General features: G+C 37.3%; 1 protein-coding gene across 3 annotated transcripts; it reads right to left on the minus strand.

Moving 5' to 3' along the window:
- Positions 1–51189: 51189 nt before the first annotated feature.
- On the minus strand, positions 51190–114728 carry CWC22 (CWC22 spliceosome associated protein homolog). 3 transcript variants are annotated; one of them, XM_021702812.1, is made up of 20 exons: positions 114694–114728; positions 99826–99965; positions 94564–94631; positions 92794–92904; positions 89972–90217; positions 86697–86825; positions 85589–85757; positions 85146–85199; positions 75325–75460; positions 75022–75228; positions 74853–74915; positions 70044–70148; positions 68655–68736; positions 64402–64462; positions 60870–60947; positions 60054–60206; positions 58471–58598; positions 56660–56761; positions 56344–56564; positions 51190–52034 (listed from the first exon to the last, which is right to left on the minus strand). In XM_021702812.1, the coding sequence occupies exons 2-20, from the start codon at positions 99850–99852 to the stop codon at positions 51448–51450; spliced, it is 2727 nt and encodes a 908-aa protein (XP_021558487.1). In that variant the 5' UTR covers positions 99853–99965; positions 114694–114728; the 3' UTR covers positions 51190–51447. The 3 variants fall into 3 exon arrangements, with proteins under 3 accessions (XP_021558487.1, XP_044769275.1, XP_021558486.1); XM_044913340.1 differs by lacking the exon at positions 114694–114728 and adding an exon at positions 113979–114040; XM_021702811.1 differs by lacking the exon at positions 114694–114728 and adding an exon at positions 113526–113579.
- Positions 114729–123739: the final 9011 nt, after the last annotated feature.

The following is a 123739-nucleotide window of genomic DNA, read 5'->3' on the forward strand; positions in this document are numbered from 1 at the left end:
TTTCATCTACTTGACCAGTGAAAAGATAAAGGCTTACTTTCAAATGGTTTTATGTAACTTACATTTTCTGAGGTTTACTCTGAGAGGAGGAAAGGCAAATGGCACTGCATCGGATCACAGAATGAAGGACTTGTGTCATTGGGGTACTGTTCTTGGAAAATTAATAGGTTCCAGAAGCAAGCAAGATGATTAATACCGGCTTTCATTTGATCTATAAACCACAATGACATGCACAGCATGCCCCTGACTTTACCTGGCATTGTGATTTAATGAAAAGAGAAAGCTTAGAAGAAGACTATGAAGGGGAAAAAAAGAACACCCTTCTATACTGGGCCAGAAACTTCTTGATTGATATACCCACCTTTTGATTTCTAAATCTTGATCGGGGGGGCTTTTGTGTATGGTAGATATTTTCTTTCCCAAGATAGCAGGGTAAAATGTGTGAGTTTTTTAAACGCAAGCGACAAGAGTATAGAAGGGAAGTGATAGACAGCTTCATATTTTCTGAAGGAAATGCCATTTGCAAAGATATAAATAATAATGCTGAAGAGAGTAGGGGAAAGTGAATGTGCTAATAATCATGGGTGTATTTTTATAATGGGTGTACTATTAAATAAAATCAGTTTTGAAAGCCCGATTGTAAGGCTGAAGTAGAAGATGTATGAGGCCACAGAATACACTGGTGTGAGTGAGTCTACCAGCCGTACCCTAACAGGTCTCAGTGGTTTTGACTGGCATTGAAAGACGACTGTGTGGGTGAAAAAGATGGAATATCCAAACCCCTATGTAAAAGGTTGAAGCCACTGTAGAAATCTGGAGCTGTCATAAAACCAACCTGTAGTCACCCCCACTGTTTTTCTTACGACTCTTATTATAGCTCAGAACTCTGCTCCAAGATGGTCTGCACTCACCAAATCACGTGAACTTTCATCTCCACCTCTCCGACTCCTATAATGTTGCCAGCCCCCCATTCTGCATCCTGGGCATTTCAGTCTATGCCTGATCCAACATGGCTAATATACCCCGCCTAATTCTGTTTCCAGAGATTTCTTCAGACACCAGAGCTTCTTCCTTATCTTGCTAGCAACTCTCTAGGGGATTTGTTAAATCAAAATAAATGGGGACGTGCTCCACATGGTCACAAAGAGATTCTTTATCTTGTGATTGGATATGTACATCTGCCTCAATGGCTGGTCTCAGTGTTTTTGTATTTTCTTTCACTACCTCATTTTTCTCTACATTTATTGAACATGTCTATATGCTCCACACTTCAACTCTGAGTTAAAGTTCATTCCTCTGCAGAACTTAACCTGCCAAGGACAATAGCCAATTTATAGATTATGGTATAGGGATGACAAACACTTTGATAGATGTAAACACAAAAGCTATTGGGCCACTTAAATCAGTTTGCCTTATTAGTTTGGCTGCCTTAATCAGGAAATCACTGGATTGAAAGGTCACACAGTACTTTTTTTCATTAGCAAGCTTTATCCCCAAATCTCCTGAGAGTATTCATTCAAAGAATATTTAGTGAGTATCTGTAAATAACTAGGCACTGTTCTATAATTTTAGTACTGACTGGAACAGAGAAACATTCCTGCCCTCATGGAGCTTACAATCTGCAGGAGCCAAAACTCCACTAGACAACACGTGAATATGTAAAACGTAAAACAGGGAAGATAGAAGTGTGTGCTAAAGAGGAGAACTGAAGCAGGGAGGAAGGGTATGACATACAGAGGGAGGTCAATATATTAGGGTGACTAGGGAAGAGCCCCCGAGACAATGACTTCTGCAAAGTGATCCAAAGGATGTGATAGGGTGTGTCGTGATGCCTTATGGGGAAAAGCATTCTAGACAAAGCTATTCTAGCAAATGCAAAAAGCCCTGTGGCAGGAAGTGCCTAGTGTGTCTAAAAACAATAAGAAGGCCATTGTGGTGTGAGATCAGAGAACGGGTTGGTGAGAAGTCACTCTCCTTTTAAAGAAGAGAAGATGAACTCCAGGAAAGGATACGGTGCTTGGAGAAGGAAGTAATGATGTTGTCATCAAGGCCAGCAGTATGGGAGGGTAAAGCTCAGTTTCCCAGGCCTGGAGTCATCATCGTAACTTTCAGCCCTCACTCCTTGCTCTTGGAATACCATTTGATGTACACACTTCTTCAAGGGAGATGAATGGGGGCAGTAATCTTAACAGACAATAAAAAGGAACTTAATTACGTCAAGCATGCTGAAGAAAAAGTACAAAAGTGATTGTGCATCCTCACTACCTAATTTCCCCCTCCTTTTTTTCTCCTCAATGTCCTTTCTCAGCCTGACATTATCTTGACAGAAAATCACCATTGAACTTCAATGGCACAACTTTCTACAAGACCTAAACCAACTGTAGCTAAGAATTGAATCTCCAGAGATCTTACAACCCCAAATTGGCTCGCCAAGTAGGAAAACATCTCTATAGAGCAACACCAATGAAACTATCTGGTCTCAAAAAATTGAAAAACCAAACACACACTCACCCATACACACTAAAAAACAAGTCAAAATTCTAGACAAAACAAAAAAGGAGACCTTTGTAACTGCCTCTGAGACAGTGATTCTCAACCTTTCATCAATTACAGATCCCTCAGAGAATCTGATGAAAGATGTGGAATCTGCCTCAGGAAAATGCATATGCATTCATTTTCAAGGGGTTTCTTAACCCCATGAAGCCCATCCATGGACGGCTCCATAGAGTTGGGATTCAGAATATCTGCTTAGGAAAAAAATCCTTTCTTCTTGAAAAAAGCTAAAAATTCTTTTTATTTAGATTCATTAAATATAAATATGCTCCTAAAACTTGAGTTCCAGCTCTACTATCTCCATTGACTATAAACACACTACAGTTTACAATTTAGGAATCACAATCTAACCTCCCTCCCGACACTGGAGCAGACATAAGGCTGAAGCTGGGGAAAGGAGCTAGCAACAGAATTCAGTATCAGGGAGAGGGTTCATCCAGTTCAGACCACCTGCCTTTGGAAATGTCATCATCAAACAACAGCAGGAGGTACCCTCTGGGCCATGGCTCTGTGCCCCTTCAGCAGCATCTCCGTGACCCTGCTAGGAGTCCTGGTCCCAGGAGAGGTACTGAGTTATGCAAACAGATTTAGCTGTCTTAGAAAGAAGCTTTTTTCCCTCTCCATATCAGTGGCTGTTCCTCTGTCTTACCAACTTATTCACTGCACTCACCTGGAATAGCCTCTAGAATCTCTTTGTAATACTAAGCTCCATGCCATCATGTAAAGGGGGAAATTAAAGAGAGAGGAAAAGAAAGATTCTGCCTGCTGATATTTTCCTCATCTGTGTACCTGCCAACCTACCAACAGCCCTATGAATCTGAGCATAAGCACTGAGGTTAAAAAAAAAGAGAGAGAGAGAAAGAAAGAAACACAAACCCTATAAAATGATCCGTCTTTACTGCTGGGAGATGGTCCAGAAGAAGGAAGTGTTTAAACATGAATATATGCATTGCTTTTTGTTTTTTTTTTTTAAACAAAAAAAGATGCTGATACTCTTATTTTAATAAAGTGCAAACTGCTTCTCCCACTCTTTTCCGGTTCCCACACACCTTCTCTAGCTGCATGGGTTTGTGCACTGGTTGTTCTCACCAAGGGAGTTAGCGAGGAAGGAAATGGTAATTTGTTTAGGATGGCTGAAATCAACACTTGTTTCACAAACCATTATCCACAGTCCTTACTCATTGCCGTGACACATTTGTAATTCACGGTATTGAAGGTGGGGGTCACTGTGTTTTTACAAATGTGTCACCCACCACTACTGCCCCATGCCTTCTAGGAGGAAATCTATCACCATCAGGGAGGTTGGACAGCCCCCTGAGAATCAGAAACTAGGCTCTTAGACAAAGAGAAGTCTTGCTCTCCTCTGTGGGGGCCCCAGGGCTCAGCCTGCTTGGGAAGTGCTGTCAGTGGCAGAAGTGGGGAGAGGGGGCTCCCCTGAGGAGGATGTCAATGCTCCAGTTCCCTCCAAGGTCTCCAGCTTTACCCAGATTCTTCTTGTCCTTAATGAGGACAATTTCTCAATCAGAAATTCTTAGGTGTTACAGGAAAACACAGCAACCCCAAAGACCAGGAAAGGAACTCGCCGAGTTCCTTCCTGGGCATATCTGGAGGGTCTGGGGCTGCTGCAGACCCCTGCAAGGTGTGGCACAAGTATTGGGTAAAGATGTGCAGACATTGGGGATCAAACAGTCAACCCCTCGCCGCAGACAGGCGATCATGCTGGAGCAGGGGTTCTCAAGTGGGGTCAAGGTATGGAGACATTTTTGATTGTCATGATTGAGAGAATGGGTGCTACTGGCATCTAGTGTGTAAAGAGGCCAAGAGTCCCGCTAAACATCCTATAACGCTCGGGACAGCTCCCTCGCTCCCCCATAAAGGCCGATCTGGCCGCACAGGTCAATAGGGGCAAGGCTGAGAAACTCTGTGCTGACGGGAATGAGGGCACGGGGATTTGAGGGACGGGAGAAGCAGAATGTGTGGGAGCCAAATACAGCAGAGAGCCCTAGAGGTGGCAGAGGTTTGACCTTTTCAATCAAACTCAGAGGCTTTGGAAACCTCAAAATAATGTGGGGCATTTTTGACTGAATATTTTACTTTAGAATTGGACAAGCTATCAAATTGCTGGTAAAAATTGGAGTATTCTCCTATGGCTGCTCGTAGTTAATGACTTCACCCTCTGAGTCTTTCATTTTCTGTGTGTATGTGCGCATGTGCAGAGAAGGGCAACACAAATGCAAACACATGGGCCATCTGGAAGGAGGCGGTGTATATAAGTTGCAAGCCAATCAAAGCTGGGTCCTCTGTGCCACAGACAACACCGATAAGAAAGGTTACACATCCTTCTTTGCATACAACAGAGTATCGACAACTGTGGGCTTAAGATAAATGAGCTGTCTTTCGCCCCTCAAGACGCAGCACTGGAACTGAAAAATTTCCTCTGAAGGATTTCTCGTGAGTGACTTTTCAAAGGATAGTTCCAAGTCCATGTAAAGAGTTCCCTCCTTTGTTGACAGACATCTAGGATGTTTCCATATCTGGGCTACTGTGGGTAATACTGCAATGAAGATGGGAGTGGCAAATATCTCTTCAAGTGAATTTATTTCATTTTCATATGTACCCAGAAGTGGAGTTGCTGGATTATATGATAGCTCCATTTTAAATTTTTTGAGGAACCTCCATATTGTTTTCCATAATGGCTGCACCAAGTTACATTCCCGTCAACAGTGTATAAGGGCTCCCTTTTCTCCACATCCTCACCAACAATGTAATATATGTGTGTAGATATATATATATGTACACATACATACATATATGCACACTATAGAATATATAATATAAACAATAGAATATTATTCTCCATTAAAAAAAGCAGGAAATTATGCCATTTGTGACAACATGGGTGAACCTGAGGATATTATACTAAGTAACATAAGCTAGACACTGACAAATACTGCATGATCTCATTCATACGTGGAATCTAAAAAAGTTGAATTCATAGAAACGGAGAGTAGAAGAGTGGTTGCTAGGGGCTGGGGAAAATGGGGAGATGTTGGTCAAAGAGTACAAACTTTTGGTTATAAAATGAATAAGTTCCAGCGACCCAGTGGGTAGCACGGTGACTATAGTTAATAATAGTGTATTGTATACTTGAAATCTGGTAAGAGAGTACATCCTAAGTGTTCTCACCATGTGAAAAAAGTAACTATGTGAGGTGAAGGAGGTGTTAATTAGCTTGAGTGTAATAATGTATATCAAAATGTCACATTGTACACCTGAAATATATACCATTTCTATTTGTCAATCATACTTCAATAAAGCTGGAAACATAAAATAACATTTAATTTAAAAAGAGCTCACTCCTCTCCTCGTAAGAATATGGTCCTGGGAGAACTTACTGAGGACAGGAGGGCAAGGGTGCGTGCACATACGCGTGTGAGAGAGAGAGAGAGCAAGCACATGTGAGAGTATGTGCACCTTTTCCTGCCTTTGTCCTAATGTACTTTCTAAATGGAGCATGCTCTGCCAGGAATGAGCGCACCACCTCCCCTTTGGACCTTGGCTTCCTCAGAAGCAGAGGGAGTTGGATCCAATCATCTCTAAGGTCCTTTTCCAGCTCTAACATTTCTGGATTCTATGTAGACAGTTATTTTCGTGCCTGCAGAAGAATGCCAAATGGCTGCATCCTTTACTTTCTGTCTTCAGTGGCCTTGTGCAAACCTCGCCAGCACAGGCCGGCACGGGCTGCTCTGTGGGTGGCAAGTACCGAGGAGCACCCAAGACATCCATTCTTTGCCTCCTGTTCTTGCTTTGAGGAAATGTTTTACATTCCTCCTCAAGATTCTGTGAAAAGGACTTTAATGGGCTGATTTTTGTGTGAGGATCCAATGATAGAAAAACAGATTCTAGTCAGTGCTTTACTCAGAGGATCATTCCACAGAAGCTGAGCTGTTTCTAAAATAGTCCCCAAAGTAGCTTAAAAAATAATGGAGATTCTAAAACCAGATCATTTCCTGATGAAAACTCTAGGCCTTTTCAATTTTTAATCCTTTCTGAAATCAGCATGGTTTTTCTTTTTCCCATAAAGGTATTTAGAATGAAGTCCTTGAATTTGCCCCTTGGACACATTTACATGTTATGTCTGATTTCCTAATTCATTTAACCAAGGCTTTCCTAACTTTAAATCTCAGTTAACTGTCTTCAGGGGAATTAGGGCACTTATTCCTATTTGTCTGACAAACATACAGCATCAAATATTCATCATTTAAATGCAATTAAAATATAGAATCACAAAAACATCATTGCAATGATTTAGATTGCTCCAGTTTTAATTAAGGGATTAGGGCAACTGGGGATTAGGAATATAATATAATGCACAATCAAGAGGCCATATTTCTATAGGTTTTTAATAATTCACAACTTTTATGACTTGAAAGATAAGAGTTATGTGGGTGTATTTGCCAACAATGAGTAATAATGACACTGAAGAAGAATAGAAAGACATGGGTAAAAAATCTGAAAACTCAGATGTACTGAGAAATTTAAAAATCTATCTGTCCAGTGAAATTTTTAACAGTCACAAATTCTTCCAGGCTAAAAGCAGTAAGTCAGAATAAAACATCTCATATGAGTGGAATATGGTATTCGGTAAAGTTGTTAGGAATCACATCTCCATTCTGGAGACAGTTCTTACATATCATATTTCTATTTCACTAGGGTCATCTTAATTTCTTTATGGCTCAGGGACTTTGGGACCACCTTAATATGAATGCTTGGAATTGATCTAAAACGTTGTCTATGGATGATAAAACCTAAACACGTAGTCAAAAACTTAAAATTAATTGACACTTTCATTATTCAGCTGGCCTCCAAAATGACTTCATATAAATTATATTGCCATATATAAATCGTTAGAACTTTAGCTGCCACATTTTCCATATAAACCAACAGCAGCTATAAACAGTGTTAAGTGAAGCGAGAAGTGGTTTCTCTATGGAGGCTGGAAATGTGAAGTCTCCTATACTTTCATAATCAACATCTCTTGTCACATTTTTAATTAAAGTGGTATCCGTGCTTAATGTATGACCCACGTTTGTTGGCTCCCCAAAACGAATGTGCAGCGCTCACATCCTGAGGCAGGCATGCATTGATTCTCACCTGGACCAACCTCAAACTGCTGGCGGGCCAATTGTACACTGACTGAGAGCACCCATGTACTGCTTCCAACGGCCACCTTGACCTTTAGAAGATTTTTTGAACAAAAAACTTTGGAGATCATCTGGTCTAACATTCTGAATCTAACAGAAGACTAAATGAGCCACCTAAATGAGACAGTGCTCTCAGTCAGCACTATCCTGTAAAAATCTAACGAAAGCCACCTATGCAATTTTAAATTTTCTAGTAGCCATGGTTTTAGAAGTAAAAAAACCACACTGGTGAAATTAATTCTAATAATATATTTCATTCAGTCTAAGTTATAATTATTTCAATAAGCAATCAATATAAAAATTATTGAATTGTTTTACTTTACTTTTTTCATGCCAAGTCTATGAAATACAATGTGTATTTTACCTGCGTGCACATCGTAACTCACACCAGTCACATTTCAAATGCTCAGTAGTCATGTCTGGCCTGGAGCTATATTGGATTAACAGTACAAGCTCTGGGCTATCCAAATGGGCCAGGTTGGCTTTCTGACACTGAAGAAATTACAAGTGTGGGAAAGGTGGCCTCTTCCTCCAGAGGGCATCGTTTGGCCTCAGAGATTCAGACAAAGTAATTGAAGTTAGATTTTTGCATCTGGTCATAGGGCCAATACTACTAGAAGAAGAAATTATAAATAAGTGTTGAAGAAAGTATAAATAAGTTATGGTCTATTCATAGAGTATTGGAATACTATGCAATAAAAATGAATGATATACGGCCACTTGCAACAATAAGGATGACTCTTATAAACATAATATCAATTGAAAGAAGCCAGATAGTAAAAATATGCATAGATCTCCCTTGACTTATGAATTGAAAATATTGCAAATCCAAAATGCATTTAATACACCTACTCTACTGAACATCATAGCTTAGCCTTACCTACCTTAAACATGCTCAGAACATTTATATTAGCCTATGGTAGGACAAAGGTCTCTAACACGAAGGCTACTTTATAATAAAGTGTTCACTATCTCCTGTAATTTATTGACTACTGTGCTGAAAGTGAAAACCAGAATAGTTGTGTGTCTGCTGTTTACCCTCGTGGTTGATGGGGAGCCGCGGCTGCTGCCACTGCCCAGCATCAAGAGAGAGTATCACGCCACATGATGCCAGCCAGGGAAAAGATCAAAGTCCACAATTTGAAGTATGGTTTCTACTGAATGTGTATTGCTTGTGCACCACTGTAAAACTGAAAAATCTTCAGCTGAATCATCCTAAGTCAGGGACCGTCTATATTTTCTGTATAAAATTACATATAATACAAAAACAAAAAACGAAAAAACAGGCAAAACTAATCCAAAGAGTAAAATGTCAAGATAGTGAGTACCCTTGGGAGTGTCAGTGACCGGAAGGGAGCAAAGGGGGAGCTACGAGGTGCTGGTCATGTTCTGTTTCTTGAACTGGATGTGTTTCATTTATGAAAATTCATTGAGCTATACTGGAAATGTTTACTTATCATTATATATATATATAAATACTTCAATATAAAGGTTTTTTTAGAGTAAGATTCAAAGTACTAAATTTCTACATATTTCTGTTTTGGAACATAAACACATATCATGTATCAGATAACATTATAAAAAAGGTATGTCCCTACTTCTGACCTAATTTTTTAAAATTTAGATTACAAGATAAATTATAAAAATAAACTAAATCAAAGCTCATAAGTAGTGATTGCTGACGATCAGCCTCAAAGTTGACCAGGAGCATGGGCCATAGAAGGGACACGAGCAACCCACAGCACCCCAGCCTTTCCTCTGAAGAATGTTTAATCTTCTTGTCCCGAAAGTTTCCCCTTTATAAATTGGTCCTCTTTCCCTGGATTTAGCAACCAAACTCAAGAACAGAGATCCTCAGGAGGACAGGTTGTCTATTGCGCCTTGAAAGAACAAGTCTAAAGATGACAGATTGGAGCATCTTGGTCGATTTGGAACATAACTACATCTGATTCCTAGACTGCTAACAGCTCATGATCACTACCAGCTTTTGGAACTATACCCCAGTGAAAATATTACATTTGGCAAACTTGTCTTAAGTTCATCATTCAAATACTTATTTGTATTTTAAGGCTTATTCTTAGAACTGTTCTACCCTTAAGAAAAATTGCTGACAATTTTCAATGGAAAAAAGAAAGAAAATAGAGGAAACATCCAACCTGTAAACTCAGGATGCTGTGATTACAATCAACTCAAACCCACTTCGATGGAGTCTAGTTCGGCTGTAGTCCTGGGCCGACAGAGCCTAGCATGACAGGGACCTCTGCTTGTCACCCCTGCAGGTACTCTCAAGTAGACCCCAGCCTGGCCAGACTCCTCACCAATTCCACTCATGTGCCATTGCTCTTGGGCATTAGAGCAAACATTGTAATTTAGAGAATCTAAAAGTCTTGTTGTGGAGAGTCTCCTGCAAGTAAATTCTTAGGACCATTATACCCTTAGAGTCTGCTGTCCTGCTGTCCTTAGCTCTTACATGCCCATGGCTGACATGTGTAGATGTTTTGGAAGATTATGTTAATAGTTGTTTATATGTCTCTTGTGATAAAGGCTGAAGCAATAGTTTAATTATTTTTCTATTATTACAAACATTTTTGTTTAAAGCCCTGAACTCTATAAATCTATTTTTGTTGACTTAAATTTTTGCATTCAAAGAATGTGGATTATACACAGTAAAACTATGCCCCATCTTAAAACACTCCAGAAACATACAGTTTTGCTTGCATAACCATTGACATCCAAAGATGAGGTTGTCTATATTCACACGTAAAGCTTAAAAATTGTGACCATTGTAATCCAAACTCAGGGTGGAATGGCAGTCCAGTCTCAAAAATTAATTTGCAAACAATCCACGTTCTGTGCTTCCGCTGTTTCAATGCCATGAAAGGGCGAGGCTGAGCACAATGATATTGCTTAAAATCTTTCCACCCCAAATAGTTTCATTATTTGCCACAGCCTCTCCTGCACCTCTTCTCACAGTGTTCTCACCCTTCTCCGCACCACCTTTCTCCTTTTGTCAAAACTCTGCCAGGCAGTATGCTGCTGGGAGGAGGCGGCGTGGGCGGTGTGTGTGTGGGGGGGTTGGCAAGAAAGGAAACAGGCAAAGTCTGACTCCTCTTTGGAGAGTAGGAGAAAGGAAGGCCTGGGAATAGCATCTGCTGATCATTTTTGTCCCACCACGTGCCGTATCAGATTAGCATCGTCTTAGGTTGGGTTCCTGGGGAAAGGGATTGAGGCCGAGATTTGCCTGAAACAGGTTTACTGAGGAGAGCTCTCAGGAACAGCACCTGTTAGGGCATCAGGGGAGCAGGATAATAGCGCAGAGCAAGAAGGACCGTGAGGCCGCTATAATAGATGCCTCCCTCTGTCCTACAGGGGAACCAATTAACTGGGATGCGATGGCCCTTCAGGGTTTCTTGAATCAAGACAAGGCAGAGAGGCCTTTGTATCCCCTATTTGACAGTCACTGGAGGTGGGCTGTCCCAGGAGGGGGCATGACCTTGGGAAAGGCAGCTCTCTACAGCAGAGGGCTAGGAAATGAGCTGCGAGCTGACGGCAGCCAAGGTCCCCTGCAGCTGAGGGAAGGAATACCCCAGCCCTGAAAGGGGCATCTGGATGGTGCATAACAGCATCCACTGCAAGCGTGTATTGAAAGTTATCTTTTTATTCCAGATAGCAGCAATTACCTGTCCCCGCATTGCTAACTGAGGTCATCACTCTTCACTTTATGATCTTTGGGACATCTTGGTTCCTGATTATTGTTTCAGAAGGCCTCATGTGAAGTGAGTTTGCTTAGCCTGTTGTTGCGAACCAGGCAATGGCTATCCCATACATGGAAATCGTTCTGCCGAATGTCTTTGAGGAGATCTCAACAACAGGTGCTCAAGCCTACTACGAATGTTTCCCTTCAGCTTTATGCACAGCAGATCAGCTCTCTCCCTGCCGTTTACCCTCTGCACATATTCAGGTCAAGAAAAGTTCATTTTCAGCAGTAAAACTGCAGTGGTAGTTACGCAAGTTTGATGTTGGTGATGGTAAATAGCTGGGCACAAATGAAATCGCTCTAGAATTTAACGGCTCAGTAACATGTGCCAGAGTCTCCCAGGCCTTTAGGAAATTTGGTTTTCAGCACATCTCAAATCTGGCTTGAACTTCCCCAGCTTTGTTGATGCCAATCCAGTTTCCAAGCCGTAGATGTGTTTGATGCTATTTTCTCCTTCCCAATCTATTTAGCATGTAGTTTGACTGGGATAGCAAAAATGTGTTTTTATTTCAGACGAAATGCTTCGTTTGTTCGTCTGTGGTACATACCGTGATGTATACCCTCAATTTCCTTCAGCCTGATATTCATTTAACTTGACAGTCTATGCTTGTCCTAATATGTGACTTCTGGCACATAGGCATGCACGTAAAGTGGTCCTTAATCAGTTCCCAGCTAATGACTGAAAGAACCAGTAATGAATTCTAACTCAGATCTTCCCACTGAATGTAACTGGAACATTATGTAACTGGAACAATCCATGCCATCTTATGTTTTAAAGGGCCCATTGGAACTTCCTGGTGAATCAACCTAATTAGTAGCTTCTAGAATTACCTGAGGGCCATTGGGTACCCTCTGTGTTCAGCCATGACAATAGGCATTGCGTGGTCCAGGTCAATGGATATTGCATCTTGGCAAGTTCTTTCCTTATTGTGGGGCCACATCCTAGTGGGAAGTATGTCAAAGTGTGAAACACCAGCATATTGATGGCAATGTGTCACAGAGTCAGACTGAGCAGCCAGAACTGAGAGAAGCAACACAGTTCGGTCCTGGCATACAAATCAGTAGGATCAGGAGTTCAAAGCCAACTTATCAAACCAGGGAACAGGGAGCCTCTAGAGGTCAAGACAAGGTGAGGGACGAGGGACGAAGAAGCAACTGGATTTTATTCAGTAGTGACATGGGCATGACATACACTCCCTTTAGTGGCTCAAAGTCATTGGCTCATTTAGCTTTGGCTTTCTACAACTATTCATATTCCAAGCCCCTCCAATAGTTTACCTTTCATGTAAGGAGCTATAAAAAAAAAATCAAGTCCTTCTGTACCATTCAAGGGTATAAAACTAACTATTTTCTCTTTGCCATCACAGAGAGCTTTTAAAAACTGATTAATTAACCTTCACAGTATCTGTCAGTTAAGTAATGGCTTGAAAGGAAGTACAGCCCCCTACTGAAATAAAGTCCCATTTGGAACAGAAGCTTTTTTGAGCTGTAACTAGACAGCAGTTTAAGACAGAGTGCTGAGGACAACATATGGGACAAATATCCAAATGGATGGAAGTATGAAAATAGGACAGGAAGCTAAAATAGATGTGCACTCAATTTCTTTAGTATAAATAGCATTGTCTGTAATCTCAGGTATATGATTCAGCAATTGTTAATGGAAATCATTTCCAGTATTGCAAATGGGCAAGCAGCAGGTGCATGGATTCTTTTATAAAAGTGGGAAGGGTCTCTGAAAGACTTTGAAACACTTGAATATTCCAGTTAGGATACCTTTTTCCCCATTTGTTTATATAATTAGAGTCCACATCTCCTGAAGCAAATAGAATGACTATTTACCCACTACACAGTAGGTTTTGATCCCTGAAGGAAGCCAATCTCAGTAAGGGTGGGTGCAAAAATCCCAGAGCTGTTAGCCTCATTACCAACTCGTGGCCCCCACACTCACCCAGGGGATGCTTACAGCCACTCTGCCCTTTATTTACTCCTCCCTGGATGAACCCCTATTTCATGCAGAATTGACCATTTTTCTCCTCCCTCTTTAGCTTCCAACTCCTTTGTGCAACCCTCATTCCCAACACAGTGCCTCCCTGTCTAGCTTGAGTTGGTCCACTTTCCTTCCCACCCCTATCTAATTTTTATCTATCCTTCTCTCAATCATTTCTGCCTCCAAAAAAGCAGTGTCCTCACTTTGAAGACCAGTTTTTCCACTTGATCCTATCTCCCCTCATCTTCTTTGGGGCCTTATTCCAGCCAGCCAGCCTCCCTAGTACTTCTTTCTCCCTTTCTTCCTTTCTTCCTTCCTTCCTTCTTTCTTTCTTTCCTTCTTTCCTTTCTTTCAAGATTTTATTTGTTTATTTGAGAGAGAGAGAAGGAGCAGGGGGAGGGGCAGAGGGAGAGAGAGAAGTCGACTCCCTGCTGAGCAGGGAGCCTGACGTGGGGCTCAATCCCAGGACCCTGAGATCACCACCTGAGCTGAAGGCAGATGCTTAACCAACTGAGCCACCCAGGCACCCCCTGTTTCTTTCTTTCTTTAACCCCCTGTTCTAGGCACCCATTGCTGCATAACAAGCATTCAAAAACTTTAGCAGCTTCAAACGGCAATCATGTATTCACTCACAAGTCTGCAGTTTTGGCAGAGCAGGGCTCCTCGGTGATCCAAGTAGCATCTTCTGGGGTTGGAAAGCCCAAATTGGCTTTTTCACTCATGTCTGGTGCTGCAGCTGAGATGCCTAAACCATCTGGGAGCTGGCTGGACATCTCTGTCTCACTCCATGTGGCATCTCCACGTGGATAGCTTGGGTTTCCGCCATATCAGGATGGTATCAGGTTCGGAGCTCTTGTATGATGTCTGGCTTCTCCAGAGTACAAAAGTAGAAGCTGTCAGGTCTTCTTAATGACTTGACTTGGAAACCTTTCCAAAAATATCACATTCTGTTGGTCATCGGGCCATCCCAGACTCAAGGGGACACAAGGACACGAATACTGGGAGACACAGCTCACTGGGGGCTCATCAGTGTAACAGACTACCATCTCACCTCTTTGCTATTTCCTTAGAATCAGCTTTCCTTATCCTTATACGACTTTCTTTTCAACTTTATTCCCTTCAAAAAATAACCCTCCCGGGTGCCTGGGTGGCTCAGTTGGTTGAGTGACTGCCTTCGGCTCAGGTCATGATCCTGGAGTCCCGGGATCGAGTCCCGCATTGGGCTCCCTGCTCAGCAGGGAGCCTGCTTCTCCCTCTGACCCTCCTCCCTCTCATGCTCTCTCTCTATCATTCTCTCTCTCTCAATAAATAAATAAAAATCCTTAAAAAATTATAAAAAAAATAACCCTCTCTCATTTACATTTCATCCCCACTTCTCAATAATAATAATTCTCTACTCTTATTTTCTCCAAGGTATCACTTTTCATTTACTTCAAAACCCACTGCAATCTACCTTCTGATCTCATCACACTATAAAAAATTGACAGCGGGCGCCTGGGTGGCTCAGTTGGTTAAGTGACTGCCTTCGGCTCAGGTCATGATCCTGGAGTCCTGGGATCGAGTCCCACATCGGGCTCCCTGCTCGGCGGGGAGTCTGCTTCTTCCTCTGACCCTCCCCCCTCTCATGCTCTCTCTATCTCAGTCTCTCTCTCAAATAAATAAATAAAATCTTAAAAAAAAATTGACAGCAACCTTTGGGTGCCTGGGTGGTTCAGTTGGTTGAGTGTCCGACTCTTGGTTTCGGCTCAGGTCGTGGTCTCAGGGTTGTAAGATCAAGCCCGGAGTCAGGCTCTGCCCTCAGCGCGAAGTCTGCTTAAGACTCTCTCTCCCTCTCACTCTGCTCCCCTCCCCCACTCTCTCTCTCTCTTTAAAATAAATAAACCTAAAAAAATTAACAGCAACTTTGTTAAATTTATTTATTTATTTTATCTATTTATTTCTTCTTTGTCCTCATTTTACTGTATTTCTCTGAATCATTTATTTCTGTTGACCTTCTTGAAATGCTCTCCTCATCTGGTTTCTGAGATACTGGGTAGGCCTTCTCCTAACTTACACCATCTTCATATTTTTCTCTTTCTCTTCCTCTGCATAAATGTAGGGGGCTCCTGCATCGCCCCCACTCCCATGCTCCCCAGTCTGTCACTAGATTATCACAATCTTACCTTGGTAAAACCTAGATACCACCCCATCTTTCCATTCCCATTGTTCCTGAACTAATTCAGAGCCCTATTTGCTCCTCATTAGGCAAATGCAAGTTTTCTATTTGATCTCCAACACCCCAGTTTCTACCCCTTCCAATCCTGCAAACTGGTACAAGAGCTACTTGCACTAAGCAGAACAATCTATGATCAAAAACTTTCCCCAGCTACCGGCTGCCAATTAGGAAAGCAGTCTTCTTGTTTTAGTCTGCCAAAACCTGTAATTTGGGTCTTGAACTATTTCTGAATACCACAGCACATTCCCACAGCCTAAGTCTGAGTCCCACAGGACATCTCATAGTTCTCTAAAGATGTCTTGTGTTTTCCTGCCTCTGTACTTCTCTTTCAGAAAAGTATCTTCCACCATCTCGGCCTATTGAAAACTTCCTTGTCCTTTAAGCCCAGCCTAAAAAGATGCATTTTCCACAAAGACTTCTCAGAACAAATCTGTCTTCTTGCTTTATACCCATGGAATTTTGTTTAGACATTGCTTTAGAGCATGTCATATCTTAAGTTAAAATGTGTTATTATTTTAGTGTTCCTCACTAGGTCAGAAACCCCATGAGACTCCAGACTCAGTAATCCCAGCATCTAGCACAGTTGATCGGTGGAGCTCACTATTGTCAAGTTGAATTGAATTAGTATTATGAAGTGTTTATTGGCTTTCAACCTTAAGCTGGAGACTCATGTAAAATGAGAGAGGTTTCCTTCTATGCATGTGATTCAGTTACCAGCTCAGAACAAAGGCTCTCTGTGGACAGGTTGCTAAACTTCTGCCCCACTCAAATTGCTCAGGGCTATAAATATTAAATTCTAGAGGAATGTTCTTAAAAATCTAGAAGAATCAAGCAAAACAACTCTGCATTTTCTCAAATTACCTAGATAACTGCCTTACTTCACCATCTTGTTTATATTATCACTATAGGATTTATCATAACTGATGCTCATTAAATTTTAATAATTCTCTGGGATATATGCGGTGGTGATACTGCACTTCCTTTCCCAAGCAGCATACAGATATATAAACATTTCAGTTAAATGCATAATATAATACTCAGATAAATCTATGGAATGGAATAAGGAAATGCCAGTAAGTATTTCATGTTGTAAGAAGAAAATACTTGATCACTCCCTGTAACAAACTACGACAAAATTATACTATGTGCCTGGTGACAACAATTAAGGCTCTACCTCACTTTCACAAATAGATTTATTTGTAAGATGGATTGATCGATAAATCAATTCTATTTTCTTATCTCCCTATAATTTATTTAAGATTTATTTTTCATCTATCTTTGTCTAACAGTTTCCAACTTTTGTACATTAGGCTGCTTAACCCACCCATAGATTCTCTATCAAGTAGTTAATGGTCTGGAACCAAACACTAAAGAAGTTCCTGTTGTAAAGGAATCCTAGGGTGAATACTTCTGCAAGCTGAGTAATTAGATTCTAATTTGAACTTTGAAAATCTGACTTTGCATAAACAGCTCACGTACGTATTTGCAATTTATGATTACACTGGGCTCCAAAGACAGTTTGAAAACTGATTACTAAAAAATTGGAATAAAATTTTTCCATCCAAATAATTTTAGTCAAGTTCCTCAAAATCATACTTTTTCACTCTAATGCCCCTGCCCTGTATCACATTAGTACCATTAATAAGTAGATCAATTTCAGGATCCTGGGGCAAGGGAGCCTTGATGTCACAGGAAGAAAGAAGAGAATGGAGAGCAGTTTCCTTTTTCAGTTTTTGCTAGGTGATTCTAAGCAATATTTCAAAACTGTAACATTTACCATCATTACTCTTCTCCTCCCTACATTTTTCTTTTTCTTTCCTAACCACTTCCATTGTCAGGGTCTTGCTGTAAGGTTACCTTTTTGTAGTCTCTTGTTTGAATGGCATTAAAAGATGTATTTCAGGTTTCAAGATGACTTAAACCCATCCTATCTCTTCCAAATTGCCCTCTCATCCAACTGGGCCCAAGAATCCATGGGAGACGGGATTCTGGTAGGGAGAGGAGAGATTGCCAATCTCATGTAGCACATCTACAACAGGCCTAAAGAAGACAGAAATGAGTTCACATTTTTTTTGTTTTTGTTTTACAATATCTGGACATTCCTTGAAAGCATTAATAATGTAGTGAAACAAACATGAGAAGGAAATGGGGAGAAGAGATGATGTTACAGCCCCTGTAAAGAGAGGAATGGAATAGATTTATCAGCAGTAATGAGTATGAAGGAAAGGGGTAGGGATACCTCTTTAGCCAAGTCAGACAAGATGGGATAGCCATTTGTATGTCAGTGACTTTCATTAGCTGGGAACTTTGTGACTTACAAAGAGACACTTCTATTGTCATGATTCAAGCCAGTAAAAGCAAAGAAACCCCAAGATCAATATTTTTCGCTTTTTCAAATATATAAAGAGTAAATAAATACTCAGCTTGGAAATTAAAAGGAAAATAATTTTAAATGAACAATATTTAAATCTGGAAAGCTAAGTATTTTTATTTTGAGTTTGAAATCTTAACAATCCATGAAAAATCTCAAAAGTTTAGTGTATTGCTAGTCATCTATTTTGAGATTTTTGGTTTTCTTTTTAAAGATTTTATTTATTTATTTTAGAAAGAGAGAGATGGGAGGCGGGGCAGAGAGAGAGAGAGAGAATCCCGAGCATACTCTGAACCAAGCATGGAGCCCCATGGGGGCTTGATCCCATGACCCTGAGATCATGACCAAGGCTGAAACCAGGAGTCTGAAGCTCAAAAGACTGAGCCACCCAGGAGCCCATATTTTGAGATTTTTGATTATGGAAGTTATTTATAGGACAACAGAAGTGTTCAACATATCAGTGATTCAGGAAATAACTAGGTAAATTTTATACCTGTAAATGTAGAATTTGTAAGTGGGAAATGTGGCAACTTAACACAGAATCATATAGGCAGTTTTATTTTTTAGTCATCCATATGCCTCCTATTTTTCTAGAGCATTTTGCTTTCCCAGTGCACCACTACAATGAATTAACTGTCCCTGTTTCAATCTAAGGCCAACGTTTCCACATATCCCATCCTCCCTTTTCTACTGAGGATTGTGCTCCTATAGTTATTTCCTCTCATCTGGATTATCCCCCTCAATGTACAAATATGCTTCAGCATCTCACACTTAAAATAAAAATTATTCTTTTTGAAGAAATAGCTGATTACCATGTAAGATAGAAATCATACAAGATAAGCCTAGAATACCAGATATCAAGGAATCTATAAATAACTACCAGGGATTATCAAAAATATTCTGGGGCCGGGGCACCTGGGTGGCTCAGTCACTAAGCATCTGCCTTCGGCTCAGGTCATGATCCCAGGGTCCTGGGATCAAGCCCCGCATCAGGCTCCCTGCTCGGCGGGAAGCCTGCTTCTCCCTCTCCCACTCCCCCTGCTTGTGTTCCCTCTCTCTCTGTCTCTTTCTCTCTCTGTCAAATAAATAAATAAAATCTTAAAAAAAAAATATTCTGGGGCCAAATCAAAGAAGTTCCCATTGCCCACAATGGGGGCAATTTGAACTTCAAGGATACTAACTACAATGTATTGAAACACAATGAGTATATTTAAATCCACGAATTCATAGTATTATTTTTAAAAATCATTCATTGTTGGAAGATACTAAAGAGTTTACTTACTATTTTTGAAAACTGTTAAAAGAGAAAGAATCAAACATTTATTATCTTTCCTTAACAAACTGTAACAGTAAGTAACCAAAAATTGATAAGGGAAGTATTCCAGCTAATAAATAAAGAAGCAAGGATAGAATTGGAATGTCACCATTTTGCAATCCTTAATGAATTAATGTATCTGGACAGAGAGCATCAATGGCTGCTAACAACACAAAAAGAGAGACAACCAGACATTATGATCTTCTTGTTGGATAAACATACCATCATCTCTGAATTAATCATGCCAAAAAATTTAAACCTGATTCTGATCAAGCTTTTGGATCCAACCATCAACTTTGGGGAAATACAAAATTTGTTAAACAAAATCACAGAAGTCCAATCAGGCATACTCAGACTGTAGGAAACTCTACAGGACATACTGGTTTCTTTGAAAATAAATTTCAAGGAGGACAAAAGATGGAGAGAGAATATTTAGACTAAAAGATTTAAAAGACATAGCAAAACAAAACAAAACAAAAACAACAAAAAAAGACATAGCAATATCAAACCAAAAGAACTTGCAATGGGTAGATCCTGTTTGGGAATTAATTCAAACAAATCATTAAAATTTGTGACATTTGTGAGATAATTAGAACTTTGAACACTCTAGATGTTTGGTATTAAGAGATTATTATCTGTTCTTTTTAGATGTCAAAGGGTATTGTGATTATATTTCTTTGCAAGGAGTCCTTGTCTCTTAGAGATATACTCTCAAATATTACAGATGAAATAATATATACAATTTGCTTCAAAATAATACAGAACTGCGTAAGTGCATAGCAGCACAGATGAACAAAATGGCTCATTCTAAAAGCTGTTGATGGATGTGAAATCTATTGTACTATTGGATCTACTTTTTTATACATTTAAAATTTTCCATCACAAAAATATTTTTTAAAATTGTCTCTTGGGGGGCGCCTGGGTGCTCAGTCATTAAGCATCTGCCTTCAGCTCAGGTCATGATCCCAGGGTCCTGGGATCGAGCCCCCCATCAGGCTCCTTGCTCCGCGGGGAGTCTGCTTCTCCCTCTCCCACTCCCCCTGCTTGTGTTCGTTCTCTCGCTGTCTCTCTCTCTATCAAATAAATAAATAAAATCTTAAAAAAAATTGTCTCTTGATCCTCATCTTTTTTATGTACAGCCTCATTCCTCTGCTTCCCACTGGAGCACAATTCCACACATGACTCATCTCTACTTCTTTACCTCCCATTCTCACTCTTTTCAGTCAGGCTTTGGCTTCCCTGACTCCACCAAGACTCCTGTCATCTAAAGGCCCTAAGACCTCCGCCTGCCAAACCCAGCCTGCAATCTCTGTTTTCATCTCACTCAACCTCTTAGCAGCACTTGCCTGCTCTTGGTTTCTGATGTTTTCCTTGTGTCACAAGTTTCTTCTACTTTTACTGGCTTCTCTGTCTTCAATGCTCCTCATACTGTTGGAATGCCACTGGGCTCCCTGTGGACACATCCTACTAGGGGGGACTCATACAGTTCCACAGCTTTAAAGCCAATCTAAATGTTGATGACACTCAACTTGGCCCCAACTTGTATGTCCGGCTCCATGACAATGTCTAACAGGTGGCAATCTTAAAATTAATGAGTGTACAATGAAACTCCTGATTTTGCCTCTTCCCCTTCATGTACTCCCCCTCCTACTCCATCTTCCTATTGTATTTAATGCACCTCATTCCCTCAGACGCTCAGGCAAAAAGCCTCAATGTTACTTTTGATGCTTTTTCCCCTATTCTACACTTTTGATCTGTTGGGAAGTCTTATAAGCTCTAACCTAAATACACCCTAAATCTGATGTCTTAGTCAACTTGGACTGCCATAGCAAAACGCCATAGACTAGGTGGCTTAAATGACAGAAATTTATTTTCTCACAGTTCTGGAGGTTGGGAAGTCCAATTTGGTTTCTGGTGAGGGCTCTCTTCCTGGCTTACAGAAGACCACCTTCTCACTGTGTTCTCACATAGCTAGAAGAGAGTGCATTTATAAGGATACTATTCCTAGTGTATCAGGGCCTCATCCCTATGACCTTAATTTCCTTCTTATAGGCCCTACCTCCAAATAGAGTTATGTTGAAAGTTAGAGGTTTAATATATGAGTTTGGGGGACCACACTGACCACAACATCTGACACAGCAACTTCAGGGTTTTTATATACATATTTTTTTGTACTTTTCTTTCTGCCCAGAATATCATTCTCTCCAATCTTCACAGGGCTACCTCCTTTTCCATGTTCAAATCTCAGGGCAAATGTCCCTTCCTGGAAAGTCCTTATCTGATCACTCTGTCAGAAGTATCCACGTAAATTCGGTGAACCCTAGTCATTCTCGTCATTGTCCCTGTTTTGCTTTCTTCCTAACTCTTGTCACTACCAGAAATACCCCATGTTTATTTGCTCATCAGATACTCCTGCCAGCTTCACAAGGGCAGCAGCCTTGTATGACCTGTTCTCCTCAGCACACACAAGGTCAGGAGTAGGAGGTGCTCAGAAGGAAGTGGTGGAGGAAAGGAGCCTATCTCTTCCGGACCTCTTAGCAGCCAGACTGTGCCAGTTTTGGTCATCACGGAGCCCCAGCATAACAGTTCTAAGAACACTAGATACTGAATTTAAAAACTTGCTAAAAAAGTAAGTGCATCTTTGAATTGTAATTTCTTAGCCCCTCTCCATCTCAGCCCTAATTTTCTCCAACATTCTTTGTAATCTGTACAGCTCCCCCTGAAACTTTCACTTTTCCTCCCTTAATGACTGTATAACTTCCAGACTCCCAAATCTTCTCAGTGATTCTAAAGATGATTTAAAGAATAAGTGACGAAAAACATATTAAAAGTATAAAAAGTGGAGCCTGGGTGGCTCAGTCCTTAAGCATTTGCCTCCGGCTTAGGTCATGATCCCGGGGTCCTGGGATCGAGCCCGCATCGGGTTTCCTGCTCACCGGGAAGCCTGCTTCTCCCTCTCCTACTCCCCCTGCTTGTGTTCCTGCCCTTGCTGTCTCTCTGTCAAATAAATAAAATCTTTAAAAAAAAAGAAAAAAGTATAAGAAAATATATGATTTTCTAATAATCACTATGTCAAATTAGCTATTTGTTCTGAGTTATTTCTATTCTTCTAACACTGAAATTGAAAGGTGGGAAATATAGTACTTCTTATAAAACAAAAATTGGGAAGAGTTGTACTTGGTCAGTCTTCCACTACTTTTCTGATTTATACCTATATGCGCTCACACTTATGCATATATAAACATTCATTTTTTTTCTAATAAAAAACAGAATTGGGGTGCCTGGGTGGCTCATTGGTTAAGCATCAGACTCTTGATTTTGGCTCAGGTCATGGTCTCAATGTCCTGAGATTGAGCCCCACACTGGGCTCTGTGCTCAGCAGGGAGTCTGCTTGAGATTGTCTCTCTCCCTCTCCCTCTGCTTCAGCCCTCTTCCGCCACTTGTGCAAGTGCATTTTTTTTTCTCTCTCTCTCTCTCAAATAAATAAATAAATCTCAAAAAAAACCCAGAATTGTTCTCTCTCGACATATTGGTCCATAACTCATGTAACAATATACCCTGGTCATCTTTCTGGGCCATATAGATTGACCTTGTTCTGTATAAATGTTGTATTATATTCCATTGTATGAACCACGGTTTCTTTATTCATGCCTCAAGAGATGGCATTGAACTCATTTCAGATTATCTGTTTTCTTTCTTTTTTTTTTAAAGATTTTATTTATTTGACAGAGAGAGACACAGCGAGAGAGGGAACACAAGCAGGGGGAGTGGGAGAGGGAGAAGCAGACTTCCCGATGCGGGGCTCGATCCCAGGACCCCGGGATCATGACCTGAGCCGAAGGCAGACGCTTAACGACTGAGCCACCCAGGCGCCCCAGATTATCTGTTTTCATAAAGTCCTTTGTGTGTATGTGTTTACAGACTTGCACAATTATTTTTGTAGGCTAGATTCCTAATGCCAAGATGGCTTTCTTAAGTGAAATGAACATTTTCATTCCTGAATTCATGTACCTGTTCAGTTCTCATCAAAAATGTATAGCATTGCTCCCATCAGCTCAAAATGATCAAAATGTTATCAAACTTTTACATTTGTACCAAACTGAGAGATGTTACCTTGCAGTTTTAATTTGCATTTATTTAATAATTAATAAGACAGAACATCTTTACATATATCAGTTAGCCCTTTGTACACTACAACTTTTATATATTATGTTGTTTTGTATATGTCTAACAAAAATACCCTACTAAGATTTGAGAGGCCTTATAATAGAACTCATGTAGAACTATTAAAAATGGAGAAAACGAAATGTTGGGGGAAATGAAGCTTCTGTGTTGTATATAAGGCACACACCCACTTCACGTATATCTGCATTTCAATAAATGGTTATGGGATGCTTACTATGAACCAAGCTCTCCTCTAAGCCCTTGGTGGCAAAGATTAATATGCTCCTGTCCCTAAACTTGTAGTGTTTCTGTATGATTAACTAAGCATACTAACAGGAGAAATTAAAGTATAAAAATGATCCACTTGGTAATTCCCTATAAAAAGTTGTAAATTTACAAAAACATTAGAATATAGACCCACAAATTAGATCACCAATAGACATGCCGAGGCAAAACTTTTCTTTTTGTTTTTTTTAAAAATATTTTATTTATTTATTTGTCAGTGAGAGAGAGCACAAGCAGGGGGAGCAGCAGGCAGAGGGAGAAGCAGGCTCCCCGCTGAGCAAAGAACCCGACACAGAACTCGATCCCAGGATCCCGGGATCATGACCCGAGCCGAAGGCAGATACCTAATGGACTGAGCCACTCAGGTGTCCCAGCAAAACTTTTCAGGAGAAAAAAAAAAAAACCGTATAACTAGGTTTTTGCCATAATGGGTAAATTGATTGCAAATTAGCATTAAACACATATTATATTTATATAATAAAAATATGCTGAGGTTTCAGTAGGTGAGAACAAATTTAATTTCCTTGGCAGTCAAGAGAATATGCATGAAGAGTTGATGAATTGCCTCTCTCGCTTCTTAAAACCTCTGCCTATAGATTCTTTGATGGTTTTACAAATGGCTAAGTCCACTGGGAGACTGCATTTGGTGTTCTCAGACGTATTCACTCCTAACAGAGTCATAGTTTGTAATAAAATCATTCCAAATGTTTAAAAAAAAAATGAGAATGAGGACCACGTGTGTAATTCTCTGCAAAGCTGAGAAAAAAAAATGTTCTCACTTTAGACAACTTATCAAACGTTCCTAAACTGAAAATAATTCAGTTCAGGATTTTATACCCAACATCCCAGATGCCTGCACAGTTGGAAAAGTGGGGCTGGCCTGATTCTGGCACACAGTGGAGTTATTTATGAGACAAAATGCAATTTCCTCTCCCCTAAACTGCCTGCAGATTATACAGGGTCTGGAGAGACTGACCATTAGGGATGGGCCTTTCTCATCCAAATAGGATGGTAAAATTAGCTGAAGAGGGAGATAGCCTGGTAGGAGTCTTTCCCTCTGACCACAGGGCAGGCAGCTCTGGACTTTTCCATGAGAAAAAGGTTTATTTTGTTGTTGTTTCCTTTCCAAGAAGCCTTGAAATCATCAGGAGGCTGTGTGGATACCAAAGGCTCCATGGGATAAGTTTAAGCAAGGAGACAGGGAGAGAGGACACCATGGAAGCCTGGTAGCTTGGAGCTCAACCAGGGAGGCATTAAATGCTATGGAGTTTCTTCTAATGACTGGAGCCTTTTGCCCCAGATACTTCTATCATAGAGCAGCCTCAATATCCTGTACTCTATCCTTTCAAGATAGGAGAACAAGCAGGGTGTGTGCTTTAGTATGGGTATTTTTGTGGCATCTTGAGTTAGGGTCTTGGCACTACCTCACTGGCTCCAAGGCAGTCTCAAAACTATTTTAGGGATTAGACTTTGCTCCAGAGCCCCTTAGAGCTGGACTAAAAAAGCAGGCAGCCTCTTTGACATGAGGCAAAGATTTATGCAGCTAGTTTGGTAATCTGATGCTAGTGCGAGTCTAGTTGCAGCCTTGATTTCTAACAAATTGAGCTTTGGTAAATGCTGAACTCTTGACTCATAATGGGACTGATTACAATTTGGAAGATCAACAGAAAACTCCCTGTAGTGGGTTGTATGTGTCACCCACCAAATCTGTCCAAGTCGTAACCCGAGGTACTTGTGAATGTGACCTTATCTGGAAAAAAACAAAAAACAAAAAAGGTCCTTGCAGATAAAATAAATTTAAGGATCTCAAGAAGACATCATCTTAGATTCAGGGTAGGCCCTAAATCGAATGACCAGTGTCGCTATAAGAGACAGAAGGAGAGAAAACACAAAGAGGGAAAGGCCATGTGAAGTTGGAGGCAGAGGCTGGAGTGGTGCATCTATAAGCCAAGGAACACCAAGGATTGCCATCTGCCACCAGAAGCAGAGAGAGGCATGGAAGGGTTTCTCAGAGCCTCCCGAAGGAACCAACACTGCAAATGCCTTGATTCCAGACATCTGGACTCTAGAAATATGAAAGACTAAATTTCTATTATTTGAAACCATCTAGTTTATGGTCATTTGTTTTAGCAGCCCTAGGAACTAATATACCCCACAATCCAGATCCAAGGGTTTAGTGTGCTCTGTGCTGGCAGATTGCATTGGGAAACCCTGTGAAAATAGGCCATTAGGGCACAGTTGGGGTACAGGGAACAGAGCACCGGTTGGAGTCAGACAGACCTTGTTAGTTACTGCTGACTTGGCAAGTCCTTCTAAGCTTTTGTCTCTTCATGTGAGACCAGGAAGGCAGCCTAGGAATATGGAATAGAGTCAGCTAGCATAAGCCAAGAATATATTAGAGGTCATCAATACTGGCTGCACATTAACATCATCTGAGAAGTTTTCAAGATATTGTTGACAAGGCCTCACCTCCAAATAATTAAATCAGAGTCTTTGGGATTAAGCCATAGGCACTGATAATTTTTTAAACTCCCTGGGCACCACTTCATACCTACTGGCATACCTATTATCAAAAAACAGAAAATAGCAAGTGTTGGCAAGGATGTGGAAAATTGGAACCCTTGTGAATTGCTGGTGCAAAACACTATGTCACCTCTTTTTTTTTTTTTAAAGATTTTATTTATTTATTTGAGAGAGAGAGAATGAGAGAGAGAAAGCACATGAGAGGGGGGAGGGTCAGAGGGAGAAGCAGACTCCCCGCCGAGCAGGGAGCCCGATGCGGGACTCGATCCCGGGACTCCAGGATCATGACCTGAGCCGAAGGCAGTGGCTTAACCAACTGAGCCACCCAGGCGCCCCAATGTCACCTCTTAAAACAACAGAAACAACAACATAGAATTACCATATGATCCAGCGATCCCCCTTCTAAGTATCCACCCAAAAGAATTGAAAGTAAGAACTCAAAAAAAAAAAAAAAAGAAAGTAAGAACTCAAAGAGATATCTGTACCCATGTTCATAGAAGCATTATTCAGTTGAGTGGAAATAACCAAAGGTGGAAACAACCTAAATGTACATCAGTGGATGAGTGGATAAACAAAATATGATATATATATAGAGAGAGAGTAAAACATTATTCAGCTTTAAAGAGGAAGGAAATTCTGACCCATGCTACAACAGGGATGAACCTTGAAGACATTATAATAAGGAAAATGATACCAGGCATAAAAGGACAAATATGTGTGATTCCACTTACATGGGGTACCTGCAATAATCAAATTCATGGAGACAGTGAAAGAGTGGTTTCCAAGGACTGGGGAAGAGAGGGGAGGGAGAGTTAGTGTTTAATGGGCACAGAATTTCAGTTTAAGAACATGAAAAATTTCTAGAGATACATGGTGGTGATGGTTATATACCAATGTATTTAATGCCACTGAAATGTACACTTGGAAGTGGTTAAAATGGTAAATTTCATGTTATGCTTATTTTGCCATAAATTAAAAAAAAAACACATACTGTGGTAATTATTTCACAACATAAATAAATCAAACCATCATGCTGTATACTTTGAACTTCCACAGTGATGTGTATCAATTATTTCTCAAAAAAAAAAAAAACTGGGAAAAAAACCAAATACACACACACAAACCCTTTTTGGGCAATGCTGATATGCAACAGAATTGAGAAAGAGGGATTAAACAGTGCCCAAGGTCAGAGGCAAAGGCAGATTGGGCAAATCATGGAAGAGACCACCTTGGCAATGGCCAGGGAAGATACTCTGGGGGACCCAGGACAGGGACTCACGTCTTGGGCTGGGATGCTCAGCGTCAGTGGCAGGAGCATAGTCACAGCAAGGTTGGGTCACCAAAGTTAGAGAAGGACCACCAGCATCACTGACATGGTGCTGAACCAGAGTTCCTTCCTAGACCTCTGTAGAGGACAAAACTGGTCCCCACTACGGGGCAAAACTGAACTTGTGGGGAGAGGGAGAAGGGGAGGGCACCAGACAGCTGACTCAGGAAACGGAGTACCCAAAGACTGTTACAGTCTCCAGTCTGCTTTGTTTTATTACCATCTCAACTCCATAGATGTTCTTCCTCTACAGAGAAATGCTGTGAAACCTCAACTCTTGACCTCATGGGGAAACTCTCACTGTGAACATCAGGCTGAGAGAGGGCTGAGAGCCTGTAAGCCTTGCATAAGTCTGACAGCACACTCTATCGATCTATTTCCAGCGCAGAGTGGGCTGCAGGGAAGAGTTGAGCAAGGGTGTGTGGGTGCCAGCTCAGGGCGTACATGAATAGATGCTGATTCTGTTCACTTGGGTTTCAGAGGAAGCTGGTCCTGACCTTGTCTCCAGGCTTGGGCATGCACTCTCCTTGCAATATGTGCACTCCTGGCCCTGCTTTTGGACTTCCTTCTTTTAAAAAGTGATAACACTACTGTCAAAAGCAAATGTCAGCCCTTTCACATGAGGAGTTCATCAGTTTTGCTAGCAATGAAAGAACACTTAGAGCTTTTAGTTTGAGCTCTTGTGCTTATTTACTCTGACCTGGACCCATTTCTCCCCAGCAGAACAGCCCTCCATCCTGTGTTCTCTGACTTCATCCCTGCTCAGTTATGCTGCATCTGGGAGAGGATGTAGCTCCTTAGCACACCTCATGAGGGAAACATGAGTGGGAAGCGGGGCTTCACCTGTCAGATGCCATCCCTGTCAGCTTCCCAATAGCATCTCATGCGTAGAAGGAAAGTATTTTACCTCTCCTGTTTTAGTGGAGTTATCAAGAATACCCGTAACCACTTTCTTCAAATAAATGAAGAGGGGGGAGAGAAAAGGATGATACAGAGCCTTCTGTGTTTCTGGTAACTTTACAGTTCTTTTTGTACATAGATGGGGTCTAATTTAGTTCTGTGCTCAGGGGTAGAGTGAGAACAGAACGTCAATTCTGGTCCATGTTCCAGGGCTGGGCAAGTGGCCCACTCAGGCCCTGTTAGGGCTAAGTTCTTATTTCAGTGAGGAACCAGCCAAGAGGCTGCGCAAGATGAAGGACACACAATGATGTAAGTAGATTTGGTTCCCAGGGCTCCTTTGTTCTTCAGGATGCATTCCCCAAATTTGGAGTTCTGGCAGCCATGCAGAGTGAGGAATCCACCAGGTCAAAGATCCTACAGGTATGCTGCCTAATATTTATACTTCTAAAAGGGGATGGGTTGGGTGTGGCCTACAGGAACCTAGCAGCCTACATCACTCAGACCTGAAGTCCAGGTTCTAGGTTTATGATTTCTTTATTTTTAAAAGATTTTATTTCTTTATTTGAGAGAGAGAGAGGAAGAGAGAAAGAGAGAGAGAAAAAACAAGTGGGGAAAAGGAGAGGAACAAGGAGACTAGATCCCACCACTCTGAGATCATGACCTGAGCTGAAATCAAGAGTTGGATGCTCAACCACCTGAGCCACCCAGGTGCCCTTAGGATTTCTTGATGCATTGCAGCTATATTAAGATCTGTGACCCCCTTTGCTTCTTGTTGAGCCACAGGGTTTACTTAGGACTTCAGCGCAACTGGTTCACCCATGGTCTAACACGGTTGTGAAGAACAAATAATACAACAAATAACTGACTCCAAATTCTTTGCCATTTCCACCAAAGAAATTTTAAGGTGAAGAGTAGCAGTCTATCACAGTACAGTAAACATGTCGGTTCAGTGACCTCTGTGACAACATTTAGAGGCAAGGCTTATTTGATGGCTAATTCAGAGATGCGATTCAGAGATCTGTCTTGATAATCTAAACTCCTTGGTTGTTGTGAGGACTATTTCACCCAACAAGACTCTCTGTACCCCTTAACATAGACTTTTCGAGTGACTGAAATAATCATGTCTGCCAGATGAAGCCTTGGCTAAAGCCAGATAACATCTACAATTCTTACTATCCACCTTACCTACTTTTCCAGATTCCATGCAGAACCTGGCTCATTTATGTGGCTTCTCACATTCTCCTGAATCAAGACTTCACCCCATGCTTCTGATATTTTAATCTCTTGGATCATATTCATTCGTATGTTTATTAATTCACCTCTTTAAGAAACATGCATGAAGTGTCTATTTTTTACCAAGGGGTGTTCTGGGCACTGAGAACAAAACAGAGATAAAGGACACTGTTTTTATTTCAAGGTGTTCACATTCTAGTTGGGAGGGTAGACCAAGAAACCCCTGATAGAGGTCTGCAGATGTTTCCCAAACCAACTATGTCATATATTATTTTTAAATCATCTCACTTTCGATGGTGTGGTATCGAAGCTGTGAGATGACCTCCAATGTCCTCACCTCCTGATCTTTATCCTCTTATAAGGCCCCTTCCCACATTAAATCAGTGCTAGCCTGCATGACCAAAATATAACAGAAATGGCTTCTGAGGTCATAAAAGGTGTCAGTTTCTACCTTGGTCTCTTGGATTGATCACCAGCCAGCCACATACTATGAGAATGCTAGCATGGCCCATGAAAAGCCTACTTGAAGAGGTATTGAGACCCCTGGCCATAGCAAGCATGAGTTTACCAGTTGTATAAGATGGCCACTTTGGAAGACAATGCTCTGGCCCTAGTCAGATTTTTAGATGAGTGCAGCCCTAGCCAGTGTGTGACTACAACATCATGATAGATCTCAAGCCAGAACCAGCCAGCCAAGCCAATCCCAATTCCTCTCCCACAGACACCATGAGAGATAATAAATTATTATAGTTTTAAGGAAGTAAATTTGGAAACAATTTGTTACACAGCATTAGGTAACTAATACAGATAGGCTATGCTTTGTCTTCTGTTATGTTTTTCTTCTGTGGAATCTCTTTGCATATGTCCTCCCATTGCAGTTTCCTCATCTTTTAAGGGACAACACAAATATCACTTATTCTAATAATGCTTTTCTTAGATATAACAATCTCAGATCTGTACCAGTTACTTGGCACATAGTGCATATTATAATTCCTTGTCTATTTGTCACAGCTATTTCTAGGTTAGGAGCAATCTAAGGGTAGGCTGTGCTCTATTCAGTTTATAACATCACAGCATTAACCTAGGGTCTTACATATCATCATATGTGTGCAGTAACTGTTAAATGAATAACATGTGTGATCAGTGGTAGACTGTGGTGCATACACAAAATGTGCTTTTATATGTTGATGTGTTATTTCAAGGGCTCTTCTTTATATTTTTCCTATGTCAAAATTAGAATGGGGCAGGAACCTCATCTATCATACCTTTTCTGCCTGCCTATAGCACCTAATATAGTGCTGGATACTCAGTGTGTGCTCAATAAAGGTTGACTGACTAAGCATTTAATCCCTTGAAACAGAAATTCAATAAATGTAGTCCCAGTGACCTGAAAGAGTAATGTTTCTCCTTGTGTGTCTAATGGATTACCAAAGAGTATCTTAGAGCCAGGATTTTAGAAACAATTGTCAATGCCAGACTCAAGGACACAGCTATCACTGGATAGGGCCTGCCTCAGAGAAAAGATAATTCCCAAAGGATAATAATGAGCTGAAGAAATCTGTGTTTACCCAGTACATAGAACTCTAGACTCCGCAGATGTAAAGGACTCCCTCTGACCCCTATGCCTACCCCCAAATCAAAGATTTCCTTTTAGGGGAGTGAATATCCCATCTTAATTCAGAGAACAGTCAGAGCCTAAAAGTCCATATTAATGATGAAGCTATGTAAAAAATACCTGAATTGCCACGGCGAAAGCTCGAACTCTGCCACTAATTCCTGTCAAAGCAACACCTACAATGTCCTGCTACTGTCATCTCGGTAGCCAGTGCTGATTCTGAACACCAAAATGTCTCGTGCATCCTGCTTGTGATGCTGCCCCTCTGCACACCATCCTGAAGAGTCACCTTTACCTTCTGGGATACAAAGCTCTTGGATCCAGCCCTGTGACTGGCTTCTCTTCATTTTCCTTTATCCATGCTGTGTTTCAGCCTTAATCCATTGGTTTCTGTCTCCTGGAAGAATTTCCTTTCATCTACTGAAGTACCACTTATGAACTTGTGATTAATTAATTCCTTCTCAGTTTCCAAAGAAGGAGCTTTATTAATTGGGGAGTAATTGCTGATATTACCCAAACTTTTAAAAGAAGAATCAGCTGATGTTTTTAAAGAAAGCAGCCCAGGTTCTGATGATAGAAATTACTCTTAAAAATACTTCTTTCTGATATTTGGTATAGTCAGCATTATGGAAATGATGATAATACTTTGCCAAATGAGAGGAAAATATAAAGGTGGAGGGAATGTAATAAACATCAAGCCTTGTAATATACTAACATTTACCATTCAGATTTTGTATAATTTAATAGAGCACCAAAGCAGGTTTTATTATTCAACATATTTGCCTCTGGATTATCCATCAGAGATGTAAATGCCCCTAATTCAATCATGTTTATCTGGTAGGTATATTAATAACTTCACTGTTGAGGGCTTTTGTGTTTTGTATTCAAATGTATGTTTGTTATTATGAGAACAATAAATATAATTTTATGAAAGAAAGAGACAAAATTACATAAAGTGAAATTATATCTAAAGGGAATGGAATAAAGTAAAAATTATAAATAGAAACAGGGCGTTAGGAAATAAATTGATTTTAAAATTAACATTACGGTATGGAAGGTTTTAAAAAATTTGTATACCCTACAAAGAATTAAAATGATTCATGTATGTGTTTTGGTTCTGAAACTTACTTAAATTTAATAATTTAGCCTGAAAAATCCTTGGTATTTTATTAAAAAGTTCAATAAGGAATAGCAAATAAAACATGATCATCACAACCTTCAAGTGGTATTTATTAAGCTCCTGTCTACTTCCCTTAAAATTATATCAAGTACATAAATAACAGAATAGGGATGCATTAAAAATTGATCTTTGTGTAGTTTCTATGTTCATTCTCATCGCTGTCTTCATTTATAGCAATTTCTACCACCACCACCACATTTATAAAGCACCCACCATGGGTCGAGAACTGCACTAATCACTCTTTCGCATAATCTTCCTTAATATTTCAGACAACCCTATGTTTAAGGAGTCAACACCCTGCAGATGGGGAAACTGAGGCCTAAGGAAGTTAAAAATTTGTCCTAGATCTCAGTTAGAGGTGCAAGAGACAGAATTCAAATCATTATCTCTTTGACTCCAATCCTGAGTTCTGACTCGTTCTATTATTATTAAATCTCCTCAAAAGACTTGCCCACTTTTCTAGCCCACCACAAATCTCACTCCCTTTTCTCAATCAAAGCTTTTCCCATGTACATCATATTTTTATTATATACTGGTTTATATAATGTTATGTACATGTGTGAAGAGTGTGAAATTTGTTCAAGTAGACTGTAAACTTCATGAAGGTAGGCTTATGTCTAATACGTGCCATACTACTATCAAAAAATAAAAGATAACGAGGTTGGTGAGGATGTGGAGAAGAGAGTCCTTGTACACTGTTCGCAGGAATATAAATGGATACGGCTATTAAGGAAAACAGTATGGTGATTCCTTAAAAAACGAAAAATGGAACTGCCATATGATCCAGCAATCCCACTTTCCCCCAAAGGAAATGAAGTAAATACCTTAAAGTGGTATCTGCACTCCCATGTTCATTGCAGCATAGTCAAGATATGGAAACAACGTAAGTGTCTGTTGATGGATGAATGGATAACGAAATTATGATATAGATACCTATGCATATGTCATATATACATTTACACATGTATTCATGTATGTACATATGTCACACATATACACATATGTCATATATACATTTATAGAGATATGACATATACTTGTCATATCTGTATCCATATCCAAATATATATGATGGAATATGATTCAGCCTCAAGAAAGGAAGAGATCTTGCCATTTGCAGTGAACCTGGAAGACATCATACTAAGTGAAATAAGTCATTCACTAATATGTAGGATCCAAAAAAGTTGAAAACCTAGAAGCAGAGAGCAAAGCAGTGGTAAGGGAGGTGGGGGAAATGGGAAAATGCTGGTCAAAGAGTACAAAGTTGCAGTTATATCGGATGAATAAATCTAGAGACTTAATGTACAGCATGATGACTATAATTAATAATGCTGTGTTAAACAATGAAAATTTGTTAAGAGAATAGACTTCAGGTACTTTCATCACACACACAAAAGATAACTATGTGAAGATATGTTAATTAGCTTAACTGTAGTAATCATTTCGCTATGTTATATATATATTAAATCATGATGTTGTATACCTTAAATATATACTTTTATTAAAAATACATACATACAAACAAAAAATATGTGCCATATACTCTTCCAATTTACCAATATATAAGTACTTAATATATAAGTACTTAATAAATATATATATATAAGTACTTAATAAATACTCATATATAAGCACTTAATAAATACTAGATAAGTGTGACCACATAAAATAGGTGTTGATGGTTAATAAGATATTTAGCACATTTAGTATAGTCCTAATATTATAATAAGTAATTTACATGTATTATCTTCATTTAATCCTCATTTACTTCCTGTGAAGTAGGCTCCATCCTGCCCGTTTTACAATGAAGAAATGGAAGAAATATCAAATAATTTGACCAAGGTCACAAAGATAACTAGTGGCAGTCTGAGATTCAAATGCAAATTGTCTAAAAAAAAAAACCTATATTCTTATCATCTACTGCACTGTTATATTAGGACTTGGCTAGGGCAAGTGATACTAACAAAAGTGTTTTTGCTTCTGGGTAAAGGGTGAATAAGAACTGACCAAATAGAAAATATGTATCATTGTTACATACTATTCATCTGAGTACATGGAACTGAATATTAGGGATATGACTGACTAGTAATTTAATACTTACCATGGAGTAGGGGAGAAGGAGGTAAGTAGAAGAGAGTCTTTCTAGATATGTCACTCACATGGGGGAGAGAAAATTGAATTTAGTAAAAAATATTTTCTGTAATCCTCTACAACTAAAACCTGATATATTTTTTTAAGATTTTACTTATTTATTTGAGAGAGAGAGAGAGACAGCAGAAGCAGGGGGAGCAGCAGAGGAAGGAGGAGAAGCAGAATCCATGCTGAGCAGGGAGCCTGACGTGGGGCTCGATCCCAGGACCCTGGGACCATGACCTGAGCCAAAGGCAGATGCCCAACCGACTGAGCCACCCAGGTGCCCCTAAAGCCTGATATTTAAATAACTTCTGATTTCATATGAGATTGCCAACCATTTCTTTTTTTTTAAGATTTATTTATTTATTTGAGAGAGAGAGAGAGCGAGCACATGGGATGAGGGGCAGCGGGAGAGAGAGAATCCCAAGCGACTCCCTGATGAGTCTGGAGCCTGAGGCAGGGCTCAATTTCATGACCCCAAGATCATGACCTGAGCCAAAACCAAGTCAGATGCTTAGCCGACTGAGCCGTCCAGGTGCCCTGAGATTGCCAACTATTTCTGTTGGAAAAGTAAAGTTACTTTTATGTCTGTAACTTGAATTTTTGAGATGAATTAGTTTTAACGTAAGAGATATTCCATAGTCCATAATTATTGCATTATTAAAAATAACAATCTTAAATGTTCTCTTTTTGATTACAAATCTCTAGGGAAACATCACCTCTCTTCCTACCTCAAGCTTGTATTATATTAAATATTTTATCATTTCACAGGGGTCAACCTGGAATCATTCCTTCAACTTCTCTTGCTTTGTCCTTTCCTGATAGATGATTCACATCAAGAGAGATTCAATCAAAACAAGTCATAGGGCAGGAGGAGAGGTGAAGAGTGTTCAGTGAGCAAGGACTGACCTCCATTGTAATTTCTCACAAGCTGATGACTCACTTCTGTTGCAAATACCGGCCTTACTCAGTGCTTATGCCCTGCTATCTCTATAGCTTTGCCAAAGATGGCCACAATGGACTGGAAATATCTTTATTTGCGGGGAAGCAATACTTTTGATAGTTTACAAGGTGGCCATATCAATAGTAATAGAGTCATCAATATCCAGGAGCGAAATTGATTTTAGTGAATACAGAACTGGAAAAAGTACTTAGCAGATTTTTCCTTTGGCCTTTTAAAAAATTGCATTTAACAATATATCCTTTCATGGTACCATTTTTTAAAATGGTTAATATGTTTGGCTGACAAAGTAAAAATATAGATCTATAAAGGATTATTAATGATGAAGAATTGAAGATACAGTAGGAAAAAGTGAGTTGCTGCAGAATGAGATACAGCTGAGCAAGGCAGAAATAAGAGAAAAATGGTCTAACACCATGGAGGAAGATTGTTTCAGTTCCAAGCTCAAAGTAAAAATTCTTTGCCTCAGGAAACTGACCAGAAACACAACTTTTATGTTCATCTCAGCATTATTTGTAATGGTGAAGACTTAAAAACAATATAAATGATCAGTCATTATGGTTCACTCATGTAAGAAAATACTATGTAGCCATAAAAATAGGTTGTGGAGGAATATTTAATGACATGAGAAGAATTCATTCACTATTATAAAGAAATAAAAAACAGATTACAAAATGGTAGATACAATATGATGAAAATTAGATAAAATACAGAGATAGATGCTCACATGCATGTACATAATATAAAGAGGGGGCAAAAAAACCACCAAAATGTTATTGGTAATTAGCTTTGGGTTATGAGCTTATGGATGAGCTTTAATATTCTTCTCTGTATTTTTGTATATTTTTCGAAGTCCCTATAATTAACATGTAATATCTTTATAATTATAAAATAAAAACAATACTTTGCATTTTTATTTATTTTATTTTTAAAGATTTACTTATTTATTTGAGAGGGGGGAGGGCCAGAGGGAGAGAATCTTTCAAGCAGAGTCCCCACTGAGAGAGGAGCCCCATGCAGGGCTTGATCCCACCACCCATGAGATCATGACTTGAGTGGAAACCAAGAGTCAGACGCTTAACCAACTGAGCCACCCAGGTGCCCCAATACTCTGCATTTTTAAAGGAGAAGAAGAAAACAAAGAGAACTTCTATTTTTGACAATAAGGCTAAGTAGATACCCTCAACAGCCCTTTGGTAAAAAGAAATTCTGGGCTAAAAAATAAGTATATAAAACTCCTCCTTTTAAAACGTACTGCCAAGACGGTAGAAATAGCCTAAAACAAGATCAAAGATGAAATCCAAGGAGGTAAGCAATAATTCAACTGTCTTTCCACTCTGAGGGATATGCCAAACTAGTGAATTGAGCTTCCATTTTCTGAGCCATGTAGAATGTGAGCAGTGGAGTGTGGAGCTCCTACCACCAGCCCAGAGTGCTGACTATACATATCTCTTCCCAACTTCATGTTCAATGTTTCAAACTGATAGTTTGAAATCAGCCATGTGAGTGTTTATAACACAAAAACTGCCAAGTGGTACAGATCAGGAAATTTTTTTTTTCCTCAGAGACCTAGTCCTTACGCATTTACCAAGTTTAGGAAGCAAATCCAAGGGTCTATGAAAGATTGAGAATCTAACTGTAGACTGCATAAATTTGGGGCCCCAAAGAGCTCCACAGTTACTAGGACAGAGAAGTAGAAATAAGCTTTTTCCACAGAAGGAATCATCAAGGAAACAAACTTGATGCTAGGTGGGGTGCAAAATATCTTCCCTGAAAGGTTCAATGTCACCAAAGTTTTAGGACCTGAAATTCATACTACTTACATGGCTCACAAAACTTTAAGCCAAAATTCAAAAGTAGTCCCAGTTGATAGAATCCCCAGGCTTCTGGCTGATTCAAATGCAAATCCTTTCTGTGGCAACACACTTATAACTCAGCCTCAAAAATTAGCACGAGTGAAAAATATTAGCTCATATTAAAAAATGAAAATAGCACCCAAGAAAATAAGACAGTGGGAAACAAGACAGTAAAATCAGACCTCCAGAAGTTTTAAATATTTAAGCTGGGCACAAATTAGAAACAAGTTTAATATAAATAAAGAAATAAAAGAATTGTACATATGAGAACAGAGAGTTATTAAAATAGAAGAAAAAATGGACTTGAAGGAAAAATGTAACACTTCTAGAAATAAAAAATCAAGTAATGGACATTAAAAACTTGGTGGAGAATTTAAACAGAATATTAGACACAGCTGAAGAGAGCATTCGTTTGGAAAATCAGAAGGCAGATCTGAAGGAAGTATCCAGAATGCAGCAAAACGCGTCACAGAAGTGGCAAATGCGTAGGAGAGGTTAAGAGATGTGACAGAATGCTTAGGGGGACACCTGTGGAGTAAATCCATAAACAGAAGCATGGGGATGATAAGTATTAAATTTAGGACAATAGTTACCTGTGGGATGCAGTGAAGCATTGGGTCATGTGCCTGTAGGACTTTAAAAACACTGGTAATATATTCTCTGATTTAAGATCGGCAATGGGGACAGTGATGTAGGTGCTGGGGTGGTAGCAGTCAGGACTGGTGGACTGAGAGGGGGGTGGCCTAGCCTGGCAGGGGGTGGGCAGCAGCAGTGGAGGCAAACAAACAAACCCAAAACAACAACAACAAAAATGGGTAGTGGGTACACAAGTGTTCCTTTTAATTTTTTTTCTTAAAATACATAAAAAACACTTTTTTACATTGCCAATATTTAATTAATATTTATAAAGTAGCCTGAAAGGAAATACTCCATAGAGTTAACTGTAGTTGCATTTGAGTCATGAAACTATGGGCATTTTTGTTTTCCCATCTTTTCTGATACTTTCGAATTTTCTTTCATGAAACTGTATTAAATTTACAATAAAAATATAAGGATAAATACACTTAAAAAAAAAGCATATGGTTTCCCAACATAATAAATGTCTTTGCATAAAATAGCAAACTGAGGTGATCCAATTATCTAGGACCTAGTCTTTTATTTACGGATAAATAAAATTTTTAAATGCTGCATACGGAAGTGGGAAGGCTTCTTTGGGTTATTTTTTCTCTGGTGAGTAAAAACATAATATTAAGTTCCCAGTGAATCAAAGAAGCTTTTAAATTACCCTTTGGCACTAGCGCAGATTCTTAAAATGAATTACTTCAGTTTCTTAATTATATTTAGTGACAAATTAATTAGAGATCTGGGACTGGTGAAATTATAACTATTGAGATTTACACTCGTTCCAAATAGAGTCAGTGGCAAAGATAACTGATTTAATTTGGGACATAATGTGTTTATAGAAAGAAAGGGTTAGAATAAGGCCCATTGGTAAGAGAAGCACTAACGCTCGTAGGTTTTTAGACAAAAAATTTGCTTAGGCTTCAAAGCATTTTAGATGACTAATTGAATAATCAAATCCGAAAGAGAAAAAAGACTTTTTTGAAGTGCTGAATTCAACTTACTATAAAATTACGGTTTGCAAAATCATATAAGGGAAACAATGAGATAAAAATTTTTAAAAATGTCATTAGAAGTTGCTTTAGTTTTTCTAACATAAAAAAGTAAGCTATAATATGCCTAAGGATGAATACTGTTTCCTATTTGAAAAGTACAGCTTAGCTTGCAATTTTTATTTTAAGTGACCTAAATTAAGTTGTCTTAAATATTCTTTTGGTTTCCAGCCATATTTATTTATATAATCATATACAGAGAAATGTACATATACGTACAGTTCGATCCAATTGAACAAATGCATTTAACTGTGTAACCCCAATACCTATAAAGATATTGACCATTCCATCCCCCCAGAACTTCCCCTTGTACCCCTATCCTGTCAACCCATAACCCCATGCAACCACTGTCCCGATTTCTAATATCAGTGAATGTATTTGATTTTTCAAGAATCATGTAATATTCACTCTTTTGTTCTGGTTTCTTTCACGCAGCATGTTTTATAAATTGTTTCATGCTTTTTATTCCATCGTATGCCATGATTTGTTTATTCATTTTCCTGTTGATGGCCACCTGGGCATCTGATTCCAGTTTTTAGCAATTACAAATAAAACTGCTATGAATGTTTTTGTATAAGGCATTAGTGAACACTATGTTTTAATTTGTTTTAAATACTCAGGTGTGGAACTGCTGAATTATAAACAAATATGTTTTTAAAGAAAACTGCCAAAGTGTTCTCCAAAGTGGCTGTACCATTTTACATTCCCACCATGAATGTATGAGAGATCTGGTTGATTCTCTCTTTGCCAACTCTGGTATTGTCAGTCACTTTCATTTTAGCCACTTCAGTGGGTGTGCTGTGGGCTGCCATTATCTCTTCTTGAATATTCTTGTCTGGTCTTAATATCAGGGGAATCTGGCCTCATAACACAAGCTGGGAAGTATTTCCTCTTCCTGTGTTTTCTGAAACTGTGGGAAGTTTTGTATTTGGTTTTATATGAAGGTTTTTCTTTAACAGATACAAATCTATAAAAGTTTTCTATACATTCCCTGTTAGTTTTTGTAATTTATAATTTCTATCAACCTTGGATTTGCCTATTTCATCTAAGTTGTTGAACTTAATGGTATAAAATTGTTTATAATATCCCTTTTTGCCCATTAATTGCTGCAGAATTTGTAATGATGTCCCCTCTGTCATTCCTAATATTAGCTATTTGTGCTTTTTCTCTTTCCTTGATCAGTCCTGTTTGGTACTTATCAATTTTATTACTCTTTTTAAAAAAACAATTTTTGTGACATTGTTCATTCTTCTGTTTTTGCCTATTTTCTATTTCACTGATTTCAACTCCTATCTTACTAGGTCATTTCTTTTACTTATGTTGAGTTTAACTTGCTCTAATTTTTCTAATGTCTTAAGTTGGAAACATAGGTCATCTATCTTTCTTTCTAATATATTGACTCTTATAAAAATATAAAAAAATAAGCTAATATAGCCTTCAATTATGACTATATATATTCTAATTTAAGCATTTATATTTGAAATTTAATCTACCTCTAAGCACAGCTTAACTGTATGTCACAAATTTTGAAATGTTGCTTTTTAATTGTTATTCCATTCTAAATATTTTTAATTTTTCTTGTGATTCCCTTTTTGGTTCATGAGTTATTTAGAATGTATTATTTATTTCCAAATACTTGAAGATTTTTTAGATTAATAACATTAATGACATCTTAATGTTATTAATTTCTAACTTAGTGCTCTTGTGGTCGGAAAACATACTTCAAAGATTTCAACCTTTGGAATTTATTGAGACTTGTTTTACAGTCCAATATATGGTCTATCTTGATAAATTTTATTTTTTTTATCTTGATAAATTTTCTATGTGCAATTGGAAAGAATTTGTATTCTCTTATTTTGGGCTATAGTGTTCTACAAATGACAATTAGATCAAATTAGTTGATAGAGTTTTCCCAATCTTCTGTATCATTACTAATATTTTGTCTGCTTGCTCTCTCACTTACTGAGGTGCTAAAATCTCCCACTAGATTTGTCTACTTCATACCAATTACTTCAAGCATTTTACATATTGTCTTCTGTTTTATTATTCTTAGGTATCTAAGAATACTCTTTGAAAGGTCTGATATATTTATGTTTAATTCTCTATTGTTTGTGCTTCCTTTTCTATTTGTCCCATTTCTTCTTTTATCTGTTTCTCCATTCGTATCACCCTTTTGGTAAATCAAATATTTATTCTTTAATATTACATTTTAGCTTCTCTATTGACTTTTTAATTGTGTCTTTGTGGGTTTTTTTTAGTGGTTGCCCTGGAAATTACAATATACACCTTTAATTTTCACAGTATATCTCCCCAAAATATCTATTATTTCATCAATAGTGTAAGCACCTTACAGTGGTGGACTTGCCTCCCTTCCCTCCCTTTGTGCTACTCTTCTTATATGTCTAATTTTATGTATGCTATAAATCCCACACTATATCTTTTAATTTAAGGAATCAGTAATTTCTAAAATAAAATTTGAATATATATGTATGAAAATTTTTTATCTGGTAACTTTTCTATCTGGCATATTTTCCCTTCAGTCTCAAGAAAACCTCTTAGCATGTCTTTTTTTTTTTTTTTAAGATTTTATTTATTTATTTGAGGGAGAGTGACAGAGACAGGGATAGAGATAGCGACAGAGAGTGAGAAGCAGACTCACTGCTGAGCAAGGAGCCTGATGTGGGGCTTGATCCCAGGACTCTGGGATCATGACCTGAGTCGAAGGTAGACACTTAACTGACTGAGCCACCCAGGTGCCCCTCTTAACATGTCTTTTATTGCAGATCTGATGAAGATGAGTATTTTCCCAGCTTTTCTTCGTGTACAGATGTGTTTACTTTCATTTTTGAAGATAGTTTTTGCTAGATATAGAATATTAGATGACAGTTTTTTCTTAAAGCACCTAAAATTGCTCTATACTCTTCTAGCCTCCATTTTTTTTCTAATGAGGAGTTAGTCAACATTCTTATCGCTGCTCACCTGTATGCCATGTGTTTTATTCTCCAGATGCTTTCAAGACTTTACCTTTGAGTCTTTCAGCAGTTTGATTATGATGTGCCTTCCTGTAGTTTACTTTGTATTTATCCTACTTAGGGTTTGCTGAATTTCTCAGATATGTAGATTAATAATTTTCATCAATTTAGGATTTTTTGGTCCCATTTTCTCTCTGCCCTTTTTCTACAACTCCAGTTACATGTATTATTGACCATTTTATATTGTCCCACTTATCTCAGATATGTGTTCCCCTTTGTTTTTCTTTCTCTTTGTGTTTCACTTTAGAAAATTTCTGTTGACTTATCCTTAAATTCATTAGTTCATTCCTATGTATGGCACGTCCTCTGGGTTTGTAACTCCATTGATGAATTTTTCATCTTGGTCACCATAACTCCATTTCTAGGACTTCCATTTGACTCTTTGTTATGGTTTGCATATATTTTCTGATATTTCCCATCTTTTCACATGTATTGTTCACTTTTTTCATGAGTTCTTTTAACACTTCCTATTGGGGCCACATAGTTGTGTTAATCATTCACCGGAGTCTCACCTGTGTCTCTGATTGGCAATATATACCAGAAGGGCAGTAGCCAAGAGATAGGGGTTTGGCCTACAATAGTACAGCCAGCAGAACTAACTGATTATATAGCATTCTCCTAAAACTCAAATTATAAATCACAAGTCTCTTAGAATTAAGAACATTGCAGAAATTACTGGCAGTCCTACTACATTGCAAAGATGCGTGCCAATTTTTCCTGAGCTTTTGTATTTATGTTGCATTTGAGGCATAAGCTTAAATCATTGGATTGGTAGGGATCAAAATATTACCTTTAGATATGTTCAAGAAAAGAGAAGTCTTTCTTCCAAAGGCTTAAAGGAAAGTAGATTCCACAACCCTCCATGGTAAATTTGTTTGACATTTCTCTGACAGGAATATATTTCTTAAAAAAAAAAATTGTGCAGTGCTGAAGAACGGTTTTGACTATTATTTTCTAAAGAGATAGTTAATAGTAATCAGCATGGTTTTGTGGGGGAAAATCATAACATACCTGAAGATCATTCCTGAAGATTTCAAAGAGGCTGGTTTAGTAAAACAAAACAAACTCAACAGTGATAAAAACAATACACGAGACATTTAAAATCTTTTAATAATTATGAAGCTAAATCTTTGGGGTTTATGTTGTAAAACTATTTAGGAGAAAAGGCTAGAACAAGAAGAAAGCTCCATCATTATCAAGAACCTTTGTTAAATGTCTTAGTGATGTGGTAGGTATTATATTAATTTCTGTGCAAAAAGTTTAGGGGTCATTATTGTGTATATCAGTTAGCTTTTGTTGTGTAGCCAACTACTCTAAAACTAATGATTTAAAAGAGGAAACATTGATTAATTCCTAAAGCTCTGAGGGTTGCCTTCTGGTCTGTGCCAGCCAGGTCAAGGCTCACTCATATTTGGTGCTTGGCAGGTTGGTTGGTCTGGGGGGGGGCTCACTTTTATGTGTGACAGTTGGCTCCATGTCAGCTAACAGGATGGCCACAGCTGCTCATCATCCAGCAAGCTTAGCCTGGGCTCATGCACTTGGTAGAGGAAAGAATTCTAGCCTCAGGAGAGGACAAGCCCCAGTGCCTACGACTATTCACGTTTCCCTGTGCATCATGTCTGCTGATAATCGATTGGCCAAAGCAAGTCATATACCTACATTCAAACCTCTTGCAGAGGTGTAAAAATAGATTCTTAGTGTAAAAAGGCTAAAACTATAACTAGGATTCAGATTAAAACTCAGATTCAGTGTTGGGCATCTCATTTGGTCTCAACAGTGCAGTAATAGAGCATACCTCTTAATGGTGACACACAGAAAGGGATTAGAGAAATGGCCATGATGCAATCTCCCACATCACATACCTTTGTTTATAGTTAACATGAGGCAATAATTGCAACTGTATTTGAGTTGGAAAGAAGATCAAAAGCACAGTTTACTAGAGGAGATTTTACACATCTATATCTTTTTTCTTTTAACTTGCTTTTGCTACTGCAAAGAAAGTGTACAAATCCTGAACATTTACAAGTCAATGCACTGGCACAAAATAAAGACAATGTGTAACTAACACCTATGTTTGGAATTAGAGCAATGCCAGCATCCCCAGAGTGCCATTTATCCTTTCTTTCAACATATCTTACCCTCCTCCCCAAAAGTAACCACTATTCTGACTAGATTCGTTTTGCCTGTTTTCCTACTTCATATAGTTGAGAACATACAGTATGTGCTCCTTTGCGTATGACTTCTTTGGTTCAACATATATGCTCTCTTGATTTATCTATGTTGTTGGACATAGCTATGATTTTATTTTCATTTCCGTACAGTATTCCACTGCATGAATAAACTACTAATTTATTTATCCAGTCTACTGTTATTGGACGTTTGAGCTGTTTCCAATTTTTTTGCTATTAAGAATAATGCTATTCCGAACATTCTTGTACACATCTTTTGGTGCACATGTGTACACATTTCTGTTGGGAAGAAAAAAAGATTGAAAATGTTCACAGTGTTCTTTAATGTTTGTATATTTAGGTACCCAAGATGCAGTGTTTCTTTCTTCTTTTTTTTTTTCAGTTTTGTTGAGGTATAATTGACAATTGACAAATAAAATTGTAAGATATTTAAAGTATACAAAATGATGATTTGATGTATATATACATTGTGAGTTCCTCCTATTGAGTTAATTAACCTATCTATCATCCCACTTCTCACTTTTTTGTGTGAGAACATTTAAGTTCTACCCTTCTAGCAAATTTCAATTATACAATGCAGTGTTATCAACTATAATCACCATGTTATACATTAGACCTTCAGGCCTTATTCATCTTATAACTGAAAGTTTGTACCCTTTACCTCTCTCCACTTAACATGTAGTGTTCTACTATACTGTTGAACACCTAGGAGTGGAATTGCTGGTGAATAGGAAACATGTATGTTCAAATTTAGCTGATACTGTCAAACAATTTTCTAAAATGATTCTACTCACTTATACTCCCTCTACTTCTATGTATTTTACCTTTAATATACTCTTATGCATAAATTTTATCTTCATTTTGATGCCCCAGGTTTTAAGCTAATATGTTCTTGACTTTGACTTTCTCATGCTCTATGGCAAAATAGTTATACTTGGACTCCAACTGGGTTAATAGTAGTTGATCTGCATTTAAAATTTCACAAAACCCCAAGAATCCCGAAGTGTATAAAATTATTCTCCTTAGCAATAAACCAAAATATTCTGTTTCCCCACTCATTCATCAAATGCTCATTGAGCATCTACAAGAGATTTTTAGATTTGAATCTGGGGATACAAAGGAATATAAAATTGAACTTCTGACCTCTGAGAAGTATGTACAGAAGATGACTCTTTTTTATCAGTAACTACCAGCTCCTTCCCAGTGCCTCCCACCTCTCCCATCACTTCTCCAATACTTACCTCTAGTCTAGATGAGCAATTCAGGATCTTTCATTAAGCACAAACACAATTTTTCCTCCTCTCTTTTCCCTCTTTGGCTAAATACCCCTAAGAGTTTCATCTTCTCCCTTTTTAGACAAAAAATAATATTAGGACACAAGCAAAATTGTTCTCAAAACTTGAGGAATGGTGGTAATGTTGACTTTTTACATTTTTTCCTGTATTTCAAGAAGAGTCTGCAGTTATTTGTATATAATGGGATTTTCAGACTGCTTTTATTTTGTGTAAGAAGATTGCAAATGTTTGCAGTATTTTTACTGTTCAGTATTTCATATTGTAAAATGATCAGGAGGATACACTAGTTGTTAAGGTAAAGTATCTTTGTGGCTTAAAGGAGGTATTATAGCTCTCAAAATAGCTGCAGTTAGTCCTTTTCATTGGTAACATGAAACCAATTTTTGTTTGTGAATTGAATTGTTGCATCTGTGCAATACATTTCAAAGCCCAAGAAGAGTGCTGTAGGAAAAGTGAGGTTCTGTTATTTATAAAAATAGATCACTAGTATTAAATTAACCTCATTTAAAATTAACCTCATTTAAAATCACTGGTAAAATTAACCTCATTTAAATAACTCATTTAGATGTTTCTTTAAAATATTAAGACCCACCCAAAGGTACTTTGTTGTATTTTTTTCCCATAGGTCATCTTTATTGGGTATACATGTATTTCCTTCTACCCTTCTTCAAGTAAAAGTATGTAAGCAAAAATATGGTGAGGTGGGAATAACTGTCCAAATGATTCCATCCTGTCCATCAACAGGAATCACCATGAATTAATAGATGTTTTTATTACAAGTGGTATAAATCCATATCAAAGTATCTTAAATAGAAAAGGGATTTGTTAACTCATACCTGGGAAGTGTAGCTTCTGCCACAGTTCAATTTATTTAGGGACTGAAACAGAATTGTTTCCTCAATTTCCACAGGACTCTGGATGCTCCAGCTTCAATAAACACCCTTTTTGCTCTGCGTGCCCTTAGACATGGTCCTGTGGTTTCATGCTCCGAACTGAAGAACAACTGCGCAAGGATTCTGAGTGGACCAGCGTGGGTCATACGCTCATTCCTGAACCAATTCCATTGTTCAGGGGATTGGGTACCCTGTATGGCCAGGCCAGGGAGTGTTTTTGTTGGCAAGTTCCCAAAATTAGCTGATCAGAGAGAAGGAATCATCCTCAGACAGAAACAGCAAATGTTCGGTACAGCCTTCACAGGGACTTCTCATGTATTGGTCACAGAAATAGTGGAGGAAGATCTCTGGTTAAGGTGCTATATAGAGTATGGGACTCATAAGGACATTGGATTCATACCAGATACTTATTCCAGGAGAGAATCTAACTCGGTGAAGATTAAATCCCATTTGGCCAATCTTTTAGGTCTTATAGTGCATGAAGTTACTGATTAAATGACTAGTTAATTCACTTCAGCAACCATTTGATGGTTACTGAAGTGTTTGATCAAAAATTAAGGTGTTTGGATATTGGATAATCTAATTCTCTATTACAGGATTAACAATAATACAATAGGGGTGCCTGGGTGGCTCAGATGGTTAGGCGTCTGCCTTCGGCTCAGGTCATGGTCCCAGGGTCCTGGGATTGAGCCCCGCGCTGCTCGGTGGGAGGCCTGCTTCTCCCTCTCCCACTCCCCCTGCTTGTGTTCCCTCTCTTCGCTGTGTATCTCTCTGTCAAATAAATAAATCTTTAAAAAAAAATAATACAACAGTCACAGCTCATTATTTGCCATTCCTGAAGTGTGTTGGTTATAACAAACAGCTACAGTGAGAAGCCAGAACCTATATGAGACAATCATATTAACAGGCTAATAATCATGCTTCTATTTGCAGAAAACATACCTCTTAAAATGTCAATCAGAATGTCCTCCCTAGAATATCAGAAAATTTTGCTGAACAAAAACTGGAATATTGCTGCCCACTGCTCTATTAAGTGAGTATTAAATAGTCATTTAAAACAAATCTTCCCCTTGCAAAAAGAGGGCAGTATAATAGGCATAGCTTTCTATGAATGGGCACAGTGATGCCTGCAGAACAAGCACGACATTGAGATCCACTGAAGACTATTTCCTAAGTGCTAAGTCTATGGTTATGGTAGTCAACTAGGCAAAATTGTATCTAGCAGCTAGTATCTAGCAGCTAAGGTCAGGGATGCTGCTAAACATTCCAAAACGTAGTAGTGCTCAAAGGCTGGCAGCTCCTAGATCATTAAGACAGGGTGAACTTGAACTTTAAAGAAACTAGAGTAACAGGCTGCGAATTTACATTTATGCTATAGGCTAGAGGAGTCATTGAACTTCTATGTAGAAGAAAGTGACAGGATGGAAATAAGGCTTTAGATTACTGAAATCAGAATCGAGGTAGTTTATAGGTGTCACTGCACTATTCTTTTGGTTTTTCTGAATAGCTAACATTTTTCAAAGTGTAAGTTTTTATTTTTTAAACTTTGTTTTCCTTTGCAAGGATTTAGGCTCAATTGAAGACAGGGCCTGTTTGCTTTTTGCTCTCTCCTTGGAGCAGTACTTGGTGCACAGGAGGATGTGCACCGACTACTGTCGAAGTCCAGGGGTGCCTGGGTGGCTCAGTCGGTTAAGTGTCAGACTCTTGGTTTTGGCTCAGGTCATGATCTCATGGGTTCTGAGAGCCCGCCCACAATGGGCTCCGCACTCAGCAGGGAGTCTGCTTGAAGATCCTCTCCCTCTGCCTTTCCCTCTCTCTCTCTCTCTCTAAAAAAAAAATAAAAAAATAAAAAAATAAAAAAGATACTGTTGAAGTTTGGTGATTTGGGGAAAGGGGAACTCAAAAATGATGGGAGATTCATAGAATCAATTGCAGTTAAGTTAGAAAGGATGTGGCTCTGAGGAAAAATGAATTATGGTACAGCCTTTAGTGACAAAAATAATAAGAAAAATAAATAAATAATAAGAACAGTCACACTGAGCACTTAGCTCCAGGCCCTGCTCATGCCACAGAGGCCACTCACTTTTTAAGGAAGTTACCGTTCTCCCACTGTTCATAGGAGAAAATGGACACAAATGGAGACACTAAGTGAAGGACCTGCCCAAAAGTCAGTAGCCAGCAAGTGGTATAGGTCAGATAAAAACCTAGTCAGACTTCAATGTGCAGTTAGCCAAATAGTTTTCAAATGAAATGGTAATAAATTACCCAATATGAACCCGAGTCTCTTCCTAAAAGCAAGTGAAAGAATGGGGAGGGGGGCGCGATGATGAATTTTAACAAAGTCAGTACATCTGAAGTTTTGATGAAAGGATTCCTAGACTAGCATTACTAGAGCATGTGAGTGGGATGGGCAGTGGTCAAAGTGTGATGCTGGAAGAAGAGATTTCAGAGATGGTGTGGATTCTGAAGTCAACATAAAGGGGATGACATGGGTGCAGGTGGTTAGGGATGTAGTAGGGATAGAGAAACCTTGGATGCAAGAAGTTGAGAAACTGAAACACAGTGAGTAATGGCATGCAAAATATACAGGACTCAGCTGATCCTCAAAAAAATGCTAATCCTAAGAAGTAAAAAGTCAGAAATAGCAGACATAGTCAACATGTTTCTTAGCTGCATTTTAAAAGGATGAAAGTGAAAAAACCTGCCTGAATGGCAGGGCGGGGGATGTGAGCATATCACATTTGATGCGCTAGAAATGCACCATGAAGGCCGACAGTCCAGTTCTGCCCCAGGCCCCCAATCACTGTGCCCTGGTATGATTCAGTTAAATTCAAAATACTTTTCTGCTTGAAGGGAGTTAGGTGTTAACTGCTTTTGTTAAAAGTAAGTAAAATAGTGAGGAGAAAAAAAATCCAACTAGTTGAATAGGAAATGTTAACATAAATTTCCAGGCAATATTTGTTACAAATAAACATCTATGCCTCAGCAATTCCTTTTGCTTGGGTTCCCCCCACAGCAGTCCACAGGGTTGAAGCCCTTATTTCCTTCAACAATCGGGGCAAACATCGCCTTATCAGAGATCTCTGACCTTCCTATGGAAAATTACCAACCACCCCACCAACATCATGACCACCATATCTCCCTACCATAGTATCAGCCCTGTAAGAGTTCTCTGTTTTCTTCATGGTTTATTTCTAGTTCCTAGAACAGGTCTGCACACATAATAGGAGCGAAATAAATATTTGTTACATTTAAAAAATTACCTACTTGAACAACGCTCTAAGGTCTTAACGACTCAGTAAATCGAATGATTTCCCATTTCTACATTTAGAAAAGAAATTACAAATTTAAAGTGAAGAAAATAAGCTAAAATTTCTAGTCCAGTTTTTGTCCTTTTTACCACCCCCAAGATCAGTGTTCAGTTACAAAAATAAACTATTTTCCTTTAGGGCTCATAGCCTATGTGTTTCTTAAATCCAATTTGCTGAGCTTCATAGTTTTGTGAAATGCACTGCGTCCATGACAGTACCTTCTAATGACAACTCAGCACCTTCTAACCACCACAGTAGGAGACAACACTAAAAAGAATTTTTCCAGGCTGCCATATTCAATTAATACTTCTTTGTTGTTTTTTTGCAGGGGCAGGAGGATAGGAGGAGAGGATATTTATTTATTTATATGGACTTTATTGTTATTTATATTCAAGTTTTTGAACAAAAATAGAAAACATTTTGAATCAGAAAATGCCTGAAAGTCAAACATTAAAGACGGTGGTCCCATTATTCTTGAAACCAGACATCAGCTAAAATGGACTTTAAGTACTTTAAAAGTGAGTAAGCACAAGCAGTCTATTTGGTAAGTAGGGTTAAATGTCAGCAAATCTAAAATTTCAGAGGCAATATTTTATTTCAAAAGTAATAAATAATATGGTCACATATTAATTGGTAAGAGTTACAGTGATGGAAACCTTTAAAATTCTTATAAAAATTGGAATTATTTCACAGGCTGTTCACATTTCTCATGACTGTATGTTTTCCAATGACCTATTAATCTAAATTAAAAGTTAAACACACATTAACTTACCAACAATGATATACCTTCAAGGCTGAGAAAAAGCACTAATCACAAAGAATTTCAATTAAACGTTAATCTAGCAGTCCAGAGAGAAGAAATGTTATGAGAGATGAGAGAAGTCCTAATTCTAAATAATATAGCTTTGTATCTGTTTAAAAGACTAACATACCCTTAGCTTCATCAAAACACTTGTTAAAAAAATTACACATACCTATTTTGTTCAAGATGTAATATGAAACTTGAAATAATTCTTATTTTATAAAAAGGGTGACTCCTAAAAAAGGTTCATAGCATCTCATTAACAAAGCAAAAATATTACATTGAAATGGTTCATCTGTTTTGGTCTCTAGTTATTAAAAAAAAAAAAAAGCCACTAATAATTCATTATAATAGTTCTATAAACAGTTGGAAACATTATCAGGAAAAAAAATTTTGTCAATGAAAAAAATCACTGATTCAATGAGCATTTGATCATTTTATTAACAAAATATAAGCAAGAATTACATCCCTCTCCCGTGAAACTTTTCAAATAATTTTATGTGGAGGGCCTTGAGATGTATCAATTATAAAACATGTTAAAAAGAAAAAAATTTTAAATGTACAAATACAAACCATTACTTTATACAAGAATTCTCTATAAAGTTCGTTAATGTAAAAAATAATTTGTTTCAACTGAATATAAGGCATGTTCAGTTTCTGTAATTTTGTAGAATCATTTTTTTTGCTTTGTTGGAGACTTTTCTCTTCGCTGGTCCTGATGTTTCTTTGATTCTCTGGATTGTTTAGAGTATCTGCTAGATTTTTCCCATCGCCTTTCGGCACCATTCTGATACCTATCTTCATCACTTCTAGAACCTGAATGTTTTCTATTCTTCTCTCTTGACTTTGATCTATTTTTTCTTATAACATTTTCACTGTCCTTATTTCGGTGTCTGTGCTCATTTTCAGAAAAAGAATTTCTTCTCTCTCCTCTCTTCTTTTTGGGATCACCATGCTTATTTTCCAAATCTGTGTGTGCTTCTTGGTCTCTGTCATTCATGATTCTACTGTAACTATTTCGTTCAGAAGGAACACTTCTGTCTGAAGTGTATTTTGTTATGGGATTTCTCCAATGTGGATCCCTTGAATTTTTATCTTTATGTTTTTCTGACCTTCTTTCTCTTTCAGTCCATGTTTCTTGATGTCTTTGCTCTGGCCTTCTTTCTTCTTGTTTCCTATCATGGGTTTGTTGTTTCCTGATCAATTTATCTACTTCTTTACTTCTGGTGTTCCCTTGTCCCTTCTTTCTTCTATCAGTAGCTGCAGGTGTAAAATGAAGTAGTTAGCTTTTATTTTAATCTTTAATTTCATAATTTAACAATTACATTTATTGATCCATTGTAGGTTTATTAATTCAGACAAACTGGATGCAAAACTAAACTGATTGAATGGAAAGTCTGATGACAGAATATTTTATGAGTAATTTTTAAGAATATACATCATATCACCATTAGTTACCAAAGTACTGTTTTGATCTTTAGACTCAAAGCAGTAAACAGAAACTTTAAATAAACTATAGCAAATGTAAAGTTTTTTATAAAGTGACTAACATTTCCACTTCTAAAAAATACAGTGATCACACATGCCAGCAACATCACTCCCTAAAGGTGGGGGAGTGGGGTGCATGAGTTTGTTTAATAGCACAAATATACATTCTTCAAATAAAAACCTCTTTCTACAAAAACAACAGTTCTGGGGCGCCTGGGTGTCTCAGATGGTTAAGTGTCTGCCTTCGGCTCAGGTCATGATCCCAGGGTCCTGGGATCGAGCCCCGTATTGGGCTCCTTGCTCAGCAGGGAGCCTGCTTCTTCCTCTCCCTCTCTTCCTGCTCATGCTCTCTCTCTCTCTCTGTATCTCTGTGTCTCAAGTGAATAAATAAAAAAATCTTAAAAAAAACCCACAATAGTTCTGCTCTCCAGTGCTATCAGAGAAACAGTATCTGCACCAGGAAGTGAAGCTTGTTAAGACATATAATCATATGCTTTATGAGAACTATGAAGGCTTGATTTCTGAGAAAACTCTTCTGAAATGGCCTAGAACAATTCAATCTCACTGATATAATCACAAATATAAATCTTAATCACAGTGAAATTTTAAGCTATAAAACAAGTTTAATCACTTTATATTTGTGTTATTTCTTTTGGGTACATAAGTCAAAGTTGCTAAGATGACCAAAAGTTCTGTCAAATTCATACATATACAGAAAGAAGAAAATATGGTAGAAAACTGCCTACCTTCGTCCTATCTCCACCTAAATCTCACTGTACCAACCTGTATTTCTTCTGCCAAATGTCTATCCTTGGCACAGTCCATTGGTTTGCCACTAAGGATTTATTTCTCTGGTTCTCAGCTGAGCTGCAGCTACCCAAGCAGAAACCATCTGGCTGTGTGCTAAATCAGCGTCTCTCTGACCCTACTCTACACCACTCTTTTTCTTGTGTCGCTGACACAAAACCCTGAGCCCTACCATAATATGCAACCTCCCCACTCTTTGGTGTTTGCTTTACAATTTTCTAATTTGGGAGCAGTTCATACTGTTTTTATGCTACTTAATATTTTACTAATAAAACTGAAAGCTCTCTACTGAAATTGTATGATGAGGCAAATTAATTCTGAATCGGCAAGATTCCTTATTGCAGCAATTCATGCTGTGTTATCACCTGTTCTCAAAACAGATACCATGAAATAACAAATTCTTTAGAATTAAAAGAGGTGAATATTAAACGAACAATGTTATATATTTTAATTCAAGAATAAGACTTCCTGTGGGCAAATGCAATCTTGCTCTAATAACATAAAATACTGAGAGTCCCACAATTCTGGCTGTCACACAGTATCTAATACTCTTTTAAGTGCAATAAGCCAGAGAACAAGAGTATAAAGATCAACCTTCCAAACTACTTTGTCCTGCCACTAAAATATGCATTAAAAAATAAGAAATGATATGTGTTTTGGACAATTAGACTATCTCTTATTCAGACCAAGATACTATGATGGAAGAAAACAGAGTTGACCCTGGGGAAAATACCACAGACCTTCTCAGAAAATGGCACATTTGAAAAAATCCTTTACTACTGTATTTCCACTTCCGGGGAGGATGAAGAAAGCTGTGGAAGACCAGTGCCCCTGCTGAAAACTACTAGAAATGCCAGATAAAAATTTAAAATCTTCTGCTTAAAGGCACTAAAGATCTTGGAACAACTTGAGATGTTATAAAGAAAGGCAGTGCTCAAAAAAAAAAGGATAGGGGTATGTTGAAAGAACAGAGGGGTCAACTTGCAGGAGCTCTTAATTGCCAAAGCTGAAATAACCTGAACAACAAAATAAATGACAGTAATGGATTTTAACTAATTCAGATAAATATCCATGAGTCCACACTGATGAAATACACAGTTAATAAATAAATGGGGAGGGGGGAGAGGGACAACTTCTTCTTGCAGAAGAAATTCAATTACTAAATGCAGGACAAAAAAGCAAATGGAAAAACCACGTTCAGCAAACACCACAGCAGTTAAGTATTGCAGACAAGATCCAAAGATGGATGCTAAAATTAAAGGGTGAAAGGTAGAGGAGGAAGAGAAGATTTGCATAGTATCAAATTATCTCCCTTATATAAGACATTAATTTACAGAAAAAAGGAGTTTCCATGAAGAAATCGAGCAGATACCACCTTAACTGAGTGATCAAAGTTAATGTCACCAATAAGACATATTAATATTATGAACTCCAAGAGAAGATGCATTAAGAATACATTTCTATGGTATTCTGTCCAAAAATGCATAACCTCATTCTAATCATGTAAAAACATCAGACAGATATCCGTATTGAGGGACATTCTAAAAAATAAGTGACCAGAGGACTTCAAAAGTATCAAAGCCATTAAAACCAAGAAAAGCCTGAGAGGAACTATCACAGGATACAGAGGACTAAGAAGAAACTCAGTTCAATGCAAGTAGGATCCTGGAATAAGAAAAATGACATTAATGGAAAATCTGGTGAAATTCAATTCAAATTCAAGAATTTGTTTAATGCATTGTTCCAATGTTAATTTCCTGGCTTTGATAATTGAACTCTGGTTAGTACAATGCTAACATTAGGAGAAGTTGGGTGAAGGCTATATGGGAATTTTCTGTACTTTCTGCAACTTTAAGTTGAATAAGGGCCAAGATTCAAGGAGGGCAGAACCATAGAGAGGTAAGCTGACATTCTACAGCCACTTTCTCCCTGTGAGCATCTGCTGATTCAGGGCTGCTGCTGAGGGACAGAGAGACCAACAGAGCTCTGGCAGCTGCACAGGCCTGGAGAGACAGAATGGAACTGAACTAGCTATTTGCAATACATACATGTCACAAAAGATACATATCCAGAAAACCTAAAGAACTCCTACACATTTATAGAAGAGACAACTTCATAAAACAAAAAAAGGGGGGGGTAGCAAAAGACTTGAATAGCCACTTAACAAAAGGAAAAATACCCAAATGGCCAATAAGAATATAAAACAGTGCTCAACTTCATTAGTGATCAAGAAAATACAAATTAAACCACAATGCAATACCATTACACATCTACCAGAATGGTTAAAACGAAGAAGATAGCCAACTGAAGTGCTGTGAGGATGGGAGCTACTGGAACTCTCAAACATGGCTGATGGGGGTATAAACTGAAATAACCACTTGCAAAACTGGCAGTTATCTACTAAAGCTAAATACGCACACAATCTACAACCCAGTGATTCCCAGTGATTCTCCAAGTACACACCCAACTGAAATGCACATATGTACATATACATATATCTACCAAGTATGAATAAGAGTATTCACGGGAATACTATTTATAAATCTAAATTGCTGCTGAGTAAAAGGGATGTTAAATAGACTGTAGCATATTCATATAGTGGAAAACTATACAGCAATAAGATTGAATGAACTATAACTAAATGCAGTATTACAGGTGAATCTCACAAAAGTAATTGTGAAAGATAAGCCAGACATAAAGGAGTTCATAAAACATAGTTATAAAGTTAAAAGCAGGCACAATGAATTACGTAATTACAAATGAGAGCAGAAGCTGCCCTGAGGCAGTGGATGGGAGGAGTGGCAGTAGCTGGTAACTCTGGTTATGGGTAGCTAGCACATGGATGTGTTCTCTTCATGAACATTTACACTTAGGAAGTACGCACTGAATGCATGGCGCATGTCAATAACATAAACCCTCACTAAAGTAAAAAACTAAAATTTCTTTAAAATATAAACACCAGGAAAGCTATAAACTGGATTATAGGCATTATGAATGAACGGTATTTCAGTCATCACTCAAATAAGTATTTGCCAATGAAACATCTTCATTTCTATGAAGGGGATGCCAATAGGTGATCTCAGCATTATAAATGATGCAATTCACTACAGACTCCAGCAGTGATAGATGATCATTTATATTATTAATCGTGGCTTTTAAACAACTGAATCTATAATAATTAAGCAATCAAATTATTTTGTTCCCTTGCTGTAAACATCACCAGCAATATACTTGTTAGAGAAGAGCCCAATCAATTATAAATGACTTTCCATACCTGAGGCAGAACTCTGACTACTGCTGGATGAAGAATCGCTCTCTTCACTGGAAGACTCTGAACTGCTGTCACTGCTGTCCGAATCAGAGGCGGAGGAGTCAGACTCTGAAGAGGAGGATGCAGAAGAGGAAGAGGAGGGGGAGGATTTATTTGGCTCAACATCTGGTTTCTGTGCCACAATGACCTTTGGTGTATTTTTGAGATGCTCACGCAATTCATCCCTAATTAAAGATATAATCTCTGTTAGTTTCTGCTTCTAAGGCAACTGTGAGATAATTTTATAAGATGAAAATAAAATTCTGAAAATTATCCTTACGTTAAACCTCCAAGACCTATAGAAGTAAAGAAGTTGATGGCAAACCGAGTGTTTCTTGGATTATCTCGGGGTAATAACCCTTCAAAAAATGGCTGTAGGGTTCTAAAACAAGAAAAAATATGAACAAAAGAGAACACATTGCTTAAAGATAAAAAGGCAGTATGCAGTCATTTTTCAGATTTTCTATGTATTATTAAATTACTAAATGAAATACAATTAAGTAAGTGATTTATATCATTTATTAGACTACATGCTATCTAAATGAAATGAGTAGGGTCAAGTCATAATTTACTAAAGTTACAACAGAGGTTTTTTAAGAAAAGATTGATTTATTTATTTATTTGCGAGAGAGCTTGCGCATGTGTGTGCGTGGGGGGGTGGGGCCTGAGGGAGAGAGGGAGAGAGAATCTCAGGCACACTCCCCATGGAGTGTAAGGCTCAACACCAGGCTCGATCTCACAACCCTGAGATCATGACCTGAACGGAAACCATGAGTCGGATGCTTAACTGACTGAGCCACCCAGGCACCCACAGAAGTTTTTAAAAACTTTTTTATACATCACACATACACACATATTGTAGACTATATATAATCATACACACACGCATATATATGTAGTATGTGAATGTATATAATAAAGTTGTGCATACATACATGCACACACAGTACTGTGCATGGCACTGGGGGATGGGGAAAAGTAGTCAACAAAAGAGTGAAATCATGGATGAAGCCTGCATATAATTATTATTTCTAGGAAGGGGAACAAAAAACAACATTAACAATATAAGGTGGTTTGGACATGTTGTTCTGAGTACCAATTTGAATGACTAACCAGCAGAGTCAGGACAAACTGTTACATAGAAAAAGGTGACATATAAGGAGAATAATTAAGAGTTTTGCTGGATAGACCAAGAGAGGGGATTTCTAGCTCTGGAAATGGAGGTAAGGAAGCATGAATGAGTTGAGCAATGTTGGTGCAGGCTGTGGAGAGGGAGGAGATAAACCTGGTGAAGTAGACAGGGACCAATAAGTTAGTCTATGAAGCTAAAGGGAGCAGATGGACTAGCCCAGAGAATGGAAACTGTGGCAAAGAGGAGAGGTAGGCTGAAGAGTAGAGATCATGAAGAGTGAGGCAGAATGAGAAGAAAGTGAGGAGCCACAGTGAGCAAGTGGTCAACTGTGTAAGTAAGGCTGGGAAGTCCAGGGGCATGAGGACTGAGAAAAAGTACTTGACTTGGCAGGTAGTCACTAAGAAATCTGAAAGGATGATTCAGCAGTGTGAATACAGTAGAAGTCAATGTGAGTGGCAATGGGTAATCTGAATAAACAGGAAATAAGAAAGCTGAGATAGGGATTACACAATAGTCCTGGAACAAGGCTCTCATTCAGTATAATAATTTGAACAATTACATGACTGGGTCATCTAAATATATTTACAATTATCCATTGATAACAAAGATTAATTAATTTTCTAAGGTTCAAAATTAGGGTTAAAAATGAAAATAAAACTGTAAGTAGTACTCATTATTGGAAAACTCCAGTGAACATACAAAAGAATTTTGTGTGTTCTAACTAAATTAAAAGAGGCATTGATTCTGTGTTTTCTCTACTGCAACTAAAATCCAACATTAAAAACTGCATGTTGTCCTGCGCCGCAGAACATGAGATTCAGAGTTGTAATTAGTGGATGAAGAAAGTCCTAGAGGTTTAACTACTATAGTTTTTACAACCAAGTGTGGACTTATGTTGCTACAATGGAAGAAAATTCCTGAGGACAGTAAGAATAAAAAGTGCATAATGATAAACTTACTCATCCTTTAATCTTGCATTAAGTTTAGGAAGACCCATATATTCACAAAGTTCTTGAAAAAATATTTTAACAAAAATTCTACTGGATGATGTAGTGGTTTCTTCACTTAGCTTTATACATTCAAGAACCTGAAAATTAAAATTAAAAGATAATTTTATTTTGTTCAAAAGACAAAATGACCAACATTTATAACTCTAAGCGTCTCTAAAGAATTATCCGTGAATATCTTTCTTTGTCCTGATAAGTATTACTTCTTGGCAAAGTTTAAGACTACCTCTCTATGCTAATTTTCGTAATGCTAAGATACTACAGAAATAGAGTTCATTCTTTCTTGAGTAATGTGCTTTTTATAGCAGAGATATATTCTACTGTGAGTATATAATGCTGAAGCAAAGATTACTAGCTCCTAAAACTCACTCATCAAAATGTGGATATATATAAGGGTTTGGGGCAAAATGCCACTTAGAGCATTAGGCTATAGTTTTGTGTACTACATATACAATAAGGGTAAAGACAGGAAGAGTGATGGCTTGTTCTGAATACTAAGATTGAGGCTTAAAAACTGAAGCCATAGAGAGATGTTTTAGGACAAATAAAACTAAAAGTAACTTCCAGTCTTTATGAGTTCTGTGTTCCAGGAACCCATCTGCTTCAATTGGTTAATTGGTTAAAAGCTTGATTTCATTTTCATTCCCAGAGGGAGAAAAAGAAGTAAAAATATTATTATAATCAGGCTCCTAGGTCAGCTTACAAAATGCCTATTAATGCAGCTAGACATACTTAGTACTTACAATATTACAACAATCTAATGTTTATGAGGTCACTTTGCTGCCTCATTCTACCATTAGGTTGTGGTATTCTACAATGTGATCCTCTTCTTTCTTTCCTCTTGGATGTAATTTCTTTCTTTCAACTTCACTTTTCTTATAACGTATCACTTGTTATTTCGTATTGGCGCTATGGACATATCTTACCTTATGTATTTCTTATATGGTATGCTTCTTGAAAGCAGAGATCATATATAATTCACTTTGGATGCCCAGTATCTCTCTCAAGTGACTGGGCACATAGCTGGTAACTAAATGAATGGTTGTTGGATGAACAGCAGTTGTACAATAAATGCTGGCTTCATGAATGCATTTCAAATTCCAATCCAGTGTACATCTGTGTATCAAGGATATCTTATCTTGTTCTAAAGAACTGACTACATGATGCATGGACCACCAAGCTATTGATGTATGTGGGTATGAGTGTGTATTCACATGTGCACACCTAGAGAAGATGAAAATCTCTATTTTCCCTGAAAACACCATTAGCCATCACTATTAAAAAGGACTGTGATGTTTGGACTGTTAAAATCACCTAGGATGGTATTTCTTATACTCATGTTATTTACTTAGCTTCTCGATCCCATGTTATATGAATATAACCTCAAAGATAGCCATTACAGTAAAAGTTTGCTAAACATTTCATTTTAAAAGTACATTTCCTACATAGGAAAAGTATGGTTATATTATACTTAATACTCTATTCGAGAATAACAGGATTAGGAAGGAAGTATAAATATCAACCCATCTACTTACACTCCATGGAAGTGAATCAGTATATAAAAGGTGAGCAAACATCTTAGCAACATTTCTCAATTTGTTTGTTTCCAAGCGATGGATGGTATCATATTGTTCTTTGAATATACTTTCAAAGGATTCCATGTATTCTTTTTTTAGCATGCAAAATCGCTAATAAAAAAAAAATTGAATGTCAGTACCACTAAAAATTGACTCTCAATACCATTATGAGCATATCAGATCCTTCTAAATTTACTGAATCAAAAATTAGTAAATATTTTATATATTATATCACTCAATCTTTTTGTGCTATATGATGGAATGCTTAAAAAAGAAGGTAATATATATCATCCCTATTTACCTGCGGTTTATATGCTAAAACAAAATTATACAAGTAGCTTATCATAGACACATACATTTGCATACTATGTAAATATATTTCTCTGTGGGTAGAGTTTAGATTTAAAAACTTATTTTAGCTCATGCTCTATTTGTGCTGCCTGAACATGTACTTGACTTCAGAAACTGCTTTGAGATTTTGAAAAGGCAACATTTAATTGTCCTCTTTGGGAAATTGTTACAAAGCATATAGAATTTCAAAAAGTTCTGGAAGAGTCACATGCAATGTTAAGGCACTACAAAATGAAGTAGGAAAGGAGGAAACTACAGAGGATGGGAAACCTGAGGAAGGGAAGAGCAACGAGCTTTTAGCAAAGATTTGCTCTTGTATTAGACAAGACCACAAAGCAGACACATTAATTCACAATATTCATGTTAAGGATTCCCTTAGTGATTCTATTACATTCCAACAAGAAAAATGAGGCTAGAACTCACCCCAGCTAATAAGCCAAAAAATTTCTCATATGTCCTTTGTTGGGCACAACAGTCAAGTATCATGTTGCAGAGTTCTTTCTATTTGGAAAAAAAAACTGCATTAATAATTCAGAACAGAATGAATCCATGCTATATGATAATTTATCAATATGACAGAGACAGCCTGAATTTTAAATAAGGTTTTAAATATACAAAACTTCCAAAGCTTTGTGAGCTTGTTATTAAGACAAAATTAAAAAATTCAATCTATGTCAAGCCTATAGTTTTTTAAAGCCTTCAGCTTAGCTGACAGTTTCCATAGTCATCCATGCTAATTAGATTACAAAATTCTAAATTCATATTAAGTATGAACCACTTCAAGAAAATCTACTATATGAAACAGATACACCATGAAGAGACTGAATAGACTGTATTCTAAAAAGTTTCTACACAAAATCTTTAAAAATATAGATCATCAATACACCACCTAACAATTCAGTTATATACCTTTAAACTCAATTATTAAGGAATATATTTAATTAGTATGGAAAAGGTAGAACATGAGTCTTCATAGAAGCATAAATAAGCACAGCTACAACATTAACTTAAATGACACTCTGGTTAATAAAGAAAAAATACTTTTACAAGAACAAAGAAAAAAACACCTCTGTGGCTGGATTTCCCAGCCTCAAAATAAATGTTACGCATATACATCTATCTATTGATAAATCTATACAAATAGATCAAATCATTCCATAACTGCTGGAGTAATATATTGTCTAATCAGCTATTTATGTGCCTTGAAAACTCCTGTGTAAAATTCTGTTGAACTAATAAATGCAAGAGTAAATCCAGGACCAGGAAATACTATCATCACAAATGATTTATAATTTTAAAATACTGTAATGAAATATGTATTGATTATATCAATTTCATAGACAAAGAAACTCAGGAAACATGGACAAATCAATGGAGACAAAATGAAAAAAGGCCTAAATTCATTCTCTGACCACCGCTGTAGAACTGACTAAATATCTTTTTCTACAAAACATTTACCAAAAAGTTAAAGATTATTTTTTCCAAATATAGTAACTGCAATGTATTTGTGTTCTATAAACAGAAAATATAATATAATGCATAATATATAAAAATGTATTTATTATATAAAATATAATATATGCCCTTTCAGTTCATTTTTACTTCTATTTAATTTTACCTTTATATTTTCAATTAGCAATTTTGACATTTTGTCATATTTAACAATGTGAGATGCAACCTAAGTAAATATTGTAAATATTGTTAAAACTTAGGTCTATCTATATTTACTGCATATATCTATGCGCAAGAGGGAGGAAAAGGGTCCCAAAGAAGCACAGAACAGATACTCTAGAACTGTGCTGTCTAGCATGGTAACCCCTAGCTAATTAGTTAAATAACATTACATAAAATTAAAATTTTTGTTCTTTGGTCATACCAGCCACATTTTCAGTACTCAAAAGCCACATGTGACTAATGGCTACTATACTAGACAGCATGGAATACAAATATTTTCATCACTGCAGAAAGTTCTATTGGTTGCGCTGTTCTGGAAGTTGATAATCTACTTATAAAACAATCTACTCAAAAAGCCTTACTTAATTCACAATATTAAGTTGTTTCTAGATGTCGTTACATTGCTAAATTATTTTTTTATGATTAGTCACAAGTCACCTCAATTAAAAAAATGCTTATTAATGTGTAAGTTCTGGAAAAATGTACTTTGTCAAAATTTAATATAGTACTAAAAAGTTAAAATGAGGTTTTTCTGAATTCTGCCATATTGTGTTAATTTGATATATTAAAATGCATTTTCAACTCTTTCTACTAACATTGTATTTTACAACATAACAGTTAATCAGGTTTTAAACAACATAACATGGTAATATGCTGACAGCATTGCTAATAAAGCCAGTGCTACTTATAAAACAAATCACTTTCTTCCCTAGACTAAATGCAATTATAAGAGTTATTCCCTGTGGCCTATAATAATTAAATATTTTAACATTTTAATTAAATATTATAGCCATTTTAGGAGGGTCTTTTGAGTGCATGAAAATAGATGCACTAAGACATTCTTCCAACTATCAAAATATGTTGAGGTTAGTTCTAGAACAACTATCCTCTGGATTAATATTAATAAAAGTTATAATGACTTAATTATACTCCTCAAATAATGTGACAAGATCATATAGTAATTTCAGTTTCAATTATAATTTTAAAGGTTAATTCACTAATTTATTTCCTTTCAAAAGTGAACACATCAAGTGCACCCAGGGTACAAATAGGTACACTGTTTCTAATATACCAGCAAACAAACTTTAAGAGGGAAAAAAACTTTCATTTCTTCTCAAAATTACATACCATGGCATTTCAAGAAGAAATCCATAATCTAGAAAAAGTCTGGTAAACTTTTTCAATCGAAGGCCAGATAGTAAATATTTTAGGCTTTAGAGGCTGTAAGATGTCTGTCGCAACCAGTCAATTCTGCTGCCATAAGGTGAAAACAGCTATACACAATACACCAACCAATGGGCATGGCTGTATTCCAATAAAATTTTAATTAGAAAAATGGGTAGTGGGCCTGGGCCACAGTCTGCCAATCCCCGTAACAGATCATATTTAAAGCCTTAAAACAAAGCACTTACACCTAATAGTAACAGCTCAGATAGTCAAGATCTTTTAGAAATAGAAACAGCCTAGAGTTGATCTATTCACTGTGGCATCTGTGCTGGGTCTACCATGTGTAAACCAGGGTGTGAAAAACAAAACCCCAAAAGCCTTGGCTCAGGTTCCAAGGATTTAAAATGTAGATGGGCAGGGAGCAATGTAGATAAGAATGCAACTATAAAAAACACCCAAGACAATCTACTCAATCCAGTCTTTATTATTTTTGTCATTAGGGTTCTATGATACTTTGAACAGTGAAGTATATACTAAGTTATAAGATTATGAGTCCCCTGGACTAAGAGGGAGCTAATATGTACTGGATTACTGAATCCCTGATACCCTGTAGAGAGTCTGATATGTAGTATATGCTGAATACATTTTGTTGAATGAATGAATGAAAAAAAAAAAAGCCAGATTCTTCTATATCCAATTAAAACAATGTAACAACATGTATGGTGATCATTACAATTTCTACCACAAAAGAATGTTTTAGTGCATTAAGTAGATGGAGTAGGCAATTCATTAAGGAACAAATTTCCTATTGTATTTTAAGCCACCATTTGATTTATAGGCAACCACTCAGAAATTCATGTAAAGTGCAGTGGTTCAGAGACTTCCTCCTTTTCCCACATCCCATTTGAGCAGTCCATTTAATTCATTGCAATGAGTAGCATTTATGAGGCACCCCAGAACTAAGTTTTAAGTTATTTCAAAATTTTAGAATAGCTACATTAAAAAATGAATATTCAATACTGAGTTATTTCAATTCATAAAGCCTATATTAACTGTCTTAAACATTTTTATAACCAATATTATTTCCTAATAGAAGAAAAAAATATTAACTTACTGTTTGGCTCTCAGGGAACTCCATTTTCAGCAATTTGTGAGCACATTCTTCAAAATCTAAACTGTAGAGATAAAATAAGTTAAAAACTTGCAGCATTGTTAAACTATAGCACTCTTTTATAAACAAGGATCTCACTTTAATAATTGTTTAAAATAACTTTTTTTTAAAATTTTTAAAAAGATTTTATTTATTTATTTGAGAGAGAGACTGAGAGAGAGAGAGCATGAGAGGGGGGAGGGTCGGGAGGGTCAGAGGGAGAAGCAGACTCCCTGCCGAGCAGGGAGCCCCTTGCGGGACTCAATCCAGGGATTCCAGGATCATGACCTGAGCCGAAGGCAGTCGCTTAACCAACTGAGCCACCCAGGCGCCCTGTTTAAAATAACTTTTTTATTGTAACTTCACAGTACTGTATCATGTATATAGGAAAGAAATAGCTCTTAATTCTACAAAGAATGAAGTATTGAGATGTACTACAACATGGATGAACTCTGATTTATGTGAAGTGAAAAAGTCAGATATAAAAGACCACATACAGTTTGATTCCATTTATATAAGCTGTCCAGAATGGGCAAATATATAGACAGAAAGTAGACAAATTTTTATGACATTGCTAAATATTTCCACTTATCTCTGACCCAAGTCAGTAAGAGGTAAAAGATGCCCCAGAGCCCAGCATGACATCTAGTGCTTAATCATCACATTTATAAGTTATCATGACTCATACCCAACCACAGTGCTTCTACATTTTCAAAAACTAAGTATAAAAATAGTAAATAACCAAAATCACTTACAAGGAAAAATAATTTGCTTTTATACAACATTCATGTAAGTTTCATTAAAAATATTTCCAATATACTTAAGAAAATTATCAAATTTAATGTGAGCTCAATACAGGAATAATACTAATATATTTGTACTTTTTGTAGAATGTTCAAACCTTCATTCTTTTGATAAAAGCAGTATAAAATAATCAACCACTGAAATAGAATGACTATGAATTTAGTTTTATAGTTCATCTGATTCCTCAGCTTCTGATACTTACTGAGTTTCATAAGCACAATAGAGTAGTAACTCAGAATGGTACAATGTAATGGAATTAAAAAAAACAAACTAAAATGAAGAAAGAAATATATCAGAAAGAGCTTTTGCAACAGGTAATATTAAACAATATCTGGCACTAAGATTAAAATATTAAACTGTAGTTGATAAACTTCAACAATATAGCAATATTACCAAAAAGTATTTTGAAAGATGGTGACATTTTCTTTTCTAGTTTTAATTTTTTTTAAAAAACACAATTAGTATGCAGGAAAAAACCCTGCAATTTCTGAAAAATAAGTCAATCAATTAATAAAAATATTTTATAACTTTCAGTTTATCTAGTAAGTACCATTGAGAAAGTTAGCTGTATGATAGTCTATTTTCCTTGTTCTTATTTTAAAAGTATTTGGTAACTTCCTATACCAAGATTGTTTTGAAGTTGTACTAAATGTAAATATTAAATGAATTAAATTTGCTTGTTGTTTCAGTTATCTTAGGTTGCTAAATCAAATGAATTTCAGGTTTAACACAAATAAATAGCGACTGAGGGAAGGGTAAAGAAAAATGATTTTACATGATGCTAGTTTCACAGCTGTGTTTACACATGGTTTTGTTGATGTTTCCAATCTAAGAAATTTTGGTGGGAAAACGATAAACCCACCTCCCTCTGATGCTACAGCTTCAATAATGCAAAGTCAGAGTGGAACATCATTTGAAAGCAAGAACAAACAGGAATGTTTACTTTTTAGTAACAAAACCAACTGTATAATTTTATGTTTTGTGTAAATGAGAGAGGGTCATTTAGGAGCCAGGATAGTAAGAAGGTAAGAGTACAGGTGAGATGAGTCAACAAGTCTAAAAGGAAAGAAATTAAAAAAATAAAATCACCACACAGTTCAGTTGTCGCCCTTTTATTTGCAAGATTTCCAAAAGCAAAGTGTATAAAGTGCCCTCACTGCCATCTGACTTGATGATTATATTCCATTCTTGATTTATATTATACTTGGTACAGATTGGTATACTGTAAACATAAGACTTTCGAAAAACATAAAAAACTGGAAAACACAGACACAAAAAAATCTGTAATCCAATCTCCTCTCAAGACTACCACTGTTGATATGTTAATGTATCACTTTTAGAATCTGTCTACCTATTTAAACAGTTAATACTACTGGTATAGTACTATAGTGTCTATGCAGTTTTTGCCCCATTTCACATTAAGTCAGACCACTTGCCCACATCAGTAACAATTCCCCACATTAGCCTAACTTTCAATGGTGGCATAAACTGGACATTTGATTATTTGTATTGGACAAGATGGTCTTTTTTTCTTTGTACTGAACAATTCTATATATAATTCTGTCAATTTCTATTTCTTTAAGAAGTATAATGAAAAAGAATGGTCAAATGGCATGGACATTAAGTCCCTGATTCATGTTACTAAAAGGCTTTCCATAAAGAGCTTATCAATTTAAATTAATTACCGCCAATAATGTTTACCTGTATCTCAGTAAAATCATTAATACTGAGTACTGCTGCTTTGAAAAAAAAATTAAAGTAAATCACTTCAGCTGTTTTAATGACCAATAATAGCACTTACTAGTCTAGAGTGATATTTGTTCAATAACTTTATAATTCAGGATCCCATTACATGACTCCCTCAACCATGTCCTTTAAACATCTGTCTTTGTGGTTCTTTCTAAAATATGTATGAGATTTTAAGTATAGTAAACTCTGTCATATATAAATTATTTTTACTAGACATTCAGGGGCTCAGAAGTCTTAACAAATACCAACACATAAAACAGTACTGCTGTTACTAGAGTTGGTACTACTTGGTAATCATGATTGTCACCTGTCTGATGCTTTCATTTTTCAAACCTTTTGTGTGGTTCAAGGATTATCAAGGTTTGGTAAACTAAAAAAACAGTTTCCTTTATTTTTTTAAAGATTTTATTTATTTATTTGAGACAGAGAGAATGAGAGAGAGAGAGAGAGCACATGAGAGGGGGGAGGGTCCGAGGGAGAAGCAGGCTCTCTGCCGAGCAGGGAGCCTGATGCGGGACTCGATCCCGGGACTCCAGGATCATGACCTGAGCCGAAGGCAGTCGCTTAACCAACTGAGCCACCCAGGCACCCAAAAAACAGTTTCCTTTAAATAGTTATCCAAACAGCTCCACTGCAACTCTTCAAAGTTAACAGCAATATTAAAACAGTGAATCTGCTGTTTACAACAGATTACTGTTGAATTTCTAGAAAAGGAAAATGAAAGGTCAAACTAAGAAGTTTTACCTAAAACAAAAACTTCTCATGTTTCACTTTAAGTTTGTATGAAAAAATAGTTAATAGATTTTTCTTTCATGCGAAAGGCAAAGAAATAGGTAAGGATAAACCAAAAATATTTCTAGCCAATGTTTTGTTTTTTAACATTTCCCTTTCTGAAGATGAATCTAAGCCAAAAAGTTTTCAGACAGAATAAAAACAGGATGACTCCTACGTATGAATCATTTTTGCTATTACATCATACTAAATGGAAATATACAAAACCTAGTAAGAAAACGAAACTGAGAAAACATTCCTCCTCCAGTGCAAAATGTAAACACTGTGCCCATTAAATCAATAGGCTGATTCGCATAAAAAACAACAGATGTACTAAGCATTTAATATTTCATTTATTTCTCTTCCAAACCAAACTCACAGCCTTCAAAGGGAATAGGATATTCACATGACATCATAGTAGTTCTTACTTAACATTACTTCAAAGGGTCCTCAAAACCTTCCTATTTCCATTTATATTCATTTCCATTTGCACACACAAAAAAATCAGTGTCCAAAAGTTATCATAAAAGTACTTCTATGCTTAGAATCAGAATTAGAAACCAAATTAAAAAAATATTAAATTTCCACTATAATTATATACTGTGCCAGCTCTATAACACAGAGTTGTCTTCAGGTTTTTATTAGTGATATTTAACTATAAGGAATGACACAGTTAAAAAAAACCCATTTAATTATGTAACACAATTAGACCTTCCAAATAAAGATAATTTTCTCCTGAAGCAAAGAACCAACAGCAGGGATCTATGAAGTTGGGCAGGTAGTTTGAGAATCCCTGAAATGGTATCTAGTTTTCCGTCATCAGATTCTAAAAATCCCATCTTCTTGTCCATCCCCTATGCAAAATAAGGATCAACTGAACTACAGCATCTTACCTTGACTGAATAGCAAGATAAATTGTACGACGAAATGAGACTAGATTAATTTCTGTTTTGTCATGAATAGTCACTTTTTGTCCTGAAAGAAATTAAACATAATAAAATTATGAGACTACAAAAATAAATGTGAAGGACTGAAGATGTATCTCTAGATAATAATTTTTCATAAATATTTAGAATCTATGAGTTTAACAATAATGCTCTTTTCTACAGTGTAAAATAGTATTTGCAGAGCTCAAAGTAACCATTTCCAGTCTTCTGCCATATCTTAGAGTATTTTAATAACTTTTGTCAGTTCAAAGAAGTCCAGAATCATGCCAGAAATATTTTTGTTTCTGTGTTGCCTGCTCATTTAGACATTATAAAAGGCAGCACTCATGCTGTTGTTTGGTAAAATACTATTTCCAGAATTATAAACAGTATCTTGATAATCTGGAAGGACTGTAAATTATGGATAGAAAATCAGTTTCAGAGAACACTGGGTCATCATGGCAGACTGGATGGGTCCAATATAAACATGTGTATTTGTCAAAATTTTCTCTTATCTAATGCAGGACAACTTCCCCTATAAATATTTAGTAGTTCTTATTTGAACTGTATTTTCACATAAAACAAAGAAATTCTAAAGTTAAATATAGTACATAGTCAGGAAATGTTTTAAGTAAGAAAGACACTGGAAAAAAAATTTGAATTTATTTTTATAAAATATGTTGTAGAAGAATAATTACACTTTAGGACAGAACTAAAGTAGATTATGTCTTAAAAGGGAAAGATATACTCTTAATATTTTCAAATATGCAATATAAGTAAATAATGACCAGTCTTACGTATGTTTTGACATTTTAACTAAGACTTAAATAAAATAAAGTTCTGAGCTTATTTTTCTGTGAAATAAAGTAATCAAAGCTGAAGAAGAACATTATGCCTGATTTGTGCAAACACAGCTTTTGGCCTCCCCACTCTATGTTGCCAAAATGAATAGCAAATACCTAGCCACATTCATTTGTCACATTCATGTCGGGTTGCAGAAATCACATGCACTCAACACGAATGCATCTTTTTCATGGGTTATACTCAAAGGCATAAAATGTCAAATTGAAATTATGCTGATTATCATTAAAAAATGATTTCCTTCTTTAACACTTTTAGAGCACGGTTCTTCAACCTTAGCAATACTGGTATTTTGGGCTAGATAATACTCTGTTGTGGTGGGGGCAGTCTTGTGACTTGTAGGATGTTTAACAGCATCCCCAGCCTTCACCCACTAGATGCCAGTAGCAGCCCCCAGCCCTCCACAGATTGGGAACCACTATTTTAGAGGATTACATTAGAATTAATTTAATTTCAGAGTATTTTACAGTATTACTTGAATGAGCTAACTTTTACCTTCTTCATCTTCTTCTCCCTCTTCATCCTCTTCTTCCTCTTCCTCTTCACTACTTCCAGCATCTTGGTCTGTGTTTGAGTCACTATCTCCCTCATCAAGAATTTCTATCAGAACAAAGTATGGGAAAATATTAATGAGCAAGTGATACACATGAATCTCATTCTGAGAAGATAATTCTCAGTTTGCCAAAATCCATAGTGGCTACAGTTTATCACCAACGAAGTGAGCACAGGGGTCTCGTTATTGCCTAGGTGGTCAGAGAGCCATACATATCATTCTTCTGCCAAGTAGAAAATGGTCATAAAATAAGGAAGGGATGAGAAGAACAACAACAAAAAAAGTAGATGAAGGTTTTCCAAAAGAGCAAGAGCACCAGAAAAACAAATTATGAATGGAAACTAGTATACTGGAGTCAAAATATTATTAGTTCAGCATCAGAAAGGATACAGTCTATTATACAAAGCTAAGGCTAGATATAGAAAATAAGAATTTAGGCTGTGAAAGACAAAGAAGGGAGAAAAAATAATTGCATAATTTAGTGTTTACTTTAAATAAACAGTAATGAGATTTTTATTCTAACGTATACCTATTGAATACAACATTACAATTAATCTCAAGACTTTTCACATGTAAACAGAAACAGAAGTTTAAAAGCCTTTTAAAAAATTGGTAAGATGAACACTTCACTGGAAAATCACTTCTTAAAATACAACTTACATCTAGAACTGTATGAAACCAGCAATGTAAATAAGAGACTACATAAAGCTAGTCATCATATTAATAGTTAACAAGTGAAAAAAAACAAAAGTTATATTTCGCCCAATGGTTTGTGCTCTGTTGATCTGATAAAAGATTTTACAAACCTGGCTAACACTCCACTTTTGCATTTCTTCTAAAATCAGAGTTTTTAAGATAAAGTTTTAGGGGGGCACCTGGGTGGCTCAGTCGTTAAGTGTCTGCCCTCGGCTCAGGTCATGATCCCAGGGTCCTGGGATCAAGCCCTGCATCAGGCTCCCTGCTCAGCAGGAAGCTTGCTTCTCCCTCTCCCACTCCGCCTGTTTGTGTTCCCTCTCTCGCTGTGTCTCTCTGTCAGATAAAATAAAATCTTAAAAAAAAAAAAAAAAGATAAAGTTTTAGGGTGAACTTACTTTTAGGGAAATTCTAATTTCTTATATTTAACTGAGCACTATAAATCAGGAGTCACATATAATATTTAATGCTAGCAGAAAACTTCATACTGTGAAAAATAAACCATTTTATTAAAACGAAGAGTTGTCATTCAGCCCTTAGCTGACAAACAAATCCCAAGAATATCTCTAACAAATGTGACTTCAAGAAATAATGTAAAGTGTCTAGTTTCCTATTACATAATATAGCTTAGACAGACTTTTAAGAGAGGAAACTATTTAGTATTCAATAGTAGGAAGACAGGCACTCCTGCTGTCTTCCCAAATGCTGTAAGACCTAAAACACAAGTGCACCTGGGTCACGCTAAGGTGTTAATTACTAAAGCTGTGCCCACTTCCTGCTGTAGCCATTTTTTTATGCCAGTTCTAGAAGAACATTTTATGAAAGAATGAAGGTCAAATGAATTGTCTGGTCATTTACATCATCCTCTCCTCATCTCTCCACTTGAGAATCTACTTACTGAAATCACTTAGGCAATGACAACTGGATTTCATTAACTGAATGAAGCAGCGGTTTCAAGGTATGATGTAAGTCCCCGGGGGATCAGTGAGACCTGTCAGGTGGTCTGTGAGGTCACAACTATTTTCATAACAACATCCAGACATTACCTGCCTTTCTGCTGTGCTACCATCTACAAGCATCCAAAAGCAATGGGAGTTGAAGCTGCTGCAATCTGAGCACAAATCAAGCACCAAACTGAACCAGCCATCACTTGCTGTTTACTGCCATGTTCTTGGAGGCAGGAAAAGAGCTAGTTTGACCTGAGGATGCCCTTGAGGAAGAAGTAGAAAACTGCTAATTTCACTGAAGCTCAGCCCTAAAGTGTAAGCATATATAATCATCTGAGTAGCAAAACATGAATTCATACATAGTCCTTCTGTTAAAGACAGATGCACAATGGTGATGGTTATCTCAAAGAAAAGCACTTGTGCTACTCTTTGACTTACAAGGTCTATTAGTGATGTTTTCCATTTTTACTTGAAAGAATGGTTGGCAAACTATAGTTGTTAGGAATCTGGCAGACATTTTCTCAAATATAAACAAAGTGAGACTGTCACTTCAACAAAATAATTAACAGTATTTACTACCATGATAAAATAGGGAGTTCTCAAGAGAAAATTAGAACTTTGGAGAACTTGGATCCATTCCTGTGAGGTTGATAGCTTCCCAATACTTAGACTTCTCTGATGAGGTAGGTGGCGATACTAATAAATGTGATTTCTTGATATCATGTTAATGTGTTAATTTAATTTTGATAATGTTGACATGTTAACACTTAGAAGATATGCATAACTGAGTGAACTGATATTTTCTAAATGATCAATGGAATATGTTGCAAAATCCTGCATGGGTAAAAGATCCATTCAAAGTGACAGGCCAATGGATTATGATGTAATAGAGCATGAAAATTCAAGAATATTGTTTCAGGTTTCACACTGCAATTAATCTTTAAGAAACAATTAGCTTTTAAATACTGGCATAGTATTAACAAAGAATATACACACTATCTAAAAAGGTTATTAAAATACTTCTCTCTTTTCCAAATACATATTATCCATGAGGCTAAATTTTCTTCATATACTTCAATGAAAACAACCTATTGCAAGAGACTGAAATCACAAATAATATGAAAATCCATCTCCTATTAAGTCAGATATTAAATTGTATCAAGTATACAAAACATGCCATTTTTCTTAAATTTCTTTGTTTCAGAAAGTAGTTATTTTCATAAAAGTATATAATGTATAACACTTTATTACTGTTAATTTGAAATAATTTGATAAATGTTTTTAATATTCTCAGTTTTAATTGCTAATGAAGTAAATGTCAATAGATGTAACCCACACAAACAAAAGCTCTTTGGAGTCCTAAATAATTTTCAAGAGTATAAAGGGAACTTAAGTTCAGAGAGTTTAGGTGCTATAATAAAGAAAAGTACTACTTTCCTAGCATTGCTCAACCACCGTTGGCCTAAAGAAATGGATGTGGAGTTTCCAAGTTAAAAGAAAAAAAAAATCATACTAGGTATGATAAAAATTCCATAAAACCATTTAGAATCTTTTTTTTTTTCTTTAAAGATTTTACTTATTTATTTGACAGAGAAAGACACAGCGAGAGAGGGAACACAAACGGGGAGTGGGAGAGGGAGAAGCAGACTCCCCGCCAAGCAGGGAGCCCGATGCGGGACTCGATCCCGGGACTCCAGGATCATGACCCGAGCCGAAGGCAGTCGCTTAACCAACTGAGCCACCCAGGCACCCCCATTTAGAATCTTTGAGTGATACTGCAGAAAAAGAAGTTCTTAAGAAGGCAAAATAGTCTGAGGAATTCTCCATGTCTAGAAACTAAATTGTAATAGCAAAAGGAATCTGGCTATTGTAGTGAAATGTCCCTAGGAAACTGGCACCTAAGGAGAGCAATCTCTTTATTGTACCAGATTTTTAGAATAATGTATAGAAATGGAAAGCTGCTTACACCTTACTTTCTACTTCATTCTACTTCCAAGCCTGACTGAAGCACAGAATGGAGGAAGTGACCAGAGCTCTAGGCCTCCTGCTGTCTTCCTGAGAGCTTTCAGAACAGTAAGTACTTCTCACATAAAATCACAACTCAAGGGAAATGAACTTATAAAATTATAATTATAATAGAATTACATAGGTATCCCTGAAAATTAACTTTAGAAGAGAAATGATACAAATGTCAAAAAAAAAAAGCATCGCCTAAATACTTGCTCTATGATAATACAAAGCACTGTATTTTATTTATTCTTAAACAAACAAGTAACATTTACTTCAAACAAGTAATTTGTGCCAAGTCACTTAGCTAGTAATGGCACAGACAAAATACAAACCAAAGTCTGTCCAAAGTTAGTGCTTATAGTATATTAATGACATACAAATGATAATAATAATCAATTTATTAATTTATTGAGCACTGATAGCCTATCTGGAATTGTCATTGATTTATTCAGGATATCAACCTGCTCTGAAGAAATAATAAAATACTGTACTTTATAATAAAAGTATAGCATCTAGTTGAATATTACATTGGACATCAATTTAAGCACCAATTCTTAAGTGGTAGTGAACTTAAAATAAGGGCCACTAGTAATATAGGAACATTTCTTTTTTTTTTTTTTAAGATTTATTTATTTATTTTAGAGAGAGAAAGCAAGAGAGAGAGAGACAGAGAGAGCATGTGTGCAGACAGAGGGGCAGAAGGAGAGGGAAAGAATCTCAAGCAGACTCCCTGCTGAGCCTACCACAAGGCTCAATCTCAGGACCCTGAGATGATTACCTGAGCCGAAACTGAGTCAGATGCTCAACCGATTGAGCCACCCAGGCGATCTTATATAGACATTTCTTAAGAGGAATGAGACTTAAGGGCTGTATAATTTAAAGAGGGAAAGAGGACAGGGACAATGAGGTAAATAATTTAGAATGAAGTAATACCACAAACAAGCACCAGACAGAAAAATAATGCATGGGAAAACAGTGAAGAGAATGGCTTCATAATAGCAGAGATTTCATTAGGTCAGTGATCTAAACCTTTCTATCAGTATTATATAACTACATGAATTGCTTCTACTTATCCAAAATAGATTATAAAATTGTATATACCTTTCTTAATAGCTTTGTACTTCTCTTCATTCTCCATAAAATTAGGATCCATCTTGAAAACATCTTAAAAACAAATTAAAAATTGTTTATTTTCTATATTTACATTTGTTGGTGCTCCACTTCCCAACTCACCCTGTACCCGGCCCACCCCTTCCCAACTCAGACTCACTAAGAACATCTTCTGGATTATAGTCATCCTCCAGAGGGAGCATATGGGTGAACTGATCATCTTCTTCCACTAAGTCAAGTCCTTCTAGGATAACAGGGTGGTCCTTGAATCCATCCTTCCGTACAGCAAACATCACTTCAATCATATACTGAACCCTTTTGTCAATTTCAGACTCATGGAGAATGTTTCGGAGGCGCTCAAATATAGCTAAAGTTAAAATGAAAGAAAAAAGCAATAAAATAAGCAAAAGATATTATAATACTCAAACAAAAGCTCAATATCAAGCCAAGGGCTTATAGTTACCATTGATTCCTCTTGGTGACACTTGTGTTAATTTGAGGCCACATTCCTTGAGAAAACCAATAGCTACTTCAACACTATCATCTGTTGGTCTTTCTAGGAGCAAAGTGAGCATCTCTAGGCATAAAACTTCATGTGCCTTAAACAGATTGAAGACATATGGAATTGAGAAAATACTTTTACATATATTAACCTACTATTGATAGTAATTTAAAAAATTAGCAAATCTGGTTTTTGCAGCAATAACATTATACACATGATGAGCAAAGTTTTTAGAATACATACAGAAATACTCCAAATATGGGATACAATTTTTCTTTCACTCTCATTATGTCTGTTAAAAATTTCCAGGTGATTGTTCCAAAAATCTAAATTGATTACATTAAATACACCTATTTATTTCCAGAAGAAATATGTGCTCGCTTCGGCAGCACATATATTTCCAGAAGAAATAATTCTTATACATTATTATAATAGCTACAGGAAATGCCACAATTAGCTTCAAAATAGAAGTTAAAAATTAAACTACACTTTTTCTAATGCCCTTCTTCACAACCATAACTCTCTATATCCATTTCCTAGTTCGTTCTTTCAGCAATTCTGTTATACAGCAAATAGTTCTTAAATTACATGAATAATTTTATCAGAAAATAACTGTGTCTGGAACTCAAGGACAGTTTGGAAACACTTCCCTCTTTTTTCTTTTTCTTTACTAAATAAAGTTATTGACACTCGCCATGTTCAAAAATTAATACTTAAAAACAATGCCAGGTAGGGTGCGAATAAAAGTCTATTGAGCAGCTTTGCTGTGAAAAGGAAATGTACCAGGAAGCATTTTCAAGACACTGTATGTATGCCTTCCTAAGGTCGGACACTTCTTTGAGATGGGGAAGGAAACAGTCTAAGTCTTAACTCAGGAAAATATCCTTTCCATTGAGCACAACATCAAAAATACATATTGCTTTTATTTTGTGGGATGGTGGAAGGTCTAACAATCTTACATCAGTGATAAGAAAATACTGCCCTGGAGGAGGTGCAAGATGGTGGAGGAGTAGGAGAAATAAATTTCGTCTGGTCCCAGGAATTCAGCTAGATAGGTATCAAGCCATTCTAAACACCTAATGAACTCAACAGGAGATCGAAGAAAAGAATAGCAGCAACTCTCTGAACAGAAAAGCGACCACTTTCTGGAAGGTAGGACGTGCAGAGAAGTGAATCCGAGGCAATATACAGGAAGATAGACCACAGGGGAAGGGAGCCTCCATCAGCCCCTATCGGCAAGTGATAGAGCAGAGGAGCACAAAATCAGAACTTCTAGAAGACTGCTCTGCTGAGGGACGTCGATCCAGTGGCTAAGTGGGAGGTGGAACCCTCGCTTGGACAGTGTGGTCTCAGGACCCTCGGAGTCACAGAAAGACCGGGGGTGCCTGAGTGCGGCAGAGCTCCCAGGTATCAGAGCGGGGAAGCCAGCTGCAGAGATGGAGCTGAGGAGCGGGCTCTCAGCTTGGGGCTGCCATAAACCGTGATCCGTGGCCCAGTCGGGCCACAGCTCTTCCAACAGGGATCCAACAAGCAGCAGATCTGGGGAGACTCCCCTTCTTCTCCCAGGAAAAGTGGCGTGGGAACGCACCGCAGCAATCTGCTGGGTTTGGAGACTCCAAACGGGGTCTGGTGCCAGAGATAGTGGCTGGGTGAGCACAGAGTGCCGCCAGAGACCAGGGAAATGGGAGTGATTGACTGATTTTCTCTGGGGGCTCACTGAGGAGTGGGGACCTGAGTTCTCGGCTCCTCCGGGCCAGAGATTGGGAGGACACCATTTTCACTCTCATCCTCCAAAGCTGTACAGAAAGCTTGCAGGGAACAAAAGCTACCAAGAGCAAACCCGAGCAGATTACTTAGCCCAGCCCGGCAAGGGCAGGGCAATTCTGCCTCTGGCAAAGACATTTGAGAATCACTGCAACAGGTCCCTCCCCCAGAAGATCAGCAAGAACAGCAAGCCAAGACCAAGTTTACCGATCAATGAGAACAGCAGAACTCCAGCACTAGGGGAATACTGCACATAGAATTCATGGCTTTTTTCCCGACAATTCTTTAGTCTTTCAAAGTTAATTTTTTAAATTTTCTTTTTGAATTTTTCTTTTTCCCTTTTTCAACCAACATCTTATCAATTCCTTTTTTAAAAATCTTTTTTCTTCTTTTTTTTTTTTTTTAAAGATTTTATTTATTTATTTGACAGAGAAAGACACAGCGAGAGAGGGAACACAAGCAGGGGGAGTGGTAGAGGGAGAAGCAGGCTTCCCGCCAAGCAGGGAGCCCGATGCAGGGCTCGATCCCAGGACCCTGGGATCCTGACCTGAGCTGAAGGCAGCCGCTTAACCGACTGAGCCACCAAGGTGCCCCTAAAAATCTTTTTTATTTTTCACTTTTAGAGTCATGTTCTATCCCTTCATTGCAGTTAACCTATTTTTGGTCTCTCTATATAAGTTGTTCTCTCTTTAAAATTTTGGGATACAGTTTCTTCTGACAGACCAAAATATACTCTAAATCTCTAGTGTATGGCTTTGTTCTAGTCTCCTGCCTGATCACATTTTCTCCCTTTTATTTTTCTTTTTAATTTCTCTTCTTTCTTTTTCCAAACAACTTATCAATTCCTTTTATAAAATTTTTTGTAATTTTCATCTTTACAGCCATATTCCATCCGTTAATCATACTTACCCTTATTTTTGTACATATATAAATTTTTATTTCTTTAAAATTTTGGGAGGCATTTTCTTCTAACAGACCAAAATACACCCAAAATCTAGTGTGTGGCACTGATCTATGCAGCAGCCTGAGCATAGTTGACCATATTCTTTTTTTTTTTCCTTTCTTTCCCTTTCTTTTCCCCTGGTTTCAGGTCTCTTCTGATTTGTTTAGTGTATATTTTTCGGGAGTCACTGGTACCCTGTTAGCATTTTGTTCTCTCATTCATCTATTCTCCTCTGGACAAAATGACGGAAAAACTCACCTCAAAAAAAAAGAACAAGAGGCAGTACCGACTGCCAGGGACCTAATCAATACGCACATTAGTAAGATGTCGGAACTAGAGTTCAGAATAACGATTATAAAGATACTAGTTGGGCTTGAAAAAAGCATGGAAGATATTAGAGAAGCGCTTTCTGGAGAAATAAAATAACAAATCTAACCCAGTCGAAATAAAAAAGGCTATTAATGAGGTGCAATAAAAAATGGAGGCTCTAACTGCTAGGATAAATGAGGCAGAAGAGAGAATTGATATAGAATACCAATTGATGGACAATAAAGAAGCTGAGAAAAAGAGAGATAAACAGCTACTGGATCACGAGGGCAGAATTTGAGAGATATGTGATACCATAAGATGAAACAATATTAGAATAATTGGGATCCCAGAAGAACTAGGAGAGAGGGGGGCAGAAGGTATATTGGAGCAAATTATAGTGGAGAATTTCCCTAATTTGGGGAAGGAAACAGGCATCAAAATCCAGGAGGCACAGAGAACTCCCCTCAAAATCAATAAAAATAGGTCAACACCCAGACATCTAATAGTAAAACTACAAGTCTCACAGACAAAGAGAAAATCCTGAAAGCAGCTCAAGACAAGAGGTCTGTAACCTACAATGGTAGAAACATTAAATTGGCAGCAAACCTATCCACAGAGACCTGGCAGACCAGAAAGGACTGGCAGGATATATTCAGAGCACTAAATGAGAAAAATATGCAGCCAAGAATACTATATCCAGCTAGGCTGTCATTGAAAATACAAGGAGAGATCAAAAGCTTCCAGGACAAACAAAAACTAAAAGAATTTGCAAACACCAAACCAGCCCTACGAGAAATATTGAAAGGGGTCCTCTAAGCAAAGAGAGAGCCTAAAAGTAACATAGACCAGAAAGGAATAGAGACAATATACAGTAACAGTCATTTTACAGGCAATACAATGGCACTAAATTCATATCTTTCAATAGTTACCCTGAATGTAAATGGGCTAAATGCCCCAATCAGAAACACAGGGTAGCAGATTGGATAAAAAAACAAGACCCATCTATATGCTGCCTGCAAAAGACTCATTTTAGACCCAAAGACACTTCCAGATTGAAAGTGAGGGGGTGGAAAACCATGTACCATGTTAATGGACATCAAAAGAAAGCTGGGGTGGCAATCCTTATATCAGACAAATTAGATTTTAAACCAAACACTATAATAAGAGATGAGGAAGGACACTATATTCTACTTAAAGGGTCTATCCAACAAGAAGATCTAACAACTGTAAATATCTATGCCCCTAACATGGGAGTAGCCAATTATATAAGCCAATTAATAACAAAATCAAAGAAACACATTGACAACAATACAGTAATAGCAGGGGACTTCAACACCCCCCCCCTCACTGAAATGGACAGATCATCTAAGCAAAAGATCAAGAAGGAAATAAAGGCTTTAAATGACACACTGGACCAGATGGACTTCAGAGATATATTCAGAACATTCCATCCCAAAGCAACAGAATACACATTCTTCTCTAGTGCCGATGGAACATTCTCCAGAATAGATCACATCCTAGGTCACAAATCAGGTCTCAACCGGTACCAAAAGATGGGGATCATTCCCTGCCTATTTTCAGACCACAATGCTTTGAAACTAGAACTCAATCACAAGAGGAAAGTCGGAAAGAACTCAAATATATGGAGGCTAAAGAGCATCCTACTAAAGAATGAATGGGTCAGCCAGGAAATTAAAGAAGCATTTAAAAAAATTTCATGGAAACCAATGAAAATGAAAACACAACTGTTCAAAATCTTTGGGATGCAGCAAAGGCAGTCCTAGGAGGAAAGTATATAGCAATACAAGCCTTTCTCAAGAAATAAGAAAGGTCTCAAATACACAACCTAATCCTATGCCTAAAGGACCTGGAGAAAGAACAGCAAATAAAGCCTAAACCCAGCAGGAAAAGAGAAAGAATAAAGATCAGAGCAGAAATCAATGAAATAGAAACCAAAAGAACAGTACAACAGATCAACAAAACTAGGAGCTTGTTCTTTGAAAGAATTAGTAAGATTGATAAACCCCTGGCCAAACTTATCAAAAAGAAAAATGACCCAAATAAATAAAAGCATGAATGAAAGAGGAGAGATCACAACCAACACCAAAGAAATACAAACAATTATAAGAGCATATTATGAGCAACTATATGCAAGCAAATTAGATAATCTGGAAGAAATGGATGCATTCCTAGAGATGTATCAACTACCAAAACTGAACCAGGAAGAAATGGAAAACTGAACAGACCTATAACCACTAAGGAAATTGAAGCAGTCATCAAAAATCTCCCAACAGGGGCACCTGGGTGGCTCAAACGTTAGGCGTCTGCCTTCGGCTCAGGTCATGATCCCAGGTTCCTGGGATCGAGCCCCACATCAGGCTCCCTGCTCTGCGGGAAGCCTGTTTCTCCCTCTCCCACTCCCCCTGCTGTGTTCCCTCTTCCGCTGGGTCTCTCTCTGTCAAATAAATAAAATCTTAAAAAAAACAAAACAAAACATAAAAATCTCCCAACAAACAAGAGCCCAGGGCCAGATGGCTTCCCAGGGGAATTCTACCAAACACTTAAAGAAGAATTAATACTTATTCTTCTGAAACTGTTCCAAAAAATAGAAATGGAAGGAAAACTTCCAAACTCATTTTATGAGGCCAGCATTACCTTGATCCCAAAATCAGACAAAGACCCCATCAAAAAGGAGAATTACAGACCAATATCCCTGATGAACATGGATGCAAAAATTCTCACCAAAATACTAGCCAACAGGATCCAGCAGTACATTAAAAGGATTATTCACCACGACCAAGTGGGATTTATTCCTGGGCTGCAAGGCTGATTCAACATCCAAAAATCAATCAATGTGATACAATACATTAATAAAAGAAACAACAAGAACCATATGATCCTCAATGGATGCAGAAAAAGCATTTGACGAAGTACAGCATCCTTTCTTGATCAAAACTCTTCAGAGTATAGGGATAGAGGGCACATACCTCAATACCATAAAAGCCATCTATGAAAAACCTACAGCGAATATCATTCTCAATGGGGAAAAAGACTGCTTTCCCCCTAAGGTCAGGAACACAGCAGGGATGTCCACTATCACCACAGCTATCCAACATAGTTCTAGAAGCCCTAGCAACAGCAATCAGACAACAAAAAGAAATAAAAGGCATCCAAATCGGCAAAGAAGAAGTCAAACTCTCACTCTTTGCAGATGATATGGTATTTTATGTAGAAAACCCAAAAGACTCCACCCCAAAACTGCTAGAACTCATATAGGAATTCAGTAAAGTGGCAGGATATAAAATCAATGCACAGAAATCAGTGGCATTTATATACAAAAACAACAAGACAGAAAAAAGAGAAATTAAGGAGTCGATCCCATTTACAATTGCACCCAAAACCGTAAGATACCTAGGAATAAATCTAACCAAAGAGGCAAAGAATTTGTACTCAGAAAACTGTAAAATACTCATGAAAGAAAATGAGGAAGACACAAAGAAATGGAAAAACGTTCCATGCTCATGGATTGGAAGGACAAATATTGTGAAGATGTCAATGCTACCTAGAGCAATCTACACATTTAATGCAATCCCTATCAAAATACTATCAACTTTTTTCAAAGAAATGGAACAAATAATCCTAAAATTTGTATGGAACCAGAAAAGACCCCAAATAGCCAGAGGAATGTTGAAAAAGAAAAGCAAAGCTGGGGGCATCACAATTTTGGACTTCAAGCTCTATTACAAAGCTGTCATCATCAAGACAGTATGGTACTGGCACAAAAACAGACACACAGATCAATGGAACAGAATAGAGAGCCAGAAATGGACCCTCAACTCTATGGTCAACTAATCTTTGACAAAGCAGGAAAGAATATCCCATGGAAAAAAGACAGTTTCCTCAACAAATGGTGTTGGGAAAATTGGACAGCCACACGCAGAAGAATGAAACTGGACCATTTCCTTACACCACACACAAAAATAGACTCAAAATGGATGAAAGACTTAAATGTGAGACAGGAATCCATCAAAATCCTAAAGGAGAACACAGGCAGCAACCTCTTCGACCTCAGTCGCAGCAACTTCTTCCTAGAAACATTGCCAAAGGCAAGGGAAGCAAGGGCAAAAATGAACTATTGGGACTTCATCAAGATAAAAAGCTTTTGCACAGCAAAGGAAACTGGACAACAAAACCAAAAGACAACCGACAGAATGGGAGAAGATATTTGCAAATGACATATCAGATAAAGGGCTAGTATCCAAAATCTATAAAGAACTCATCAAACTCAACACCCAAAGAACAAAGAATCCAATCAAGAAATGGGCAGAAGACATGAACAGACATTTTTCCAAAGAAGACATCCAAATGGCCAACAGACACATGAAAAAGTGCTCAACATTGCTCGGCATCAGGGAAATCCAAATCAAAACCTCAATGAGATACCACCTCACACCAGTCAGAATGGCTAAAATTAACAAGTCAGGAAACGACAGATGTTGGCGAGAATGTGGAGAAAGGGGAACCCTCCTACACTGTTGGTGGGAATGCAAGCTGGTGCAGCCACTCTGGAAAACAGTATGGAGGTTCCTCAAAAAGTTGAAAATAGAGCTACCATACAACCCAGCAATTGCACTATTGGGTATTTACCCCAAAGACACAAATGTAGTGATCTGAAGTGGTACGTGCACCCCGATGTTTATAGCAACAATATCCACAATAGCCAAACTATGGAAAGAGCCAAGATGTCCATCAACGGATGAATGGATAAAGAAGATGCGGTATAGATATACAATGGAATATTATGCAGCCATCAAAAAACCTGAAATCTTGCCATTTGCAACAACGTGGATGGAACTAGAGGGTATTATGCTAAGCGAAATAAGTCAATCAGAGAAAGACATATATCATAGGTCTCACTGATATGAGCAATTCTTAATATCAGGAAACAAACTGAGGGTTGCTGGAGTGGTGGGGGGTGGGAGGCATGGGGTGGCTGGGTGATAGACATTGTGGAGGTATGTGCTATGGTGAGTGCTGTGAATTGTGTAAGACTGATGAATTATAGACCTGTATCTCTGAAACAAATAATACATTATATGTTAAAAAAAAAAAAAAGACAGTAAGAAGGGAAAAATGAAGTGGGGAAATTGGAGGGGGAGATGAACCATGGCAGACTATGGACTCTGAGAAACAAACTGAGGGTTCTAGAGGGGAGGGTGGGGGGGGATGGGATAGCCTGGTGATGGGTATTAAAGAAGGCACGTATTTAATGGAGCACTGGGTGTTATACACAAACAATGAATCATGGAACACTACAACAAAAACTGATGATGTAATGTATGGTGATTGACATAACATAATAAAAGAAAATTTAATAAATACATAAATGAATTAAAAAAAAGAAAACATTGCCGTGTAACACAGTTGGAAGATCTAAAATATTTAACATTTTAACCGGTTTGTGGCAATGCCAAAAATATTTTCAATATAAATGAATATACATTCAAAAACTAAAACTTACTTTCTGTGCTTTCACACAGATATGTGAAATTAAGTCTCTGTGGTCTTAAGAAGCAAGTTATCATTGTAATAATTTAACTCATTAGTTTAATATCTAATGGGTTTTTAAGAATGAACATGGGGACGCCTGGGTGGCTCAGCCGTTAAGCGTCTGCCTTCGGCTCAGGTCATGATCCCAGGTTCCTGGGATCGAGTCCCACATCGGGCTCCCTGTTCCACAGGAAGCCTGTTTCTCCCTCTCCCACTCCCCCTTGCTTGTGTTCCCTCTCTCGCTGTGTCTCTCTCTGTCAAATAAATAAATAATCTTAAAAAAAAAAAAAAAAAAGAATGAACATGGGAAAGAATTTTATGTAGGAAAGAATTAAAATATTAATGGTGATAAGATCAAATGTGACTTCAAAATTCTTCCTCTTATATATAATTAAACATAATATACATCTGAAGGACATCTTTGAGTATGAATAAGAGCAATTCTATTATTTTTAAATTTAAATAGAAGCTAACTCAAAACTCTCAAATAAAAAAAAAACCTCTGAAATAGATGAATGGATGAATACAAAATAAGCACAAAACCTGAACAAAATTACTTGCAATTAAAACAGATTAAAATTACTTCATTTATATTTTATAAACTGATTATTTTTTTTAAGATTTTATTTATGTATTTGACAGAGAGAGTGAGAGAGATCATGAGCGGGGGTGGCGGGGAGAAGCAGGCTCCCCGCTGAGCAGGAAGCCCGATGTGGGGCTTGACCTCAGGACCCTGAGATCATGACCTGAGCTGTAGGCAGACGTTTAATTAACTGAGCCACCCAGGCGCCCCTATAAACTGATTCTAAGAATATATGACTATATACCATGTTGTTGAAGAGGCAGTATGTTTTTTATAGAATATCAGTATTACATTCTCATGAACAACAGGTACAGGAGAAAAGAGTGGAAGAACTATCAACTTTATTGTCTTATAAATATGATTAAATTACATTCCTTGAAGGAATAATTTGTAGTTGAATAACTATGTATAGTATTAAGAGTCAGATTAATTTGATAAAATACTTGTTCTGGGTTTCTTTTTATATTTAAGAATATTAAACACATTTATTAGGTTTTAAAACTAAAATATCATCCAAGATACTTTTCTGAAAGACTATAAGGCAATACAAAGATAGAGATGTGTCAGTGAAGTGGCATCAAGCATGTGATGTCTAATGCCAGTGAATGGTACCAAATTTTGAGAATTACTTACCACATTTTGGTTAATAAGGTGTGCCACAAATTTTGAAGCAGTAAGACAGAGTTGCTGAAAAGTGAAGGTAGAGAAAATTTTAATCCAAAAACTAAAACCATTTTTATTTAACTACTAAATCTATAGTTTATTTACACATTCTATTTAAAATATGTAGCACATAAGGATAATTTTTATAATATAAGAAAGTTACAAGATAAAAACTATTACATGCGAAATAGTGTCATTTCTGGTTAAATTATTATAATTCTACAGTTATAGCCATCAGTTTTGTAGCTCATCACTATTGGCCAGAGGTATTTAATGGAACAAAAAAATGTTCTCATGAAATGCAGTTTTTAAAAAGAATTCCTATGTGGCAATCAACATTGCTTATCACTGTTGAAACTAGATTATTAGTCTGTCCCTATGTGGCAGTCGACTTATAAGCCCATCATATACACCTTATCATTTCTTCGATAGCCTTTTCGGAAATTAAGAATTAGCCTCTTGAGGATTAATTCTCCGATCTGTGGAAATTTTGAGTTGATAATTGCCACTAACGCTGCATAAACATGGGTGAAGATTGGAGAAGCACTCTGCGCTTGCAAAACAGATCTGGACAGCAGGCCTCTGTTTAAAAAAGAAAAAAAAAAGTCAACAAGGTTCCACTTCTAACTCATTTTGAAATGAGCACGGTTCTATATGCATTTGATAAGGGGAGAGATGCAAAGTTATGTCCAGCAATTAATGACAAATAATTATTGGACTGCCAAAAGGCAGTAAAACAGTATCTTAATAGTTATCAGGTTGAACTTCGACAACTGAATCAACAGAGTAGAAGATGAGAAAAGAAACCCAGCCTATAAATTGTGAGATCATAAGCAACCCATATAGCCTCTGGTGCTTTCTGACTAAAATGGGAGAGCTCTACCTACCTACTTTTGAGGACAGAAGCTGCCTCTTGGTCAACTTTCTGTATCCCCACAACATGTTACATCTTACTTTATATGCCCCCTCACCAATGTTTTGGAGATGATAAATCAGGGTCATGTGAAATGACACAGGAAAACATCCCTTAAATTTCAAAATAAAAAAATAGAATATAAAATATTTCTATTTCCTGATCCTTTTTTAAATCACAACCAATTAAAAGTACAAAAAAAATGATTGTCATTCTCTTCTGCTTTTCTAAGATTTATCACTGATCTTTCTCATTTCTTTTACATTCTCACTTTGCTTTCATTAGAAATTAAAATTATATATAAATAAAATGTTCATTATTCCTTATGGGTTTAAATTATTGGAAGTATTCAGTAAACAAATGTCTGCACAAAAATCAATATGTGACATCAAACCTTCTCAAAAAGCAAAAACTCTGCAACAATTTCTAATGGTGAAGTACAAGTTATTTGTTAATAGCTTACATTTTTTACAAGAAATGCATTTTAAATAACTATTCTCGACTGCTACTGAAGTAGCACAATAAATTAATGACTATTGCCCATGTAGATATTATGTTCATTTGAAAAATTGCTATGAAATACTTTAAATAAAATAGCTGATGCTTACCTTCCTCTAACTATGTTTTCTTGAAGAAGTTCTTGAATAATAATACCTATATTAGAAATGTTGACTTTGTTGATAAGACCATTGATTGACTTCTTTAGGGCCTCCCAGCTCATCCTCTGGTACGCTAAGCTAAAAAGAATTGATTTTAAGAAAGATGAAAACTTAATCAACAATTAGAATAACTGGAGATTATAATAAGAACATAAAAAATACTTGGGAGTTTCTCTGCTTTTAACATTATTTTCACAAAATGACCTCAAAGTGCAGTAAAATATATGACTATATGAATACCTAAACCTACATTTGATGTTCTGTACATATGCTCAACTACAGATCACTTCTCTTTAATAACATAATAAAATTATATAAGAATATATAAGGATAATGTTTTGTTCTTATGTCCATGCATATTGGAAATTATAACATTCCTTTATTAGATTCAATACATACTTATTTTACATTATAATACTTCATTTAGTTAAAATTGTCTTTAAAGAAAATATTTTAAAATGACAACTTCAAAAATTTTTAAATTATAATATGAAATACCCAAGTATAAGCCATAAAAAGGAGATTTTTATTACATCCTTTCTTATAAAAGCATAAGGAAAACAAAATTAAATATTTTAAACTGTAAAGAAATGGTGATAAATACAGGAAAAGGAAAAGTCATATGAAATCATGGGGCTGAAAGACTGTTGTATTTTAAAGAACATCTCTGCATTTGGCAGTAGTCCCACATCTGTATTACTTGTTTTTTAACTTAGATCTTAGGCAAATAGCCTAACTGGGTTTGTTTAGGTTGAACTTGGTAACACCTAAGGTCTTTTAAAGCTCTATAATTCTATGCTTTTTATATTTATTTCTCTGTGGAATATGATTTCAGCTGCAGAAAGTCTTATCTTTTTCATCTTCCTTATACTTCTCTGGCAGTCTGGTGAAGCTGAAGGGCTTCTTGAAATAATACATATAAATATATAGGATTACAAAGGATACCAATCATATTTAAATAGTTTTCAAAGCATGAAAAGAAAAAAAAGTTTGATATAGAATTCTATGTGCTTCATTAAATAACAAGAAGTGGTGGTAGGCCTAATAACTTCTTTAATTTCCAAGTAGCATGGCCATTGAGTAATATTTTAAGATATTTGCAGCAAATACTTTGTTAATACTATGGTCTCCTGCCTATAGTCCCGAGAGAAAGAGATGCGAAATTTTAGTTAGAGGTAAGTAAAAATAAAGATGCAAGTTTTTCTTTCCATTTACATTCATGGATGGCTAGATTCTACCTATGGACCTCTGGAAGGTCTGTAGGATAAGGGGCCCTGTTCTGGAGTGGTATGCCAAGGGAGAGGTGGTGAGAGCAGTCTACCCTGGTGGGGAAGAGTATTTTATCACTGACATTGTCCTCAGCAGATGGTAAGGACAAAAAGCAGACTGATTTGCAGTTAAATTATATTGTTTTTAAATTCCCTCTAGATCATGTATTCCCTAAATGGCTGCATTTGAGGTGGGTGCAACATTTCCAGGGCCCCAACCCCAACCCTTTGGTATGCTACTATTTGAGAAAAAAGATCAATGGCTTAAAAACTAGCCTAATTAATAAGATTGCTCATACATAATCACAATCTCTCCTATTAAACTTCGGTAAAACAAACAAACAAAAACTACAACCAAGCACAATTTTATTTCCTAATTAAGAAGCCTACAATTCCCCTGACTTAGTATATACTAAAAGTAAAGTCTATAGACTTCTCTTAAGAGACTTCTACTTCTTGTCCCCTTTACAGCCTATGAGCAGATTTAAACTGTATATAAAATTATCTTCCAGAAATCTATGTAAAATTATGTATACTGGGGACTCTTCTCCACCCACTTTATATATAAGGAAGTAAGACTTGGCTTAATAACAATGTTTCTGTCTATAATCAGGATTGCTTTGGACTGGATTGGAGACAATGACTCTCTCACTCAAGGGCCACTCCTGCCTCCTCCAGAGAGCAGGGAGCAGAAGGCCTACGTGCTCATGAAGCTCCTGCTAACCACAGAAGCCATCTCCAAATCCCTTCTAAATGTAACACTGCAGGCATTACTACCATGTACTGGAATATTACACATACAGAGAAACTTACTAATTAGTTTTAAATTTAATGTCATCTAATGTCCCTTGCTAGCTCATAAATTTTAAAAATTTTATTTCAAATATTTATACTTTATATAAATGACATTTCTACTTCAAGCTAATTCATGAACCAAATTTAGATTTCATTTATCTAAGGGTCTCAAGTACTTTCAAGTTGCCACTAAAATACCTATGGAAGATGTGGGAATACTCTTTCGTGGCTCACCTGGAAATCTTTTTCTTAAAGTGTAGCTACCTTCTATCCCAATCTTTTTATTACCTAACTGGCAACTGAGTGACCATTTCAATCTTGGACCATACTTTTCGTAATTATCCTCTCATTCCGCTAGAGAAAAAGGTCCTGAACACTTAGCGATACTTTCATATATAGCTCCTCTCAATTATTTTGAAAAGGAAGTGAAAATATTTTGAGGGTGAGTGTTCATCAATGAATTTTGATTGTTTGCCTTAGCAAAAAATTACAGTCTAAGATGGTAAGGTCAAAGAAAACTATGGAGTAGGTAAGATTCAACTTCATTTCATAGTCAACTTCATTTCATAGATTAGTATAGGGGTTGGCAAACTACATCCATGACTCAAATGCAGCCTACAGCCCATTTTTGTAAAGAAAGCTTCACTGGAAGAGAGCCACACTCATTTGTTTATATATTACCTATGGCTATATTCACTATTACAGCAGAGCTGAGTAGCCGCAACAGACACAGAACACTGCACAAGCCTAAAATATTTCTTGTCTGGCCTTTTACAGAAAAAGTTTGCCAACTCCTGGTTTGGTACAACTGGAAAGATCAATTTGAGTTCTAAAATATCAATAATTCTCTTATCTATGAAAAATGGACACTACTAATAGGCATGCATACAACTATAAAAGGAATAGTTTGAAAATAGTAAAAATAAAAGATCTTTCTTCAAACCCTTTTGATTTATTCATGTAAAAAAATAAAGAAGCTGAGCTAATGTCAGGGCAAATAGTACGCAGAGCTCCAAGGAAGCTTACGGAGTAAAGAGGAGAAATCTAATTTGAGGTCTCTACCACTGTGGACTAATAATGTAAACTCTCAATAGCCAATGTTAATTAGACCATAGTTGACTTTTTTTCAACGATATTGTATACTCAGTGATATTGACATGCCTGTTTTTATCTGTGATCTGCTCTTGCATCATTCTGAGCTTTGCAGGAGGAATATATGCTCCACCGGTGCGAGTAAGAAGAGGATCCAGCTCATCTTTCTTCTTCTTTGCAGTAGGTTCATCCTGAGCAGAGGAACTCTGGGTTACTGATGGTTCTGGGCTTCTTCTCCCAGGAGATGGGGATTTCCGAGACCTTTTACGATCCATATCTCTTTCTTTTTCTCTGCGTTTTTCTCGGTCCCTACTTCTGTAATATTAAAAATTTTTTTAACGGAGAAAAGGCAATATAAATCACATTCTTAAATGAGCAAAATACAAAATGAGCAAGACCATTTGCAGGCCACAAATTCAGACAAGGGAAACTGGTCTGGAATGATGAGGAAGTGCTTCATAGAGAAAATGTAACTTAAACTAGGGCTTCAAGACTTGACAGAATTTATACTGGGGCAAGGGTGGGAAGGTGGAGGAGAAAGGAGGGCATTTTGCAACTAGTGCAGAATAGAGTAACTACTGAAAAAGGGAGCAGGAGTGTTCAAGCTAATAAGTAGTATTGTCAGGAAACAATAAAGAATCATGTATAATGGTAGTTGGAAAGATGAGTTTGAGTCAGACTATGTAATCTTAAAAGACAAGCAAAAGACTAAGTTTTTTATAATGGAGTTGGTGGAGAATCACTAATAGTTTCTGAGTGTGATAGTGACATGAAAACAGTGTTTAAAGAAGACAATTTAGCTTGCAATGTACACAATATACTGTATAAAGAAGAAATCGGAGTTTATCTCCAATAATGGCAATTTAGGAATAAAAATGTCCTAAAAAACTGTAACATTTGAAATTATTTCTTGATAGAACTGGCATTTAAAACCTCAGAATATCAAAAACATCTGGTTATTTGAGACAATGTGAAAAAAAATCAACTATTTTCCAGCTATAACTCTTCCTGACTACTATAGGTGAGTATCTTTTCTTAAGCTAACATTTTTAAAACAATCAAGGTATTATTCTCTGAAACTATCAAGAACTAATGGGAAGAGTAAATTCCTGCTTTTTTAGAGGAGTTTGTCCACTTAGCTGTTTTTTTACCTATACTACCTTGGAAATTTAGATCATTCTGCTCATGCTTTGTGCAACCATTAGCTAAATGAATACAGTAAATAAAAACAAGTGTCATTTATCATGATTACCAGGAAACTGCTTGATAGATTTTAGCTAGATCTAGGGGGGATGTATTTGAGATGGTCTGTCTTAATATATAGTAATACAACTTACAAAAAGAGGGAGGGTGACCTAGCCAGGTAGATCAGAGGAGCTGTTTTGAAATGGAAGTATACCACTGTATATGCGAAGACAGAGTGAACAGAAGGGAAAAAAAGTGGTTCCAAATAGACACCCCAATTAGTCACAAAGCAGGTGCACTGCAATCTAGGCAGTGATTTGCAACTGAGTTGCTTCTTATTGTGGGTGTAGTATGTTCTAAGAGAGTAGCTACAGCAGGGATGTACTGGCATTGGTTACGATTCTTCTGAGAAACACTAGGTGAGACTGCTAGCTGGCTGATAAAATTGCATCTTTACAATTTCACTGTTTGTTCCTTTAGAGTGTAGAAGTAATAGAGTCTTCTTCAAGTCTAAATAGAAATATTTCTCTTCCAATGCTTTCATACTGTTAGCTTTTATTTTCTACATAATACAAAGCCGGCTTACTTCACAGTGTGACTGTATGGATCAAATGAGACTTATGTACACACACTGGACCAAACAGAGTTACAATGGAGTAATACAGTCAGAGATTATGGAAGAAAACCTGGGCTTTGGAGTCAAAATTGAGTTCAAATCCCACTTTCATTGTCTACCAGATGGGCAATTGCAACCTCAGGTAAGTTATATAATCACTTCAAACCCACTTCACTTTTTTTTTGCAAATTGTGAAAAAAATACTATCTAGTTTGTAAGAATTTTAACAGTATTTGAGAAAGAGTGCAGAATGCTTAGCTCACCAATTATGGTGGCAGTAGTTGGTTCTCCCAAGGGGTCATTATGGTGACAGCAGATGAGCCTGGCTTTTGGAAGTTAATTTAATCTGACATTTTAGTTTTGGGTATATATTAGAAAGTGAGTAGTGAGAAGGAAACTTAGGCTGCAGATATCAAATAATGTGATTAGCTCCAAACTGCCCAGGAGTGCCACCAAAATTTTAGTGGGGGTACAGTCTTGATAGTCACAGAGTGGGTAATATGAGGGAGATATCAAAAGGATACAGACCTTCGTGAACAATAAAATACGGTAGACAAGTTTTTGAAACTGGACGACTAATAGGGTGGGTAGTCAAATTCTCCAAGGCTCAAGAAAGAATAATTTATATTAGGTAAAAACTAGATTGGTAACTTCATTCTCACTGTCCCAGTGCCATCATGCAGGAAAGTATATTTTGATCACTCTATGTCATATAATACAAACGACTTTCATTCAGTAAGGAATCTCAAAAACTCACACTGCCAAGTCCTCATGCAGTACAGTACCATATAATGAATAAGAGCTTAGGCTCAATGTCAGACTGACCTGGACCTTCCACTGACATGCTTCTAAAACACAAACACATGACTTAAATCCTCTCTGCCTCAGTTTCTTCATCTATAAGACACACAACAGTATCTACTTCATATATTTACAGCAATAAGGAGTTAATTCACATGAAATCCTTATTAGAAAGCCTGGCACCTAAGAACATCCATGTAATGCTAGCTGCTATTATGTTTTTTTTATGAAGCGTAAAGAAAATTTAAACAAATATGATTTTTCTATAGTTAAAATTTCCAATACTAACCGTGACTCCATGCTACTATCATAAGAACGCCCTCTTCTTGAATGCTCATAGTCTGACCTGCTGTAATCAAAGTGATCTCTATCCCGAGGGGATCTTTCTTGTTCTGCATATCTAACACATTAAATAAGAAAACCAAAGTTATAAGATGAAAACTACATGTTATAAATACCTAGGAAAATCATATATTGGTAATGCTAAAGCAACTCTATGACTGAACGATGTCTTACTGAACTTTTTAACAAACAGCTTATTTTGTTAACACCATTCATTTAGTCTTGATTATAGAAGCTTTCAGCTTGTGTACAAAACAACTACTGGAGTTCACGTAACCAAACCTGTCATCATGATTCACATTGTCTTAAGCAAAAGATAGATATCTGGATATCACATATAGTTGGCATGAAAAAAGCCCACGCTGCAAATGACTCCTTTTGCCTAGTTGGCACATTTTATTAAAGCATTGAACAAATGAGACCAATGTCATTGGTTGGCCTCCATAAAGAACAGTTTAACTCATTCCAAGAGACATCCAAAAAACATTAGCTATTCTTCTTTTTTTTTTTTTTTAGCTATTATTCTTGAAGCTGCTTTACTGAATAGCCATGAGAAAGGATTGAAATTATTAGCAAACAAGGATGACAGTATAAGATTTGCCATTTGAACTTTAAATATTAATAAAGTCAGAGAACCTTAAGAGAAGTTAAATACATACACACATAATAAATATACATAGTAATATATATAGTGATTCATATTTTATATACAGTTAACCTTTTGAACAGTTGCAGGTTTGAATTGTGTGGGTTTAGCAAATTTTTTCTAATACAGCACAGTATTATAAATGTATTTTTCTCTTCTTTATGATTTCATTAATAACATTTTCTTTTCTCTAGCTTACTTTGATGAAAGGTACTAAGTAGTTGCAAACTGTTACAATTAATTCAACGTCCATGAAACAAAAGTTTTCAGAGACAACAGAGTGAAATAAGAAGGAAGTACATATGGGGTAAGGAACAGATGAGACCACTGAAAGGAAGTTTAGAGGATGCTTCTCCCTAAGTGAAATAACTGAAGTACTACTATGAATGCCTGACGAACATTAACAACAGTATTTCTAGATCTTTCATCTTAACACAATTATAAGATATGATACATATATATAAAAGTATTCTAAAATCTATAAAGAGCTATGTAAAGGATAGTAGTAACAGTAAAAGCAGCACTTCAAAATAAGGTGATTTCAACTCAGTTTTCCATTTTATAAACTTTCATTTAGTGTTTTATTCAATATTAATTTCATTTTATAAAACTTTTATGTAGTATTTGACATGCTGAAATTATTCTCACCTCCAAAATTAGATAAAATCTAGATTTACTAGAAACTCCTAGAACAGTCATTCAAGAATGATTTGTCCTCAAGCTTATTCAAGTAATATTGTAAAACCATCTAAAAGAAATTGTTCAGGGGCGCCTGGGTGGCTCAGTTGGTTAAGCGACTGCCTTCGGCTCAGGTCATGATCCTGGAGTCCTGGGATCGAGTCCCGCATCGGGCTCCCTGCTCAGCAGGGAGTCTGCTTCTCCCTCTGACCCTCCTCCCTCTCATGCTCTCTGTCTCTCATTCTCTCTCTCTCAAATAAATAAATAAAAAATCTTTAAAAAAATAAAAATAAAAGAAATTGTTCATCCTAAAATGAAGAACCTAAGAGCTAAATAATTTTTTAAAACTTATTACAAAAAATTTAAATTTCAGGAGCACATAAAATTATTTACCTGTCTTCTGGAGAGGAGGTCCTCTGATAGGAATTATAGTTTTCCCTTCTGTCATGACCAGAAGAATGCTTTTAAAGGGGAAAAAAAAGAGGGGGAGGGGTTATTTAAAAAATTATGATAAAACGCACAGAAAATGAAATATGTATCTCAGAAAATTACAAGTGCTTTACAAATTATTTCAGAACTTTTTTTTAATCATAAGAATAATTCATGTTATCTAAACAGTACATAAGATAAAACAAAATTTTCAGACCCTCCAAGGTGAATATCTGTGGCATATAATCTGTTTTCACTATGGACCACACACTTTTTTTAACCAAAAAAAATTCAAGGTAGAAGAAAATAATTCTCAAATTTTCGATGCCACTTAGTTGATATTTTATTCCTATGTATTAGGTTTTAAATATATAGAACATCATTTTTATAAACACCTTCTCTTGGTGAAAAACAAGAGCAAAGCTTTTTCTTGGTGAAAAACATGACTAAGGGCCAGAGATCTTCTAGCAAGAAGAGTTCACTCCTGTGGTTATATCAAAGTCTTATAATACTGTACTTATTTTCCTGGATCTACTTTGTCTTATAAAAACCACTTCAGGGGCGCCTGGGTGGCTCAGTTGTTAAGCATCTGCCTTCGGCACAGGTCATGATCCCAGGGTCCTGGGATCGAGCCCCACATCGGGCTCCCTGCTCAGCGGGAAGCCTGCTTCTCCCTCTCCCATTCCCCCTGCTTGTATTCCCTCTCTCGCTATGTCTCTCTCTGTCAAATAAATAAATAAAATCTTTAAAAAAAAACAACAAAAAACACTTCAGTTCAGGTTACTAAAATGGGTGCCTAGTGGCTCAGTCGTTAAGCGTCTGCCTTCGGCTCGGGTCGGAACCCCAGGGTCCTAGGATCGAGCCCTGCATCGGGCTCCCTGCTCCGCGTGAAGCCTGCTTCTCCCTCTCCCTCTGCCACTCCCCCTGCTTGTGTTGCCTGTCTCACTGTGCCTCTCTCTGTCATCTTTAAATCTGGATAAAATAAACAGCTAGAAGAAACTGACTCTAATATTATTTATGAAAATTCATTTTCACTTTCAGGAAACACTGTGTGAATGTCTGATATGTATGGCACTATGTTAGACTCTACAGAGTTGAAAAACATGATTTGTGAGAGAGAGCTCCTATACCAAATCCTTTAAAAAATAACAAGACATACAAATAAATAACTCCATTGTAACATGAAACTGAAGAGAAATGTCACAGAGACAGAGATATGAACTATCCAGTTGGAGAACAAATCTTAATTTAAAAATCCAAATACAGTTAAAAAGCCAAAATATTTATCTCTGTAAATAGGTAAATTTTTTTTTTTTTTTTTTTTTTTAAATTTTTTTTTAAGATTTTATTTATTTATTTGACAGAGAGAGACACAGCGAGAGAGGGAACTATAAGCAGGGGGATTGGGGGAGGGAGAAGCAGGCTTCCCGCAGAGCAGGGAGCCCGATGTGGGACTCGATCCCAGGATCCTGGGATCATGACCTGAGCCGAAGGCAGACGCTTAACGACTGAGCCACCCAGGCGCCCTAAATAGGTAAATTTTTTATATCACTGATGAACATTCACATTGACCAGCCTTTTTTTTTTTAACGGATTAAAATAATTTTAACTAACCTAAGTATAAGAAAGGAAAAATAGTATGTTTTTAAAAAGTAGCTTTACCTTAAAAGCTAAGAAAAAGGAAATCAAATAATGAACAACTTGTTCTACATATTTACATGCTTGCCTCCTTAATGGGAAAAAAAAACATTTAAAAATAGAAAATTATATTGCACAGAAATGTAAATAAGCTCCAACTTCCTCTTATTTTATGACTAATTAACAGCAGTTTGAGTCTAACATTGTCACAAGTAAACTGCCAAACAGTCTCATTAACTATTGAATTTTTCTAATAGTATATACTACCTAGACTGATCGGTCTAGGTGAATAAGCATGTGATCAAAATTTGTAATTTATGGTAGCCGTAGTTTGGCTGCTATTTTGTACTGAATGCAACCATCTCAAAATCCTGTTTCTAATGTATATAATAAAGTCGCAAAAATTATTTCACTTAGCAACACAATGAGGCAAAATTGTTCAATATGTATGACACAGTTTTCTATAAAACTTGACTTCAAGATCCCAAACCAATATGGAGCACAAGACTCATTCGATTCATGGCAACACCAAACACAGTATTTACTGATCATTTAAGACATAGCCCTTCCTGTGTACACACTCTGGAGGATACAAAAGTTAGGAAAAACCCTCAAGGAATTTATGATCTTACGGTAGAAAGATAGCTGTAAAGATTCCCACAATTAAACATATCAGATTATAAGTTCCTGAGAGAGCATAAGATAAAAGAAGAAAAAGAGGAGAAAGAGAAGGATGAGGGGAAGGAGAGGAGGAAGGAAGAGAGAGAGACAGAGAACAGAACTGCAGTCTACTTTCTCTTTTACAAGGCACAGCAATTATTTTGATTACATTAGGGAGAAGGCCTCAGTGCTGTGCTAATGATTTTTAACACATCTCCGCAACATCTGTTGTAAGCAAGGGGGGAAACCAAAAATATTGAAGTCATGAATCATGATTTCGTTAACGTGACTGACCCACACAGAAGTGTTAACAGGACATCTTGAGTAGGGAACAATAACTGAATACTGAGGGATGAAGGTAGGTAGAGGGGGATTTGAACTAGGCTTTGGTAGATGAACAGGATTCACTAAGTAAAATATCATTTTGAGATGTGATTCAAATAATAACCTGAATTTTCCTATTTCCTTTATCACAGAGTCCAGATTATAAATCAGAGTAGGCATTGAAAATAATATATTGTCAAAATTACCTTTAAAAATTCTCTAAATTGCTCATGGAGCAAAACAAATGTTTATACTATGTGGTTACCTATAATCTCTAACAATATAAAGACAGCAGTATGAGAAGGTAATTGGAGCAGGGAGCTGAGTCCAAGCATACATTAGGCTCAGGAACCAGTCTTTTAAGAGCAAGGAGAGGAAGGGCTGAAACAAGTAGGAAACTTGGTTCTTGACAGTTAAGGAAGCTGCAGCAAGGCTCAATGGAAAAACAAGGGATCCTCAGCTGAACCCTCCCGAACCTAGCAGATGAGTCCTCAGAACATCAAGGGGAAGATGTGAGCTTCACCTGAGGTGAAAAATGGGCCCCACCCAGCTAGTGGACTTGCCTATGGCTAACAGGATGGAGAAAGGGAGGCAGACTAGGCTACGAACTGGCAGAGACAGCTGAGCCACTAAGCTTGGAGGGCATGCTGACTGAAGATACCCACTCCTAGGATGGGAGGGTGCCACCGAGGACCCATGGGGACCACAGGAAGTAAAGGTGGAGAAGCACAGTGTAGGAGGAGCAGGACAAGGATTCTAAAAAGACTAAACACATCTCCCTCTGTGTAAAAGGCATCCGGCTAAATCTGAGTGCTCTTGTCTAATATGGCTCAATCAAGAGCCAGTTCCACACCAGGTCTCCTCTTTCTTTATCCCCAGCTTTTAGCACAGTCTGCCACCTACTAGGCCCACAATTAATTAACTGCATAAGTGCCACTGGACCAATGAGTACAAGTCCAAAGAGGCAGATTTCAGAACAATATATGAAAGTATCTACTGACCTCTCTTGCTTGAGACAGTGAGCTCCCACCAAAAGAGATATGAAGCATGGGCTGGGTGTCTACCAAGCCTTATACTCGATAGTATCATACTCGACAAAATTTAGAAAAGATGGCAGCAGAGCCTGCCTCAGTCTGTAAGTCTATCAGTTCAGTTTATTAAACACTTACCAGGCACCAGGCCTACTACCTGGTGTCTACTGTTAAGCTCAATCTACTGGTTCTCTTTAAAGAAGGAGGTTTAGGGGTGCAGAATTGGTGGAGGAGAGAGGAAGGGAGCAGGGCCTAGATCTGTAATTAAATAAAAATACCTTCCCCTTTACTCCAAGACCCAAGGAGTGATGTATCTGCTTATAGATCTGTGCAACTGAAAAGAAGTGGAATGGTTTGCTCTCCTGCTAAGTCCACTGACAAGCAGAGGAACAGTTCTGAGAGTCGACGGAGTTACTGGTCCCTATTACTGCTCTGACTGCATCTACTATTCTCCCTTTCTTATAACCTGCCTCAGCCACACTAGACTCTTTGCTTTATACTTGCTGTTCCATCTGCCTGGCATACTCTTTTCCCAGGTATTTGCATGGCTAACTTCCTCATATCCTTCAAGTTTCTGCTCAAATGGCTACCTTTTCAGTGGGCCCTCCCTATCAAAAATTGCAACCCCCAATGCTAATGATCAACTTTACCCTACTTCTTTTGTCTATAGCACAAGTCTAGCTCTTAAGAACACTATCCCACACCATTTAGTTATGGATTAAGTTTATAATTTATTTTCTGTCTTCCCCCACTAGAATGAAAACTCCATGAGACCACAGATTTCTATTTTGTTCATCATTTTACCTAAAGTGCTTAGAACGGTCATTGGGACATAGTTAAGAATTCAGTGAATATGTGTTGAATAAATGAGTGTATAATGTCTAAAGGACAGCACAGAATAAAGAGCTTGTTTATGCACATGAAATGCAATAAATGGCTCCCTTGTAGATAGACATGCAGGAACTATGATTAACTGAGGAAGGAGAGGGCGCCTGGGTGGCTCAGTTGGTTAAGCGACTGCCTTCAGCTCAGGTCATGATCCCAGAGTCCTGGGATCGAGTCCCGCATCGGGCTCCCTGCTCAGCGGGGAGTCTGCTTCTTCCTCTGACCCTACCCCCTCTTGTGCTCTCTTTCTCTCTCTCAAATAAATAAAATAAAATCTTAAAAAAAAAAAAGCAAAAAACTGAGGAAGGAGATGCCTGTCTTCCACTTCATGCTCATTCAGGGAAGTATGCTCTTTAAGAAGAATGGTGGAATTCCCTGTCCTGTTAATTATTCTTCTTTTGCGTGTGCTCACTCACATGCACTTTCTTGATTTGGGCAGGCAATGATACACATATGCGCATACATGTACATGGACACACATACATACATCTTGCACGTTCTCTCACTTGCCCTCTTGCACACTATTGCTTCTATCTGATCACGTAGGTACACTTGAAATTGTGTAAGTTAGATATGTGTATGATGCCACTCTACTGTCTGGTTCTAATGTCCTAATTCTATAAATGCATTTTTTGATTAAAAGACAGGTACAAGTTTATGTTCTTCACTATAAATTTCAAACACTTACTTTTATCTGTGCCACACTACTTTTCATTTTCTGTTGCTAGTTGATCTGATAAATTAAAGACTCCTTAAGTTGGTCCAAATAACAGGTACCAAATCGTATGAATTCCTTGACAGTTTACTTTTTCTGTCTGCAAATGTCACCTGAAAGATATATCCAAGAAAGCTCTGTTAACACTGATAAAATGTATGTGCAATAACAACACATTATTTACACACAATGAACATTTGACCATCTTATTTTTCTTAATCAGTAGGCACAGATATATAATCAATAATTAAATAAAAATTCAAAAATTCCTTAAACAGTTCCACATAACAATGTATAAAAAGAACACATTCATAGAAAAGACTCTGAATAAGAGAGCAAATAATAAGGGCTTATTAAGCACCATAAGGTATTTTAGTCTAATGACTGAGAGGAACAAAAATTAATTTAATAACTGATGTCAGATAACTTTATTCAAATTGTTTTCAGTGAGGGACACCTAAACATACATCATAAAACAGTACTGTGATATTATAAAAAGCAAGTGAACAGAAGAAATAATTATATAAAATAAAGTCTATATAAACTGAATGTAAAATATCCCATGTTTCTATATAAACTAAGAATGAATTATCCAATGTTCTTATAATAATGATCACTCAGAAATAAATATGCTCTGCATAAAAAATAAGGTGTTAAATTAAAATAATTAAATTTTAACATAATCTGTCAAAGGCACATGACTTCAGATATATGCAGGGGTGAGAACTAAGTTATTTGGCTCAGAAACCTAGTAACCAACATTAAATGCTAAAATAAAAATTTTTTCAATATCCACCTGTTAATTACATTTTAGGAATTTTTGAAAAATGCTGAATTGCTACTTATGTCAACACAGAACTACCACTTGAGTACTTAATTCTAATTACATATCTAAGTGGTTTATGGTTTGGTTTAAGGTAATGAAATCACAAAAATCAAATGAAATAGAAGCAAATAAGAGAATTAAAAGAGGTAGAGAATATACAGAAAGAACTGTGCCCAGTACCAAAATAACTGAATACAACTAGGAAAATTTTTATATTTGAATGCCAGAAAGGATTATAGATTATCTAGTTCAATTCCTTTTTAAAGATAATCTGGCCTTTACTGAAGGCCAGGTAAGTCATTTCAATGTCCTAAACTATACTACCAGAAACTTAGCCTAAGGATACCCAATTTTCTTTCCAGGAGACCACATACACAAATAATCTTGACACTATAAAGTGACATAGAGCTACTATCATTTAATGCAGATGGGGAAGTACCCAAATCACTAGGTCAAGAAAAGTTTCTATTACAGTGGTTAACATGGCATCAAAGTTCTTAAAAGCGCATTATATGAATATATGAGATTATTTATAAACTTAATCTATAAAAGATAATTGCAATGTAAAGCACATTACCACTTCTGTATCTGTAGCTGCAGTTAGACTAACATGCCTCTTGGGGACTCCCAGCAGGGAGAGAGCCAGAGGAGAGGAGCCCCCTGTGCCCAAATCTCTGACCACCTCTGAACCAACACATGTGCAAAACAGAGTACTGCTAAGGATCAAAGAAGTGAACTGTGATATGAACAGCCACCTAAGAGAACTTACAATTTAAGTCTAATCAAGTTAATTGCCTAAAAAGTCACCACTCCTCAGAGGAATGTAACAGAATCTACAGTCTTAAGAACATAACAGTAACAATGTCCAGGATACAATTAAAAATAACTTATCAGAAAACTGTGGTCCAAGCTTAAGAAAAAAGACAATCAAAGGAGACCAACACTGAGATGACCCAGATGTTGGAATTGGCAATATAAGGTTTTTAAAGCTTATTCAAATGTGCAAAGGAAAACATGCTTGCAAGGAATAAAAACAGGAAAGTTCAGCAAAAACAAAACAAAAGGAAACAAAAAGAAAAAGAAAACAGAACCAAACTGAATTTCTAGAACTGAAAAATATATGAAGTGAAAAATTCACTGGTTAGACTTAAAGCAAAATGGAGATTAAAGAAACTCAATGAATGTGAAGTAAGATCAAAAGAAATTAACCAATCTAAAAATAATATAGTAAATAATATTTACTATACTTCTATTATTTTGCCAGGCATCTTTCTAGGCAGTGGGTAGACAGCAGTGAACAACCATAACAAAATCCCCTGCCCACATGGAGCTTATATCCTAGTTACAAAAAGTAAATCTATATCGATAAGCAAAGCACTAAGCTGCTCAAGCAAAGTGGCTTGTTGGGCTTTTTTTTTTTTACATGCAAGTTTCAAATCATTATTTGATGTAAAGCTGGTTTCCTAAGTCATTATGTTATATTAAATTATGAATATTGTATAATAGAAGTACTAGTACCTATATGCGGGCCCACCTGACTTACTACATCAGGTGTGTGTGTGTGTGGCAGGGGGCAATGGGGAGGTCTAGGCATGCTGGTTCTATGAAAGCATCCCCAAGGTATTTCCCCAGGTTTCCTCAGCTTTCCGATTTTGGATGAGAAATCTTGGTTCTCAGTTTGTTGTAAACCATGAACTACTTAGATAAAATACGGAGACTTCATAGCCTACCTCCTTTATAGTGAAGTACGTAGTCATAAGTCATTTGGAAAGGGACACATACATTCCAAATTGTATTCCAAATGTATTAATCCGTACTAACTCACTGGTAAGAAGCGTATATATGCATGCAAAAGAATATCAGTATCAGTGATTCTTAAATCTGAGAAATTCTGGGCACAATTCATAGGGAGAAAATTCTCACTGCTTATGTAATGACTGCCACAGCACAGGCTCATTGGGAGGTTAACATAAATGCCATAATAATTAACATTACCTACTGCAACGTGGGCACAAGCACAATTTTAAGCAGTGAAATGGAGTCATCCAGATGACAAAATATGTTTATAAAATGCTTTCATTATTCTTAAAATGAATGTAAGACATGAAAAATTGAGATAGGAAAAGAGAAAAAAACCTACATCAACTGCCTCCCTAGGTAAACTAGATACAAATTTCATATATATTCATATACAAGGACTGAAATAACTTTTGTAAAAAATTTTTTGCCTATAGGTTTAAATATGCTAATTAATGAGATCTGGAATATACTTTAGGGAAAAATTAAAAGCCTAGAAAGTTGTCAGTGTCCTTAATTTGTTCTTACATCCAGGATAATCAGTGACTAAGTCCTTATAAAATTGATACTATATTATACCTCCATGGAGGATTCCACTCCCTTCTATTCTAATATTATCATATAAATTAATCAGAGTCACTGTCCACAGGAGTTTCTGCTTCCCTACTTTCAATTAAACACTCCTTCTATAAACAATTAAAGAATTGAATTGTACAGAAGGAACATCAAAAGAAATCTGTGTGAAAGACTCTACTCAGTACGGTTCATTAATTTACAGGAAATAACCTGATGGATACTGCTGCCATGATCACCACCACACATCACCTGTGACTGATTTCCAGGACTTTTTGGGTCCAGAAGCAGAAATCATTGAAAACTGCTTCTGTTCAAGGCTATCAGAATAAGGCTCTCCTTCCCCTGATGCTAGAAATGCTACTTCTTTGCATATTTTTGTTTTTTATCCTCTTAGTTATTTATTTTTTCCCTCTCTGCTGGTTGATGCTTCTAAATCTGTATAATGGAACTTTCTGCATTGATGGAAAGGTTCATATTCTGCACCGTCAGTAGCTACTTCATTAACACAACAGCTACTGGCCACATGTGGCTATTGAGCACTTCAAATGTGCCTAGTGGATTTGAGAAAAATCAAAGTTTACACATATTGGACAGCATACTTCTAAATGATTACTAGACATTCAGGCCTTTTAATCATGGTACTTCAAGATCCTTGTCCTTGACAATCTCTAGATATGGTGTTAATTCTTCAGATACTGACAAAGCAAAATAACTCATACCCAATTTACAGGAAAAGTCACTTGGTTATTTTCTAAGAAAGGTTCAGATTATGGGAAATAAGGGATAATATAATAATCCTGGTCCTAGAGTTTGTCTATGTTGCAATCACCAATGTGGGATCTCTAGAGTCTTAAATGCAGTGCAGCCACCATGACGCCATTGATCATTTAACATAAACAGCAAGAAAATCTGGTCCTAGAGATATTATGACAATCACAAACTTGATACAATCATGACCCACTGAACAGCAGTGTAGATATGGACTGATCGCATTCCCAGAAGATGCAGCTTAGGCTGAGTAACCAGGGGTACTAATAGAATTTAAAAATAACCCCGATGACAGCTATGAAGAGAGAACTGACAAATGAAATATAAACCTTACTACTTGTAAAATGGATTTCACTAATTTGCAAAACAGAAATATCATGCCAGTTTAAGTCACGATATACTTATCCTGGATTAGCTAAGGTCAAATTCTTATTTCTAGTTACTTTAGACCCATCTGTTCCAAAGTAAGACCACAAAATTATGTCTGCAAGGACCTGTATGTTCTAAAGGTATGACCATCTACTGCTCTAGCAACTCACTAGTTTACAATTTCTGCTTAATCCCTGCCAAGACCATCTGATAACTACCCCTACTCTCACAAAGTCTGTAAGTACCCTTCTTAAACCCTCTTAATGAGATACCCCATGGCCCCTCAGAGTATGTTGTCTCCCTTGCTGCAGCAAATTAATAAACTTGACTTTGATTACTAATTAGGTATGATATTGGTGATTACTCACTGGTGAGCTTTAACATATATGACAAATGACCCAATTTCTCAAACAATTCAATGCCACGGGGGACAAAAGAAGAAAAAAAAGTAAAAAAGCAGGATAGTTATTATAGAATAAAAGTGATTTAACAGATTCAATGTAATGTGCGGCCCTTGTTTAGATCCTGAGTTGAACAATTTCCCTTCTCTAAAATGGGATGTATTTATATAGTAGAACCCATGTTACTAACTTGAATTCAGTACAAATTCAATTGACTAATAAACTCTACCCAACTTTCCTTCTAAAATGGAGGTGGGCTGAAGTTCTTATTTCTGCAAAAAGGATGAATTATTGGAAGAGAACATTTTCTAATCTAGTTCGACTGTGAACCTGCTGATATTATTAGCATATTCACATCACGGTTTTTTGGGGAAGAATAAGATAGGGTGGGATATGGACTCCTGGAATTACTTAAATCCTTATTACATATTTTCTATTCGAGAAAACTTATCTTAGTATGTACCTGAAATAAGACTCATTTCAAAATCACCTGTTGCCTAAATACTGTGTCCAAGTTGATAATGGAGATACTTTCAGCTCTAATGCCAATAATACACAAACTTTTAAAAAGTAATTTCTGGAGCGCCTGGGTGGCTCAGTCAGTTAAGCACATGGCTCTTGGTTTTGGCTCAGGTTGTGAGATGGAGGCTCCCTGCTCAGGGAGTGTCTGGCTTGAAGAGTCTCTCCCTCTGCCCCTCCCCCACTCTCATGCGTGAGTACTCTCTAAATAAATCTTAAAAAAATTTTTTAAGTATTTTCCTCAACTATATAAACATGTTTTCCATTGATATAGAAGTCATTTTAAAATAATATAATGGTGAGTGTCCCAAAGCTGATGTGCAGTGGTGAATGTTCAACATTACTGTTCAAAACCAGCCAATAGGAGAACCGTCAATGTACCAGTAGCTCTTCAACAAACTAATTTACCATTGACACTAATAGAGTCTATAGCACATTACAATGAGGTTCCTGAGATATCCAGAGATTAACCAATTAACTACATATATTTCCTGTTTTAGAAGTCTGAAATGTGTAATTTAAATTAAGATAGTAACAGCAACAATAAAGAATGATAAATTAGCGCAGCCACAAAGATACAACACTAAGCATTTCATTTATATCTTCTTATTCAATCCTCATAATCACCTTGCTTTATTTTTTTAACCTTCTTTTTCAATGGGAGAACTGAGGTTCAAAGAGTTGAAGCAATGTGTCCAAGTAAATTATAGCTAGTAAATGGCAGAGCTAAAATCAAAAGGTTTTTCTGATGCCAAAACCCAATGAAAATGATAACATTAATATATTGATACCAAATTAGTAAACTATAAAATGTAAACAGATATAGTCTCTGCTATTCAGAAAATCTTCCTATCCTAAACTGATCCATTCTTCCAAAGTTCCAGATAGCAAAGGTGTTGATATGAGGCCCTACCTACATCTTTTTAAACATGTGAAATAATATTTTAAAGGTTCCCTTTATTTAATCAGCATAGCTAGAATTCACTCTATAAGCAAGTAAGTCACTTAACTCTATTATGCAAAATTTAACATTTTCCTTGGATATCCTTCTTGGTTCTGAAGCCTGGCTTCTCTTCTCAACTTATCTACACATACATACACACAGCAATTTTCTGTGTATTTTACTTCAAATTACCTTATTTATCTAAACTTAGTGAGTTTTCTTTCTGATCAGTGTGTATTGTCTATCCCTTTCTATCCTTCAACCATCATCACCAAATAATTTTCTGGCAATCAAACACAATCTGTTAGATTTCCATGTCTCAAAACTAACTGTGAAATTGACAATATTATAAAGTAGATTGCTACTACAGTTCTAACAAAAAATGCATAAAGTCCTATCATCGTCCAGATTTATACAGAATATGCCCATAGGGAAATTCTGACAGTTCAACATGTGCATGCTTGATACTTAGACTAATTGGAAATTCCTGCAATGAGAGCAATTTATCTAGAGTTTATAGCTCTCGCTGCTCTTCTTAGTATCACTGTGTGGATTTTATGATGAATTATTAAATTTCTCTCTCCTGTCACAAGAAAGCAACTCAGCAAAACCACACCTGCTCCCCTGAACAAGGAGGGTATTTTATAATAAGGAGATATAGTTTAAAAATAATTTTCCTATCAGTTTCAGCAAGCATCAGAAAGCAAAATAATAACATTTGTATGATGCACTTTAGGCTGTTAACTGGAAACTATGAAATTGTAAATTCTCCAATTATCACAAAAATTCAGAAGATGAAAACATACTCAGTGACTTTGGTTGAGTACTCCTACCATTTTCCCTTAGGTGTCCTCAACCAATGTTAAAGGAACTTGCTGTAACTTACTATCAAAAATTAAAAGGGAATCAACAAAGTAGATTCCCTTTAGTTTGCTCTTCTGCATTCTACATAGCAGCACACCTGGCAAACTTCAACCATTGTAACAGAATTAAAAAAAAAAAAAACCAACTTAGTTGTTCAACAGGGAAAATGATAATATTAAACAATATTCAAAAGAAAAACTAGTTTAAATATGTTCTAAATGCAAAACTGAATGGGGGCAAGGAGGTGGTAATGGGATCCTCAAGAAAATCCCCAAACAGGACCCAAGCCGTTGGCCCTTCCACTTGGTGATCTTCCTTCTCAGGGAACAGATATGAAAAACAGATTGGCCACATTTCTTAACTTATATATGTCATAACTATGACAAGATTGCTATGGCCTTTATATATCTGTATTGAAGGAAAAATCTTTTAAGAAAACAGCTTTCCTACTTTTTTTCTTGCTATTTTTAAAAATGTGCACATATTAGTGAGAAATATGCCCCATAATATGTCACATAAGGAAAAATGATGTTGTAATTTGATTTCAGCATAGTTTTACAATTTCAAGAAAATAAAAGCACCCAAACATTACTATCATTTTGAGAAAAAGTCACCAGGTACAGGTAACAATCCCTTATCTGCAATTATGAAATCTGAAAAGCTCTGAAAACACAAAGGTTTTTCTTTACCTTTTTTTTTTAAATAGAAGTATAGTTGACACACAATGTTATACTAGTTTCAGGTGTACAACATAGGGATTTGACAACTCTATACATTATGCTATGCTCAGCACAACTTCCAAAGATTTTTCTTAAGCTCGTGGGAAACTCATTTGGCACCAACCTGAGACTTAAGGTGACTCTTAATTTGATGCGCTGCAGAAATATTAATGTGTTTGATTAGAAGATGTTACCCTGGATCCCAAAAGAGTGATTACTTCATAAGTATATATGCATTGTATTTCTTTAAAATCTGAAAAATTCTGAATGTCAAACAGTTCTGGCTCCAAGAATTACAGATAAAGAATTGGAGACCTGTACCCCCTGTTGTTTGCTTCTTAGTCAATGCATACATCAGGCGTGCTCTTTGACTTAGAACCATTTGAATGACTGAAGATTCCCATGTTCAAGTACAGGGATGAAAATTGTGCAGATAGTACCTGAATTACTGTTTGTATAGGAATGAACAAAATATAAAAGATTTTGATTAGTTTCTGACTCTGCGTAGGGGAGACAGCCCAATTTGGGGACATCTTAAGACAGTGAGACTCAGATGAGTAAAAAAAAATGACAAAATCTAAAAGTTCTTAACATTTTAATGAACTCAGTGATATCAATAGCCATACTAAAAATTACTCGTAAACTGAGAGGAGTTATTATCCTTCATTCATTTCCCCATATCATGAAGCTGGTCCATAATGGTCTGTACTTAACCAAATAAAATGAAAGGTGATATGATCATTTCAGTACGCTACTTAATTAAAAAAAAAAAATTCTTTTGTTGGTACATAGGAAGATCCTCTAATGTGCTCCTTTTCACCAGAATGTAGGTTCTTTAAGAGCAGCAATTTGTCAATTTTTTTTTGTTTCAAAATTTCTATCAACTTTTTGATTCATAGTATTGATTTCCAATTTAGTTGGTTTTCAAGAAAAATTCTACATACTGAACTTCTTTACTGATTCACTTGAACATAAATTATGACATTTATGGGGTAAATTCCCTTTATCCTGTTCCCTCTCAAGTTCCATTCTCTTTCCTTACATAGCCAAGTTTTTATTAACACTTATTTTGATAGATGAGTCTACACTTGATGCCTAAAATTCTTAACCTTCCATTAACCCCTCTTACACTCCACAATTTGGTTTTCTACTCCCACTACTCCACAGTACTTACTAAAGTTACACAATGACTTCCTTGTTGCTAAATCCAGGGGCCACTTCCTTCTTTTACCTGCCACTGGTCTACCAATTGGTACTGCTAAATCCCTCTTCTTGAAGTTCTCGAATCTCAACTTATAGGGACACCATGTTTACCTGGTTTTCCTTGTCTCTCTTCTCCTGTCCACCCCTCTAACATTTACTATCCTGTAGAGTTTAATCTTTGCTTATGCATTTTGTCTGTTTTGTTCATTGCTATTCTCCCAACAGAGAAAGCCCTCAAAACATATTTGTTAAATGAACAAATGAATAGTCTTTATCTCTTCTTTCTCCATATTCTCTCTGGAAGACCATCTATACCCTCACACTTTCAACTAACATTTACAAGAATGACTTTTACTTCAGCCTCATCTTCTCTACAGAGTTCCAAATCTTTATGTCCAAATGTCTATAGAAAAAAATCCCTGTGGATGCCCCAAAGGCCCTCAGAAATAGGGAAGTCCAAACTGGTACTCATCATTTCCTCCTCTCCTCAAACCCCCTCTTCCTCTAAGATATTACCTACAACCCAGCTAAGTGACAATTCCCTTTTCCTTCCTCCCAATTAGTCACCAAATCCTAATAATTCTACCTTCAAGTTTATAAATAGGACATAGAATCAAATCTACTCCCTCTCCTTATTCTCTCTGCCATTGTGTACAGAAGAAGGTAGGGGGAAGGCTCAGTTTTGAAAGTTTCCATAATCAGACAACCTTAATTTCATTTTAGAGGAAGGCAAAAATTTTTTTGACCTTTCTAATAAGATTCCCCCAAGGTCTTCTTTATGTCTAGGTTATAAGAACTTTTCCAACTTGCCTCTAAAATATTAATTACTTATGTATATGTCTAATTGGTCAGGTTTCATTGTATTCCACCGATACAGGACAAAAGGTACCTTTAAATATCTGCAAAGCTATCCATAGGGAAGCCTAGTCCTTAAATTAAAAGCACATCCCACCACAATATATTCAAAATTATTTCATGCTTTCCAAGTTACCTTCTAAGTTTTTAAAATGGAAATTCTGTCTCAATGGCTCAATTATTAACAATCTGTTTCTACATATGATTGTTGTTCAGTAGCACTCCTCTAATTACTGAACTAAGGGAGATCTCTGCTACTACTGCACCCTCAATCACTTGTATTTACATCCTCCTAAGCCCACCTCATCTTGCCCATATACCCCTTGGTTCATAATTCAACTGCATGGCAACAGGATTTAACTTTCCTCATTAACTCCAACATCTTCATTCATTGAGCAAATATTATCATTACGGGTTTTCTTGGTCTAGTGATTAAGCTAAATTTACATCCATTTTCATCATCACAAAGAAGAGACAAAATCTTAAATTTCAAATCTATACCATAACCCTCACCACTTAATAGTAAAGGAACAGCCTTGTAGTAAAGAAATAGCTCTAGTGCTTCTTATCACCCACTGAATGCTTCCTTTTTCATTTTGCGTTAAAGTTTGAATTTGTGCAGAAGAGACTCTTTTGTGAGGTCATAAAAAATTGAGAAACTTTGTACAACACAAACAGGTAAACAGAACTAAAAAAACGATGAGGATGGAGCCAAAACTGATAATTACATTAAGAAGTTGTACAGTAAAGCACTTACAGAAAAAATAAGAAAGTATAAGGTTAAGAGAAAGAGAAGTATGGTCATAATCTTCTTCTTTCTGGTTTTTTACTTTATCCCCTATTCTATGGAAACAAATTAAGAAGAGAGATTAAAGGTAGTGTCTGTGAATAGTGAGGTGATACATACATTACGCTGCACACAAGGCACTGATGTCTGAGAGATGAAAGTTCCTATCAGGCAGAGAAGAAAAGTCTAAGTGCTGTAGCAATGTTACAAACATAGTACTTCTGGAAAAGAGAAAGTGTAACTAAGTGGGTCTGGGGCATACAGAAAGAAGTGGTTCTAGAAGCTGAATTCCGAAGAACAAGTAGAAGAGGGGGAAAAGGTAATTTCCCATATGGAAAGGAGAAAAAGGTCATTCAGACAATGAAATCAGCATGTATAAAGACTCCAGATATAAAATTATGAGTTTAGGGGATTCTCAGCCGTTTGAGCAGAGTACAGGGTATATACAGAAGATTGAGCAGAAATGAGATGGAACATGAGATTCAAGAAGCTAAAGCATGAAAGACCTTGTATGAGACCACTGGATTCTTGAGGTTCTTGGTCACTACCATATATCAAGAACCTAGGACAGTGCTCACCACTTTATAGGTTCCAATTCTAAAATTAAATATGGGGGGGGGGCATGTAGACTTCTAATGATTATCCGTATCTCTTCCTACAAAGAACTCCCTATAATGATATTTTGACAGGTGTTTTACCAAAGACTATCACAACAGACTTGTCTCATTTATCAACCCCGACTTCTAGGAACCCCCAAGCTGTCTGTCATCAACTGCATCAAGACAGCACTACTATCAAGTGTCATCCCTTGTCTTCATCCCATGTTAACCTGGAGAGCTGCCTGAATAAACTTCCCTATTGAGATGAAAAAAATACCAGTTCCTTTAAAGGCATTCCAAGGGGAAATCTGAACATGAAGGTGTAGTTACTTCAACTTACAAAACCACATCTAATTATTGAATATACTTCATGCCTTCAAACAAACATTCATACCACTTTGTTCCCCCTCCCCAAAAATGTGTTCCTCTGCTTGCCTAAATAAGTATATAGGTTGAATATATTCTGCCAACACTCACAGCACAGCTTTGAAAGTGGTCTTTCTGATTATTAATTAAAGAGCCATTTAGTAAACCACAACCCGGGTTTTTTAAGAGAACTTGGAAGTGGTGGCCTCCACTGAGAAATTTATGAAGTAGCCCCCAGACACACAGCACTATATTCCATTACTGAGGCACTTGTTACCAAATGTAGAATAAAATTGTCTTGATAAAATTGAGGAAAGGACTCACAGGGTGACCTTTCACCCGGAAGTGCTAAACTCTGTCTATCCTGGTCCATCTGAATTAGGCCCAAAGTGAAGAAAAATATGAATCTTCACTGAGTTTCTACCTCCCATTAGCTTCTATTTTTTCCCCCAAGATGAATTTTATTTTTTATCTTTCAAGTTTTTATTTAAATTCAAGTTAGTCGAGAGTAGAATTTAGTGATTCTTCACTTACATATAACACCCAGTGCTCATCACAAGTGCCCTCCTTAATGCCCATCACCTATTTAGCCCATCCCCCTGTCCACCTCCCCCCCAGCAACACTGTTTTTTCTATAGTTAAGTCTCTCATGGTTTGTCTCCCTCTCTGTTTTTATCTTATTTTATTTTTCCCTTCCTTCTCCTGTGTTCATCTGTTTTGTTTTTTAAATTCCAATTATGAGTGAAATCATATGGTATTTGTCTTTCTCTTTTTTAAAAAAAGATTTTATTTATTTGTCAGAGGGAGAGAGAGCAGGAGCAGGGGGGAGAGGCAAAAGGAGAAGCAGGCTTCCTGCTGAGCAAGGAGCCTGATATGGAACTCAATCCCAGGACCCTGGGATCATGAACTGAGCCGAAGGCAGATGCTTAACCGACTGAGCCACCCAGGCGTCCTCTCTGACTGACTTATTTTGCTTAGCACAATACACTCTAGCTCCATCCAGGTCATTGCAAATGGCAAGATTTCATTCCTTTTGATGGATGAGCAATATATATATATACCACAATATAATATATACACCACATCTTCTTTATCCATTCATCACTCAATGGACATTTGGGCTCTTTGCATAATTTGGCTCCCATTAGCTTCTATAATCACAGGAGCCCTAATGTCTCCAGACCAAGGCAGCTTATGCCATCCTTTTGGTATCTGTTCTCTGGGGAAAGACTCACTAACTTGGCTACAAATAGCATAGGCTTGCTTTAATCCATCGCTTCCTCTCCTGATGTGTTATTTTTTAAGAAAATGCTTTGAAAATTTGCACTCTGTTGTAGGCAATGGATTATCTCTTCCAAAATTCACTTGGGAAATGTATACACTGATAAAATATTTAGGCTACACGTTTAGTAAGTCCAGAAGTTTGCTGAAACTAATATGCCAGAGGCCTTTTTGTTTTATCAGCTTCCCATGCTAAAATTTTCAAATTTAGATGGTAGAGAAATGCAACAAGGAAGCCCATGGAGTCATCAGCAGGATCAGCTATATTACCAATAACCACCTCTCTTTTAAACTAGCTCTAGGCCAGCCTTAACTTATACCAAGTTAGGGACATACCAGGTAGTACAAAATTCAGTCTCGATACAAGTGGGTAATAAACAGAAAATAATGTTTAAGTTAGGGCACCAACATTATAATTGTGTGCTCTCTTAGATGGTCTCAGGTACAACAAGTTAATGTAAATGACCTGGCAATGTGCAATCATCAGGGAGGACAGTAAACCAGACCCCAGCCAAATGAAGTGGGAAATGCTCCATGAAAGTGGCATGGGCACTTAAAAGTGGAAGGGCAACCTTCAAAACCAAAGGAAAAGAACTGAGGCAAGAGAATTCATCAACTATATCACAGCAGTAACAATAATAGCTAACATTGTATGTCAGGCACTGTGCATAGTGCCTTATATCCATCACTTTCCTTTATCCTCAAAACAACTCACGAAGTTGGATATTATTATCATTCACATTTTTCAGGTGAAGAAGCTGAGACTAGAAATGATGGGTAACGTGCCCCAAGTGACAGACCTAGTAAGTGCCGAATCTTTGGTTTACTAGTCCATCATCCAGCATCAACACAAGTAGGTCTCCTCCTCCTACAGATGCTGCTTGTCACAACGCTTCTGCGAACAAAGTCACACTTTTAATGCCAAATCTAAATTCGCTTTTCTACAGTAGGACGATAATTGAGGTTAACCCCCAAGTTCACAGGCAATCCTAAAACAAGCTTAAATACGATAAGGAGGCAGGTTAACTAGTTTTCTGAAGGCCAAATTTGCTTGTTTTTCTATCTGCTATTGCTAGTCTGTGGGACACCTAAAAATGTAAAGGGAACTCTGACCATCCTTTCAATCCCTTATTTCTTGTATCTGGAATAACCTTTCTCAAATCGTTTCCTTCTCTATCTCAAAAAGTCGTGAGGATTAAGGTAAAATAAGTAAAGCGATTAATGGAGTTAGACTCAGAGAAATTAACTATGACCGATATGTACAAGTGTATTGTAGGATCCGGAGCTGGATAGTTGGACACACTGGAGGCCCAAGTTGGGGAGTATCACCTTATTGGAAGTAGATCAACGATATAAGGGGACAAAGAGCTCACTTAATGAGGAACGAAGAGCCCCAGGAGTAAACACTAGAAAGCATCTTTATTTACAGGGCAAATGGATGGAAAAGAAACGACTAATTAAATTTTAAAGAAGCTGTCATAGATATATTACGCTAGAACGAGGCATAAGAGTGGAACTTCCGCTACTTTCTAATTAACTACAGTTCATTAATCCCACTCCCACGGCCTGGAATCCGGATATTAAGGGGCCTCAGGAAGCCCAAAACGACTGGAGAAGCTCTAAGTGATCCGTGCCGACAGGAGAAAAGGCCCAGCGCCGCGCTAGACTGCAGCAACAAAGACACCACGGCGAGACAGCTCCAGGAACCTCACCAGGGAGCTGGGTCCGTCCGCGCAGTCAGGGACGGAGTTCACGCTCAGACTCCTCCGCCCGACCGGCTCTCACACCTCAGCCTCGCGGGCCGGCCGGCGCCCAAAGAAGAGCCACGCACAACCCGGCGCTGCCCACGGCGGTCCCAGCCAGCCGGGACCCACTCCTGGTCCCCTTGCAATTCCCACCCGGACCGGCAACCCGCCACCCCCACTCCGGGTCGCTGCCTGAGGCGAGTCTACGGAGTTCGGTAATTACCTGGAGCTACACCGCGCCGCCATTACACCGGAAGCGCGTCACTTCCCCTTCCCGACCCGGCAGTGCGAGGAAGGCGGTACGTGAAATACATAAAAACCTGACGCTAAATTCACTTTAAAACGTTATCCTATTAATTTACTTCAAATGCCCTATCGTAATACCAAATTTAGAGCAGCTGGTCTGGCTTTAATTTTCTTTTACCAAGACGGCGACAAAAGGGAAGTTAATTCAAACTACAAAGTCCAGCATCCGCCGCCTGTGAGGGCGGAAATGACGTGAACAATTGTAATTTTTTTTTTTAGGCTGAGAAGGTCGCAAGGTACGACGGGAATTGTAGTTCTTCTGGGTAGGCGCCGGAGACATCCAGTAGGTTCCTCTGAAACCTGGTAGTGATGAGGCTCTGGCAAAATTTAAAGCTCCTTCTCGGCAGTTGGCAAAAAATAGACCTTTCTAGTCACTTTTCCGTGAAAATCTTAAGAGCAGACACCTTTTTCAGACTCTTTTCAGTAGTTATATAAAGAATCTGTATAAGCAAAAATGTTAGAAGCGTTAAGTACCTATAAAGTTCCAAGATTTCAAGCCTACGGGAATGGGCCCACAAACAAAGTGAAGTAATGAGGAGAAGCTAATTTTGTAGAGAGGATGATGCCTCTGTTTGAGTTTAAGGTACCAGCTGGCAAGACATCCTGAGGATAAGGAGACTGGCTGGCCAATTTGGAAATAGCCGACTGTCCAGAGATCAGAGGTAATCAGTGAAATAGTTTTCTTTACTTTTCAATAGTAACAAAATCTAAAAGTTCAACTCCTTGTTACTGTTTTGGAAACTATCTTTTCCTAAAGCAAGTGTATATGTTCCCCAACCTTCTATACACCAGGCCTGGTTTCTCCAAACATTTCTCTATTAGAATTTTAGAGTACTCATGCTAATGACCCCCCCCTTTTTTTTTTTGAGGCAGAAGAGTATAGCGATTACAGAAAAAGGTACTGGAGCAGGCCTGTTTATGTTTAACTCTTTCTATTGATGTACTCCTGGATGATTTTTCTGGGGCAACACTGTGTGCCCATTTTCTGTTAGGGAAAAAAATTAATACCTACCTTATAGAATACTTTTAAGAATGAATTAGCTGATACACTTGATGTATGTGACATAATTCCTACTACATAACAGTATTATCTATTTTTTTTCATAGTTAACATATTTGACCATAGTTAAAGTACATTTTGGTGTCTCTAAATATTTAAGGGACTAGATTTCGATTGTACCAATACAGGGCACAGGAGATGAATCTGGTAAACATTTGTATTCATATCTGAAAAAAAAAAAGCACAATACCACCTCTACAATTATCAATAGAAATAGGAAAGTTAGAATTGAAGCTAGGGGAGCTAAATGGAGCTGGAAAAGACTAGGTTTGTCGTTTGGAATTTGCTTCTTTCAGGAAGGAAACTGTGATATAGGGTTCAGAATGTAAAATGGTAAAAGGAAGAGGGAGGAAATTGGATGGGGCATGGGTAACTCCAGAGCAAAGGTGAAGAGTCCCACACTGGGATAAAATGGCTTGGCCCTTGTAACACAGTCCTGGTCACTCATTGGCTAGAGCCACCTCAAGGAGAATGTGGCCTCCATTCAAAACCTGAAATGTGCTTGGGAGTGTTAACAGTTGAAGGTTGTCACCTAACCACACTCCTAGCAAAGAGCCTTTTCTTGAAAAGGTGTCTGAGTAGATTATCTCTTCGTCTGTCACAGTCCACCCCTTGCACTATTTGGATCCACTGTGTATATACATTCAGGGAGTAATTCCTACGGGGTTCCAGTGGCCTCTCTTCCTGAAGAGAAACTTACAGAAGTTAGTGGAACAAACTACAGTACCCATCTTTGCAGTTGGTCTTGGGCCACAGCTGAACCTTTCTCTCCCACTATTCATTCTAAATTCCTCTCCCTCTCAGCTACCACTTTTGCTGGTCTGAGTGGTTAAACTGGTGGTGTGAAAACCCTAGTTCCTGAGAAACTTGAGCCCCTAGTAATAATTGTCTTCTCATGCAGGTGTTGCTGCACTTGCCCATTTATAGTCACTATTGGGCAAGGTAGCACAAAGAGATGCCCAAGTGGATCACCTGAGTGCCACACATTTTCTTACCTGTTCCTGTTATGTAACATCAAGCCTACATTGTCCTGCTGATCAGAGTTAACTTCTCCTACCAAGGTGTTGACTCCTCTTTTTGCCTACTTGTCCCTGAACTCAAGAAGTCTAAAGTGCCCGTGCAGCAGATGAAGCTTAGTTCAGTGGGACTCTTGTTGTGTCCTCTAACAAGAATGTAACACCTTTGGGGACTAGGACCTCTAATTCCACAAAGCTCAGAATTGCAGGAATGGGTCACTGGAAATGATGGTAAATGGGGCTAATCCTGTTTTAACCCTTTGTCTTGTGGACCCATGTATTGTTCCTAATGGGGACTCTAACCCATATCAAAGTCTCCTGCATCCTGGGGAACAGCACCTCTTCCTTGTAGAGTATTGTCTCCTGTTAGGTGCTTGAATTTTACCCTTAGCAGGCCATACCAGTGCTCTATTAGGCTTCCAACTTCTGGGAAATGCAGCATGTGATATAACTAGTGGAACCCATGGTCACAGGCACCCTCCTACACTACCTTTACTGTGAAGTGTTATCTAGTTGGATGCTATATTGTATTGTATTCCACATCTGTGAATCAGGCATTGTGTAAGTTTCCGAATAGTGGTGATGGATAAAGATTGGTGGGCATGAAGTGCAAACACATACCCAATATAGGTAATCTATTCCCATGGGATGGATCTGCAACCCCTTCCAGGATGAAAGGTTCCAGTGTAGTCAACTTGCCATGGAATGGCTACTTGATCTCCTAAAGAAGTGATGACATTAGAAGCCCAACATTGCTCTCTTTTGCTGGCAGGTTGAACTTGCAAATGAGACAGTAGGTAAGTCAGCTATGGTAAATGGGCTTCATACTCATGGACCCCATACATAGACTCCATTTTTGTCACCATGACCATTTCACTCAAGTGTCCATGTGCCAGCACTGGAGTGGCCGCGAACAAAGGCTAACATCAACAAGCTGAGTAATTTTGTTTACTTGGTTGTTTAGTGCTTCTTCTGTAATGTATGCTTTCTTGTGGACATTGATTGTGTTCAAAAGATCTTCACACTTTTTACCCACAACAATATGCATATCCATATACTTCTCACCCTTTAAGATCTCCTTGTCTGCAATTTTTTTTTAAGATTTTTTTTTTTTTTTATTTGAGACAGAGAGAATGAGAGACAGAGAGCATGAGAGGGGGGAGGGTCAGAGGGAGAAGCAGACTCCCTGCCAAGCAGGGAGCCCGATGCGGGACTCGATCCCGGGACTCCAGGATCATGACCTGAGCCGAAGGCAGTCGCTTAACCAACTGAGCCACCCAGGCGCCCTATTTTTATTTTTTATTAAAGATTTTATTTATTTATTTTGACAGAGAGAGAGAGACAGCCAGAGAGGGAACACAAGCAGGGGGAGTGGGAGAAGGAGAAGCAGGCTTCCCGCCCAGCAGGGAGCCAGATGCGGGGCTCGATCCCAGGACCCTGGGATCATGACCTGAGCCGAAGGCAGTCGCTCAACCAACTGAGCCACCCAGGCGCCCTCCTTGTCTGCAATTTTTAAAATCTCTTTCTTTCAGACCTCTGACCAGCCAGCCAAGCTTTTTGCCATTACCTGTTAGTCTGTTTATACTCTGACAATTAGGCCTCTTCCCTTCCCATACAAAGTGGATGACCAGGTGCACCCCCTGAAGCTCTACCCAGTAGCAAGATTGTCGCTCTCCTGTCTTCAGGGCTATTCTAGAGGGAGGCTGTACTGTAGTTGCTGTCCGGTTTCAGGTTTCATCCACATACTTAGCCAATTCATCTGTAAACTAAGCTCAGCCATTTTTTTCTTTCTTCAGCTTGTTGTTCAAGACACCACCCCTCTCCCATATGGCCATCAGTGCAAGCTGAGAGGGGTGTGGATGCAACTGAAGGGTGACATCAAGGTCTGGACTGTCTGTTCATGTGGATTGTTTGTGCCTTCTCATCTTCTTTGTGCTTCATCCCAAATATAATACTTTCATCTTATGATGAATTATGACTGGGCCCTCCAGTATTTATGACATGATGGGTTCAACAAGACATATTTCATTTTGTATCGTTTAGTGTCCCATGGTCAAACATTCCCTTTTTTTTTCCAGTAGCATGCCAAGACCTAATTTTTTTTTTTTTAAAGATTTTATTTATTTGACAGAGAGAGCACAAGCAGAGGGAGACAGAGGGAGAAGCAGGCTCCCTGCTGAGCAAGGAGCCCGATGTGGGACTTGATCCCAGGACTCTGGGATCATGACCTGGGCCGAAGGCAGCCGCTTAACGGACTGAGCCACCCAGGTGTCCCTGAAGACCTAATTTTTAAAGGGTGTGAAACCTTGCTTCAGAACTCCAGGTGCCTGAACTGTGATTCTCCCACTAGATTTCCGTAAACTCAATACTGTGTCTTTTTCTAAAAGTGACAACTCTTAACACCCTAGAATGTGCCAGATCCTACACCACAAGTGTCAAGGCCGCTCGCGCCACCACTCAGACCTGCTGTCGAGCTCTTTTGCCAGGTTGTAAAGCTGGCAGCTTTTTGTGTCACCTGGAATGAGGGCCCAAAAAATATTCCTAGATGTGCAGTATGTTGCTTAACGGAACTCAAAGCAGCCTTGTAGGCACTGTGCTTTCTTCTTTCTTGTAGGGGGTGCAAGAGTCAGCAATTTGTATTTTACTGAGAAGGGGATGTTCTAGCACTCCTCAGAACAGGGGGCATTTAAACCCTTTAATGAAGGGACAGATCCCTGACTTCTTCATAAGGTTAATTTCCTACTTTCTGGGGCATAAACCTCCAGCATGCTAGCCACCTCTTGCTCAGCCTGTTTAATCAGCATGATGTCATTGATATAATGGATCATTATGATACTCTACAGGATTTTCAGATGATCCACATCTCTTAGGACTATGTTATGAGAGAGACAGGAGAGTTAACATAGCCCTGGGGCTAAAGTGTCAATGCATGTTGTTGCCTGCTTATTTCATTTGTATATTAGTATTTCTAATTATATTTATTGATTGGGATAGAAAAGAATCCATTCTCCAAATCAGTGGCTATGTACCCAAGGCCATATTATCCTGCTTTAACAATGATACTTTGCTTGGCATGGCAGCTACAGTTGGGGCTGCTACTTTGTTGAACTTAGAGTAGTCAACAATCATTCTGCTAATTTATCTAGTTTCTATAGGCCAGAGTATCAAATTAAATGAAGGTGTGATGGGAACTACTGTTCTGCATCCTTTATATCCTTAAGGGTGTTATTAATCTCCACCATCCTCTGGCATTGTGATATTGTTTTAGGTATACTCTCTTGGCCAGGGGAGGCAGTTTCAAAGATGTCTACTTGGCCTTCCCCCCGTGACAGCTCTTACTCCGTAGGCCAAGGACAATAAATGGAAATGACTCCCAACTGTGAAGTATATACATTCCAATTATACATTTGGGATTGGGTAAATGACCACTGAGTTGATCTGTGATCCCAGTGGACCCATTGTGAACCAGACTTTGGCCATAACTCCATTTATTACCTGGCCGGCATATGATTCATTCCAATAGTAGATCGTTCGGCTGTTGTAAGTAATGCTACAGTAAACATAGGGATATATATATATTTTTGAACTAGTGTTTCTGTATTGTTTGGGTAGTGGAATTACTGGTCATGTGGTAATTCTATTTTTAATTTTTTCAGGAACTTCCATACTGTTTTCCACAGTGGCTGCACCAGTTTGCATTCCCACCAACAGTTCACAAGGGTTCCTTTTTCTCCACATCCTCACCAGCACTTGTGCTTTCTTGTGTTTTTGATTTTAGCCATTCTGATAACTCATGTGCTTTTAATTTGCATTTCCCTGATGATGAGTGATGTTGGGTATCTTTCATGTGTCTTTTGGCCATTTGTATGTCTTCTTTGGAGAAGTTTCTGTTCATGTCTTCTGCCCATTTTTAATTAGATTATTTGGTTTTTTGGTGTTGAGTTGTATAAATTCTTTATATATTTTGGATACTAACCCTTTATTGGATATGTCATTTACAAATACCTTCTCCCATTTGGTAGGTTGTCTTTTAGATTTGTTGATTGTTTCCTTCGCTGTACAGAAGCTTTTTATTTTGATGTAATCCCAATAGTTTATTTTTGCTTTTGTTTCCGTAGCCTAAGGAGACATAGCTAGAAAAATGTTGCTATGGCTGATGTCAGAGACATTACTGCGTGTGCCGTCTTCTAGGATTTTTATGGTTTCAAGGCTCACATTTAGACCCTTAATCCATTTTGAGTTTATTTTTGTGAATGGTGTAAGAAAGTGGTATAGTTTCATTCTTTTGCTTGTAGCTTTCCAGTTTTCCCAATACCATTTGTTGAAGAGACTGTTTTTTTCCCATTGCATATTCTTGCCTTCTTTGTTGAAGATTAATTGACCATATAATTGTGTGTTTATTTCTGGGATCTCTATCCTGTTCTATTGCTCTGTGTGTATTTTTGTAACAGTACTGTACTGTTTTGATTACTACAGCTTTGTAGTACATCTTGAAGTTTAGGATTGTGATACCTTTGATTTTGTTCTTCTTTTTAAGATTGATTTGGCTATTTGGGGTCTTTTGTGGTTCTGTACAAATTTTTTGGTTATTTATTCTAGTTCTCTGAAGAATGTTGTTGGTATTTTGATAGGGATTGCATTATTGGGTAGTATGGACATTTTAACAATATTTGTTCTTCCAGTCCATGAACATGGAATACCTTTCCATTTGTGTTGTTTTCCATTTCTTTCATCAGTGACTTATAGTTTTCAGAGTATAGACCTTTCACCTCCTTGGTTCAGTTTATTCCTAGATATTTTATTATTTTTGGTGTAATTGTAAATGGGATTGTTCTCTAAATTTCTACTTTTGCTACTTCATTATTAGTGTAGAGAAATGCAGTGGATTTCTGTGATTTTGTAGCCTGCAAACTTATTGAATTTATTTATCAGTTATAGTAGGTTTTTGGTGGAGATTTTAGGATTTTCCATATATAGTATCATGTCATCTGCAAATATTGAAAATTTTACTTCTTTCCTACCAATTTGGATGCCTTTTATTTCTTTTTGTTGTCTGATTGCTCTGGCTAAGAGTTTAGTACTATGTTGAATAAAAGTGATGAGAGTGGACATCCTTGTCTTGTTTCTGATCTTAGGGGAGAAGCTCTTAGTTTTTCGCCATTGAGGATGATGTTAGCTTTGGGTTTTTCATACATGCCATGACAGCATTTTCTATAGTCAGCTCTTACCTGTAATGAGGAACAGGCACTGGACATCTTCATGATGCTAATGTCCCTGTAACTAGCACATTCCTGTTAGCCTTGTGAAATGATATGCTCTCCAAGCCCTCCTGTGGAAAATACTTTTCTGGTAGGTTTTCTGGCCTCCTATATTCACTACTCTAGCATATCCATTTTCCTGGGCTTTTTATTTCCTTTCTCTTGGGTCAGCTGTGACAATTCAGGTATTTCATTTTTACTCAGCACAAGTCATTGCTTTCTCCAGGTGTCTGGGAGTCACCCCCACCTGTGAATTTGCTCTATCCCCTTGGATCCTTTCCAGAGTGTTCAATCCTGTATTCCAAGAGAGTACCCCCAAATTGATAAACTCTTCCTAGCTAGTGTTATGCTTAGCAGTTGCACTACCGTATTGTGCCAAAGACTAATTTTGCCCCACATACCACCTGGGATGGGCTCATCTTTGCCAGGCAAGCAGGTAGGGATATAATCTCAAAATCCCAACTTACTACTTGCTTTTTTTGTTCATTCCTGGTACCACTGTGTCAGTTGGGTCTTCTGAGAGGTGGACACTGAGGTGAAGACAGGCATATAAACAGTTTATGTGGGAGTAACACCTGAGAATGGAAAAAGACAGGAAATAGGATTGAGCAGGAAGTGTCAACAGTACCATGATGCAGATCTGACAAAGTCTCCGAAAGCTCAACAGAGAGGTCCACAGTGAAGATTGCCTATTAGAAGAGTCTTGCATTGGGTGAAAGTCTAGGCCCTTGTGACACATCTTGCTTGGTCATTAGCTGGGGCCACCACAAGAGGACCATGACCTGAGCTCAAAAGCAGAAGCCAACCTGAAGGAGTAAATAGCTGGAGGCCACAAGTCCTTTCTTGAAGAGGGATGTGAATGTCTGAATGCTGCTTTTCTATGTCTTACACAACGGGTACTAACACTGGAGAGATGCTAGAAATTATTAGGTTTGTTTGGTATGTTCTGTATTACTGTTGTAATAATTGCATGGGAAGGATTGTCAGACCAGAAGAGATCTCAGCCTTCCCCAGTATAAGTTTATATAAAAATCTCACAGATTGTAGATTTTAAGGGAAGGTCCTGGAAATTTGTCACTGCACTTACTGTCCACAATAGGTTCTTAGTTCATGGGAAACATTGATTAAACCCTTACGAAATAGATAATAGAAAATTTTACTGTTCTTCATTCTGATTTTATTGGTACTGTAATCAGTTGTCCACAGCAATAAACAGGTTTCCGCTTCCCTCTGAAGCTTGCCTGAGATTTCAGTTTAGGCAACAAGCTAGTGATTGTGTTTTTAAGAAAAAAACAGTCTTGGGGCCCTGTGGGAAAGGACTGCACTAGGTACTCTGAACTATGGATATTTCAAAGAACAGAGACTTGGGTACAATCTTCCAAGGTAACATTGTTCAGGAAACTTTCAGTCTGTACCTGTAGACCAAGTCAGAATTTGCAAGACTCTTTTCTGTCTAAAAGCAGACACATTTTGATCAAACCTAATTGCTTGATCTAAAGCAGAGTAAGATAAGTATTTTTAAAAAAGATTTTATTTATTTGAGAGAGACAGAGCATGCACAAGTGGGGAGAGGGGCAGAGGGAGAGGGAGACTCCCCACTGAGCAGGGAGTCCGACAGGGCTCCGTCTC

The sequence above is a fragment of the Neomonachus schauinslandi genome, chromosome 3 (assembly GCF_002201575.2).
Source record: "Neomonachus schauinslandi chromosome 3, ASM220157v2, whole genome shotgun sequence".
NCBI classification, from domain to species: Eukaryota; Metazoa; Chordata; class Mammalia; order Carnivora; family Phocidae; genus Neomonachus; species Neomonachus schauinslandi.

What these genes read in the sequence shown, in the direction of transcription:
- CWC22 (XM_021702812.1), bottom strand. Translation starts at nt 99,852, where the DNA reads ATGAAAAGTAGTGTGGCACAGATAAAA. An exon ending in ACCTCCTCTCCAGAAGACAG is followed by an intron (nt 92,905 to 94,563) that starts GTAAATAATTTT and finishes TTAATGTGTTAG; the next exon opens with ATATGCAGAACAAGAAAGAT. An exon ending in CAGATCACAGATAAAAACAG is followed by an intron (nt 86,826 to 89,971) that starts GCATGTCAATAT and finishes AATTCTTTTTAG; the next exon opens with CTTAGCGTACCAGAGGATGA.